This window comes from Corvus cornix, chromosome 2 (genome assembly GCF_000738735.6).
Source record: "Corvus cornix cornix isolate S_Up_H32 chromosome 2, ASM73873v5, whole genome shotgun sequence".
NCBI classification, from domain to species: Eukaryota; Metazoa; Chordata; class Aves; order Passeriformes; family Corvidae; genus Corvus; species Corvus cornix.
Genome location: NC_046333.1, coordinates 144,208,915 through 144,353,093, shown reverse-complemented (window position 1 = coordinate 144,353,093; position 144,179 = coordinate 144,208,915). Strand labels below are relative to the sequence as shown.

Below are 144,179 nucleotides of genomic sequence, written 5' to 3'. Positions count from 1 at the left end.
ATGCCTCCATAAAAATGTCTTCTGTCGGTATTCTGTAGTGCTTGTCAAGTCATTCTTACAGGACTAATTTGGGATCCAAAGCAGCTTCCCCATGTTAGGTTGTGAACTGTTGTTGGCTGGTCCAGGGGTCAGGCGTAAGTCTAAGGAGACTGACTCTGCTGCTGGCTTGGTGGTTGCCTTGCTGTAGAATCTGGGAAAGTTGATTTTACCTTGTTGCATTTATCTCTTTCCCTATCTGGTGCATTCAAACAGACTCTTCATCAGGGCAAGGACTCGTTTCCTGTTACAGTGCCTTGCACAAGTATTTGATTGATGTTGGACATCTCAGACTTTCCAGCCAGACAAAATCCTGCATGATGCTGACATAATTTTGACCCTGAGAGAGGCACAGCACTTCAGATGAGAGCTTAAGAGAAAACTGCTATCACAGAAAAATCATGAGCAGTAAAATGCCTGCAGACAGATGCTCAGCAGCACAGGGTCAGGACCAGGAATGGTGTGGCTGATGGGAGAATGCAGCTGCTCCCCACTGTGTGACATGGAGCTTGCAGGTACCAGCCAGCACGGCTGGGTCTGAGGAAGGGTGGATTAAGACTCCCCTGGGGCTTTTTCCTGGCTAATGTTTCCACTGGATACACCAGCCAGTATTACATTTTTAAGGAGGCAGAATTGGTTATTACAGCTTTTGTGGGAAAGGGTGGCAATGGACAAACTGAAGCAAACCCCTGCAGTCAGTGGGTGGGTTTTATCCCAAATATGCTGGTCTTCAGTGGCCATGCAAGGAAAGCTGGCTGAGCAGCTCGCCTCTGACACATGAATTGGAGAGTAAGGTAAAGGGCTTGGGAAAAATCTGAATATTATATGGATAATCACTCTGGCTCTACACCACCAAAAATAACATTTAAATGTGTAATAGAGTTGATTTAGTGCACAGTGGGCCTCTTTACTGCTTTTGCACACAGCTAACAAACAGCCTAGGACTAAAGTGTGAGCAATTTCTAATAACCAAATGACCCAGCTAACAAGCAGTATGATCCAGCACCACGTGGTGAGCTCTCCAGAGAGTTCTGGACTTGGAACTAATGGAGAAGGCTCATTGCTTGTCACCTTTTCTAGAAGTGCTGCGGTTAAGAAACCCTTCAAATAGGAAAGCTATACGCAAAGAGGACCTTTTTATCTGTACAAGGTGACTATTATAATTTCTCTTGGGATTTTTGAAAAATTTTTGAAGCATCCAATGATGATTAGAAACATAGAATCCCAGAATAACAGAATGTTAAAGTTTGAAAGGGACCTTAAAGATCATCTAGTTCCAACTCCTCCTGCCATGGTCAGGGACACCTCTCAGTAAAGAGTTTGCTCAAGGCCTTGTCCAACCTGACCTCGAACATTACCAGGGTTGGGGCATTCACAATCTCCTCAGGCAACCTGTTCCAGTGTCTCACCACCTTCACAGTAAAGAACATCTTCCTAATACTCAGCCTAAACTTCCCCTCTTTCAGTTTGTACTCATTACTCCTTGTCTTATCACTAAGTTCTTGGCAAAGAGCCCTTCTCCAGCTTCCCTGTAGGCCCCCTTCAGATACTGAAAGGCTGCTATGAGGTCTCCACGAAACTTTCTCTTCTCCAGGTTGAACAGCCTCAACTTTCTCAGCCTGTCTTTGAAGGGGAGGTGCTCCAGTCCTCATCAGCTTTGTGGCCTCCTCTGGACTTGGTCCAACAGTTCCATGTCCTTCTTATGTTGGGGACAACAAGGTGATGTCTCATGAGAACAGAGTAGTGGGGGAGAATCAGGTCTCTCAGCCTGCTGCCCATGGTCCTTTTGCTGCAGTCTAGGATTCATTCATCTCTCTGGGCTGTGAGTACTCACTGCCAACTTAGGGAGAGTCATGATTTTTATCAACCATCACCCCCAAGTCTTTCCCTGCAGGGTTGCCCCCAATCACTTCTCTGCCCAGCCTGTAGGTGTGCCTGGGATTGCCACGACCCAGGTTTAGGACCTTGCACTTTGTTTTGTTAAACTTCATGAGGTTTGCACTGGCTCATCTCTCAAGATTGTCAAGGTCCCTCTGGATGGACCTTGGTTGGCATCCCTTCCTTCCAGCATGTTGACTGCCTCACACAGCTTGGTGCCATCAGTGACTCTGCTGAGAGTGAACTCAATTCCACCGTCCATGTTGCTGAGAAAGATATTATAATTCCATTTTTTCAGTCATTGGGAACTTCACCTGACTGCCAGGATTTTTCAATTGGCAACTTCATCTGCCATCTCCCTCAGGAATCTCCTTCAGGTCCCATGGACTTGTGCACTTTCAGATTCCTGAATCTGGAACCTGCTCCTCTCCTGCAGTGGGCTTAGGGTCTTCATTCTCCCAGTCCCTGCACTTGCATTTCCCATGTCTATGGCATTTGAAGACTGAGGCATAGGATTGACTGAGAACATCAGCCTTCTCTTTGTCCAGCATAGCCAGGTCTCCCGTTTCCATCTGGAGAGGACCACATTATCACTGGTTTTCCTTTTGCTTGCAACATATCTGTAGAGGCCACACTCAATTCTAACTGGGCCTTGCTTTCCCTTACTTTACCCCTAACTTCCTGTACAATTTCCCTGTATTCCTCCCATGTCATGTGTCACCTTTTCTGCCCTTGGAAAGCTTCAGTTTTTTGCTCTGAAATTGCTCAGCAGCTCCTTATCCATCCCTGGAGATTTTGCCAGATTTCTTCCTTGTTGGGACGCATCACGCCTGAGATAGGAGGAGGTGATCCTTGAATATCAGCTAGCATTTTTGGGCCCCTGTGCCATCCAGAGCTCTATCCTAGGGGACTCAACTGAGCATGCCCTTGTAGAGGTCAAAGTCTGCTCTCCTCGGGTCCAGGGCAATGAGCTCACTGTTTGCTCACTGCCCTGAGGACCTCAAACTCCACCATCTCACGGCCACTGCAGCCAAGGCTGTCTTGGAGCACCACATTCCCCACCAGCTGCTCCCTGCTGGTGAGCACAAGGTCCAGCATGGCACCTTCCCTTGTTGGCTCCTCAATCACTTGTATAAGGAAGTTGTCTTTGACACATTCAAGGAACCTCAGAGATTGCTCATGCCCTGCTGTGTTGTCCCTCCAACGGGTATCCCCATGGTTGAAATCCCCAATGAGGGCCAGGGTTTGAAAGTTTGAGGCTGCTATTATCTGCCTATAGAGGACTTCATCCACACTATCCTCCTCATTGGGTGGCTTGTAGCAGAATCCCACTATGACATCTCCTGTCCCTGCCCTCCCTTTAATCTTGACCCACAAGCTCTTTGTTGACATTTTGTCCTTCCTGAGGCAGAGTTCCATACTCTCTGGCTAGTCATCGACACAGAGGGCTACACCCTCTCCTCATCTCCCTACCTGTCTTTCCAAAAAGGCCTAAACCATTCCAATGCTACAGTAATTGGAGTCATTCCACCTTGTCTCCATGATCCCAGTGAAATCATATCCACCCAGGCATGCACATGTCTCTGGTTTCTCTTGTTTTTTCCCCAAACTACATGTGTTTCTGTACAGGCATCTGAGCTGGGCCCCAGATAACGGCAACACGTTGGCTGGAGTATCTGGAATGCCTTTGCATTGTTCTGGGCATCCATTACAGGTGTTGGCATCTCACTGGCAGGACTGAGATGGGTAGGTGGCCCCTTCCCTTGAGAAATCTAATTTAAATATAGCTTTTTAGATTGTTCTCACAAGGAGCTGGGGCCACAAGATGGATACCATGTGGCAAAGCATTTTTTTTTGTTTGCCACTTCCTCACCATCCACTAGTATCTGCAATTCCACTCCTGAGCATGAAAACAGAGTATGGAAGGCACTGGGACCTTTATGGTCCTGTGGCCTGGTATCTGTACAGGTCCTTATCTCTTGCGGTTGGTCTAACGAAAGATAGTGCCTCAGCTTACAGCCCAAGTGTTTACCTGACCTTTGTCACTGGCACCCAGTCACCAAACCACCAGAACGTTAATTTTTATAATGCCTAAGTGAGATAGGAAAAGAGAGTTTGTCTGTGTTGAAGGAAAGAAGGTGTTACGTCGTCATTGCTACACCTCAGCTCCTGCCTAGAGTCGCGAGGAGAAATCACAGCACCCAAGGTGGGTGCACTTCCCCATTGCTCCCCATTGTGGCTACAGCTGCCTAACCCAGGTCATGTCACTGAGTCTTCCCTTCCTTGGTACACAACAGGTGGCTTGAACTGCTTGAACATCATAGGTTCATGATGCTTAACTTTAGGCCTTCTGGTTCATTGCCTGAACATGGCCCTAAATAACTGGCTAACATCATATAGGAAGTAAGTCTTGTTTTCCAGCTTCCTGGACAGATTTCCTAAAAATTGCATCATTTCTGTTTTCCATTGCTGTTGAAATAATAGTTATGGGATGTCAGAAAGGAAGAGTTCTGATTACTGCTTCTTTTTCCCTTTCCACCTTGTTCTTTGTCTTTCCTTTTTCAGTGCTCACTTAACTCTTTAACTAAACTGCAAACAAGAGAAAAGCCAGGTGTGAGATTCAAGTGTGGAGAGGATTATTTTCTTAAGGCTGCAGATCATCAAAGGCAAATAATGAAAAAGCAAAACAATCTATGTTCATCTCTAAATGTATTCTATCAAAAAAGATGTTTACTTGGCATTTTGATCTAAAAGCCAAAAATATTGAAAAGCAACTATTTGTCACCGGACAAACATAAAAGCTCAAAAGGCTAAAAATAATCAAATAGCAGTACTCAGACAGTCTCAAGGTACCCAAACTCTGTTTCATCATTCCATACATCTTATTTATGCAGCTCCACACAGAGGAAATCATTGGCTCAGCACTCACTAGTTTAAAAATCTTTTTTAGTCAAGATGAAGTTTTCTGCAGGAAGAACACAAAGCACAAAGTTTTAATGACTGTAAATCTGATTTTAATGGCAAAACCCCTTTTACTGTGTGCTTTAGTAGCCCTGTTTATGTCTGGAAAAATATAGACTATTATCTTGTCATTTTTAATTCCAACCTACAAGTCATAAACCAGCAAGGCTCCTGTGTCAATCCCAGAGGTCCAGCTCAAGAAGAGGACCCAGATATTGAATTGCTTAATACTACACTTGTTGAAATAAAAATTCAGTTTGGCTTTATCACAGATGCAATATTTATTATGAATTTTTCTTTTTCTAGAAAGCTTATATACAGACCAAGAATAGTCATATTTCTGTAGTGAATTTTGGGAAGAGAGTAACATTTTCAATGTCATTTTGAGTTAACAACCTCTTGAATTCTTTAAATAGTTTCAGTTCATCCACTTCGTGTGAGTAACAGCCTCTAACTATTTCTTTCCTGGGACCTACCTTGTTGAGTGTTCAAGGTAATCAAGGTAATGACCAACTACTCAGCACTTTGTCCTGTCCTCCCTGGATTCTTTTAACCCTCACTATTCAATGAAGACTTCAGGGCTCTTTACTGCTGTCTGCGGGTATGCTGACTTACTTGTTTTCCATCTGAAGGCAATCCTTATCCTACCAGAGCCTGTCCTCTCTATTGTACCAGTAAAGCTGCAGAAAGGACACTCACTTCCCAGAACAGAGGCTGGTTTACAGAATCCCAGAAGCACGGGATGGATAAGGTTGGAAGGGACTGGTGGGGTCATCTGGTCCGACCTTTCTGCTCAAGCAGGATCTTCCTAGAGCACACAGCACAGGATTGTGTACAGGTTGTTCTTGCATCACTTCAGTGAGGGAGACCCCACAATCTCTTCTCTAACCTGTCTCTTCTCTAGGAATCAAGCTTGGTCTCATATTTCCACAGCTTGTTCTGAGGACAAACAAGATGCAGGAGGCAAGTGGGAAGAGATCAAGAGTAGGAGAGCTGAAGATGGCATGAGCTGATTCCTCATGTTTCTCAGTTCACATGGATGCAGCAGAGACATGCTGTGAGGAGAAGAGAATGTCTTGTCTCAGTCTCATTTGTAGATTTCCTCAGCCAGCAGTCTCTGGACTTGCAGGCTTCCTCAGTGGCCTCTAAGGGTTGACGTGATGAAGTTCCAATGTAGTGATTGAGGGGTCCAAACACGGCCACAGCCTTAATGGCAGGGTTTTGTGACAGTATGTTGAAAAGTGTTGTGAATTCAACTCGTGCGTAAACATTGGACATTAAAGTCCAACAGCTGTAGTCGAGCTCAGATAAGGAAGAACATTTAATTCATTTGTATGAAGCTTCAGGGATGTTTTGTAATAATCTGGATACAAATTGCTCTTAAGCTGCATAGACACCGCTGTACAAATGCAAGCCTCAAAATATGTGTCTGGGTTGTAGCTGGAGGGCTGGCTGGGGCTCAGCAGAGACAGGTTCAATGTCCAGACCTGCTGAGGAAACACTTTGGGTGAGTGGTGCAAACCCAGATTCTCATAAAGATTAAGATTTTTGTTGCCCACTGTGCTAATACTTGGTAGCCCAGAATTTAAGAAACTTTGAGGTCTTGGGCCTTGTTTTGGTCTGCCTGAGCACGCCAGCAGTTATATTTTGAGGAAACATTATTTGTATTTTGCTTCCACACTGAGGAGGAGTGAGGACTAAAGCTGACCAGTTCAAAGTGCCATCCTGGTGTCGCAGCAATGGTGGTGTCCATGCCACATATAAGACCGATGAAACTCTGGGTGATAGGAGGCATAAACCAGTGGGCTGAACTGGATGTTGTTGGCATGACACACTGAAAGAGAGCTGTGTTGATTTCTGCCCTTCTCTTCTTTTTCCATATCTAAGTTATTCTCTGAATGGACTTGATGTTAATGCTCTCATACAGACAAGGCTCCACCTCAGCAGGTGATTTGCATGCATAAAGGCTCTCCTGTCACCAGCCTTCAGACAGATTCTGACAGGCAAAAATAACCCTTAAGTATGAAATAGTGTGGGTTTTTTCAATGCAGTTGAAATTCCTGCTTGAGGTTTGTGAGGCTGGGGCAGGGATCTTTCCCTCTGGTTCTGTACAGTTTTGAGCACAGGGGTGCTTGGGATGGGGACCCTCAGCTATCCTGGGCTGTAAAGAAAAGCCAGGTTAGAGTGACAAAGCAGGTTAATGAGCTGAGTTTTAAGTCTAGATCAGGCCTTTTCAATGCTTTCTTTTCTTAACTAACTCAGCCTATGAAGTTTGGATAGAATTCATCCTGTTTGCTCAACAGATCAAAGGTTTGCATGAATTGGTCTGTGGTACCAAACAAAAGAGATGATGGTTCATCTCACATGGATGTATTGCCAAGGTTAATTAGGCCCACACCTCCAATCACAACTGATTCCATAAAGAAAAAAGACAGGTCATTGTCATAGGAGACTCCTTTCTGAAAGGAACAGAATGCCCAATATGCAAACTGGACCCACTTCTTAGGGAAGTCTGCTGCCTCCCTGGAACCTGGGTTAAGTATATAAGAGAAGCAGCAATAGTTCTGCCCTGGTACAGCCCTCGAATTATTAACCATTATTGTTCTTTTTAATTAGGCAATGAAGTGGCAACAAGAAGTCCAAGGCCAGTCAAGAGAGACTTCATTGCCTCGGGATGGCTGGATTAAGGATCAGAAGCACAAGTAATATTCTCCTCTCTCCGTCCAGTTGCAGGGAATGATAACTGAAGAAAGAGGAGGATCCAGCGGATCAACACTTGCCTACAAGCTTTATGTCACTGGCAAAATTTGCAGTTTTGTGATTGCAAGTTGGTTTAGAAAACACCAGGCCTGCTGGCAACAGATGGGGTACACCTGCCTCAAAGGATTTTTGCACAGGACAGAGCAGGGCTGATCAACAGTGCATTAAATTCTGCTCTTAAGCAGATTTGAAGGGGAGAAGGGATAAAACCAGGCTCACTAGAGATAAGCATGGGGGCACTATGCCAATATTTGAGGGATAGCGTGCTAGTAAGGTCCTTCAGCCTGCTGTCTCAGTGGACATGGGGGATGGAGACCCATGCGGCAGCAAGGATAAAAGGTTTATTGGCATGCTAAAAACCAGAGATGCACCTGAGAACAGTCAGGTGGGAATTAGGGCTTCTCCACCCCAAAAAGTGGTGGGATCAACAGGCCAGCTGAAGTGCACCTACACCGATGCACACAACATGGGCAACAAAGAGGAGGAGCTGGAAGCCATTGCAGAGCTGCAAAATTGTGACATAGCTTCCATCACAGAAACATAGAATTTTAGAACCATAGCATATTCTCACTTGGAAGGGGCCCCAATGGATCATCAAGTCCAACTCCACCCCCTGCATAGGACACCCTAAGAGTCAAACCACGTGCCTGAGATCATCACCCAAACACTTCATCTCTGGCAGACTTAGTGCTGTGTCCACTTTCCTGGGGTTCCATAACCAACCTAAACCTCCCCTGACAGTTTCAGGCCATTTCCTTGGGTGCTATCACTGGTCACCAGAGAGAAGAGATCAGGTAAGGAAGCTGCAGACCACAGTGAGGTTTCCCCTGTCTCCCCTTCTCTTGGATGAACAAGCCAAGTGACCTCAGCATGCTGGGATGACTCACACAACTGGAGCGCTGCAGGGGATGGCTTCCTTCAGAAGGGACAGGCAAGAAAAGAGATGCAGTGGGATACCCCTATTTGTTTGGGGGTGTTTTGACTGTCTGAGCTTAATGATGATGAAAATGTGGAGTGTTTATGGGTAAGAATCAGAGAAACAGGCAGATATCATGGTGGGAGTCTGTTACAGACCACTTAACCAATATGAAGAGGCAGACAAGATACTCTTTAAGCATCTGGGAGAAGTCCCACAATTGCTGGCCCTTGCTCTTGCGGTGGCCTTGAATTTACTATGTGTCTTCTGGAAATACAACACAGTGTGGAAGAAACACTCCAGGAGGTTTTTGGAAGAGCTCAATAAGCTGTTCTCTGTTTACCAGCAGTCCTGGTTAAGCAGGGAGGTCCCAGAAGGCGAGAGTTTCGCCAGTGTGACATCTATCTACAAGAAGTGTAGGAAGGAATATCTGGACAAATACAAGCCCATCAGCCTGACCTTGGTGCCAGAAAAGATTATAGACTCTTGAGTGCCATCACACAGCACATGCAGGACAAGCAGGGGATCAGCCCAGACAGCATGGGTTCAAGAAGGCAGGTCCTGCTTGATCAACATGTCCCCCTTCTATGACAAGGTGACCTGCTTATCGGGTGAGGGAAAGGATATTGTCTACCCAGACTTTATTAAAGCCTTTGATTGTCTCCCATGGCATTGTCCTGGAGAACCTGGCTGCTCAAGGCTTGCACAGGTGCACTGTTCACTGGCTGCATGGTCGGGCCCAGAGTGGTGGTGAATGGTGCTACATCCAGCTGATGGCCAGCCACAAGTGATGTTCCCCAGGGCTCAATATTAGGGCCACTGTTTTCTGCCCAGCAGAAAAGGACCTGTGAGTGCTGATCAACAACCAGCATGAGGCAGAGTGTGTTCAGGTGGCCATGAAGGCCTGGCTTGTGTCAGAAATAGTGTGGCCAGCAGGACCAGGGCAGTGACTCTACCCCTGTCCTCAAGACTGGTGAGGCTACACCTTAAATATTGTGTCCATTTTTGGGTCCCTCACTACAAGAAAGATTTTGAAGTGCTGGAGTGTGTCCAGAGAAGGGCAACAGAGCTGGTGAAGGCTCTGAGACACAAGCCTTATGAGGAGCAGCTGTTGTTTAAGCCTAGAGAAAAGGAGGCTCAGGGGGGCCCTTATTGCTCTCTACAACTCCCTGAAAGGAGGATGTAAGCAGGTGTGGGTTTGTCTCTTCTCCCAAGTAACAAGTGATAGGACAAGAGGAAATGGTCTCAAATTGCACCAGGGAAAGTTTAGATTGGATATTAGGAAAAATTTCTTCACCAAAAGCATTATCAAACACTGGTACAGGCTACCGTGGGAAGTGGGTGAGTCACTACCCCTGGAAGGATTTAAAAAATGTGTAGTTGTCGCCCTTGGGGACATGATGATGACTGAGGTGGTCACCTAAAACACAGAGACTAGACAAGAATAAGAGAATAAAAGGAGGTATTTATTTGAAGGGCCTTCAAAGGTACACTCTGGGAGGTCAAAAGTCTACACCCAAGGTGGACCCTGGGTCACGGGTTCTTCACACTTTTATAAGTTCGGTTCATTTGCATATCAGGGTTAATTCTCCAATTATCACTTCAGTTCATGATGTAATTACCCCAAGTTTGCCCCTCCTTCAGAGGCTTTTAGTTTACACATTTTTGGGCCTGGTGTCCTTGATGTGGAAACCTAGAGAGGTTTGTTATGTCAAACCAGCATGAGAGAAAGCAGCTAACAGGCCACAAGAAACTTCAGAGTTACACACTGGGCAGCACAGGATTTGAAAAATATAAAAGTTAAAACCTAAGGCAAAAATGGTTTAGTGATGACTTGGGCGTGCTATGTTAAATGGTTGGATTTGATGATATTAAAGGATCTTTTCCAACCTAAACAATTCTATGATTCCATGATTTTTAGGCCCAGTTAATTGCAGTAGCACTGAGAGTCACTTAAATGCCCTAAGAAAAATGTCTGGTTTTTTTCAGAGCATGTTTGATTCCAAAGGATGCATTGAGCCTCAAAGCACCACTTCTGAAGATGCAAAATTGTGGGTACAAAAAAGTTTGGCAGGTATTGGAGCATTGCATGAGCTAATAATTAAAGGAAAAAGCATATGCAGATTAAGACAAACCACTGCTTAAGGAGCAGGCATTTTTCGGCAGGCTGTCAGGGATCATTCAGAATGTTTTTTGTGTATTTATTATCCCCTTACACACATGGTTGAACTTATGCAGCACAGAGGGTCTTGCTGAAGATCACTGAATGCTACTGTAAAAGAGAGGGAGTGGAGATCACTGTCTCTGTGCCACTTCATATCTCTGAGGGGAGGCAGCTGGCCTGGGTGGAAGCTTTTTATACATTTTTTGACCTGCAGCCTACTTTCTTTGGTACATATAAACATGGCTATGTATCAAACTGTGTCAAAACAGTTTCCTTGTCTTTTCTTTTTTTGCCAGACTTTCCCTTTTTAGACAAGGAATTAATTTATGTTACCTCTGAGTGTCCTGAACTAGGGGGAGCAAGTAAGGAGGCACAGATTTTTTTGCAGTCATATGATGCTTTCAGCTTGTGGTTAAACATAGACGGTGCAAGAACAACTTGTTAATAATAAAGATGTTAAGTAGGTACCAATGGACTGGGCTGATTGCTAAGAACAGATCTTGCAATCACAAAATAGTTTAGAGCCTGAAGCACTTGGGCCAGAGTACTAATTATTACACATTTTAGGTCTATTGTCTTGGCTCTAGGAAATGTATTATTTTTAGTGATTTTCATTACTTGTTGGATTTAAAAATAGACTGAATTATGGCTGGTCATTGTTCTGCTGGGATGAATTATAGTTTGTTGAGGCAACTGCTTATTTTGTCTTGTCCCATGGCATTATGTGAAGCCAGACAATAAAAAAAGGAAATATGAGTGGCATTAACCTTTTGAAGTAGAAAGAAAAAGGACCCTTAATGAAATAGAGCAATCAGGCAATTATATTGCAGCTCTTAGTTATCATATAAAAAAGGAAACTGTGTCCTATATCATTTAACCCTTTGCCTCCTGCTGTGGAGGTTAGGGAGATGCAATAGACACACAGACGGTTTTTCTGCAAGTAACTGATTAGGAGGTGCTAATTAAGAAGTCTAGAAAGAGGTATCTTATTTAAGGATACACAAAGGAGCTGAGTCAAGCTGATGCTGAGTGTCTTAATTTCTGCAATTCTTTCTGTCTGATAATGCAGTCCTGAGTTAAAAAAACTGGATTTTTCACACATTTCCTTCCCCTTGCCCTGTTCTTTCTTTCTTTTCCTAAAGGAAGGTAAGAGACTTGTTATTGGGAGCAATACTGTTCTCTGTCCATAGTTACTTGATTTTGACTTTTTCATTCTGTCTGGGTGGTATTTTAAAGACTCAAGTGTTTTTCAAGTATGTTAAGAATACAAGCTCAGAAATAGGTCCCACAGGCATTTAAAAAAAATCCTCCCACTTCTTTTGCTGAGGGCATGATCAGATGAACTGCTCTCAAAAGTGCTGAGCCAAATGAAGTTATCTCCCTGCTGGGCCTTCCCACCCTGCTCTTTGTGAAGGCTGTCTCCAAATTGGTTTTGCAAGTTTAACCATTTGTTTGATTACTTCTCATCCAATTCAGTAAGGAACCTGAGTTAAAAAGCAAACCCACCCCACTTTGACTTATTCATTTTTTAAAATGAGGGGGTTTTTGTTAAGACTATTTATCTTAATTCAGAAAATTTTACAAATCTCTGTTACTGAGTGAAGCTTGCAAAGTCCCAGGAATTCTTGCTATGGCAAAAGACAATCCTGGTGAATAGGGACACACATATAAACTAGGTTACCCTCTTTTTTTCTATTGTGAGAACACCACCCCTACCTTAAACTGTTTTGCAATGTGAGAATTAGGAAGCTGTAAGTCAGAGTTTCTTACCTGTTTATGACTTAGTAAAGCATCCCTTCGTGTTTGACAGCAATTAAATTGATACCCACTAAGGAAACTGCAAGTCTACAGTGTTTCACTGAGGCAAAAATCATTATCTTCCCTGGGTCTCAATCCTCCCATAGTCAGACTAGATGTAATTTCTATTGAGCAGAGTGGATCCAGGTTGACTTACTGCCACTGTGGTCTGGCTTGTGAGGCAAAACTAATCTCCAGGATGCTGCTCCCCCTAGTAAGTGCCACATCTGTGGGCTGAACACTGCAACCAGGCTGCATGTACTAAAGCATTTCCTTTTGCAAAAGCTTCTCTTAATTGTAGCAGTTCATATGGTTGGTGCCCTTCTTGTGGGGAGAACGGCTCTTGGCAGAGAGGCAAAGGAACCAGCTCTTATGAGGACGCTGAGAGAAAAGAGACAGGGTTTTCACTTCCAGCCTCAAGTCTGATAAATCTCCTGCATAAACTGCATTGAAAGCAGCTTTTTTGGCCGAGGAATGGAAATTGAGCGTGAATTTGAGGTGATAATCAGTGCGTTCATGTTCAGTGAAGGAGAGTGCCTTGATTTAAGTTGTTGGCCTGACATTTATTTTTAATAAGCCATCTTGCTTCAATTGTCAGCTCTTCTGTTTGGCCTTGGGCCTCAGTTTCATGCCAGAAAAACAAGATGGTGATTATTTCCTTTGCCTGTCTTGCAAACTGTTTGAGGCAAGACCTGACTCTCCTGTTAACACAGTGCTTGGCAGGAGAGGTTGCTGATCTACGCTGTGGCCTTTTGGCATTCCTATGGTTCAACTGGAAAGATGTAATTAAGTACTTTTAAAGGTGGATGCCAGAATAAGGCCCCCTAAATCCCTATTTAGATATCTTTGATAGATATAAGTTGTTTGGTTTCCTGAACAGACAAATGCTCATCTGCAGTTCCTACCACAAGGCTTCTCTTGACTCACCTGAGGTGAATGGAGAAATAGTTTCATTTTTGAGACTCCACCTACAGCAAGCTCTTCCCATTGGAGAAGATTAGGCACCCATCCAAGACCTGTATCTGTGTGTGGATGCATGTTTCATGTGTGTTTCTCCTGGATTTGTTCCAATGCAAAGGTTTTCACAGAACAATTAAAATGCAAATGCAGATGCAAATTGTAACAGGCTAAAATGTCAAACTCACCCGCAGAAGGATCATAATATGTGTCATCTTTGGCATTTCTCTTCCTCTCTCCTCACTGTTTTTGTTTCACAAGGCTATAATTTCCCCATACAATGAGGTTCTCAAAACCTTGTCAAAACACAAGTAGCAGTCTAGTTTCACAGTGTTGATTCCCCTCTCAGAGAAACATTTCCTCTCTGGAGCACAATCCAGCAGGCAAGTGTTTGCATCTGCAGCCCACTATAAGGATGAAGGGATTTCTTGGCAGCAGGCAGTAGTACCTCTCATACCTGGCTCTCACCAGGGCAAGGATCCTGTCTGGTCCCAACCACTTCAATAGATGAGTGATAGTGTTTGAAGGATGACTTACTCTGACTGGTTTAACTTTGATAGTTTACTATGTAAATGAATACCTGTTAAAAGGTAAAATTATATAATTTTTGCAGTACTGGAAGATCTGCTGTGTGTACCAGGACAGACATACACATGGAAAAGAAGTGCCTGTCTGATTTCAGACAGCTGGTAGGACAGAAAGGGAAATCAGTGAACCTGTCTGATTCATGCACAAGTTGTGACAAAGAGTTGAGATTTGGACCCATACATTCCTTTAGCTCTTGATTCAAAAGCTCCACTCTTATCTTCTCCCTCCCTGCTCCGACTGTGTCACTGCGGCTTTTGGGACTGCTGTGAACCACAGTGGTGTTTGCTGTGATTCCTGATGCGCTTGGTCATATCACAAAGGGGTAGCTGCATTCTGGGTTAGTGCTTATGAAATATCTTCCAAGCCTTCCTTCATCTTATCCTCCTCCCTTCCTTTTCAATTATTTCTCTGGACATCCTCCAATCCTCAAAGAAAGGAATAAAAATTAAATAAGCTTGGGATCTGGCTGTGGAACCAACAGCAGACATTTGCTGATATTGTGCTATTTGCTCTGCTTGTGTGGCTTATCCTTGCTCCTCCTTGTTTCAGGTTTCCCACTTCCCATGCTGTTTCCTTCACTGTAATTAGGAGGTCTTCTGCAATCAGGCCTGGATCTCTGCATAAATGTTCCTGGCACTTCAGTGACCCTAGGAGACACTAAGAGTACTGGGAGGCTCCTTGTACTTTGAGGACAGACCTCAGCAGATATGACTCAGCTGAGAAGCGAGTTCGATTCTTCGTTCCCTGATAGGAATCACCAATATGTGCTTTTGTGACACATCTTTGTTATCAGACCTATAGGGTCCTTCATGATAGGTAGATAGTCAAAGCCATTTGTGATCTAGGAACACTAATACCATAAATCTCTGTTTTTGCAGCAATCTGAGTTGCTGCCTGGATCTGCAGCACCCAGGCAAGCAAAATACCCACGGTTAAGACATGAGTTTGTCTAAACTGCCTGTGTTTGAATGCTTTCAAACATCTTTATTTCTTGTATATCCCCTTGGCAAGAATGGTAGTTTTACTAATTGGGAGGAGTGTTTTTAATTTGACCAGGTATTTTCTCATGGGAGTTTGCATTATGGTATTGGAATGGGGAAACCAGAGATGAGATGACTGAGTGTAAAAAAGGATCTTTCTGCACTTTAGACATCTTTCAGGTGGCTGAAAATAACAATTTAAAATGTCTTAGATGATTTCTTTTGTAGAACACTTTAGGAATTTAAAAATCTGAACCTGTTGTTGCTACTGATTATTTGCTTGAGGATCTAAGAGTGTTTCCTTTGTCAAGCCTTCCACCTGAGGCTTATAAAAGTGAATATAATTGCTCGTTCCTGATGCTACATCAGTCTCAAAGCTACCTCAGTATTTGGCAAAAGAACACTTGGATCTTCAGTTGTTTCAGTGGGATGAATCAAGATGAGACACTATTATCTTTAAAATCAAAAGGAGGCAGCCAACTCCTGGAGCCTCTGTGAGGATGGCAGCTTTCTGTCTGTTTTCTGAAAACAGGAAAGAAAGAAACCTAACCTTTTATTAATAGTTTGCTTATACACAAAGGGACACAGACAAATATTTCAGCATCTACTCTACAGAAATACATGAAACACACTGCACTAATTACACCAGTCAGATGCTTGTTGAAGGACAGTTAATTGGTTTTCAGAACATCTCAATCAACACAGACAGCAAGACACACGTCCAAGGATTTGAAGAGTCAGCAGTAATAGATGTCTGTGAATTCTCTGTTGCAAAGTAAACCTTTATTTTCACTACAGCGTGTTTTATAGTGCAATAAAAAAGAAGGAAGTCAATAGCTATATCTAATATAACTGTAGCTGAAAAGATACTTTACTGATTCAATATTGCTTGAAGGGCAGTGTAATATAGGTATTTGACCTTAACCAAGGGCTCACATGCAGGTGTTGGGTTCAGACTGAATTGTTGATGAAAGAATCTGAGCCAAGTTCAGACCAAGAATATGTTAAAATGAGATCGTTTTCATGCTATTTTTTACAAAAACATGTAAGTTGTCTACTAAGTCTTCTCTTATTTTAATCCTGCTTAGGCCCACCTACTCCTAAATACTTAATACACATATATTTTATTTTTGAACCAGAAAATGTGTTGGTTTTTGGTGACATTCAGCCTTAAATGTACTTGCTGGTCTTTCAGTTTTGCTCTTTTCCTATTGCCTTAGTTTTTTTTGTTTTGTTTTGTTTTTTCAAATGATAAAAATACTTTATCATCTTCTAGTGAAATTATTGAAGACAGCAAAGAAATAAAAAGGAAAGAAAAAAGGGAAAAATGGCTGTACATGATATTTTGACAGACTCTTTTCTCCTCAGTTCTGAAGCAGGGATGTTCCGCAAACACACAGAAATTGCTATTAGAATTGCTGGGAACACTTGTGGTGCATAAATACATGCATTTTACAGGACTGATACCTGATTCATGAGCTCTTCTTGCATGACTTGTGAGTTCATCAGTGCCTTTACCATGACAAATAAGAATTATGTATCTGCCACTATAGCTATGTTTTGGGGAGAAAGAATAAAGTTTTGCAGGTTTGCAGGTGCAAGTGCATAGCTTTTCAGGTGTGACTGCATCCTCTCTTGAAGCAGTCACTGTAGTTTTTCCAGACAAGCATAAGCTTGCTCTGACTGTACTGTTAGCAAAGTGGAAGCCCTGTAGGTCTCCTCATCATGTTTCTGAAACTGAGCTAAGTCATCTGAGAGTCTGAACATACTGACTCTGCACTGTTATTTTGTCCAAGAGTCAGCTTATACCTCGGTAGAGTAAGCTTATATCTGCCTGTAGAAGGTTGTAGATCTATCCTTTGAATTTTTTCCTGAAATGTCCTACAACTTTATAAAGCTGTCCATGATGCTCCCACTGATTTCAGAAACAATGAAGTTAGGCCAGCGCTAAACCCCAAACTGAATGGTCTCTTCATATTCAAGAGTGAAACAATTCCAGATCTGTGCATACTGTCTGGGACTTTGTGCTCCCAGTTTGAGCTCATCTTAAAGACAGCTGATGACGGGGTTTTACAAACATACTCAAGATGTTAGGCAGTGCTTAAACTAATCCTTTCAACAAGTGTATAAAAGCTCAGGTAAAGAGAAGTCTTAGCCTGAATCTGACGTGAAAAAGAGTTACTTTCTCCAAAGAGGTAGGAAGTAGTGACATCTCAGCAAAATATCCTGAGTATTTGCTACAAAGGTCAGTTTGTTCAGAGTTTAGGGGTTTCATTTTGTTTTGTCTTTCTGGACATTCCTTCCATTTGGTTTGATGCAGTTCTTCAGATTAATACATGTTGCCCTGCCCTGATGCTGCTCAGCTGAGCACTTTCCCCATTCTGTATTAGTCAAAACTTTTTTTAAAGAATAGCATGTTAGAAAACAAATCCTTTAAATTTTGGGAAAATAATTTAAATTTTTTAATGATTCTGAGGGCAAAGCATTGTTTTGGAGAGTCCAGCTGTTGCCACTGATTGGTAACAGTGACTATGAAGATTATACATGTGTTTCAGTGACCTTATTGTTTTTCTGATTCAAAGCTTCAGGTTTAGGGTCAGCAACAAACTTAGCAAAAAGCATCAGGAAGAGGTACCTGATGTTTCCGGCATGTCCCAGTGCTCTTTTAGCTCTTCTATTCTGTTCCAGAATCTGCAGAAATGGTGATAAAGCAAGGTAATTTTCCTGAGGAACTTTCTGCCACATGGAGAAGTTTGTTTTTGGGAGAAAGCAGCAGAAATGTCTTATTTTTTCCAGAGAGTGATTATTTAGGAGTAAAATTAGGAAATAATTAGTCAAGGGTACAAGTCTTTTGTAAAATGGTGTTGACTACACTTCCAGAGAGGAGAGTCCAGGATTCAACATCATTTGAGGTAAATTGAGGTATTTCACCCCTTTTGGGCAACTCTCTCAGGCTTTCTGCACGTACATGTGGATGTTGCTGTATATCAGATCTGACTTTGACTCAGAGTGTGGGCTCAGTGCTAGAAAGTGGTGTAGACCTTAATCTGGTGAAATGCAGGCCGAGGAGGTAAATGGCAGCATGAATAAGCAACTGCAGTAGTGCAAGAGTTGGGTTTTCAAAGTGTAGATTAAAGTGAGGGCAATGAGCATGGAGTGTTGTCTTTTTCAAGTCGGTGATATGAGGGTAGATTGTGAGGATGTTTTTTTTTTAACTGAGGAGAGACCCATCACCCCCTCTAGAAAAGCAAAAGGTTCTTGGCCAAGGACCAGCTTGAACCGAAGATCAAAGATCCTTCCTCAGCTCTGTTGTGCCTCTGTGTGTGTGATTGTGGTATTTTTACTTCTTGATAGTGTCTCCTCAGGCTCCGTCTCCACGGGTTTGCAGCCTGAAATACTGGTTCCTTGCTGTTCTTCCTCAGAAAGCTGTAAAGCCAGAAATGCAGCTGGCAATTATATTGTAAGCTTATGTGTTTAAAATTAATAAAGTACAACGAGATCTATTATTTATCCAGTTGGCCAAATTATTCATTGGTATGATTATTTGGTGATTGCATCTCATGTGATGGTTCCATACAGAAAGGACTAATAATTAGCCCTAAGTGTTAGAGGGCTATCACAAAGTAAGGTGTTAGCAGAGATTTGGAGACTGGAACTAGATGATCTTCAAGTTCCTTTTCAACCCAAATCATTCTGTGATTTTATTATTATTTCAGTAGAAAGCTAAACCAGCCTTTGGAAACGTGCTTTGCTGACTTTTGTCTGTGCCAGAGTGTTACCCCATAATGATGCAAAAAGAAGTAAGGTGTCTGCAAACTCTGTGATATTGTGGGCTGTAGGTGGCCCACAGGTGAGAGATTTCCTGTAATTTACAGGCCCAAGGCTATGGAAGTGTATGGTTGTCACACATGTCATCTTTTGGATCACTCTTAGCACTTCAGTCCTTATTCATTGAAGTCATTAATACTGGGTTTACTCTCTGGAAATCATAGATGGATTATCTCTATGAAGTGTAATCTAATTCACAGGGCAGGCTCCAAACTCCAGGAGATCTCAGTTGTGGAAAAGCTGTCAGGTGGATGGAGACACTTCTGCCCAGAGAAAGCCACAGGTTCATCATAGGACACACTGTTAGCAGCAGGATCTGCCCGAATATATCAGGGTGGAGGATCAAATGCTGTGCTGCCTGGGGAGGCTCTTGATGGGAAATTCTTCTTGAGGGAGAACAATCTATGTTCATTTTACATACCTCAAGTTGGTGTTCCTATGTTTTCATGGTAATTTTGGATATAAATCTCTCATGCCAATAGGAGTTAGTTTCAGAGCTAAAGAAGCTTCTTGATTCCAGGGGCTTTTGTTGCAAGCTGCTGAAATTACCAAAGATTCATCTCCTAGTTTAATCTACTCTTTTCAATTTATCATCTTCTGAAAACATCCTGATGGCAAAGAATGTTTAGAAGTATTTGTGTGACTTAGAAACTGAATTTACCAAGGGAACTTTAATCTCCCTGGGTAATTTTGCACATAACAGAAAAATCAAACTAAAACTAAAAAAAATCAAACTAAAACTAAACCAACAACAAAACCCCCACACTTCTGAAATTTCCAGAGAATAAAAAAAAATCCCAATCAGCAGAGCACTGCACAAAAATATTTTCAATGGCTTTTGGTCAAAATATCTGCAGACTAAATTTTCAGCTGACCAGGAAAATGCTCTTCTGGGAGTAATTCTTTTCTATATGAGACAGCACTAATCCTCTAGTCCTGTGTGAAGATAAGAAGTCCTGTAGAAGGCTTTAGCTTGGGAAAGGTACAGAAATGACCTTTCTGTAGTTTATTCCAAGAACAAGCAAGCAAGCATGATGCATTGCAGAATTGCAGTACATAAGAAAGGTGTTTTTGCAAGCCTGTTAAGTGCATGGCACATGTCATGTCCCAGCAGTCTCCAAATGAAAATGAAATGTTATCAAAAGATCTTGCCCTGGGCCATAGGCTGTATCTTTGTGGACCTTGGGAGAAATAAACCAGCTTGCTATTATTGCTTCCTTTAAACAGGAAAAAAACACAAGGAGCAGATTCAGGGTTTCCCTTTGTCTTTCACATCTCAGGAGCATAAAGGTAAAGCCATGTGGGAAGTCCCGGAATTTCCAAAGTCTGGTCATTCTGTAAATGTTAATACTCTTGACAGGTATGAGCAAAAATATTTTTTTTCCTCAGTACCCATGTATATCATTGTGCATTTTCTTATTTACCAGATTTTATTGGTGAAATCAATGTTGGTTGGAATTCAGAAGGTGAATGCACATTTAACAAACATTACGAGATTTTGGACAATTACATCAGGCCTACACACAGCAGATCAGTACCTGTGGTCTATTTTTTATAAATGCAACACATGAATTGTTTCCAGAAAGACTGGGGTTGTGTTAAGCATTTGCAGTGCTGAGGAAAGCATGAAGTGAATGGTGTTGGAGGTATCTGGAGAGCACATGTGAAGCTTTAACTTTGGTACAGCTCCTCCAACTATATTTTAAAGTCAGGTTGAGGTCCTAATGAGAATAGCTTTGTAAAAAGAATGAAAGCAAAGAGCATAACTTCCGGTAGGTCTGGACAAACATGTACAGTGTCATACAAAGAAGAGCAATGAATGCAGGTAGTTTCTGTAGCATGAGAACTGTCCTGGGAAACTGTAGGTCTTGGACAGACTTGTGGGTCATATAAGATCATCTACTGACAAGAACTACAGCCATTTTACCAGAAATGCTAATTTAGAAATGTAAATATGAATATCAATGTTTTGGTGTGGAGAGTGTCATTTGCTTCTGTACTTGAATGGTCCTCTCATCACCCACAGCAAAGCTGTGTCCACTGCTGTATTTCAGGAGTGACTGATAAATTAGTAAGTATTTGGAGAAGACAACTGAGAAACTTTATGGAACCATGAAACATAACTTATTGAGAAAGTTTGAAGAAGCGCAGTCTGATTAACTTATTGAGGGCTTTAAGGGTGATTTTGCTGGTCTATGAGTACCTACTTGGAGAGCAGCAACATGATTTCAGAGAGTTCTTCAGTTTGACAGAAAAAGATACAGCAGACTGAATATCTGGCAGTTGAAACAAGGTATAATTGGACCAGAGATATGGCAATTGAAACCAAGATAGCATTAAGTGAATCCTTGATACAGAAGTGCAAAATTTCGGGTCAATATTGGGAGATGTTGAAAAAATTTGTGCTGTAGTACAGGATCTCAGGCTATCTTTGCTATGTGAACCCCTGAGGATTTCCCAAGGGCAATCATAGAATCATAAAACACTTTGGTATGGAGGTGACCTTAAAGATCACCTAGTTTCGACCCCACTGCCATGGACAGGGACACCTTCCACTAAACCACATTCTCAAGCTCCCATCTAACCAGACCTTGCACATTTACAGGGATGGGGTATGATACACCTTTGTGTAGCATATTTAAAACCCTTTTCTAATGGTAAGTTATGTACTTTCTATGGACATAATTCTCCAAGGTCCATGGCCCACAGATTGAAAAACTACCATTCAATCCTAAATCAGGGGCTTGAAGAAGGAATCAACCAAGCAAGTCCTGTGGTCTGTGGTGCACAATGGTAAGTCTAAGTGATAAACATGATTTGCTCTAACATTGTGATCTAGGAATGCCAGCCCAAAATGCAGCTCCCTCTGAAGAACACTGAGCCCTTACTCAGCTATTGCTCCTACCCTGCGAAACCCTGATGTGCAGAAGATGACTAATGGCTTTAACCACATTGCTTACAAATTTTACAGCACTGGTGCCTGGAGCCAAACCCCTTCTGCACTACTCTGGTTCAGTGGTTTTCATTGTCTCTGTTTTCTCTGTTGTGATCACACATGAAAATGAGGCAGAAAGGTACCAAGACAGGCTTTTTATTCATTTACAATATCCTGGATCCTGAAAGCTGAGTGGGCAATAGGCTGCATTATTAAGAGATCTGCTCTGCACAGGCACTTGTTCTCAGCCCCATGCTATCCTCCTCTGGCAAAAGCATGAAGAGAATTGGGCAGCCAGCCCAGAGGACAATAATTTGAGTCTTTCTTTTTTCTTTTCTTTTCTTTTCTTTTCTTTTCTTTTCTTTTCTTTTCTTTTCTTTTCTTTTCTTTTCTTTTCTTTTCTTTTCTTTTCTTTTCCCTTTTCTTTTCCCTTTTCTTTTCCCTTTTCTTTTCCCTTTTCTTTTCCCTTTTCTTTTCCCTTTTCTTTTCCCTTTTCTTTTCCCTTTTCTTTTCCCTTTTCTTTTCCCTTTTCTTTTCCCTTTCCCTTTCCCTTTCCCCTCCCCTCCCCTTTCCCTTTCCCTCCCCTCCCCCTTTCCCCTCCCCTCCCCCTTTCCCCTCCCCTCCCCCTCCCCTCCCCCTTTCCCCTCCCTCCCCTCCCCTCCCCCTTTCCCCTCCCTTCCCTTCCTTCCCCTCCCCCTTTCCCTTCCCTCCCCTCCCCCTTTCCCCTCCCCTCCCCCTTTCCCCTTCCCTTCCCTTCCCTTCCCTTCCCTTCCCTTCCCTTCCCTTCCCTTCCCTTCCCTTCCCTTCCCTTCCTTCCCTTCCTTTCCTTTCCTTTCCTTCCAAATTCCTTCCGAATTCCTTCCTTCCTTCCTTCCTTCCTTCCTTCCTATAATTTTCTAGTAGGATCAGTCCCTGAGCTGTTTCTCTGTAAGGATAAACAAACATTTGCCTACTCAACTTGGTACAAGACAGGGAAATTTTAGGACAGAACTGGCATTTGGGTAATTTAATGTCAAAACCAACCAAAACAAAAGCAAATACAACTATGTGCTGTAATTTAAACTTTTGCTTATCACTGTCCTTATATGGTTTTTCTACTTTGACTTTATTCCCTGGATATTAGGAAATGTCTTGCTGATAGTTCTACTTTTTTTTTTTTTTTTGGTGTTGAAGGTGATGCAATCAGACATATTTTTAAAGATGCAAAATATTTAAAGTAGCTAATTATTTCCTTTCATCTTGGGTTTGCCAGCTTTCACATCCAGCTACTTAACTGTGACTCCCCAGTCAGTTAAACTCATTTTGATGGATTGGATTGACACTGATATCCATTTACCTCCATTTTTATTCCAGCTTCCTTTTAGCAAACAATTATGGAACAGCAATAGCTTCCCACTGGGCAGACAAATTCTTTCTGTCTTCCTTTAACACAGCTGTGCATTTTTCCAAGTGATGAATGCAGTAGAACCAAATCATATGAATCTGCGATCTGTTCCAGCTGCTGTTGGAGAGAAATGATTAAAACAACAGAAACAAACTGGAAAGAAAAGTCTCTGCTTTTTTCCCTCCAAGCCGGCAAACATGTTATCATTGAGCATAAGCAGCAAAATGCATTTTTAAACTCAAGAAGCAAATGTGCATATAAGAAATAAGAGGCTAAGCAAATAATAAAGCAGAACAACATGACACCATATCACAATCCTCAACGAGTAAGTAGCACAGTTCAACCTCAAAAGCTACTGAGTAAGACGAAAATGTCTCTTTAACAGTATTAGGGGACAATTTATTATGTGTATCCTTCGAGTGCGGCACAATGTCACTGCAGGCCCATTGCATTTGCATTATTTCCAGACAACGGCAGCAGCAGAAAAGGACACTGATTTATTTCAGAGCAGGCACAGGTGATTTTTATGTCTGTTGGGACTCAGCCAGATATGGCTTAACCCATTCAAGTCTTTTCTGCTTATACGAAGAGGTGTCTTTTTTGCAACATCCTTATCTTCCAGCTCAGATTTCATTTAAGTTACTCAAGCAAAAGATGGGGTATTTTGAAGTCCTTTGCTCTTTCAAACAGTTACCAAAGCTTTGCTCAATTCAGAGAGAACAAGTGATCAGCAATAGCTTAATCTGTTTAAAATAATTCTAATGATCATTTTCACTGTTCAGCTTTTAACATACTGTGTGACTTCCACACCTTATAGTAGCCAAAATCAAATGATCTCCTGATAATATTATTCTCTATTGCATGTAGCTAATTTGCCAGGATCAAAAAATAACATACAAGAAAAGAAAAGTCACTGTCTGGCTGTTACAATCCAGTCAAAGATGCAAGCTTTGTTTCTGCTCAATTGGAGAGCTTGAGGACTGCCTGCATCCCAGTTTTCCGGCATTATAGAAGAGGAAAATCTGACATCTTGCTGGAAGTGCCACCTTACAAAGAGATGACGGACTGGGGTTGGGACCAACTGCCATTGCTAATGGCAATTAGAGAGAAAGCAGAGATATTAATCCAAAGTCAGTGTAGCTGGCTTCTGATAGTCCATCAATTTTACTTCTTCTGTTAAGCACCAGTATTTTTTTCCCTCTTCTGAACAACTGCCAGGCTATGTGTGGGCATATGGCTGTAATTCTGCTGATGGCTGAAAGAGATGCAGAAAGCCAAAGTGAGAATTCATGTCCTGAACGAAGTGACTCCTGCGTAACTGGAGCGATGTACACTGTGCCTGGCAGTACAGCTGAGAAACAGGAGTTTTTTCAGGAGTGATCTACAGGATTTCTTTCATCCCAAATAGGAGTAAAACTGAGTATTTTGAAATTTTCTCAGTGCAATTTTGCAAAAGTTTCCTTTTATGCCCATTAAAATACTTTCAGTGTGGCTTTGTTACCCCCCAAATGAGGCATTATGAATCTGATTGAAAGCATCAGAACAGAACAGAGAAAAACTTCCCACATGATACAAGTTTTTTTAAAAAGGACAGTCTTTGGAATGGATTATTTAGTAGTCTACTAACAGAATGTTCTGGTAAATTAGTTTTGTAAAGTTTTCATTTTCACTGCACTCAAAGCATGTGCTGGAGCACTGCCCTGCTGGACTGAGATCTGATCTGCCCTTCTCTCCTATCTGGTCCCTGTGGCCCTGTGACTACTGCAGGAAAAAGAGATTGGTCAGTGCACAAATAAGTGAACACAGTTCAGTGAGTGCAATATATGTAAAGGTAGGCCTTTTTTTTTTTAAATATTACTCAGTGTGTTTTGATGCCTGTGATGAGTCAGAGGTACTTGTAGAAGCGGAGAACACGCCCTTGTTCTAGCAAAAGCAGTCAATGGAGGCAGCTAAAACAAATCACTTTTGTGCTTGTGGACTTGTTGGGGAGTGATTCTTGCACTCTGTCTTCAGGATGAATCACTGCCTTTATCTTCTTACAAGAGGAAAACAGAGCTCAATGGCTGTTGCACACTAGAGCAGCAGCATATTCTAAACCCAACTCTATTACTGGGCGGTCTTGGCAGGTTTCTGTGGCCCATTCCTCCCCCCAGCAACATTGTTTGTTCCTTCTTAAAGCATTTTGAAAGCTTTTAATAACATACACTACTGGCATGGCAGGGGGTGGTATTACAGCTCCATGATTTTGGTAGCACTGAATAGACTCATGGGGAGCCTGGGTGTTGATGGGTCAGGCACTGTGTTAACTGCTAGGAAATCTTGATCCCAGATTTAAGGAGCTTACAATAAGAAAGATGGAAAGTCACAGCAACAACAACAACAAAGCAATAACTAAAAACGGCATCGTAGAGGAGGAAATGATCCCTGGGACTTACACAGTGCCATAAGTTAACAATTTGCACAAACTCTGCTGAGTTTGGTTTGGCTTCTTCCTAGTCCAACAGGCTGTCAGGTCTTTTAGCTATAAATCACATATTCTGAGTAGGGATTACCTGGTGTTATGGTGAATTATAGAAGATATCTGCTCTCTGCAGTGATGTTCCAAATGGGCAGCTGAAGCCTGTGTAATAGAAATAAAAAAGTCATTGTGTTTTGACAAAAATATAGCAATGCTGCTTCTGCTTTCTAAAGAAAATAGTCTCATTATTAAGCACAATATACCTAGGTGATGAATCAGGTGGAGCGAGGAAAAGACAGCTTTTTAAAAATTAAGATACTATTTCTTTTTCCCTTTCTTCCTTCATTGACAGATAAAATACCCTCTAAATACCAGAGGACCTTAATGCTGCCTTTGTTGATCACGCAGTTCAGACATAGCTGAGCTGAGCATTGAACTTAGCTGTGTAACAGAGAAATTTAGTAACAGTTTGTATTTTTTCCTCACCTGAAGTCTAATTGATGGAGAAAACAAGTAAAAATATAACACAAATTCTTACAGGAAGTAGATTCAAATTAGCATATGACCTATCCTCAAACAAGCTATATAAAATAAATTTGCCTAGTGCTTTCTAAATAGCTTAAATCAGTTTTTAAAGGAAAATATGCATTTTAAGAATGATAGGTAAGGAATGACCATTCGTGACTGCTGTGCCTGACACTCATTACAGAGGTACTGGGGTACAGAGACATTATCAAGCAGGATTGTCAAATGTCCCCTGGAAAAACAGCTGTTCCTGGTGAGAGTAGGGCAGCCATCCAGCTGCTCATCAGAGTCTTTCCCAGCCTGTGTGTGTGCCTGATCCATGGGAGGGGAGTATAACCCTCCACCAGCTACACAAGGTGAGCTGTTTTATGTTTTAGCTGACACCAGAGGTAACTCCAGGTCAAACAGGGCTGTGAGTCCCACGAAGCAGATACAGATTCCTTTGGTTCGAGGTATCCAGACTTCTCAAAGGGTCTTCCCAAGCCTGGCAAACAGCATCTCTAATGTTGGTTTTGTTTGATTTTTTCTCTTCCTCTCTTGTACCTACAAAACTTGCTCTGCTGTCTTTCAGCTTAAGCCTTGTAGGAATAGCTGTCAATAAGAGTGTTATCTGGGAATCATGATGTGCACATCTCCTGATAAAGCAGCTCCTTTTGTGCATTGCTCTTAATACTACATTTGATTTTGGTACTGAAAGTGATATTGGGTCCATTTGGCAGTACATACCCAGCTTCTGATCTGTGAGGAGGACAGGCAGGGCTCTAGAAGAAGGCCTCAAATTGGCCCAGTACATCTGATACCTAATTAATAAAAGACAGATTAGAAACAATGACACACCAATGCTTTAACTGGCATCACCAAGAACACTTGTGACATGTATTTAATGAAACTAAAGCAAATACAGAAGGGGGTAAAGCATGTGTGCCATACTTAAAATCAGACGATGTTAGCACCTGTACAAGGCTGCAAAAGAAATAGATTCCTTTGTGCATCACACCTTTCCACCACATTAATTCCTTTGTAAACCTCTTCTGTATCACACTTTTACTGCCCTCACCATGCACAACTTGGCTGTAACCTAATGACAGCAGCCAAAAAACAAAGCAGAAGTTTGGTTGTACAACTGCTTTTGGTAATAGAGCAAAAAAATTGCACACATAATTAACTGTAGCTCATGCCTCCAGGCCAGAGCTGAAATGGGAGAAGTGATACTATCAAGAAGGACCTTAAACCATTTTCTAGGAGCCATTAGGACATCCTTTTCAGAAAGAGGTGACTGATGGGGAGCACAGTAAAACATCCCAGCAGGCCCTTATTTGATGTGGTTGGAGGTGACTGCAGCTTTCAGCATCCATGCCCAGTTCATAAGCACTCCTTACTCTGATGAGCACTTGGTTGGTTCAGTGGGAACTGTTGCCAGGGGACTCAAGGATTCTGCGGGCTGAGGGTGACATTCATCCCCCAGCTTCTGCTGGCTCTGCTGTGGGGTAACACCTCTCACTACATGGGGTCATGAGCAGACAGGACTTTCACACCTTGAAGAGTTTTAGCCTCTTCCAAAGCTGAGATTTCTTCTATGAGATCAGACACTTCCAAAAGCATCTTTGACACTTGAAAGCCAAAACTTCACAGATTTTCAGGTGAGATTCCAAAAAGATAATAGCTGTTTTTTTACCTGCTTACTCCAAGGATGCCACTTCTGTTTTTAACATGTTCAAACTAATAGTTAAATCTCTAAAGCACTAGTATTCACTGCTGTTAAGAGTACATTAAATCTTCAACCCTGTTGTTTATTTTCAAAGGTATATTCTGGTGACACATGTTAAATTTAATTTTATTGCTGGGTTGAACCGAGGCATTTAATGTTCAGAGAATTATAATGATTACCTAGGACCAATCACCAGAAGTATGTTCTCTTGAATAATACAGGGACACTATACCTAGGACTAGTCTTAAAAATCTATTTTTAAAAAAGAAAGTAAATCTAGGGGAAAAAACATCTCATTAAAGGAAATAATAACTTTTTGGTTTTTTTAACTAGTGCAATTCATAGATGTTATTTTTTGTGGATATTGTTAGATGGTATTCTACAGGATGCCAAACCTCAATACCAAGTCAAGGTGAAAAATGAAGCAGAAAAAGCTACAGTGGAATTCTACTCACATATATTCAGTTTAGATGATAAAGATACAAAAAACTGATGAAATCAAGCAGCACTAACAGGCCTGTTAGTTTTGCTGTATGTCTTTGATATGAAGTGAACTGGTTAAAAATGTTTTTGCAAATGATCACTGGGCCTTTAAGCAAATGAATTATGAAGAGAGTTTTGTTCCCTAGGCTCAAGGCTTTTGGGTTCTGGTTAACATTTTAGATATGGAGAGACTATTCTTCTGCACTAATAAAGTTCATACAATCAGAAAGAAGGTTGTAGGACTATATGCTATATTTGTAGATATACTCTTCTGTTTTCTTCCTTAGAGTTTAACGGACTTAACAATGCATGGTGAATATCATTGGGCACAGAAGATGCTAGTTCTAAAAATGTGCCCTAACCTTGCACAGTCCAAATCCCTGCTTTATTGCTTTTCCCAGTACCATGCAATGATCCCAGAACCATGCAATGAATAAAAAAACAACCAACCAACCAATGACTTCCTCTGACATTACGGGATCCCAATAAGCTAAGCTTTGACAGCCCAGATGTCATCTCCAAGGCAGTCTGGAAAGGCTGTGTATGGCACAGGAAAGTTCTTCAGTGGATAAGTTCGATTAGCAGAGTAGATGATGAATTACCCAATTTGCTGGTCAGCAGATTTTTTTGGTATAGGCACAGGACAGAGATCTGTGTTATTCCTCATTTGTGCATTTTTTTCCATATTTTTGAGCTCATGTGGCTCTTCAAAGATTCTGTACTCATGGATTGAGATGCAGTTGTTCACATCTGGGATCACATGCAAGATTTTCTTTTTCTCCAGCTATCAAGAAGTTGAGGAAGAAAAAGGGAAGTGCCAAACTATTCCCCAACTTCCTTCAACTTTTCTGACTTGCAGAATATAACAAACTAAGAAAATGTGATTTTTTAAATAACATCTTTTGGGTGACATTTTCCAAATGCTCATATTTCTGTTGAATTGCAATGATTTCTCATTAAGAAATGTTCTTAAATTTTATTAGAAAAGCTGCTTTCTACCAGAATGAATTTGGGTTGGAAGATGGCTGAGAAAAAAAAATGACTTCTGTTATGACTTCAGAAATGCTAGTGAACTAAAAAATAAGCACAGCGGTAGCAATCAGACCAAAATGCTTTTTTCTCAAGGAAGCTGTGGAAAACCCTTGCAATAGGCCAATGTGAAATAATCTGCACTCTCAGACCGTGTTACAAAAATGAAGACACAAAGAACTTCTCTGTTTTTAAAGAAGAGATTAGTTTCATCCCAAAACCTGGGCATTTAATAGTCTTTCCAAAATTTGCCACTCCTCAACCTTATGTAATTCCAATTATTATTGCTAGTCATAAATGTTCAAGCAAGTGGGGCTTTTGCATTTTAGGTCTCAAAGAGACTTGCAAACTTGGATCCCACGGTTTGATTGCCCATGGTATGAAAAGAGGTAGTTCCCTGGGTGGTTTTGAATATCCTACCTTTTAATTTAGTTGAGTGCCCTTTGTTCTTTTCCTTTCTCATCCACGTGTTCATTTCAATCTCTTTTCACATGAAAGGTTTTCCATGCCCTTCTTTTGCCACCTCCCTTTCCTGAAAATAGATTTGTCTTTACCAGCATTTGCAAATTATCCCAGTCAAAGGTATTTTTATTCTCATGGCTATCTTTGTTTTGATTGTTTATTTCCAAGAAAGATATTTTCTTCCAAGATTGTCCTCCTGTGCCTAAAATCTTTCGTCAAAACAGAGCCTTTGTAGCAACTGTTGTATGCCTCCTTTACTCCTGTGACAGTTGTGGCTGCTTCTGGCAGGGCTTATTTTGGCATCTTTATCCTTTGAGTGTGAGACTAACTCAGGGAAAGCTGCCTTTTTCTCAGTTGGGTAAACATACCTCTCATGAGACTTAGCAAAAGCACAACACAGAGCTGCGGTTTGTTCTAATTCCTACAAATAAAATAGCGTAGCTGTTTCAATGCAGGCTTAATTTATTTAGTTGGAAAACATAGTTTTGTCACTGTTTGTGATAATATCAGTATTATTCTTGATTCAAGCATCCTTAATTTACACCGGGAAGTGGTTAAGTGCTGTGGTGAAAGCGTGCATAGAAAATGTGCAGACAGACAGATAGCTTCCACAGGCAGCTGGTTTCTGAAGAAAGAACTGTACACTTCCAGAGCTGTTTGCTTGTATGAAAGATAACATTACCATGATATTTTCTCAGCTGTGCTTAAGCAAAAGGAAACCACTGGCCTTTGCCTTCTGGACATTAATTTCCTCCATTAGCCCATCTCCTGATTCTTCCTGGTGATGAATGGTGTCACCAGTTGTTTTAAATTTAGCTCAACTCAAAGTAACAGGGCAGAAACTTTTCTGTGTTTCCTTTCATTCTTTAGCCTGGAACTGCTATCTTGTGTGTTTGCATATTTCAGTTAACCATAAATACCACTCTACTGCTTGCTTATTTTACACAACATTCACACTGGAGGAGTAGTTTTTGGGTTCAATTCCCTCCTAGACAGAAAGAACAATGGGCCAGCACATCACCTGAGGTGTTGTCTCACAGGTCATGCAGTTGGTCATCTTTTGGTGTTAATTTCTATAACCCCCTGACTTGTCTACCTTGATGACCTAGAGACTCACTTTTAGCCTTCACCTGAACAGTTCTGTCATTATATTTAACTTACAGTTGGCAACTTCTGGCAAATGCAGATCTTAAGCCAGAAGGGACCTTTACATCATTTAATCTGATTGCGCAATCTGCTCTTTGCCAAAGACTCTGATGTGAACTCGGCAAAATTTTTTAACTCCATGGAACATAACCACATTGAGACCTCCCTCCCATGATTTTGAATTGAACAAAAAAGCAGATGAAACTTAGACTCAGTGCTAAAAGACTAAGCAATAGGTTCTCAGAATCTGGGGGTGAGAACACCTTGGTTTTGTAGGATACCATGATACACCTTGGTTTTGTAGGGTACCATGATAAGTGGTTTAAGGTACAAGTGCCTTGCACCTCCCTCTTGGATAAACTGACAGTCACTCAAAACAAAAATCTAAGATTGGTGTGTAATAAGTTTTAAGACTGTTCCAATATAATGGTTGGATTGATGGAAGTATTTCAAGTCCTGAAAAAGAAACTGAATATGTAAGAAGAAATCCCTGCTAGGCTAAGCGTGATCCCTGATGTCCTGTCATGATTTGCCTAATGATTTCCAATAAAAGAGTCACACAAATACCAGAAATTTCAACCACAGAACTGCTTTGTTTTTGCTATGAATTCCAGGAGGAATTTTTGCCAGCATAGGCTTGTCTTCTTGCAGAAGTAGTAAGAAGAGAAGGCAGAGAGTTTATTTGGTTAATACTGCAATTTTGTGCAAACATGTCCCAGTTGTCACTTAGACGTTAGAGAGCTGAACACAGATGTCCCCAAGTAGCAATATACTGGACAACCTCAAAGAATCATCTGTGTAAATAATGGTGACTTTGGCCTCTGTTTCCATACCTGAACCCTCTTTGGCGAACCCTTCACATACCATCCCATTTGCTATCTCTAGATGAATTCTTTTGGTTTTGCTGTAGGTCTCAAAAGCAGGCAATGGAAGTGGTTTATGTGTTTAATAAGGAGAAGGCAGCCTTGGTTTACAGATTTCAGAACAATAAAGATGTTCGACAACCCGAGTTGGTACAAGGCCAACACTGGAAAGTTTTGTGGATGACTGCTTGTAGCTATGGAAGTTATATAGGTATATAAGTTATAACCCCAATTTTAAAAAAGGAAATAAGTAAGAGCCGGGGAATTACAGGCCAGTCAGTCTCACCTAAATGCTTATAAAAGATCATGGAGCAGATCCTCCTGGAAACTATGGTAAGGCACATGGAAAATAAAGAGGTGATTGGTGACAGCCAAGTCATGCCTGACAAATTTGGTGGCCTTCTATGAGAGATTTACAGCAGTGGTGGATGAGGGAACAGACATCATCTACCTGGACTTGTGCAAAGCATTTGACACTGTCCTGCACAACATCCTTGTCTCTAAACTGGACAGACATGGATTTGACGGATGGACCACTCGGTGGATAAGGAATGGTCTGGATGGTTGCAGTCAGAGTGTTGTGGTCAATGGCTCGATGCCCAAATGGAGACCAGGGATGAGTGGTGTTCTTCTGGAGTCAACACTGGGACTGGTGCTGTTTAACATCTCTGTTGGTGACATGGACAGTGGAATCAAGTGCACCCTCAACAAGTTTGCTGATGACACCAAGCTGTATGGGGCAGTGGACTCACTGGATGAAAGGGATGCCATCCAGAGGGACCTGGATAGGCCTGAGAGGTGAGACCTGTGAAGCTCATGAAGTTCAGTAAGGCCAAGTGCAAGGTTTTGCCCCTTGGTAAGGGCAATCCCAAGCACAAATACAGGCTGGGTGGAGAATGGAGAGCAGCCACGAGGAGAAGGACTTTGGAGTGTTGGTTGATGAGAAAGAGGGCCACAAAGATGATCAGGGGGCTGAAGCACGTCTCCTATGGAGACAGACTGAAAGAGTTGGGGCTGTTCAGCCTGGAGAATAGAAGGCCCTGAGGAGATCTTATGGCACCTTGAAGTACCTAAAGGGGACCTACAAGAGAGCCAGAGAGGGACTTGTTTTACAAGGGCATGGAGTGACATTTAGATCCCTCTGAAATCTCAGCAGCTTGCACAAATCAGAAGTCAAAATCAGAAATCAAACTGAGGCAAGTTTTCTTTCTCTGTGTTTAAGGAGGAAGGGAGTGGGTGCTGATGGTCAATATTGGAAGCTTGGTTCTCAAAAGCCACAATCTTTTTTCCACCTGCATGTAGCCCTAGGGTGACATTCAATTATTATACTCCAATACTTTTTTACAGCTGTTGTTTAAACAATAGGGGTTTCCTTGAAGATGGCAATCAGAAGCGAAATGCCACCATGAATATATCCCAGAAGAAAAGAGTGAGTTGGGTGAAACCAAACTGTGTTCAGTCTTGGCTGCATTCAGACTGATAAAAGTTTTGCCTCCAGATGTTAGATCAGATTATTATAGACAGCCAAGCCATATCATCTGGAATAAATCCTCCAGTAATGGGTACATTAAAAATACAACAGATATCTTAGATGGATTTATCCATCTATTTCAGACAGTAGGGAAAAGTAGATATGAGTAACTGAGTAACTGTTGAGGCAAGAGGGCATGTGGACATTGAAATGCCTTGAACACTACACAGCATCTGTGGAGAACAGCATTGAGGAAACTCTTGCCAGACTGAGTCTGGACCTGGATTGGTCCTGAGCTTCCATCAAACAAGTCACTGAAGGCATGCCAATTATTCTGTTTCAACATGAACATCAGTAAAACCTCACTTTTGGTCACAAATCCTATTTTAAGGTGCTTCATTTGCTCAGGGACCAGTTCTTCCAGGTTTGGTGCCCAGGAGTTGCTGCCAGTTGTCACCCTAATTCATTGAAAGTCAGAGGAGGGGAGGAGGCATGATAAAAATTGACAAAGTATCCATGACTAAGAAAAACCCTTTAGTTCTAAATTACTTCCCAAACTCCAGTGGCAGTAGTCCCAGGCACCCCTTCATCTTTCTCTCTGCTCTGCATCCCACAGGACACAATATCCTCCAGTGTCAGCAGCTGTTTTGAGTAAACAGGATGTGGTAACACAGACTTCCTATCCTCACCTCTACATCAGCCTAGAGGTAAATATCCCCCTCCAAACCTTCCAGAGAGCTGTCTCTGCTGTACCTGCAGCTGGTCTGCCTTGACCAAGAGGGTATCAAATACAGAAAGGAGTCTGGCACTGGAATTTGGCAGCTCTGTTCATGATTTCTGTTTTCCTGTTCCTTTTTTTGTAACTTCTTTCCCCACTGCTTGCCAGAAAAGATGAATTTTGGGGTTTGTTGCTGTTCTCCACATTAAGCTGTGCATGGTTCAGAGGAAGGACTGTGGTGGTTTTTTTTTTGCTTGTTTATGTACAGTACACACAGGAGTATGTATAGATGTAGACAACTCTAAGGTGATATATAAAGCTGATGGTAAAAATAACATATTTATGATTCTATGTCCCATTTTTCAATCCATCCTAAAATAATCCTCTTCTGAGAAAAATAATGAAAAATCTGGAGCGGATGTGATTTCTCTGTTAAAATCATGTTACCTCCACTGACAAATCATTCAGGGGTTTGTGCTGGTACTCCTGTCTCACACTGTTGTTTTCCTCTGAAGGTTTTTTGTGGGCTCAGACTATGCCGTTAAATTTCTGTTTTAACAAGTTGCTGCACCTTTGCCCAAGGCTGTGACTGAATATGTGAGCACCCACTGTGGTTCAGCTGACACTTGGGAACTTATTATGCCGTGTTGACTTGATTTTGAATTTGCATCTCAGGGGGTTTATTTAACTCAAATACTCATTTTTGTGGTGCCAAACTAAACCAAAAGCTCCAAATTTCACTCGAGAAGAAAAATCCAAATCTATGGAAATTTCAGCACAAACAGAATTGATAGTGCTGGGCAGTAGGTAGGAATGCTTTTAAAGGGTGTGAAGGTTTTAGTGTAACTGTTGGGAAACCATGTCTGAATGTCAAACTTGTATAGAATTAGGAGATAAGAAATTTCATTGGAATTTTGTTTTTGTGGCATAAATTTCACAGCAGTTCTGTGCCATCCTGACTCTGTCTACCAAAGAAAATTTCAATTATTTTCTTGGTGCACCAAAATGCTTGTGGGGGGACCAGGGCATGGAAGAATCTCTAAAGCATCTTTGGTGCTGGTTACTGCTGACAGAATGTCTCTGGTCTGATCTGGTCAGTCTGTTTTAATATCCTCCACAAGCATTTTCCCTGGCTGGAAGGCAGGTCATGATCCTCCTGATCCATGTGAGAAGGGTCTCATGTCTGATGGCACAGCTCCACTGATGGAAGATTCAGACCCAAATGCCCATGCTGGATCTAAAAGAATTCCAGCTGCTGAAAATATATTAAATTTTTTTTGGAGATTATGTGTTTTTCTTCCAACACTGACACCTTTGAAGTAACTACTGTTTTACCTAAAAAGATCATCATCACTGCTCTAACCTTTGTATCCCCTTACTATTGTAAGTGATGACTCTCAACAGTATGGAACAAACAAAAACACAAATCCAGGATGTTTTCTGCTTGGTCAAGAGCCATAACTGCCTCACAAACCTTTGGCTTAGCCAAGGAAGTGTCATAAAAAATCCACTGTGACAGCATAGGCCGTAGCTAGAACTATAAATATTTTCAGAACCAGCACTGTAATTATTTCTGGCTACTAAATACTCTTCCCCCTAAAGAAAGAGAAAATGTTTTTAAAAAAGGAGTAATTATAAGTGTTAACATTCTGATGCCAGATCTCCATCATTAGAGGAGGCCATACAGACATGTAAGACAGAAGGGTTAGATAGGGAAGGTGGGAGTAGTTTTCAGCCACAAGGCTAGAATAGACATGGTCCTTCCCCCAGGCAGTTTGGGGTGAGGCTGCAGCATCCTTTGGCTCCTTCCCCCATCAATCTGCCCCTGAGAGATAATATTTTCCCTTCCCCCAAAGCACTTTTCATCTGAAAAGTGAGTGGGTAACGCAGGAGTGGAACGTGGAGGGCAGATGAATTAATAGTGGCAAGGGCATGTTTTCACATATGCTAACATATGTGTACAATTTGTAGGAGTAGTAAGTCAATCTCTGCCTAGTGGGACAGAGGGTTTTAAAGGCATCATGGCTGAGACAGAGCACAAAGGTAGAGGTTGCACAGGGAGTCCACATTCCAGCACTTCTTGTGACATCTATTATTAGATTTCTCTCTTGCCTAAAAATGTTAAAAATAAAATGGTGTTGCCTGGTACAGAATGGGGTGCAGTGAATGATTAATTATGCTGTTCTGGATTTAATTTTGGTATCCTTACACACCCCATTCTTATGTAAGAGTGGATTCTTACCCTACAAGAGAGAAGTATGGGGGGGTTTAAATCTTAGTATGTTTTGATCTCTCATGCTGTCCAGTTCTTGAAGGGTGAATATGGAAAATTCATTAGTGTTCTGTAAATGCCACACTGTAAAGCTGTGTGTGAGGAAAACAACATCACACCACACTGTGACGTGAAAGTATCTGGAGCAGGCAAGTATGTGGAAGGGGCTTCCACAGTTTCTTGACAATATGAAACACGTGGGAACTCAAAGTCTCTGATTATCAGCTGATGAATCAGAAGAACTTCTCTGGATGTGCTATAAAGCTAACTTGATTTCAGTGAAGATTTGTCCATTTGTGTTCACAGTATTAATTAGATGCCAATATCTGATGAATAACATTAAAAAAACCCTGTTGGACCTCAGGCAACAAAAGATGAGAGGACACAAACACTGGTAGGATACACCTCAGCATTTAGAAAATATTCTGACAAATTAGAAAAGAAATCACAAAGTATGGAGGCTGGAAAACTCTCAGAATGTGTTTACAGGCTCCTTCAATTCAATGGCATTTCATTACATTGCCAAAATTAATCACTGTCTTCAGCTCCTGTCTTGGCTTCTTATTTATTGCCAGCTTGATTCCTTGGTGAATTTTATTGCTCCCAACCATCATGCTCTTTTAACATAAGATCCAATACAGATTGCAAGGAAAGGAATAACGTAGGAACTGAGCAAATAGGAACTTAAAGATCACATGTGACTCTGTCAACTGTAACACCTATTCCATTAAATACATAGCAAATGTACATACTCAGATGCTTATGTATAAAATAATTGGATTATGTGTTGTTAGCTACCATGAACAAGAAGCACAGATGTAATAGATAAGTGATGTTCTTTATCAAAACAACAATCTGAAGAAGAGAGTGGTTTGCCCTCAAGCCCTCCTGCAAACACAGTACCAACAGTGCACTTGGCTGGCACCCAGTTTTCCCTGCTCTGCCACCAACAAGTGGCACAGAGCTGGTTTAGATTTGAGAAAAGCCACCCCATTGTGGCACGTGGGGAGAACTGAGTGAGTCCTCTTTCATTCAAAACATTGACTTGTTTTGGATTAGGCCCCTGAGCTGCTGTGTAACGACAAATACTCCAATATTCCTTATTGTGTTGAACCTCTTCCCTTCCATGACCTTTTTTTTTTTGGTGCTCCATTGCAATTTATGAAGGATGGGAACTGTAATTACTCTGTGTATATGGTGTCTAGCACTACAGGGCCCTGACCCTAGCTGTATCCTTTGAGCTGAAATCCATGTTTCTTAGAGGATCTATCTAATAAAGTGCCAGGATGTAAAAAGGGCAAATGCCACAAATGTCACTCCTTCCTCGACCTTTGGAAGATCAGACTAAGCCCAGCTCATTAAATGAAAAACAAAAATCATCAAAACCCCCCTCATGAAATTAATAAGAATTCAAAAGACTTTGAAGTATTTTGAAATAGATTGTGTATGTGGAAAATGTGCCAGTTGCTTCTGCATGTCTTGACTAGATATGTCAGACTGGTAAGAAAAGTGCTCACACAAGGAGGAAGAGTTGTAGTGAATGAAAGCCATATGGCTGAATCTGTCAGAAAATATCCTCCAGTGCATCAATGGGAAAGTGGGAGTTAACCTGGCTTAGGCAGAGAACCTGTTCTGATATCATAACAGAATGGCTAATGATATTTAATCACATTCTTTCCCCACGTCAGCACTACTCCCTCAACAACTTCATTGCCTCTGATTAGCAGCAACCCAATTTAATCGGATAGTGATGATGAGCCCCTCTGACACAAATATGTGCAGCTGCAAATAGCAATGAGTTTGTTACTATTCCTTTTCCATAGCACAATAAGAATTTTGTGTATGATTGAGTTTAGGACAGTGTTGTTCTAGGTACTAGAAATGTCGTGTAATAAAAGATAATTCTCTGTCCTGGTGGACAGACCTAGATGAGAAAGCTCAAACAGAAATATTTTTTTCAATGTTAGAGAGGAAAGAGAAGATATGGAGACAGATCTTTGAAACCTCAGTTGTGTCCTTTACACCCAGTTCAGCCAGCTGGCAGGCACTAGAGTCTTCTGCAGGTGCTTTGAGATCCTTTGAAGAGAGTCTGTGGAGAAAGGCTAGTGAAAATCCTCACACTGCAGGTTTCAAAGGGAGGGCACAAGTGGAGGGACTGTTATAGTGTGAGCCACCTGATAGCAATCTTAGAAGATATACTTTGGAATGATAGGTACCAGCAACCAGGTCTTGCAAGAGCATATAATTATTGTGTAATAATTTCCCATTTGTCATACAAGGTTACATGCTTTCATAAGGTGTGGAGTTGCTTTTTACCCAGCAACCACATAGCCTGAGGCACCTGATCCCGAGTGAAATTGCTGCACTGTAGAATACAGTGATCTCTGAATAGACAAATGCTTAATTTTTGTTACCACGCAATGTTCTTTTTTATTGTCTATGTATCTTAGGTCTCATAAGGCTCATGGAGATGCTAATTTGCCCTTTCATTCTGCAAGTGGACTCAAGCAGTTAGGAGAAAAGTTGTGTGTGTCATAGTTGGATATTTTAGCATTCTGCTGACTGTAACACATGGAAGATGGTAGTTCAAAGTTCCACAAGTAGCAGACCAATGAAGTGGCCTTTGATTGAGCCACAATACTTTTTTCTCCATTCCATTTTTTTCCGGAAAAGACAACAGATGTTACAAATCATCAAGATCTGCATGGGTGACTGAACAGCCAACACTTTAAAAAACAACCTGAAATAAATGCCATGTTCCTCTGAATGTGGTGGACTGAAAAAGTGATTTTCTAGGCTACATGCAACCTCAATATATGTTTTGTACAGGCCTCTTGTAAAAAGTAATTTCCATTAAGAACTCTACCCTAGTATCAGATTTGGGTGAAGCTGGACAAAATCATAGAATCATAGAATTGTCATCAAAATGCTTTCAAAAAGTTAGCATAAGCCTTGTTTCCCAGCAAAAAAAACAGGAAAAGCAAAAATCTCTAAATTGTATGTGAAGTTTCTTCAGTTTTCTTGACAAACTTGCACCAAATCAAATGTTTCAGCAAAGGAAGAGGATTAAGGAAGGTGTTTGGGAAGAAGGACTTGGTTGCTCACATGGGCAGCTGATTCAGCCTTAGGACATCAGAGAACTCCTAAACCGCTCCTGGTGCCAAAACCAAACCTGTGATCTTCCTGCTCTATTTCTACTCAATGTAGAATCTTCCACTGCTGTTACTGCTTTACTGAGCTCCCCTGCCTCATCAGGGCAGCTGCCATTTCTCCACTTTGTGACATTTCAATTTTCTCTTCAAGGCCAGGATACTGAAATTCCGCAGGAGGTAAGAATCTCACATTTCTAAATATGGTTCAGGTTGTTGGCTTGGGGTTTTTTATGGAGAAGAGCTTGACAATATAGCTTAAATCAATCCTAAAACTTCAAATATAAGTAGCAAGGTAAAAGGTCCTTAAATGCTCTTGGAGTTGAAGGAGTTATCATTTTTAGCTGGTAATACTGAAACCTCAAAGTTCATAACACCTGATTCACTGGCATTATGGACTTGCTGACTGAGAATCTTGGGACATACAATTTTGGGCAACAAAGTAGAAATCAACAGAAATACATTGGCATGCATCCACTGGTGTACACTAACTGGCTTGCTGTCTCTTTTACTTTACATAGCTTCTGGTTTGCCTAATCAGAACAAATGAAGAACACAGAAATTCTAAAGCCATTATGCTCCTCAGCCTTGAAAGAGTGGAGTAAATATTGGACACTCCATTTTTTCTAGATCCATCTGGGCCAAAATCCTGATGTCATGGAACACTGTGTGAAAACACTTTGACTTCAATGGACTTTGTTCCTAGAGTCTCATCCTCTCTGTTCCTGTCCAATATGGCCCTGCAGGTCACATCTTTGCTAATGCTCTACTCCCACAACTGTGTTTGTCTTGTCTGTTTACACTGTCATTTATTTTCAAAAGGCTACAGCTTTTCTGTGTTTGTAGTAGGCTGTCAGCTGGGCTTTGAACTGGTGCTGCAATAGTTAGCAATGTTATCTTGAAGATCCTTTCCAACATAAAAGGTATATGCAAAAGAGATATTTGCTCCTTTTTTAATATAAAAGGTAAATGCAAAACTCTTATGACACTGAATAACTGTCACTGCAATGTAATTTGGATAAACACCCTAAGGTGAAGCTTTCATCTGAATTAGAGGTGAGTCTGAACTTATTAGGAGCAGAATCACATTTTTGAGAGGTTCATATTTGCATCCATGAGCCTATCTGTGATCTTTAGAGTCTGCACATTTTGGCTGGAGATTTTCCAGGAAAGAGGCATTGCACCTTCCATTGTAAATTTTGCAGGAAAAGTCTTGCTCTTGAGACTTTGGAGGGAAGGTCTGTCCAAATCTCACAAAATTTGTGCTGGATCTTTTTCTGAAGGCAAATGAAAGTGTTGAAAGCTCAGTTGGTTATGTCGGCATGCACTTCCATCATACTTTTGATTAGAATGAGATATAACCTGAGAGTTTGGCCTGTCATAGCCTGTGGTTTCTAGTCTAGCAAGTCACACCTTTGTGCAATGCAGACACATATCCCTAAATGGATAACCACTGTGGTTCAGCAGTGCTGAGTCCCCCTCTGGGCACAAGCTAATGAAGGTGAATCACAGTTTCACACCGACTTGAAATGTGCTAACAAACCTTTCCAGGCAATGGGCTACCTTCTTTGCAATGGCTTCTTCTCGTTCTGTGTATCCAGTGTACCAGAGATGCCAAAGTTCTTTGCATATTTTCATCTGGTGCTGTGCAATCCACTCTGGGAACTCTTTGTCATGCTGACGCTCACCTGACCTTGCAGAAAAGGTGTCTAATACAAAAAAAGGTAGGCTTTTCAATAATAACAACAAATTCCATTTGGTTACAGGATAATCAGCTAAAAGTATTGTTGATACACAAGACCCATATCAAAAATTATTAACTCCACAAAGAGAGAAACACAGTGAGGAAGCATCATGTCACCTTATCACATCATGAAGTAAGAGACTATATTAAGAGTAAAAACAACTGTTACTCCATTTGTTTTCAGTGAATTTGTGTACATTTCTGTGTATTTTCTGGTATGTTTAATTATTCCTGTGCAGCTGTCATGGGAAGGAAGTTGTATTCAGTATACTAGGTGTCTGAGACATATAATAAGGATTAAAAATAAATTAATTCCTCCAACTTCGCCAAGCCAGAGACTAAAAAGGTGCAGTTCATTCTGTAATGAATGTTGTATGCTGTATCAAATTAATCTTTCAGAGCCCCCTATCCCTAAGGAAGTCAAGATCGTCTGTCATGATACACTTTTCTTTCATTATCTTCAAACACAGAGCAACTAAATATATAAAGGCCTAATGTTGACTCATTAAACAAAAGGATGCTTATTTCCACAGTCACTGTTCTGTGCAAATTGAATGAGTTTTAACATAAAAATAATGTAAGTAGCTCAGTCTTCATCAGACAGGAATATTTTGCAGACATACACAAGTTTGGCAACATTAAAAATCTGGGGCAGAGCAAAAAGCAGAAAAAAATGGTACAGATGACAAAATTAAACAACAAAAGAAGGGGGTCTCAACAGTTCTTGTGAGAACAATCTGGAAATATCTGTCTGTAAGAACATCTAGAGCACCAGAAAAATATTTTTTAGTCTGTCTGTTCTGGAAAAGAAAAAAAAAAAAAGACACAATTACTGCTGAAGAGAAATGTGACATTTCGAAGACAAGGGCAGTACACCAATGATGATTGTATTCGGCTTTTTTCTCCTCAAAACTCAGATTTTATAAAGTCAGCCATAATATTGTCATTAAATGGTCCAAGACAGTTATTCTCTCCTCATTAGCTGATGGCACACTGCAAATTGCTTCAACCCATCAGTCACTTTGGCATGCAGAAGTTGTGACTTCCTTGGAGCCAGTTGCAGTAAAGCAGGAGCACAGAGATAATGAAGACAGCTGCTTCTGATCCATGGATCAGATCCTTGGTCTCCAGCCCCCTGCTTAACACTCCATCCTTCAGAGAGCTCAGCTCTCCCTCCTACATCATGCACATCATGGATTGTGGGGTGGTTTGTGTGTTTATGTGTCTTCTCGCTCACTTGCTGCAACACCGCTACACATCCGAGAGTAAAACAAGCTCCTTCCTTGCTCTGCCTGGTCACTAGGTTTACCCGCCTTAATGATATCTTAATACCTATAATTTCCAAGATGAAAAATACAAAAATAGCCACTTATTCTCAGATATAGAAGACTTGTTAAGATGTCTACTGCATTACATGAAATTAACTTGTATCTGGGATGAAATATCCAGGAAAAGGTCCACAGATTTAAACAAAATCCTGTCAAAATGAAGAAGGCTTGAGAAATCATAAGTCCTGACGGAAGTAAAACCTGGCTGTCTGGAAAGCATGAGAGAAAGACATCAGTGTGGGGGTAACTTAGGGAACAGAAAGGGTCTGGGAATTATTCTACATCAAAACTCTAAAACGGAGTAAAAATAAAAAAACCCTATAGATTTAAGGGTGATACTGTTTTCTTATTCTAATAAAGAATCTAGTTCACTATAAGCAAAAAGGGAAAAATTCGGTGTATTTTTAGATTCTTTTATAACCCAAAGACTTGCTCAGGTAAAATTAAAGTCAGTAGTGACAGGCATTTACAGAGCAGCCACATCAGTGGCAGAATATTTTACTACAGCTTTATTATCATGCTTTTAAGAAATAGTATAGAACCATAGAAAGGTTTGTAATGGAGGGGACCTTAAAGACCATCTGGTTCCAACCACCCTGCCATGGCAGCAACTTCTTCCACTGGACCTGGATGTTGAAAGCCCTATCCAAACTGGCCTTGAACTCTTCCAGGGAGGGGGTATCCACAACTTCTCTGGGCAACCTGTCCCAGTGCCTCAACACCTCTGGGTAAAGAATATCTTCCTAATATCTAATATAGATCATCTCTCTTCCACTTTGAAGCCATTACCCCTTGTCTATCACCACATACCCTTGTAAAAAGTAGACACATATAAGCAGAGAATCAGCTTTTGTTTTCACATTGTAAAGCTAAGGAAATTTCTAGAGACCAAATAAAATTCAGATTTTTTTTTGTGAGAGCATCTCAGCATTTTTTATAAAGGTGGCCATTGCCAGGCACAGGGGTATTTTTTTAATTAATTCCCTTTTGTTTAAGGATTGTGCCACTTTACTTTCCAGGAATACTTTAGCAGCTGATTTTTACTGGCAGAGACATTTTTGAAAGTCAGTGTTGCATATGGCCATATCTGAGGAACCCAAATTAAAAATTTGTACATGCGCCAAGGGGTTATTGTATGCATGTTCAATCAGGGAAAAAGCAGAGTCCCATCAGATTTATCTGACCGGCCCAGTTCTTACCATGCAGCTCCACTGTATGTTGGGATTTTCTCAGCAAACTGCTGCAGATCTCCTGGGACTGCATTTTCTGCCAGGTCAGACTCTTTGGAAATTCCTTGGAGTGTGTATTTTCCAAGGCATAATTACAGACTATTAGCTGTGCTTGCTATACACCCATGCACACAGACGTGCGTAACTGCGTTATGCAAATGTTGACCGTAACACGAATCACGTACTCTGCTTCATGCCTATTTGCATTTCCTGGTAACTTCAAAAAGTCTAATGTAGAAATGGGCCTCCAATTGACACCCTTGCTGTGGACATACCTCCTGCCTCCAATCCCATCAGAAATTTGGAGGGAGTTTAGATGTTTTTCCAAATGTTGGAGGTTGGCCCTAGTGCTGACTGGGACTCCTCATTTGCTTTCATTATCTGATGGGTGACAAGTCTGAACGGCTCACCATGTGTAACTAAATTCACCACAGGAGCTCACAAATCCCAGCCTTTTGGAAGTGAAAGCTTCCTTTGGCTGCAGTTCAAGCTTTCCTGTCAGGACATTTCAAACACTCCCATCACAGGAGTTATTGCTCATATGGAAACAGGTATGTTAACACATTCTTGGCAAACTACCAAGCAATGGAGCACAGGGCTCAGTGAAGGTATTGATGGATTTGTGTTCAGGTTTTTTCTTGAAAACCCCTTTTAACAATGGGTGATCAGTAGACACTGAGCACTTTTTATGTCTTGCACATTTCATCTGTTTATACATGGAAGGTTACATTATCGATTGATCACATGCACAGTAGTGGTGATGAACATGGGGAGCAGTATTTGAAAACAAAGAGCTTTTCAATCCAGCATTCAAATGTTTGATGGGATTTGAAGCCTGAATATTGACACTAGACAAATTTAAAACTGAAAATAATGGACATATTTCTAACAGTGGTAGTAATTCAAGAAGAGACAAAGCTTCCTAAGATTGTTGTGGATAGTCCATCATTAGGATCTTTTAATTAAAATAGAAGATATAGAATCATAGAATAATTGGATGGTTTGGGCTGGAAGAGACCTTAAAGATCATCTAGTTCTAACCTCACTGTAGTGGGCAGGGAATCTTCCACTAGACGAGGTTATTCAGAGCCCCATCCAGTCTGGTCTTGAACACTTCCAGGAATGGGGAACCCACAATCTCTCTGGGCAACCTGTTCCAGTCCCTCACCATCCTCACAGTAAAACATTTCTTCCTAATATCTAGTCTAAACCTGCCCTTCTTCAGCTTAAGGACACTGCCCCTTGTCTATCACTGCAAGCCCTTGTGAAAAGTCCCTCTTCAGTTTTGTAAACCTCCTTTGACACAGCTTATTAATTTTTACCTGCTGTATTTGGAGGACTGCTGCAGATACATGGGCTGCTCCAAGAACATTACAAAAAAAGCTGATCTAGCAGTAGCTCTGAATTTCTTCTATTTCAGGGAATACTGCTGGGAACTTTTAAGTGATTTGCAAATAATGGTAAAGCAGATTTAAAACAGTTGTGAACAGCTCTATTTTCACAACTGGACCTCAATCAGAAATTAGTCTAGAGAAATCCTGTGGTGTGTAAAGGATCTGTTCAGGTGATTGCAGATGGACTCTTGTGCCCTTAAAAACTAGAATTTACAAATTTGTCACAGCATGAAGCCTAGAATTTTTTTATTATTTTGTTCCTTTTTTTTTCATGTTTTTGACCATAACTTGTTGGTTCTGGTGAAGAATAAAAACATGTAACTTGTGAATGTAAGGATCTGGAGGTGTTTGTCAGCTTTCACAACTGGGAACCTACTCAAGGTTTATTCACTATATTTAGTTACATATTCTTTGTTTCTACACGAGTGACTGCACAACATGAAAGTGTTCAATTGAAGAAAGTTCTTCACTTCTGGCAGTCCTAAAATTATCTGTAATGATCTTTTGGTGTTTTAAACCTTGTTTTCTCCCTTATGTGGTTAATCCCCTATTTCTGCATTAAAATTTTGGCACCTTTTGGTTGAGATAGTCCTGTTTAAATGAGATGATATGCTATTACTGCATGGATGGAGTAGTAAATGATAATAGAACAGTGTAGTCCATATCAAGGCATGTTAAATGCACTAAAAGATCATCATCAAACACAAACTCAAATAGTAAATGAGACCAGTAGTAAGTGGAGCCACCTCATGTATGTAGCAACACTGAAAGAGGTGCTGTGTAAACAGAGAACAAAGGGGTCTGTCCCCACCCTTAAAAAAATTTATTGTTTCAAAGAAATATGTTAAAAGCAAATGTCGAAACAGCATTTTCCTCATTCATTTAAGTGTTTTGAATGTACCAGAAGTCAGACAGAACCACAGAACTATGCATGAAATACTCGAGGGACCAGTCTGTTTCAGGAACCATCACCGTCTGTCAGGACTATCTACTTCTAGCTAATTGACATAAAAAAATGATGCAGAACAGATGACTGAAATGGTTGTAAAATATCAAAATTACTACCTAAGGTGTTTTCTATGTTTTTATTTCAAAGGATGCCATTTCTGTGTGGGGACTACTGAAGTCCTCTTTGAAGCCTGCCCCAGGCTTGTGACAACAGGGGTGATTTTGTTGTAGCTGAGCATTGAAACATATTTGAGTTTTTAAAGAATATTTTCTTGCTGGTTCAGGAGGAGTGACAGGAGGAAGAAGCACAGGAAGGTCTGGGCTTGCCTCCTCTGTCTCCAGGGAATTTCAGCCAGTAGGTGGGCTGAGTGATGGACTGCAAAGAAAGCCTTGGGATATTTGGATCCTCCTTGGATGGCCCCAGGTGATTAGATCCTGGTGAATCTTGGGGAGTTGCATCCAAGCTTGCAGGAGAGAGGGAGGCAGCTGTTTCATCTGGCAGCCACCTGTAGAAACCACATAACTGCTGCAGGTTTGACATTAACACTGAAATAAGATGATTTTCCCCTTGTCGGAGTTCAGAGTGTTCTTCAGGTTCCTGTGGCAAACGTGTGCTATGCTGACATCAGTGCCAGATAAGAGATGCCATGTATAATTTTAGAAGATAATTCAGAATTCATTGCGAAATGTAGGCATTTATAAAAGCAATGGTCAGGAGAAGGAAGAGACTTGTACCATCAAGCTCTTTCCTCAGAAACAGGAATCTGCCCAAACACCACAACAGGGATGAGTCTGGCAAGCTGCTCTCGCTGCAGGGAGAGCAATCCTGAGGGCTGCAGCACACTGTGATGGGACCTGGGGGTTGCTGCTTCATGGACTGGGCACCAGCTGCTCCAAGTCCTTCCCATCCCTCAGCTGTCTCACACCCTGCAAGGCTTTGCCATCTCCAAAGCCTCAGGACCATGGATGGGACTGCATAGGATGGCTTGTGAATCTGTCCCCCAAAAACATACCTTGCTGTAGAGTTACAGAATTTATTTTAAAATTAAAATTAAATCTGTGGATTAGTTTCAGCTGAGCAAGAAAACAAAGAGATTTAGAGGTGATTGAAACATTTGGATTTTTCAGTTTAAAACAAATGAAAATTAGAAAATTGGAAAAAAATGTAAAACTAAGAACATGAAATAAAATGTAAGTAAAATATTAGTAAAACGAAGTAAAAGGTTTTGTTTCAAGTAGAACAAGATGTCTTAGTCTTACAACACCCCTCCTCCCAGTGATACTTAGTTATTTGATTTTATTAAGCAATTACACAGGCAAATACATTTGGGGTTGATGTGAGACAACTGTGCAAAACATTAAAGTTCAGCCTTTGAATTAAAAAGAATTAAAAAGTCCACAGTCTGCACAATTCTGGGTGCAACTAACTGTTCTGTAACACAGTTATCTGGAAGGACATAGGGCCAGACAAGAATCCTGCCCCTAAATTATTGTACGCATTTTTGGTAACCACCCAGCTCTTAACAAAATGACCGAGTTTCCTCTGTGCTGCGTCAAATCCTGTTGTATAATGTTACTTACCCTGATATGTATCAGTCGCAATTACTGCCTGCTTTCAGGTAGATGTTACTATGTCACTTGGAACAAAAACAAAGAAAACAAAATCCTCTTCCTCTTCGAGTGAAGATTGCATCTTCTCAGCATGGGAAATGAGTCTATCATATGCTTCAGGACATTCATCTTTTTTATTTAGGGCGGTATCCTAGGTATGGTTTGCCACATTCAGAGAGGCAGTTTTAAATCTATGAACTCTTTCTATGCTTGCTACTGATATTAAAGAGACCAGACCAATGTCTGTTGCTGAAAACAATTGCTTTTCAGATGAAAATACTACAATGATGCTACTAATGGATGCTAAAAGTGAGAAGTTGACCTGCTAGTTACTCAACTGAGACTAATATTACCAGCCAATGGAAAAAACACCTGTATTGTTGTGTGTTTTCTTTTTCACATTTTATGCAGCTTGGAGGAATACAGCAGTTGTGTATTTTACTCTCTTGAAATGCAACATGTGGTTGGGTTCATAAAAAACGGGATTTTTTTGTCAGAGATGAGACATCTCTGGGTCAGGTAACCCAACACTGTGGCAGTCCCTGCATATCTCACAAAGCTTTCCTTGCCAGCTCCCAAGCACTGTGCTCCTTCTCGTCTGTCCTTCCACTTGTATATCCAATTATTTATGTCTTCAATGGCCCTCTTTAGAAGGATCTGTACTATGATTTTTCACTGATAAGCTGCGTGACTCTGCCTGTAGACTCTGAGCCATGGGATCCCTTTAGATCCCCAGAGTCATCTGGGAAGCTGTGATGGACCAAATCATCTGCTCTGTAAATCAGATTTTGGCCCTGCAGGCCAGCGAAAACCCTCCTGAAAATCAGGATGTGTATTTACCTGTCAAAGTGTAGGTACACGGATTTTTGAAACAACTGCCTTCTGTTCCTTACTGAGACTCCACTCCTGGACTTTAAGTATGTGTTAATATTTTCCTTCTTATATGCAAGGTAAAAATAAGTACTTTTTTGTTGTTACCCCTAAGAAATTTTTTACCTCAAATCTTCATAGAGGCTTAGGGAAAAGACTCCTTTCTCTGCCAAAAAAGTCTTGGATCAGTATCTATGAAAGAGTTAAGGTCACTTTCCCTATGTTGTTCATTAGCTTTGTATCTGTCACAGCCATAAATTGTGAAAACCACTGCTTAAAATACTTCCATGATTCCTCTGTGTTGCCCACAAGCTCTGTTGCATATGTAATAACACACCACTCAGTACAGAAGAGTAATTCAGACTGTGGTTTTAAGATGTCCATCCTTACTGGCAGCACTGCATGTGGGGCAGCCGCTGCAATTGTGTTCTTCCAAGGCAATATCTGTTCATCTTGAATTTCCACCCTTTTCCTTTTAAAAGGACACATTACAGTGATCCATTTTTTCATGAGCTCTTTTTACTGCATGACTGTTTCATAGGCACAGAAGATTGCTGCAATCCAGCACGTGAAATTTATTTTGAAGAGCCATCTGTAAATTGAGAACTATTAGAACACAGCTGAACTGGAGCCTGTTTAAGAACAGAGTCTCTGCCTATTCAGAGACAACCTATTAATTGTTTGTACAGTGTCTTGCACACTGAAAAAGTCCTGCTGGAAACACCTCTAGCACTAAAATCCTGCCTACTACAATATGCTGGCATGGATCCCCTGTTATTAAACTCTTTTCCTTTCTAAGAGAGGGGGTGGTTGCATCCAGGCTGCCTGTTGGAAGTAGGCAGTGGGCTGTTCTAAATCTAGGAATGTTTTACTTGTCACAGGCCAGAAATGTGCCACAAGCTGTTCAATAATCAAATGGTAGAGATGATGGACTTCTGGTGTCCAGCAACACTCCGTGGGACTGTTTATTTTACTGGCATAGACACAGGCTCTTCATCTGTTACCACTAGGAGTTAATATAAATGCTAAATGCTAACAGACAAACCACTGGCACCCTTACTTGCCTTGCAATATATTTTACTCCATGAACCTTTAACTAGGTTTGCCAATCAGCAAGATTAACTAACTCACAACCCAGATTATTCATGGGTTTTATTGACAGACTACCCAGTAGAAAGTAGGGTCAGAACATAATAAGCCCAAATCAGGTTTTTCTTCTCCCAATAGCACACTTCATAGAATCCTAGGATGGTTTGGGTTGGGAGGAACCATAACGATCATCTACTTCCTACCCCACTGCCATGGGCAGGGACATCTTCACTAGACCAGGTCGTTCAAAACCCCATCCAGCCTCACCTTGAACACTTCCAAGGATTCCACAATTCACCCACATGGCTGCAAAGTCACACTATTTCTTGTTTGCTTGCTTCATGTTGCCATTCTGGATGGGCCATCTGCGCCATGTGGACAGGAGATGTGCAAGCCATCAGCTTGCTTTGGAGGCTGGTGATCAGACCATGCCTTGGAGAGGTGGGAGAAGAAGGCCTGAAGCCCCCCAAGTTGAAGCGGGTCTTGGACCCTCCATTCCTAGGAGTGTACTTTAACCATCAGACTACCATATGAAAAGTGGATGGAGTCTCTTCTTCAGGACATTTTGTTATTGTTTTGGGGTTTGTTTTTTTGTTTTGTTTTTTTTAATTGGGTTTTTTTCTTCACTACTCTCAGAAGAGGCATCAATGCTCTAGAACTTTTGCTGCTTTTTTTTTGGCCTGGATTAAGGCGTCCTCCTCCCCTCACTGGAACCATTTCCTACCCAGGATCTCAAGAAAACTCTTGGCTTAGCTCCATTCAGGAGCCCTGAATTGCCCTCAGGAGGTGTCTGATCTCGTTCTTGCTTGTGTTGGGAAGTCTGGGTGTCTGAGCTATTTTACTAGAGCCAATGTCTACTTCTTAGACATCAGGGCAGATAAGTCAGGCAGCTGAAGACGGATGGTGTAACTCAGAACCCACTTCAGACTTTACTTTCCACCTATACAGGTTTTTGTTATGCCTGTATTAGAGCACCAGTGGTTTAAAGTGACAGACTTTGCCCTGAAGGATTTACTCTGTCCTGGATTTAGATGGATATGAGTGAACATGGCTGTGGGCAAACCCTGATCCCACCTCTAAATCATGCTGGTTTCCATGACTTCACACAGGCCATCAGTAAACATGCCCTCAGACTTGCAGCCCCCAAACTAACTGACCTGTCAGGCAGTCACTGGGGCCTGCAAATTAAATGTAAAGACAGTCCTAAAAATAAGGATCATAAATGTTTCAGGTTAATTTATTCTGTAAAGCTAGATTAATAAAAAGCGGCTCCTCTGTTAAAACATCATCTGCTATAGAGCAGCCCACAAAGAATTACAGCAGGCGATTTTTATCTCTTTCCCACTCCTTCTCATTCCACCAAAAAGAAGGATTCATGTAGGAAAGTGCTGACACATCCTTAATCAAAGCTGTGTGAATTGCTCACATCAGTGTAATTTTATTATTCTGTTGCTGAGATACTTTAATAATAATAATAATAATGGTGATGATGATGCAAAATCTTATTAAGTCATTGAAGGATAATGCTTTGTTTTTCTACATTTATTTTTTAATTTATTGAGGAAGCCTGTTAACACTACAAGAACAGACAGTATATATATTCTATAAATGGGCAGGGAAATTCATAACAAAATGTATTCCCGTGGTTGGTACATTAAACACCCTGTGATTCCAAAAAGGATCCAAATGCTATGAGCACCTTGGAAAACATCAAACAGAGAGAAGGAAGGGAGTGTGTTACAGGAACATCACTGACTGTTGGGATATGGTGATAGATCAAAATCTATCCTGCCCTGTGGAGCCAGGTTTGGGAGGGTTCTTTTGCATGCTGTTCTCTGGCAGGGCTCAAATTTGGCAATTATTTGTTTAAATAAACAAATACAGAAAAATACCACCATTCAGGAATGGGACATCATGTAACTTTGGCTTCAAATGCATCGCCCAAAGCAGTTTTGGAGCAGTTGACTCCTAAGGCCTCTTCTTCCCTGTTTTTGTTGTGATAAAACAGCAGTGCTCCTGCTCATGGCCTGTGCAAGATTATGATGTTTAATCTGTTTGTTCACGTAAATTGACTTTTTCCTGCATATAAAAGAGCTGTCTGCAACTATTTTTATCTCATTGACAGCCAGCCTCATAATTACTTTCTAAAACTGCTACCCAAAGGTGGCCTCTTTTACCATGTCACAATTCAGATATTAAAAAAATCCCATTTAAGTCCCAAATGCAATAATCACAATGTGATATTGCAGAGGTTGACCCTTGTTCTCTAGATATTCTCTTGACATGAGCTAGTGGGGGATTAGTGAACATTAATGAACAAACTTCAAAACCATGTCTGTCAGGTTTAAGTGACTGTTGCCTTATTGGGAATTTCATCTTTAAAGTGCTTTGTGATCCCATACACAGGGAGTCATGGGGAGAAACTCTGTAGAAATAAATCACCTCTGATGAGGAAGCAATTTGAATTGGGTCAGAGGAAGAAGCAAAGATGGCTGGACAGCAAATGCTACGAGGAGGACAAGCATAGAGAGAGAAATAATCTTAATGGCATAACCAAGTATTTTTCAACTGAAATGGAAACTCTTTGGAAAGACAGAAGATGATTAGAGAAGTTTGGATAATACTTAACTTTCTATCTGCAAGCAAAGGCTCAAAGAAAATGAAGTAAATGAAAACAGACTAGGGTATCCTTGCTACATTTAAACGCTTTCAGATAATTCAAGTGGAGGACTATAGGTATGAAATTGCACTATAAAAATTTTAAGTGTATAGAATTCAAATGCCAAAATTGGAACTCAGAGAAAAAAGAGTTTTTAGCATTTGACTGACAAAGGAAAATTTAATTGTAGAACAGATTGTGACTTTAATCTAATGCTGAAGAACTGTCTGGGAGGAAGCTTCAGTGGAACTCTTTGTGAGAAACCAAGATACACAGAAGTCATAATAAAACTTTGACAGAGACTAATGAAAGACTCAGAATTAACCCAACAAGGCTGTTTTGAATTTGCCAACCAAATGAAATCTGAGTCCACTATGACTTTTATAGTGAGCAGATGGTGATTTGGTAGCCTGAACCTGATGGAGAATGCAATATATCTCTAAAAAGTTCAGAGGCAGGAAAATGTGTGAATTGGGCTCAGGGCAGACTATCCCCAGGCATTCCTCATAGACTTCACTGCAGCAGAGCACTCCAGGGGTGTCTACCTAAGGCAGTCCATTCATTAACTAAATTTACACTTGGCACCGGTACATGAGCAGTGGCGTTGCTGAAAAGACTGGCATTAAAACAGGGGGTGTTGTGGTGAAAAGTAAGTGTTTATCTTCGTTGCAGTATATATTTGCATATCATGTGTAGGAAAAATAATAAGCTCCAAATTGCAACACTTTTAACCATGGTGTGAAAACAAGTACTGGGTTAGAAGTATGTCAAGCACTTAGTTTTCCAAAGAAGGTGTGTTGTTGAAAGAAGCAGGGACTAAAATCCTTTAGGACATGCCTAAAGACATATTTCAGGGGATGGAGAAGCTCCCTAGATGGTACAGGTGTCAGGGAATTTACCATAAACCTGGTTTCTTTTAAAGCTAAAAGAGGACACATAGATAGATAGATAGATGATTGATAGATAGATGATAGATCAATCTGTTAAACAGTAGAAAGAGTAAAAGAACATAAATGGTAGAAATGAAAGCTAAAATCCTCTCCTTGTGTACAGACACGTAAGACAGGAACATTTGCTATTGCCCACAAAGAAATGTGTTTATTTGTATGATAACAATTTTTTACACAGTAACAAGGTATTTTGCTGAGTGGATATTCTAGCAGACAGAGTTGGAAGAAAAGAGCATGTATTTATGCTTTTGGAAGACAATTTGTTTTGAGAACACTGTTTACATACTGAAATATTTCACCAGTAACCAAGACATAATAATAACCAAGACAGGGTAAACATTTATTGAGATGACATTTTGATTAGGGGCAGAGGAGTGAGAGTTCACAGACAAAGGGTCTAGGCAAGGAAGAAATTCTGGAGCTGAGTAAGCTAACAAAAAAAAAGAGTACTACACAGTAGGAATAACACTTCCTTGGGAGAAATTGAGGGGTAGGTTACAGGGTTACAGCCAACCAGACTACTGCCAACAGGGCTGTCCCAGTGAAGAAGGGGTGGAAAGGCTGTACAGAGCTTTACACCTATCTAAAGATGCACCTACTCTCCTCAAACCATCAGTCTGATGTGGCACTGGCCACAGGAGAAATTTCCACATGTAGAATTTTGGCCTACCTGTAACAGATAAATAAAAACATTCAAACCAAAAGATCCTCTTTAGGTCAGCAGCACCATGCATAATAGGTGTGTAACAGAACAAGAACTGGCTCTGCACCAGATAATCTCCCTCCTCCTACCCCCATGCTGGGTAGGTGTCTTGCCTCTGACCCCCTTCTCCCACTCAATTTGTTCTTGTTCCTCTTAGCCTCTTCTCCTGCGCTGCTCCACATCTAATTTTGTGCCAGATATCTCTGGGTGCAAATCCTCCAGGATTTATTTTTGAGGTACAATATCTCTGAGGTATATGGTTAACTGCATAAGAGATTAAACTGCACTGGGGATTAAAAAGGATACAGCCCTGAGTTACTTTATTGCCATAAATTACATTATTGCCATAATGACCCTGAAAGTCAAGAATTTGGGGGACCTCCAAACAAGAATTTCACGCCCTTGTCAGATCAGTATAGTCAAAACTGGAGGCCACTGGCTGACAAAAAAAGTAATGAGCTTTCAAAGCTTCCATAAATTTGAGACTGACTTTGAAATTATTAATCCTGGAGACAGAAAAGGATTAGAACACTTCCTTTTCTCCACCTGAAGATTTCTTTTTCCTTTTCTATTGTTTTTCTTTTTTTTTTCCCTTTTTCCCCCTTTTTTTGTCTTTCTAGTCTTTCCTTGTTTCTTAATTTATTCCTTTGTTTCCTTTGTTTTCTTTGCCTTCTTTCCAAAGCCTAGGCTGAATTTTGAATACTAACCCAAGGGGTTTTTTTTTTATTTTCTGAATACTGTCTCCAGAATATTTGCTGACTAGTCTCTAGAACATTTTGCTGACTATGGTTGGAGTTAGGCACTATGTGTGTCAACATTATTTTAAAAGGACCTTGTCTGCTTTCAGGAGAAGTGTAGGCTGGAATTGCTGTATCTATAGTTTGGGCTGAGGGCCTATAGTAAATATGTAGGTGATTAGCATACAGTGGCCAGGATAAATATGCTCAGGCATCTGAGAAATGTGTTGGAATCATATTATGCCATCTAAACACACCATAAGAGATCCTGGCAAAATGACTCCTTATCCATTCTGTCTCGTGGTTACACTGTGCAGGTCACAGTTGTCCAGAACTCAGTGCCTTTTCTGACTATTTGAGCATCCTATTTTTATCTGTTTCCTCCTGGAAGAAGTTCCTTTTTACTTTCTCATGGTTCTCCTCAAAATTTACTGTCAAAATTTTGCCTATTGTTTCTACTGTCTTTTCACAAATCCTGTTACATGGAACAAAGTATATTTTTAGGCAGAAAAAAAAGAGGCAATAATATCTGCAGAGAATATCTTGAAATTAGACAAATGTCCTTTTGCCCCAGGGTCTTCTCAATGCACTGCACTTTGCTTGTCACTATGTCGTTGTCTCTACACCAGCCTAAATCTCTGGGACTCCTACTTGCCATTGCCCTGGGTTTCCCCATCTTTTTACTTGCAGTATTTATATAACCCCATTATTATATATAATTATATCTTATTAATGATCAGTCTGCTAAGTGTTAACATTTACCATCACAGGAGGAAGGAGCTCTTAAAAATCTACCTTTCATCTAGCTAAAATTAACCTGACATATATGTATTACATCTCAGAAAAAGCTGACTCCATTAAAGTTGTCTTACGCAACTCCATCATGCAATCTGCATGACACTTCATGACTGTACAAATATTACCTTGAGCTGACAATGTTAGGGAGACATTTTGTTCCAGGACAAATCCGGGTTACACTGGGAATAGGGAAAGATGTATCCACTCTCTTCAATTTGCCATGATATCATAACTTTACAGGCTCTGTTGACTGAACACTCCTCTTACTTGCACAATCAAAATCCTGTGAGTTCATTGTGATTTATTATGCATCTTTTACTTTCCCTCCCGTTTCTTCTCCACTTAAACAGGCAGTGCCTGTCAAGGGCCTGATACAAATGGCCCTTGAATGATGTGGAAAATTTGGGGCCTCAGGCATGAGGGGGAAACAAACAGCCCAAGAGGAATGATGTCAAGGAGGAGGTGGTGGAGAGGAACCACGGACACAAAGCTTGGTGGGAACAGAAGGAAAGGGTCTTCATAGCCTCCTTATGCTGCACAGACAGGCTGTAGGGTTGGTACAGTCAGCAGGCAAAGGCTATGCCAAAATCACACAGGATCACAGAACCATAGAATCACAGAATCACAAAATTAACTAGGCTGGAAAAGACCTTTGAGCCTGGCTCTAGGTTGGAGCCCTCTGGTCCTCTCAGGACTCTCTTTTCTTTCTTCATTACACACCTCTGATCTTTTCAAGTTTCCCTCTTCCACCATTTATTGATCCTGTGGCCAAATTCCTTGATAGTAGTTAACATTTTTCTCTGGGGCTTTGCTAGACTACCTGTCTTACCATGAAGGCCTCCCTAGTGGGCTGCTGCAGAGTTTGAAAGGGCTCTTTGTGAAAAAGCTCTGTTCAGTGAGGGGCTGGATTTGTGTGTAATAAGGAAAGCCGTGGTGTGAACAGGATGAAGAGCCTGGAAAAATGGAGAGTCAGTACTCAGGGCAAACCCGTGCTCTATGCCTCTAGGCAAAACAGAATCACTTGGGTAACAGGGACCATTTTGAACCTCAGTTTGCAAGGAAGATGTCTTAGCATGGTCTTCCTCTTTGTCCTGCTTAGTGTAGGATCTCCTACCTAGAATTTGGTCTTGGGTGAGAATTTGGTGGATGATTTGCTGCTGGTCAGTTTATAAAATAGATGAAGATATAGAGGCTGTGGGACAATACAGCTCAAGTGAAGGCAAATGGTAGAAAAGAAAATAGTCCACGATCTAGCAGATGAATTTGTGCTCTGTAGCCTTGTGCAACATTTTTCACACTGTAAATTTGTCAGTCAACAAAGTATTCTCATGAATTCAGCATTTCACTATTGACTCCGCCAGGCAGGATCAAATTCCACTAATGCATTAACACGTGAATACAACAGATTGTTGATTATCACTGATACAGCTTCAGATGGGAGTGCTTTACTCTGAATGCTAAGGATGAGGGTCTAAGTATATGGCTCAAAGTAAACACTCTCTTAGGAGACTGACTGCTGTGAGAAGTACTAGCTGGAGAAAGAGCAAGTTTCAAGAAATTAAGAGTTCTACTTTGCACAGTAGCTTTGGGGGACAGAAAGATTTTTAAGCCCACTTGTTCTGAAATCCTTTTGTCTCTGACACTTTGTTCTTAGTACTAAATAAACAATAATTTGCATAAATAGGTTTCTGATCACTGCCTACACCACTGATCACAACTTCCTTCAGGGAGAAACTGTGGGCGCTGGAACTGAGTCACATCTCAGGGCTCAGCACACCTGGTAACCAGGCTCTTGTGGCCTGTGACTGGGGCCAGATTTTGAGCAACAGGAGCATCAAGGACTCAAAGACAGATGGTTGAAGGAGTACAGAATAGGGAGGGATGTGGGGAGAGGGAAAGCTGTCCCCCAGACTGTGTCATGTCCAGAAAGGTCTTTGGCTGTGGTTCACTGGTTTTGCTGATTTTACTGTGAGCTGGGGGAAAATGATCAGTGCAGTCATTCATGAGGCCGCTCATGTAAATGTTTAAAATGTTGGCATTAAGTATTGTAGTTACTAATTAATAATATGCATTTATATAGCACCATAAATGTTCATGGCACTTTACAGATAACAGTATTTCTAACTGTTGGGATTGTTATGTTTAAGAATTTGGAAGGTAGCCAAACAATATAAGTAGATAAGGTCTACTGTTTATATCTGTAATTTGGTTCCTTTTGATTCGCCTTCTAGATGGAAAACACTAAGGGCAGTACTTGCTTACTTCCTATTCTTAGGACCTTTGAGGGGCCAGTAAATGCATATAGATACAGATATAGATATAGATATAGATATACCATAGAGACATTGTTTTTAAAGGAATCATGGATGATTTTGTTAGCCTGATTCTGAGTATCATTACAATCCTTGTGCACAATGGGAAAAGTGCTCATCTCTAGTAATGATGTGAATGAAAAGTAAAAATATCTGTCTCTTGTGGTGCTATGGGCAAATATGCTCATTTATGTAACAGATCTATCCAGAGGAAAACAAGTTTTGGTGAGAGGAAAGCTAAGTCTTTAAACACCACTAGCTAGAACAATAGTCCATACTGAATAAAACACTGTTAGCCAGGAGGCGTAACTTTCTGCTACTGTCTATGGCCCCTGGAGCAAAGGAACGCATTTTTGGCAAGAACAGTAGCTAGCTCTGGCTTAATGACCCTAGACTACCTGGGGCATAGGAGTGAAGCAGGCTTAATTAGGGAGCAGGTCTAGGGAAGTTGGGAGATATGGCCCTGCACATAGATGCTGCTTTTCTGCGTTCTTGGAGACTCGTTACAAGAGAAATACATGTCCTTTGCCAAGCCCAAAGGGGAGAAGGCTTAGCACAGGGGTGGAGACTTGGTCTCCCAACAGGTGGCAAAGATTCAGGAGCACATGGCATCTGTGCAAGTCCCATATCAGACACACACACTCAAATCACAGGGAGAGAGGTGAGCTGGTTACTCCTGTCCACCCTCTTGTATTTCACGGGCAGAGGACCTGCTGAATACAACATATACATACAGAACACCCTGAATTGTCCTCTTCATCCCTCGTACAGAAAAACTGCCAAGAGTGTGCTGACTTGGTTAGCTCCTGGAGAAGACTTCCATGGTGGGCAGGACTTGTCCCTAAAGCAAAAGGAAACTGGGAGAGCTTGGGTCTCCAATTGCTGCTATAAAGAAGAGAACTTTGATCCTTCTCCTTGGCTGGACTTCAGAACAGCATTGCACAATCACTTCTGATGGTTCATGAACTCTGTGGTGAGGTGTCTCTCTCTTGTTCCCACCTATTTTAACTTTTATGTTAATCTCTTTTTCTGTTTTCTCTAGGCTGCTCCTCTTTTCTCACTGCTTCTCCTTAGAGTGTTTATTTTAGAGAGCTTTTACTGAGAGCAGAATGAAGAGTGCTCCTTGGTGCTTATGATTTTCAGGGCAGATGGCCCTATATACATGGAAAACTGGCCAGGAAACATAATGAGCTCCAAAGCTAACTAAATGCTAGTAGAGAAAATCAGTAAGGGTGTTTCTCCAAGCTCGGCCAGAATTAGAGGCCACTGAATCATAGGAAAGCACTTTTCTCCTTTGAAAGGCCACGTTCACCCTGGTCAGCAGGTTGGATAGACCTTGGCAGACAACGAGATGGGACCTAGTCTTGCTGAATTTGGAACTGGGTTCTCATCTGAAATATGAGCAACAGCATAGCCAAACAATCATTTTTTCATATTTCTTTAAAACTTAAATCTCTGCCTTGTAGCAGTCTAAAATGTTTGACTGGTTTTTCTTCCTTTCTGGTTTTATGCTGACCATGAACCTCATGAGAAAACTTGCTCCTGTGCATTCCAGTGGTTTAAGTAAGCAACTATTTTTTTAAAGTCTTTTGAGGTCAGAGTAAGAATTCCAAGTCTTTTGAGGTTCTACCTCTAAAAGGCAATTTTTAAAGAGAAGAAAATTCATATTTGAATTTTGTCTTCAGATTCTGCTTCAGTAAGTCTCCAAGTTCAAGGCTGAGGCCCACATTAAGGGTTTTAAATACCTTTCTTGGCTAAAAAGGAATTATGCAAAGATATTTTATTACCTTCCAGATCTGGGCTCTATATGTGTTCACACTGATGACTGTTTACTTTACTAGATACAAATAAAGTGGTTTCTGTTTACTGTGTTCCTCTTCTTGTATTCCTGCTGCTCTTGACATACCTCTAGAGGAACATGCTGGATTTCACTCTTGTTCTCGTCTCATCAGCAGGATCAGCAATTGAGTTTGTACAGTTGCTCTGCAGAGCACACCTTCTCATCCTGACTGTGGTACCCCTGTGCTGTGGCACCTGTTGCACAGTGCATTTCTGCCTGCTTGAAGGATGTACACTACCCCCAGGTAAAGGGACCTATGAGAAAACCATAAGATCCAAGGAATCATGTGGATGGACATTTAACCTCAGGGGTTAATGCAGTTATCTGGTACAGGTCTCTCTTTAGTTCTTTCATTTATACTGCATTAAGGGTGTAATGAAATTTGAAATAGCACCTCTGTACGTTTGACAGGCACAATGAGCCATGGATCACTCCTGAAAACCTAATATGCCTGGGAAAATAAATGGTGTAAACTGTAAACAAAATACGCTTCAATGATGCATTGATAAGAAAAAACTGGTATTGCAGCCTTCTGGGAAATAGGTATCATTCCCAGTAGTGATATTTTGCATATTTTAGTCAGGACTGGGAACCACAGAAGATACAGAGCTTTCCTGTCAGGACTTGATTGTAGAATTTGTACATAGTGAAGCATGCCAAACCCTACCCTTATTAACTGTTTGACTATTCCTACAGGCCCGTACATATAATCTATGCGGTTGCAAAACAGGAACAATTGCAGGACAAAGAACATACTGTTAAATTAAAGAGTTTCATAGTTATTGCCTGCAGTATGTAGGGAAAAAAAAAAGTAGCAGGAGATTGTGAAGGCATGTATATAAAGCTGAAAGAAAAGAGAATGCCGAGTTCAAGGAACTTGCCGAGTTCCTGTTCCTGACACTGAGAAAGTAAATGAACAGCTGCTTTAACCTACTTCCTAACTGAACTATATTGTGTTTACCTTATTAGTTGGCAGTATGCTTTGATTTAGAACAAAATATCCATTGAAGAAATGTTTGACATAGTTTGACGTTGTACCTGTTTTCTTACCCCAAGACCCAGTGTTCGAATGCTCTTTCACTCCTGCCTGATGGCTAAAGGCATTCATGGATCCCGTTTTGTGCGTGCTGGTGCATAGGCACCTCTAGCTGTGTAGAAAACAGTAAGCTAATTCTGTTTCCTGGGTGATTGCTATTTAGGCAAAAATACTGTCTGATCAAATGCTCCATTGCCTCCATGTCTGTGATTGCACCCAGTTTCCAGTAATTTTCATCACATTTGTAGTAGTTTTTTTCCATATTACTTTCTACCATTTTTGTAGTGCTTTGTCTGCCTGCCTGGTTTTGGCATTAAGCAAGCAGATGATTCAGCAAGTAGGAACGAGCTTACCTCCTACTTCTGTGCTGGGAGATATTTCTGCTCTGCCCCAGCCCTATGGCAGAGTCAAAATTCCTGTTTCTCTCAGTTCTCGGCTCCTTCTAAATTGGTATTGCAGTGGAATTTGGGCTTTAACCACCTCTGCTGGCTCTGGTGGCTCCGGTGGCTCCAAGGGATTGTGATCCACGCTGCAGCTCTTAGAAAAATGGACATCCAAAAGGCTGGCATTGGACCACCAAAAGCAGAATTCTAACATCAATAAGGATAATACTAGTAAACGTGAGTTTCATGAATGACCCATAAAATCTACGTTTGATGTCAAGTTCAAACTACATTTCTTAAAAATTTGGGCTACACATCTAAGAGGAGAAAGTCATGTTCTCATTCCATTTAATACACATTATTACTCCTACTTTGCACGTAGTTTATGATCTTTATCTTAAAAAAACCCTACTCCTGATGTCACCAAGTAGGATTAAATCTGACCAGGTTCTGCCACTGTAACTTTGCCCTCATATCTTCAAGTAAAACAGTGCAACTTGCACCACCAGTTTCTTATGAAGCATCTTCAAAAGACTTTGATCATCACTGATCTATTCTACATTTAGTTGCATCAGTGACATAAAGATGAAAGTCTTCTGGTCTCATTTCTGTTCTTTCAAGCTGTCTGAACTCTCACTAGCAGTACACAGCAATTACAGTTTGGCCTGCATTTAGTGGCACTTTTGCTTGGCTGCTGATAGGCATGAATTTCATCTGCTGTGGAGGTTTACACTAGTGGAAGAACTGGCCTGATACACTGGCAAATGCTTCAGTGGTCAGCAGGAAGCACAGTCCAAACTACAAACTTTATTATCCATTGACTCTGTTGGATAGTGGTCAGAAAGGCTCTTTTTTGTTCTTTTTTCCAGTGTGGATATTTTCTCTGAAATGATCCTGTAATCCTGAAATAGGTACTTGATATTCTGCCAAAACATTGAACTTCAGGGAAGTTTGAGAAATTATGTATTTGGCTAACACTTGTACATGGGTGTTAGGTTCCTAGTAGGTTCCAGCTGACTTACAAAGAATCTCAAGAATGGGAAACCTCGTCTTCTGTGTGGCAACAGGAAATTTCATTTAAGGACAGGTTGTATGACTGTAGCATTTGTAGAAAGGAGAGAGAATAATTAATAATATAGAAATGGAAATTGCAGTTTTGTGTCACATGACTGGATTGAGGGAAGAAATTAGAGTAGTTTGAGATCTCAAAGACCCATCTTTCCATTTCTTGAATTCTTATAATGCCTAGAGAAAATGAAAATATGAAAGAAACCTCCATATCACTGGACAGGCCAAAGCCCCATTTTAGATATTCAGAATTAGTAGCAAAAGGGAAGTCAATAAAAATATTTCACTTCCAGAGAAATTAAGCAGCACGGACCTATGATTGTTGTATTTTGGTAAACATCTAAATATACTGCCAAATGAGAACTGGTTTTAATATAGAAAAGATGACCAAAAAAAAAAAGGGAACTTTAAAGATTCAGGATTTCCCAAGAAATTAGACAGAAATTGAACAACTGTTGACATCTCGAAAAGGGATTTAATGGGTTGAGCAACCTGATCTAGCTTTGATATCAGTGCTGCTTTGAACAAGGGACTAATGGACCTCTAGAAGTCTCTCCTAACCTCAATTTTTCTATGAATTTATCAACTGACCCTGTGAGAAGAGGGTACTAATACAAAACATCAGGGATTCCTCTTGACACACATTGCCTAATTTTTCATTAGTGACCTTTACATAAACAGGAAGAACACGTAAATTAAATTAGCTGTTGACACAAAGCTGAGAGGCATCATCAATACAGCAGAGGATCAGAATAAGGAAGGCAAGGAAGAATTTTGAGGAGTGAGCTAATAGAAATGGATGTATGTAACTACATGAGCTTCAAGGTCATGTGCTTAGTGAATAATCACAACAATTTCCATTATACACTGTGTTTGCATCTATTGAAAAGGACAGAGAACAAAATAGCGTGCGCTAGTCAATCATGGGCTAATTAGGTGTAACTGCTGTGATGTGGCTGTAAAATGAGCAAATGCCACAGAGCAGATAAGGCATTTTGAGTAGTGATAAAAAGGAACTGATACCATTGTTCTTAATTTAAAAAACCACAAACGCACAAAAACCCTACCCCAAAACAAAAGCAACAGCAAAACACAAAACAAACCAGGGATGAGAACAACAAAAAGTTCAAAAAGAAACTTCAAGAAGAGGCAATTTTTGTCATGAGAAAAAATGGCCATCGGCTGCCAACAGGTAGAAATTCAGATTGACAAAGAACATACCTAATTTTGAGACTTCAGGATAGTCTGTTACTATGAGCAGCAAGAGCTGTGGATGAGAGCACAACCTGTGCCAATGTCAGCTCCCAGCTCATCCTTTGTGGAGCAGTGCTACTCCTTCTGCTCCCTCACATCCCTATTGCTGTTATATGTTCCTTAAACAGCTTGTGATATTCTAAAACCTTACAGGCAATACTGATGTCAATGAGTCAAGCCTGCTAATGGTCCCTGAAAGATGACTTAGTAATTCTCTGCCATTCATTTACAATTATCAGAGTAAATTCAAAAGGGTTGTATGAGTTCATTGTCAGGAGAGAGCTCAAAGCCAAAGTTAGTCCACTCCTCCAGCCACTAGACTTCCCTCAAGAAGGGGTATGCCTGCCCATGGTTAATGGAAGTATATCAGACTTTGCCTGCAGCAGTTTGCTATCTGAAATAATTACATGTCATCAAAGTGGAAGCTCTGCTTTCCCCAGATTCTTATTTTGCTGTAGTACACCTGATGGTGCCTCTATGAATTATATATGCTGTGGCACATCAAGGCCACATCCTGAAATAAGAGGATGTAGGGAGACTGGTAAAATACAAAGAAGCTATGGAAAAGTGAAATAATTTATTTGAAGTTAATTAATAGGTTCATCTATTTATTGGAATCAACCATTAACAGCAAAACAGCAGGTTGCAGTAATTTAACATCTATTAACTGCCAAAGAATATGAGTTCGTCCTAACTGCAGTTTATTTATGAAATTTGAACACATTCAAGCACCGATATACGGTGTGGTCAGATCTGCAACCATGGTAAAGAGCTATTGGCCAAAAATGTCTCTGACCCAAAGCTTCAGAGATCAATCCAAGCAATCCAGGCACAGTGAAAAATTGGCCACAATTCTGAGTTTCCAGGCTCACAGTCCATGAGAAGATTTTGGAGTCAACAATGTTTATTGTAGCTTAAAAAAATCACAGAGAACCAAGCCTTATGGATTAGTCCACAGCACCAAACTTACAGGCTTGGTCCATTTCCTCATGCATGGAATTTTATTTCAATTTAATTTAAAATAAATGCAGATCAGAATGTATGTTCTGTATCAGAATGTGAGTCAGCAATATCCCTATCCCCAAACCTGCTATTCCTGAATATGTGATTTCAAAATTTGGATTTTAATTTTTGTCAAGGCTGGCTTATTCAGTCCCTGTTTTCACATTTGGTCTTCTGCCATGCAGTCTGTATCATAAACTAAGATCTATTTCAAATTTAAGTCTGGATCTATTATTAGTATTATTATGCATATTGAAATGCACTGATGAATTGAGCACTAATATAGTATGAGTCAGATAAGTTAAGATCAATCTGATTATGCTCACAGATCAGAATTAACAACCGATTGTTGGGGGCACAGCAATGGAGCCCAAGGAGTGCTGTACACCCAAACGGTACAGTCCTGTGAAATGCTGTCATTGTTGCCCAGCTAAAGGAATTTTGCATTCAATTTGGTTTCTTCCACAAAATACCTGAAGTACTCAGCATTTCAGACTCAGCCCACATGTCAGGGCTACCTATGGTGCAGTGATCTGGGCATTTACTAAAATGAGGGTTAGTCCAACTAGCCTCTCCTGTTTCAAAAACTCAAAATGCTGCTCATGTGACAACTTCGAGACATCAACCAGGATGACCAGTTTTAAGGAATGTGGAGAAACACAAATGCTTCACTCACTTGCCTATTCTCCTGATTACTGAACAGAGGGGTTTTCCTAATTTACAGAACATAACCGCCGCTTTTGGGCAGTTTTGTTCTGTAAATCCCGTGTTTTCTGCATTTACTTTACCTCCCAGCTTGACTACAACCTTTGGTAATATCATAAATCAAACAGTAAGTAGGATTCCCCACAGCTTGGATGCAAAAGTGTAAGAAACATAGTGTGACTTCCTTTGTATTAAAATATTGTCTAAACTCCGTCTTTACGAAATACCTACTGGAGTCCGCTGTAGACAGATGAAAGCACGTCCTGGCTGTGTTTCTAACTAGAAGGGCATGAATCAGCTGTGATCCAGAAGATGTCTGACAGTGGTGCTGACTCCAAACTTACCTTGGGCTTGGCCAGACACAACTGCAGCTACCTGGTGGTATTGGACAGTGGATATATAATTACACTGAACTACCCTATTGCGTCAGATTCTTCCCTCATTTACACCAGTCCAGCTTCTTGGAGGTCAGTAGCTTTGAAGTGGTAGGAGAAGTATTTGGCTGAGTTCCTCAGTTTTATGCAAATATCCTATGTAACATCAAAAAAGGAAATTTAGAGAGGAGGTGGAATAGCATTTAGAAATCAAGACCAGAAAATGTCTGCCTGCTGTTGAAGCAGGTAAACTACAGCAGCTGTAGTTTAGCTGTCGAGGGAAGTTTTCCCTAAAAGGGATTTCAGAGTTTGAGGTTCAAGGAAACCATCCCAGCTTTCACATATTTACTTACCAAGAACTGAATGCAGAAGCTTCAGTGCTTGGACAAGCTGCTACAATTTGAATAAGGGACAAAAATCCATGTTCAAACCACTTTAGCATGGACATTAAATTAAGTATGATAATGGCAGCAGTTACCTGATCCATCAGGGCGACTCATGCCACCTAAGCTGGGCACCTAGGATTCCCCAAATGGACAGTGGGCAATTTAGGTACTCAACAGAGGAGCATATTGCTCTTCATTGCCAATACAGAGAGTTTACTGAACATTTATAGGTGTGATTCATTTCTGAAAGACACTGAGTGGACATCTGGCTAGGTTCTGGGAAACAGCAGGCAAAGGTATATGCCTGGACAGGCTCTGGAGTCTGGTCTTTAACGTCCTGATGTATGCAGGAGTCATAATAGCAAATGTTGTTTTGATGCTGTCAGTATTAGGCATAGTCTGAGCACATCTAATAAACCCAGCCTCTCTGAGGTAGCATGTCAGAGCCTCATTGTCTGCCTCGGAGCTGCAACAATTTAGATGCTTAGTAAAGCAAACCTGACTGTTCCTCGTAAGAGAAAATGTTGAGCACAACTCTGAGCACAAGAGGCTGAATAGATTTTTCACCACCTTCAATATCACACGGTCCTGAATACTGGAACAGGCCATCGTTTTGGACCTAGAGGCTGTTTTCATAGATGTCCTAAATTCATTGTAACCTCTGCACCTACTCGGGGAGAAGTGAAGTGATTCAGAGGATGTAAGCAAGGCAGAGAGCAGGGAGTTTTTGACAGATGTCAACAGGAAAGAAGAGTACAAGGACTTGGGTGCAAAGGAGGTGATGAACATGGCTCTAAGCACCCAAATTCTACCAAAGACAGACACGGCCCAAATCTTCGGACAAGCAGATCTTCTGGTACATTCCTACATGCTGTGACCTGAGCCCATGGGCACTGCAACACGTGCTACCAGAGGTGATGTAACTGGTGTTGGACTCGCAATGACCCTGGCCAGAGGTTAAGCACTGGTATTCTGCTCGCCTGCATACTGGGTGGTTTCACTTGACATTGAACATAACCAAAAAGGAACCCCCGCACTGCAGGGTGTGAGGCAATTAGCCAAACCGTTTCTCCTAAAATTGGATTTCATTGTACAGGTCTTTTTCATTCCTTCAGAGCTCATGCTTGAGAATTAATATGGCAATTATCGATCCCTTTTGTATACTATGGAAAGGAGGTTCTATTCCTCAGAAGTGGATTTGCTCTGATGACACATAAACAAAGCCCTGAAGGGAGGAAGGTAAAACATAAAGAGGTGTTGACAAGCTGTACACCACTTGGTTATGCAAACACAGATGTGGTAAAGGGCAAAGAGCAATAATTTTGCAGAAGTTGAAAGTGTGGGAACGCTGGCGGTTGCTCTTTAATGATTATAACACAAAGGAATGCTGGCAACTTCTCTCACTGACTTTACATTATCAAACTGAGTCAGTGATGAGTAATAAGATATACTATTAGAAGTATCCTTTAATGTACCAGCTCTTTATATACCAGCTTTTCTTACAAAGATGTAAAGCTTTCTATGAAATATTGTGTTGGTCCTAATGCCACCAGAGAACTCCTGTTTGCAGATGCAGTGCATCATTGTTTTCAGATCAGACCCACTGGCTTCTGCCTTACTTGCTTATAAGTGAGCTGGGATTAGGAAAGTAAAATGGGATTGAGATAGAGATCTCATGGGTAAGCTTGTCAAAAGTGTGATTTATGTAGCTTTCCTTCCATAGTTGCCCAGTTTGACACATCTGTCTTTTGTCTTCTAAAAATTAAGCTCTTCGAAAGGGCATTTCCAAGCTGACATCCATAGTTGTGCCTGGGTGCTGTAGCTGTTCAGTCTCTGCACTAGCACAGTTTGCCAGCCTAGCTCTGTGGAGTTGGGTCCATCACACAGTGTTTGTGTTTCACAGGAATAAAAAGAAGACTTTTTATTTTTTCCCTCTAAGTTTGTGTGTTTGTATGTCCCCAGGACTTGTGTGATGGTACACGTCCTGTATTCACAAGCCAAAGTGGTTGTTTGCCAGGCAAAAGATAAAAGATTCCTGCAGCCACTCAAACACATTCCTCATCTATTGATTTCTACCTCTGCAGTCAGGTCAGAGCCTGGCATTTGTTGCAGACCCCATCAGATTTGCACAACCTATTTTTATGGCTCTTGACCTTACATGCTCCAAAGTGCTGATGAGCTAAACACATGTCCTGAACACAAGAATATTGTTAGAAGAGTGCATGTGAGTACAGAAGTGAGGCAGAAATAACACAGGCAAAAAATTTGAGGGAACATTTGCTGTCCTTTTATGACCTATCCAACGGAAAGAGTAGATAAGAGCTTTTGATGTAGAATTTCCTTCCACTCTGGGTTAGTCTGCTAGGATGGTGAGGCTGGTTAGTTTAGAAAAGTTTCTTTTGGAGAAACTGAAGTCAGATTTGCCTCTTCAGAGATTTAAGAGAAAAGGATTTTTCTTCCCATTTTTCTGTGAATATTCCCAAGTTGGAGATCAGTAATTCAAGCCAGGACATGCAAGGAGCATGTTCCTTGAGGTATACTCACAACTACGCAGTCTGTCAGCAAGCGAAAATCATTGCATTGCTACCTCCACCCAGGCAGAGAACTGGCACACAAATACGGAGGCTTCCATGCTGCTTCTTCTCCGGCTTTTTCTTTGGATGTGGCCCGGAGCTCATCCTCTCTTCTTTGCCCTGTAGACTCAGGGACATCTAGTGGCTGAGCAATCCTGAACACAGTTTTGGATCATGAATTACCCTAAGGGAGTAGGGATGCCTCGTCCCGTAAGGAATTTAGCATGTCCTGAGAGTTGACATCCATGGGCATCTTCTGGGAAACAGATGGTCAGTGCTGTGGGTCAGTGCCGTGGGGACATTGTTAATGCTGAAGAAAGTGTGATATTAAATTCAGACCAGTTAATCTGAGAGTTTCCTTCTTAGTCAGCCAGACCTTTGAGCAAGGTCCAGCAAACCTCTTATCTGTAAACCAAGCATACTACTTCACAAAAGCTGGAGATAGTTTTTGGTAGCACTTTCAGTGCCTTGGATTTCATTCTTTCATTTCTCACAGGCTGTGTCTTACGCAAAGGATTAATCTAAGAGCAACTTTAAGTATTCTCCATCCCATGGGCTATTCCTTTCCCTGCTGCTTTGATGGATGTTATCCCTGCTGCATCCCAGGCTTAGGGCCCTCACTGGGGCCCTTGAGAAGACCTGAGGAAATGTGTCTCCTGATGCTCTGCTGCCTGCTCTGCTCAGTCCTGCCAGGCTCTTCTTCTTGGCTCCTGCTCCACTGCACTCTAGACCTTGGCTGAAGTCCATACCTGAGTGTGTGCTATCCAGAGAAGACAGAACTTGAGATTAGCCTCGAATCTACACTATGGTGCCTGCACAGGTGCACACAAATGGCAAATAGAGTTGACATTTTTCACAAGTCCCTGCCCAAAGTTGTTCCACTTACGGTAGTGATGAAATCAGGGAATGGTAGGTGTTCTGAGACCTTCAGTCTTGTATTGGTGTGGTTTCTGCAAAAGCAGCAAGGGAAAGCCCAATGGTACAGTGTCCTTCCTGCTTATTTCTTTCATGCATTGCAGGAGTGATCTCCAAATCCTAATAAAATTCTTAACATGATTGATTTTAAACAGCTGTGAATCTCTGTGACTAACTATGGGGAAGAGTTGAGCCAAAGCTTTAATGGCAATACTTTGAAGGCTTTTCTCATGAAGATCCAGGTAAAAGGATTTTCATCAGGCTATGGGTCTGTATAATGCATATTTTTGAGATGCAACAGCTCAGCTAAAACCCATGAACTTCTAGAATTTCTTTGTGAGTCCCTCACAAAAGATTCACCAGCATCTCTTTGCCCCATTTTTGGGCTGGTTCTTAAGGTTTTTCCCATAACATTCCTCAGTAACAGATGCCAAGACATCTCCTGAGATATTTTTTGAATAAGAACTTCCATCTGGCGCTGTATCCTTAGAAGCTGTGACTTGGCTTCTTTGTCTGCAGGGTGGTTAGTCCTAATGAAGCAAGCACAGCAATTTGCTGAGCAGAGATATATGCTTATCAGATCCTGTTACTGAGCTGATTCTCTTTTATAATTATTTATTCTGACTTCAGTAGATGAAGCAATGTGAAAACACTTAAACCCACGGCTTTCATCAGGAAGACACAATCTCACACTCCTGTGAACAACTGAAAGCTGTCTATATAGAAACGGGTAACTGTACTGGTATAGCTGTCCCACTATATCCTGCCAGGCAAACTTCCCATTCTCTTCTATCTAAAGATAAATGTCCTGATTTAAATTATGTTGAGATGAGCTTCATAGAAAAGAAGTACTTTTTTTTAGAGGGACAGCAGTGTCCATAGAGGGAGAATTTTACTGGCGTAGCTAAACTAGTATAATTATACTGGCATAATTATGCTGGTAATTTTCCCTGTGTATACAAGCTATGAGTCTCAAATTGTGCTTCACTGGCAGAAGAGCCTCCTTTGTTGGAGAGATTCTTCAGATCTGAATCAGGTCATTAATAAGTGCTTCAGCACTCAAGTCAATGCCTCACATTTTATAAAGACTTTTACTCTTTGCCTCCCAGAGAACCCCAACTGTTTTATGCTTGTAACAGATTCTACATGAAACCTCATCCTATGATGAGGGAAAGTGAGCACAGGGGAGAAGCGTAGCAGTTACTTCCCATCAGCATTGTCAGTGGCACAAGGCCTTGTGGAGAGAGAGCTCAAACACCACGAAATAGCAGCAGACTGACATTGTGTGGGTTTGTTTCTTTGCCTTTCTATTTCTTCTGTTTTATATTTTTGTAGCCTGTTTTGCTCCCTGCTAACAAGATTTCTGTTCAAAGGGGGACTCTGTGTGTGACTTGTAATACATATGAAAACAAAAGCTGTGCATGATGGTTTATGAGAAGACATGAAAGCTCATAATGTAACCATGTGAAATGGCTTAAGTAATTTGAACAGAAATATCTTCAATGACAATGAGTCATCAAGACCAAGATGGGAGCCTCATGTGAAACATAACCGTGTCAAGTAGATGAGGCTGTAATACAGCCACAGCCTTTGCTAAATATAGCCATATACACATATCAGTTGAACTGGAAGTATGCAGAACAGCAAAATAAATGGCTTAAACAATCATTAGACAATAGAAAGCTAAACAAATATGGTAATTATATTTTCTATAAATAGCAAAGTAAACTCACCAATCAGTGGGTTTTCTTTATTAGTAATTATTGCTGAATGAAATGAATGAGAAGTTATGATAGGTTTTACAGAATTACAGAGACACTGATTGGAACTAATTGGGACCAGCCTCCCTCATACAGGACTACTGCCAACACCTGCTGTCAGCTGTGGCTTTGTCTAGGCAAGTTGTGAAAATACCCATGGATGGTGATTTTGCAGCATCTCTGGGTACCTCCTCCACTGTTACCCTCCAAGTAAAGCTTTTCCTTATATCCAAACTGAACCTTCCCAGCCACATCTTGTGACTATTGCTCATCATTCTCTTCATGGTCTCCCTGCCAGCTTCTTGAATGCAAAGCCATCTATCTTCTGGACATTTTGGTAGCTCTATGCTGGGTCAGCTCCAATTTCTGCATATCTCTCCTAACTTGGGAGTGGGAGCATCCACAGTGGGACACAGAATTCCAGATGTGCAGAGGGGGATTGCAATTTGATCTGCTGGACACACTCCTCCTATTGGTGCTCAGGATCTGGTTTGTCTTATATACAGGGAGAGCTTCCTATCCGTTTCTATTCAGCTGGTGTCTACTTGCCCTTTTCACCACGCTTCTCCCCAGCAGCCAGTGTTTGGATGCCTGGGGTTGGCCCAGCCAAGTGCAGAACATCACACTTCATTGATATTCACACCATTTTTTGTTATCCTTGTCTTCAGGTTTATCAAGGACTAGCTTGAGTGAGGCTCTGCCTTTCAGAGTGTCAACCTCTCCTAATTTCCTAGCATCTTCAAAATTGCTGAGGATTTATTCTATTTTATTATTTAGGTCACTGATACTGTTTGTTACTGGCCAACAGCTGGTTGATGGCTACCAATCAAGACATGGATTGGTAGCCTTTGAGATCAACAGTCCAGGCAGCTCTCTGGTGGAGTATAAATCCTCAGGTTCCAGATGAGAGGGCTGTGGAGATGAGTCAGAAGTCTTAGTGAAATCAAGTATACTTTATCCAATACTCTCTCATCTTCAAAGCAAGAAGACATTTCATCCCTGGAGGCAATCAGGTCAGCCAGGCATGATCTGCCGTGGGTAAACCCACACTAAATGTTGCACTTAGGGCTTGTATCAACAAGACCACACATTTTTGCAGTATAAGAGAAAACAGTGTGTCCACTAGATAGGTGAAATTCACTGCTGGTCAGTCTTTCCACCTACCGATTCTGACCCTCCAGCCTAGGCTCAGAGCCTTCACTATGGCTCTTGAGGAGAGCCAAGGACAAGGTCTCCTGGTGCACTGTTGCCCTCTATGTTTAGTCCTGCCAAGTTTCTCCTCTTGGCTTTTGCTCTACTGCACTCTAGACCTTGGCTTGTATCCACATGGAGTGTGTGCTTACATACCCAAACAGATCAGGAGAAGAGTAAAAATTTGAGATTAGACTCAAATCCACACTGCAGTGCCTGCATAATTGCACCCACAGAGGGCAATGAAGTTGACATTTCTCACAAGTCCTTGCCAGGTGTGCTCCCACTTGGGGTTCTGCAGCCTAAACCCACCAGGCAAACTTTGGAGCTTGTTTTGGTTGCAATTCCTCTCTGTCCTGGCTGGTCAGAGGTTTAGCAGTGCTCACTCTTAGATTCCCAGCTGGGCAAGCCATGAACCACAGGGAGGGTCTCTGTCTTCTTCTGCCATTAGGATCTACTAACACCATACATTGTAAGGACTGTACATTTCTTTCAAACTCAACAAAATCAAACTGACTCTCTCTCAGTGTGTCATACAGGACCATTAGATTTAAGTAGATATTGGTCTTGATTTCATAGCTACTCCTGTGTTACAGGAGTTACATAGCTACTCTGTGCCCTGAAATTCTTTCTCTCTTGTTTTTCCAAGAAGGATGTTAACACACGTGGCTAAACAGACTCCCCAGTGCTTTAGGTTTTACAGCCATACAGTCCCCACAATTCTTAATTCATAAATTCCAGCATTGTTTTCTCAAGGAATTCAATTCTAAAGGATGTCAAAATTCTTTGTGACTATTCATGCTACTGTTTTGTCTTTCAAGTAAGACTCCATACATCAAGATGATAAAAAAATGGATAAAAAATTCTCCACTGAGTAAGTGACAACTTTGCCTCATTTTCTCAGTCTACACTGGATGAGGAGAATGTATTGCATCCTTTAAGATTTACTTACCAGGGAGGCATAAAGACTTTTAATTTAGCCAGTAAATTGTCTTCCAAAATTTATTTTTTATGCTGTAATGAGGAAAGCCATTGCACATAGCAAAATGCTTTTTTTCCCCTCTCCATTTAGCCTATTAAATCTGGCTTTCTCTAATGCTCTTTGCGATACAGAGGGCTAAACATTCTGTTCAGATCAGCTCCAAAATGCAATTCCCATTGGTCTTAAAGCTGCAGGAGGTGTGGCAGTACTTTCGTTAATCTGCCTGCCGTTACCTGAGCCAAGTTTGCAGCATCTGTACTTATTAATGAAATAAGACTGTGTGAAAAGCATAGCAATTGGTCTTTACCAGGGTTAGGAACAGTGTTAGAGCATTATAAGCCTCTGTAATGATCAGAGTATAGTTCCATTACCAGACCTAACTCTAAACTTTTCCAGTAAAGGAGATGCCAGTTCTTCCATAATATTTAACAGTAGTTTATGGTTCGTGCACTGGATCTTTTTGAGGCTCGATCATGTTCTCACAAAAGGCAGTGTTGTGTCTTTCTTCCTTGCAAGGGTCCTTCACATCATTTTGACAACTTGAAAAACTGCATCTATTCATCTCAGGGCTGCCCAGTGTTTGCACTTTGCAGACACATCGTGTTGGTTATGGAAGCAGATAGAAGTGATGCACTGAGCCAGTCTGTGCTGGGGAGCACCAGGGCACTACCCCAGGTCATGGGCAGGAGACCAGGTATCCCATAGATCATCACTTGGACCAACTTGCCCTATTTTAAAAGCATCCTGCCTAATTTTTATGTGGAAACCTTTTTAAGAGGAGCATTTTTAATTCAGGTTAAGTTAGCTGAGGTTAGAAAGAAAGTTAACTTGCTCTGGACAATAAAAAAAAATTCTCCAACTTTGTCCTTTTATGTATCATTTGTCACTATCTGCTCCTGTAACCATGATCAAAAAGGGAAGGAAAGAGGAAAAAAAGAGAGAGTTAAGAAGAATCAACTCCCTCAGAAGCTTGTGTGACCTGTGAGCCAAACATGCTTTCAAAATGCACAAAATTGAGCATGTGCCCATACACGTGTGTGTGTACAACATTTTTACTGAGTGTTAAATAAGAGGAGAGAAAAATACACCTGTGGTGAAGCTGCTGCCTGTGTTTATCAAACAGGGTAAATCTTGTTATCCAGAGATTTAAATGTTTGTTTCAAGTAACCAAAGAACAACCCATTTCAACAGCCACAGATTGCATTTGAGCTCTCTTTCCTCCTGTAGATCCAAGCTGACCTCTCTCCTTTTCTGCTGATGTTTGCAGGCAACCATCAAAAAAGATTAAACAGACTAATACCGTCAGAGCAGTGTAGCTGCACAGAATTTCTCTTGTCAGCTTAACAGAATGTGTTGACAGTGAATTTGCTTTGTAATGCTACAAGTTCACTTGATATTTCTATCCGGGATAATGATGTCCTGCCAGATCCATTGTGCTGGAGGAAAAAGTGTCCTTTGCCCTTCCAACGCTTGTGATGGAACAAGAGTTAGGCAAAAATAATTAGCTAATATTTGTCTAGGGGCTTATCTGCACAGAGAAGCCAGGCAAAAGGGATCTCATGCTTCTAGGAAAAAATTGCCAGAGTATAAAAGGTTTCAAGGCCAGAATTGAACAAAATGTTCTCAACTCTTCAAAAAATAAAAAGTCATGGGAATCCATTGATTTTGATGAAAGCAAAATGCTACACAAGTGAAAAGAGTAATTTCTACTTTTTAATTTTACTTCAGTACCTCCAAAATAGTTCCTGAGTTGTTTCAATGTCAGAATGCTAAACTTAAGAGGTTATAAGTTACTTAATTATGTTTACACATTTTTGTTAACATAAACAAATAGCTGAATAGAACCATATATTGTACTTCAGATAGATATATTTATTTTTATATATATATTTTTTTTAAAGTATGTATCTATGTATATATACATATGTATACATATATTAGCCTTATACAAGTTATACATGAGTTTAGTGGCTTTTGTAGCCATGCCCCATAGCCCTGTAGCCCTCCCATGCTCAGAGGTGTCCCTGGCACATCAGGTAGAAGCTACAGCATCCTGGAACAGCCAGAGAGAAGACTGCTGCTACCAGAAAAATTGTTTCATGCTACAGACTGCTTCTGGCCCATTCCCAAAAAAAGTACAAGTCAATCAGCAACCCAAAATGTAGGTAGATTCTCCCAGCAGGTTCCCTAGTCCTTTTCTGCCTTAGCATTCACAGTCTGAAGACACAAAAAGGGGAAGATAAGAGGGATGAGGTGACTCAGTCAGGACAGTAGATCAGTGGGACAGTCTGGGCTAAAACTCAGGTCCTTGGTAATCTATCCTGCCTCTTAGTGATGCAGTGCTGCCTTTAATTATACCTGCTGACTGTAAAGCCTGAAGCCTGCTGCACAGGTACGCTACTGGTAAGGAACTGCAATGCATGTACATAATTATTTCCTTAAGACATGGTGTTAATGACATTGTTCATTGAGTTCTAAACAATTCTGGATTTTGGAGAGGAAATTTTGCAACCTGGAGCCCAAGGCTTCTTAACTAAACTTGATTCTCATTTGGTTTGTTCCTCAAGAGATACTTGCAGGCCTCATCCTGAAAAAGTGGGAGTTCAAGGTGACTTTAAGATGAAAAGAGACAATGTAATTATCATCTTGGAAGCAAACGACTGAGGTTAACCAATATTCTCACTGTGAGAGTGATCAGGTTAATAGTTATCACCTGCACCTCGCTTCTTTTTGAAGTGGCAAGGAAGGTCCCCAACAGATTTTTCAAGAAGATCATGACAATAACAACTCACCGAGTACTTAGCATGTTTCATTAATATCTTGATCTAGATATTAGTATACATGTATTTCCCCTAGATAGAAACACAGTAATCCTTCAGGCTGTGCCATCCAATATTATGCCCCCTAATATTCAACTTATTTATCTTAAATAATGCTTGAGAGAATGAAATTTTTTAGAATAATTTTAATGTGCCATTTTTCAAAATGTAAAATTCAAATTTGATGTATTTTCAGAGCCATAATCAGAGTGGTTTCATTTGCAAATCACTAAGGAGACTGAGAGGTCCAAGTATTTAATTTATGCAAATCACCCAGAGAAGTTCATCTTCACCTGTAGTGTACTTTTTATTTTATTTTTTTCTAAACCTATGAGTGAATTCTCAGCAAACTGTGCTAGGGTTTGGCTTCTGCAGTCAACTTCAATCTCTTCAGAGTGGCCAAACCAGTGAAAATGGTCAATAGCTATTGCATACAGTAAGTGGATCTAAAACTTGTCTCAAATTTTGTAGATCTATAACTCAGAGAGGGCATAACTGAAATCTACAGTCCTAGAAGTAAAAAGCAACTACACAGATTCTGAATCTAACACAGATTCAGAATTTAATTTTTGCTATTTATGACTTAATATTTTCTTGTTCAAGTAGGAAAGACTTACTGTACTGAACAATTCCATGTTGTCTCACTGTAAATATTTGCAATATAAGAGTCCATCTGAACTACCATTATTAATCCCCTTCACAACCAGCAGGGAAATACAGATATTAGTAGGTGATTCAGATAAATGTCTAAAAAAGATGAACCTCACACTCTGTAATTGCCAGTTTCTTCCCAATATTTATAAAAGTATCTTAGGGAAATCACTCAGATGTAGACACCCACATGATAGATGGCTCACTTTAGTTGAGAGAAGTAACTTTTCTTTTCAGAAGAAACCAGATCTGCTCTTTTCCCTGCCTACTGGGCAGACGAATAAGATGGCTATTTCTCCTCTACATGATAGGTTCTGGAGATATCAGAGAAGAACCTTTGGGTTGAGCATTCAGAGACGATGGAAGAAAGAAACAAAGAGGTAGGACAGGAAAATTTAAATATTCCATTATATGCTGGGGTCCTTCTGCCTGTCTGACTTTTTGCTGAGCAACATGGAGTCCTGCTGCTCTGGAAAGCAAACAGAGGTGAAACCCAGACAGACGATAAAGTTGTGCAGTGTTGTAATAGTGCAAACAGAGGTGATTGGACACATCCAAAAGGAAGTACGACACTTCAGCATTAAATTTTAAATGTAACTTTTGTTTTGCAACATATATTGAAAATTTTAATTTTTTTAATCTTTATTTTGTATAGCCACAAGTATCAGAACTTTGAGGTTTCACAAAAAATGGAAAACCTTCTGTTCAGCTCCACTTGTCTTGTGCAAGGTGACTTCATTATGATTTCAGATACGTCACAGCTAAGAAATAACTCCTTACTAGTGTAGATGAACATGTGTAGGAAGAGAATGTTATTGGTGTACTCCTACTGCAAGCAAAACACTTTGAACATACTAGCTTCAGCTGTAGTTGCCTTTTAAATTGCTTTTGTCACCTAGAAGGTCAATGTAGAAGGAGATTTTACTACAGCCTACAAGTTCCTAGTCTGAGGTTTTGCTGTGAAAACCCAAGGAGCTATTTGAACAGAGATTTGAGAAGGGCATCCTCAGAACCTCATAAGCCAGGGATTTCTTGATCCCCAGAAAACTCACAAAGTGTTTCCTGCAGGTCTCCCTTGATGGTCATAATCTGGTGATCATTCTCAGCACATGGTTAAGCCTCAGCTAATGTGACCTTAGAGCGGCTTTAGCTGCTCAAGTTCTTCTTTGTAGGAAATACCTGAATGTGGATTGGATCTGGAAAGTGAATTCTCATTTCCCCTTCCCTAATTCACTGACAAACTAAACTGTGACCCAGAGAGCCATCCCTCTTCTCATCTGTTTTATCTCCTCTGTCTTCTCTCCTCCTTCCAATGAACAAATGACTTTAATTACTTTCCTTTCCAAAGTGCCCCTGTCAGCCTCGTCCTGAGGGCATCTTATGTGATGTGGGAAAGGCAAAGGCAAGTCCTATTAGAGAGGTGCAATGGTGGGAAGGTGGGATGGGTAAGAAGCTTCAAAGCTTCTAGGAACTGAGTGCTTTTCCTGAGTAGTTTAATGGAGTACTGAGTAGCCTGGCCTTGACTGTTTTTGTTTTTAAAGGACTGTGTTTATTTGGGTAATAGATATGTTTGGCCTTCCAAGGACAAACACACCATTGGAGATGGTGAATAGTCTGTGTGCACATGGCCTTTTCTAATGGACTGTGGTGGAGTGATCTGGCAGTTTTGCCACTTTGAGGGCTCTTTGCTCTCTAGGTCACTGGCCCAAAGAGTATTTTTGATGTCAACATAGAACAAAGTTTCCTGTGAACAGCTGCCTGTTTACTGCAAACTCACCTATGGCTGAAGCCTATTTAGAAGAAACTCCAGTACAGCAGGACAGTGAACTCTCTGGAGCAAAAATCTATAACAAGCCTTCTCCCAGGCAGAAACAATGAGTTTGTCCACATAAAATTCTCTTTCTGCCAGGCTCCTAGGCACCCTGACTGCTGGATGCCCAAGGAGAAGACTATTTAGACTTTATTAAGCAAACAAACACTATCTTCCTCACAAATATCTGCAACATCTGGCATGGTTTCTCACACAACTCTGCACTGTTAACCAATTTGTGTTTCACTAGTGCACACACTGAATATAAAAAAATCAAGAAATAAATGACCTGCCTTTTCTCTTAAGAGTGTCTCCTGTTGGTTAAGCTTTCCACTTTCAGGCTTCACTGTTTTCTGTTTGAGGAAGCAGCTAAGCAAGTGCAGCTCTTTCAGTGCCTCACAGCAGTACATTTTATGTAATTTTCACATGATTTTGCTGTCTCTTCTCTTTACTCTCAATAAGCTTTTTTTAAGTATGTTTTTTAAAGTGGACATCAAAGATAGATAGGGTACTCCGGCAAAATCCTTTTCATACTCCATTGCTCATGCAATAAATTTTCTTATTTTTTTGCTAATCTGTGAACTCCTCTTTCTTATTATGATACAATTTCAAACTCTTCCTGTCAAATACTGAATTGGATTCTGTTGTCTATAGTTCAGAAATTTTCGTTCTCTTCATTGCAGCAGAAATTTTATCCGTAAGAACCAGCCAAAGTATTTATAGCAAATAATTAATTACATTAGTTTCATTCTATCTCTATTTGTTGTGCCTTTGTTTACAGCTTTGGAACTGTTTGTTGCATATATTATTCATGAATATTTCAATCCATTTGCTGTGCACAGGCTACTTGTGCCAACTGTGTCTCTGGCTGTTCAGTTCTCTTGTTCAATCTACTTGGCATTTTTAAATGAAAAATAGACCTTGTCGTGGGACTGTGTACTGAATCAGACAGACTTTTGCTCTGATCTGCTCTAATCATTTTTTATTTGTGCATACTTATACCCCAGAAAAAGGAAAAAAAATTCAGAAGTAAAACTTGTGATATTGGGTTGTTCTAAGGAATCTAGAACAGTTAAAGAAAAAATGTTGATACACCCCAAATTTTCAATGTCCAAATGGAACGTTTCTTTCTGTTCTTTGCAACAGTTTTTCACTTCAAAGCTTAAGTAAATGAAAATTATTTTTTAAAGGAAATAAATAATTATGGAAATTTTGAAGATTTTTGGGTTTTGTCATATTTTAGGGCATGCATATACCACACAACTCCAGCTCCACTCCAGAGACATGACTGGTTTTTGGAGTCTTGTTGCTTTGTTTGTATGGCCAAAACTATCACATGCAATAGATGAGAAACAAACTTCAGCATTAACTTTTATGCGATATCCTTGATATCCTATGGACATAAAAAAATATTCCTGAGAACTTTCACGGAAAAAGTGAAAAGTAATAAGATTTAGTAATTTTCAATCTTTTTCTGAAAGTGGAAATAAATAAATTGAATGAATACTTATTTTTTTAAAGCATTTTCCAGTTCAAGTGTCTTTGTTTATATCAGGGAAAATCTTCAAGTCACTGCCAGAGGTGTAAGCTTTTTTTTATAGGTAAAATGCTGTTTTCATAGTATCATGATCAACACCTGGGCCTGTCTCCTGCTGTCTGGCCTTGGGCAGATAACCTAAGCTGTGTAGCTCACACTCTTTGTGTCTTTGTGTAGACAGTGGGTTAAAAAATTTTGTCTTCTACTCTTTTTCTCTTTTGTTTTTTTACTCTACTCCCTTCTATGAGAAGGAAAGCTCAGATTTATCTTACCTATCTTTCAGCAATTCAGGTGCCTGCACTATTTATGTATAGCCAAGGCAGAGAATCACTTCCAAAGGGCAAGTGGCTGACAAATGTCTGAAGCATCCTACATAGTGTCCCATTGTTTATAGGAGAAGCATCAATTGATTGTGGTCCTAAATTAGATTTCTCAGGTAAATGTCTCAAGTTAGGTCTGCTGAATCCAGGCTGCACTGTCTTTCATTAATAAACACTACTTATCACAGAGGATCCTGATACAGGGGCTGCAAGTAAGATATGAATACTGACAAAAAAGTAATAATGCTTGTATCCAGCAAATGACAAAGCTGGTGACCAAAGCTGTTAGATGTTTTTCCCTTTTTTAATAGCACCTGAACAAAGACAACAGTACAGGTTCTTTTACTATCAGGACCTAATCTTTAAAGTACATCAAAGTTACTTAAGTAAAGCCTAAAATGTGAATTTGACTGGAATCAAAGTCAAATAGACTCAGCCAAAAGGTTATTGTCCACTTGTGTTTCTAAAATGCCCTGTTCTTAGAACCGGAAAGGAAAATTATCGGGTGTCACCCCAGGTGACAACAGTTTGTCAACTCTTTCCTGCCTTTTTTAGGATCCTCAATCTTATCTTTTACAAATGAAGCTTCCAAAGTTCAAAGAACTGCTCTTCAAAATTCTGTGAAGTCAGGTCACCTTATCAGCACTCTCCTGTTTGAACCACTCTTACATGGTTTACTGTAAAGGCTGAACATGCAGGTTCAGAGCACTTGATTTATTTCTCTGTCCCTGCCTGCCCTGGGCTTGCAGGACTGTACAATAAAAGAGGATGATGCCAGAGCTCTTTTCCAGCAAATGAGAGTGTCCCTGTTAGGAAAATATTCTCTTGCAAATATTTACTCCACTTTTGGCCGAAAACTAAAAACAAAGGTTCCAACTGTGCAGGCTGAACTGGCCAGAGGACACCCTGAGTTATCAGTATGTGTGTATTTCTGGGAGACAGGACATTGCAATGATTTACCTCTGATTTCTGGCAAAGTGGGCATATTTTTACTCCAAATTTGGGCTTGAAAACTCAGTTTTTCTCCTAGTCATAAGAAATAGGTGATTTTCCTTTCTGTTTACTTGAGGTCAGGGCAGTTTCTTCCCGCACTACAGAAAACAAGCACAGCTCCAGTCCCATCCCAGACTGTCTCCCAGTGGTGGATGACAAATCATGCTGGATCGTCAGCTGTGGCAGAGGCCTCCCCATCCCACAGGCATTTACATCTATGAGGTTACAAGTCCCACAGCTATATGTGAACATACATAAGAACATAAGAAAAACACATATATACGTAAGAAATCTTAGCAAAGCAAAGGATGTTTGAGTTCATGTTTAAGTTTGGCCCAGTATCAAAGAGTTTAAGAAAATGTGAATGAAGGAAATCCATAACCAAACCTAAGCCCCAGGCTCCTGAAATCTTTGAGCTGAAGTTCTCAACCTTCACATAAGGACTTGGATGTTTCCTATCTAAAATCAAATTGCTACCATCAAATCCCTCCCATCCCACCTGTCTAGACAAGTCCCACAGAGCAGAAATGCATTCTCATCCCACATAAAATTACTGTCCTGTTCTTTTCCATACACACACCAATTTGCACCTAAATTCTCTGCCGTAACAGCCAGGTCATTTCCCCTTGCTATTTCCAATGTCTGTGTGTCAATACATGGAGGCACTCATGATGCAGGTGGGTAGAAGAAAGAAAACAGTGTGACTGAAATGGAGTTCCCCTCAGCGGGATCCAGTCTCCCTCCACCTTTATCATAAACTGATCTGCTGGTCATGACTAAGTATCATTGTCTGGGTCTTAGAGTCCAACAAATAAGGAATAAAAATAGTCTACTTATTCCTTGTCCAACATTTCTGTTCATGTTTTAAGTTTTGAGGGTTGAAGATTGCTTTGATGAAATGGCATTTGGATGGGAGAAACCAAAATCTAAGTATTTCAGTGACAGAAATGTGACCTGTCAGAGCTGTTTGGGTGTTTGCTCAATCCTTCTTAATTATTTTCTTCTGAGGCAATGCAAGAATAAGAGGATGCAATTTTCTGGCATTTGAATAAGGGTCTGCTGTCCTTAAAAAATGATGGCTTTATGTGCAAATTGACATAATTTCAGTGCCTACTTATCTGTTTTTCTCTCAAACTAGGTATTGAATTAGTGTTTCTGTGTATTAAGAGAATGCTGTTTACTGGAAGCCTAAGGTACTGTTTTCCAGAAAGAAACCACTTTTAAACAAAAATGATATATGAGAAAGAACTTGACCTCTGCACAAATATCCTTGTCTCCATCTAGCTTCAATAAAGCTGGTGGAAAGCTTCTAAGGAGAGCTGAGTTGGATGTTCTTGTGTGTAAACCAAGATATATGGCCTCATAACTTTTTCTCAGCATGTCTTATTTATTCAGTGAATTCCATTGTCTCTTTCCACAGGGACCCTTGCAATCTCCTCTGTCAATAATGCCAGTCATCAAATCCCAATGGCCAAATTGTCACAACCATAATTGTCACCTCCTTTTTCCTTTGCTGTGCTTCCTCACCTGCCAGCATCAATATATTTAAGACATAGCCTATGAAAACAACCAGGTAGCATGCAGAGAATAACCAAGTACTCCTTCTGCTTCTCTTGTTTTCACTTCCGTTCTCTCTTTTTTATCTGACTTCTTTGTTACATTAAATCCCAGTGATGAATTATAGAATAGTTTGGATTGGAAGGAGACTCAAAGATTGTCTCATTCCAACCCCCCTCACTTCAAAGGGATAGTTTTCATTAGATCAGGTTGCTCAAAGCCCCATCCAATCTGGCCTCGAACACTTCCGGAGATGGTGCATCCGTAACTTCTCTGGGGAAACTGTGCTGATGTCCCACAACCCCAACAGTGAAGAATTTCTTCCTTGTATCTAACCCTACCCTCTCTAAGTTTAAAGCCATTACCCCTTGTTCTATCATTACATACCTTTCTATAACAAGTCCCTCTCCAGGTCTCTTATAAGACCCCTTTAGGTACTGGAAAGCTGCTCTCAGGTGTCCCTGGAGCATTCTCCAATCCAGGCTGAAAAGCCCCAACCCTCTCAACACTCTCCTGTCTGTATAGGAGAGGTGCTCCTGCCCTGTGACCATCTTTGTGACCCTCCTCTTGACTCGCTCCAGCAGGTCCAACATCCTTCTTATGCTGGCGATTCCAGAGATGGAGGTAGTACTTCAGATGAGTTCTCATGAGACCTCTCTCGACCTGCTAGCCACACTTCTTTTGATGCAGCCCAGGACATTGTTGTCTTTCAGGGCTGCAACTTCACATTGTCAGATGACATTGAACTTCTTGGCAATCAGCACCCCCAATTCCTTCTGCTCAGGGCTGCTCTTGACCCATTGTCTATCCAGCCAGTACTAGAAGCTAGGTGTAATTTAACTGAAGCAGAATCCAGCACAGGCTGTCAGTCCTTCAGGCAAGGAATTGCTTTTTTTGTTGAAGTGCCCAGCATATTCTGAAGGAAGAGTTTAGAATAATGACTATTGATGTTGTTACCACACAGGGGAAGATAAATTGTTATCTGTGTCTTGCAGTTATTTTTTTCCACACTGCAAACAAGAGCAAGGAATGTGTATGTATGTTGTGTGGCACAATAACTGCACAATCAATTACTCGTGCCTTGCATTTCAAATGATAGGCAATTGTTGCACACCCACTCCTTTGTGTCTGATTGCTTAATTCATTTACTTAACTCATTTAGGCAGAAGAGTCCTTAGTGGTTCCAGTTGTCTGGCTTTCTAGGCTAGAGCTGTGGGCAGTCAATTAGCTCCACCAGTCCGAAAAGCAGAAATGCATGCATGCAGCCTTCCAACCCTACTTACAAGGGTAGTGCAAGCCATTTGTTATAGAATACAACTCCCAACAAGACCATTCTGATCTCTTACCAAAACCATACTTCCTTCTAGGAGTCTGAGGGTTGTTTCTCGATAATCTGTAATAAATTGCATTGAGTTGTTTCTCAATAATCTGTAATAAATTTCTCAATAATCTGTACACTGTCTCTGTTTTCCCAAAGCCCTGAAGGGCTGCAGCCTGGGGAAGGGCCCATGCCAGGGCAGTGAGACCCTTAGCCAAGATTAATCCACTGCAGAAGGAAAGTGGTGGAAATTCTGGAGAGCAGGTTTATATCTAATACCAGTTTTAGTCTTTATGTCACAACAGGCTGAGTCAGCTGCAAGGCAGTGTCATACTGGGTCCTGGCACTGCTCTTGCTGACAAGGAAACCCTGGTGGAATCTCTTCCAAGTTTTCTTTGCTGCAGTCTGTCTGAACATATGACAGCTTGGGGAGTGGGTGCTAAATTTATCCCAACCCATCATGATCACATTACTGAAACGCTTCCTTTAAGCACCTAAACTGACTTGATTTGGAGCTTGGCGATCCCAGCGTACAGTAGGAGAAGACAGTTCAGGGAATTTAAGTACCTACGGAGGGCAAGTCATCATAGGTGTGAGCTATCTTGCCCTTTGGAAATGCCTATCTGTCTCCACTGATTATAAGAGGACCTATAGTCTAAGTAGGCTTGAATCTGGGCTACCTCTTGAGAATAGGAATGGAAGGCCATTTGGGACATACTTCCAACAAAGGGCACTCTATGTACATCTCTTTATAGCCTTGACTGATTCATAGCAACTTAGCCCCAGCAGATACAGGACTGTACGAAGACTGAAACTGCCGCAGCAGAGGTGGATGGTAAAGTGCCGCAACCTTCCCAAAAGGCGTCTGCAGGAGGAAGCTGCTCGGTGCAGCCACCACACCTGCACACACACACACACACACACACCAGACAGCTGGCAAAACAGTCCAACAATGAAGGAGCAGGAAGGGTCTTCGCATGGGGTTCTACGGGAGAGATTTACTGCAACCACACTTGTGCAAGGTTCCAGAGAAACTAGCCTATGAACAATGGGGGGCCCAGGGTTACACAGCGGAGTGGAGAAAGCATCAGAGACCAATGATCCGAGGGCAAGGGGCAATATAAAGGTGGGGCCAGGGTAAGGGAACCACTAGGGAAACTCTGAGGGTGTATAAGGTAACAAGGGGTGTAGTGGCCAATGGAACCAACCAGGGAAGCAGAAGTGGAGTATATTAACATAACAGAACAGAGCATTCTGGGGGAAGCTTTTTCAGTCACCCTAAGCTGGAAAGAAACCTAGGACTTGTCCCACCATAGGACTCCCTTTGTTCCTTGTCTAGCAGGCCCACCAGCCCCCACATGACATATTCAAGAAAAAAAAGGATTTGAAAGTGTCAGCATTTCCACAGAGTTTCTGGCTGGCTGATGGGAAGGAGTTCTACAATATCAACTCTGTATTGCAGACATTCATTGCATGAAACTTTACAATTTCAGCAAGAGATTTGGCATAACAGTGTCACTCACAGCCCTCAGACATTGTGACAAGGTAATACCTCCCACTTTGAAGAGAAACGCCTCAGATCCCTTGTGATACTTATTGGAGATTAATGCTTCAGAACGTCTGTAGAAGTGGGAGACGAATATCCCATGGCAATGCTTTACTTGATCAGACCAATCTCTTTAAGTGCGTGTATTTGATAATCTTTTTTGATTTGAGTTGGTTGCTAACGGCCCATGGCTGTGTGGAGAACACCTTACAATTATCCAGCACCTTTCATCTGGAAGCCTTAGGGCTTTGCACATATTAATAGTTATATTAATAATTAATTGTGTTAATAGTAATGCCTCTTCCTTTATCAATGTGGGAATTGAGATTCAGAAAGGCTACTGAGTTTTTAAGCAAGGATATCTAAAGTTGGGGACTGTTTAGATGAAGGGAATCAGTGTTGCTGTAATTACTGCATAATTGCATTGCTGGAGACACCCAGTGAAGACAGACAGCTCCAGGACTAAACAAAGGAGTTGTTTTACTGGACTACTACAACGAATGTCAAAAAAACCACAGGTTTCTGCCTACTCTTCCCTTCTGACTATGTGCCTAAATAGTCAGAGGTTGAGATCATTCACATGCTCCAGTGAAGCTGATAAGACAGAGCAAATTCCACAGTCATAAACCTAACTTAGGGCTAAGCAGGACTGTATTTAAGTGGCTGCTAATGATAGTAAAGCACCGATTACTGACACACAATTATCTTTGGATCAGTGAGGATCCCCTGCAGTGGTGACTTCTGTCTGCCTCCCTGCAAATCTGCTAGGAGTTCCAGCACAGGGACCTGAGGAAGAGGGGAATGGTGGACTTTCAGTTTATTGTTCCAAGGATAAAAGCCCTTAGGCACCTGTGAGGAAAGCTTAGCAACAAAGCATTAAGCATGCATCTAAGCATCCTTTGAATAGGCAGTCATGAATGGAAGTGTAATTTGAGGGTGAGGGGGAGAGAGTGAGGTTCCAAGTACAAACCACAGCCAAAGGCATTGCGGAAAAACCCTCAAATAAGCAAGCCAGGCTGGTCCCTTCAGCAGAGCCAAGAGGGTGTTGGTGAGAAAGTCCTGGTCATATTACTTGATCTAATAGCACCTAGAGAATGTGAAGTGTTCCTGAAGTGCTGTGTATTTATTTTTATTCCTACCCACTCATTATTGTATCTGACACCAGTTCAAACAGACATTGTGGCATGTCTTTATGCTGTCTGTCCCTTTAAGAATTTCTGTGTGCATCCCCCATAATCTTCCCCTTCCCAAGCAGTCCTGTGGTGTGCGTGGCTAAGCAGCACATGATTGTAATAGGTTAAAGAGAGTAATTAACAGAGACCACATCAGAGCTCTTGCAAAACATACAATGTGTTTATTCAGCATCATGTCGGCTAATTCCTAATGAAAGGGCACTGCACAGCAGAGTGCAGGACCCCAGTGGTCAGAAATAGTTCCACTTAAATGTTATTTACCTATAAAGAGTTCAGTTCTAATTAGGGGCGTGGGAGCCAGCAAGGGTGAAATCAAATCCTTGTCCCAACCATATCCTCCATGCTGGTGCCTAAAAAAGTCTTTTAATAACACACGAATGCTCAGTTGCATTTGATTTGTATGCTTTTCCGCTCCTCTAAACTTCCTGCTTTTGGCTGGGACTGGAAGTAGGACAGAATGAAAGATCATTATAAGATTTGGCTCTGTGGTATTTGTAGAAACCTCATGCACGCACACAAAATTAAAAATTGCCTGATCTCACAGGATGCTGTAGAGCACTGAGAGATAAACAAACTTTGGTTCCTTGTGCTAGGCTGGAGAGTGTAGAAGCTAAAACCTCCTTTGTTTTGCATGATATATTTGAAGTCTATTTATCGTACTTACAAGGATGCTGCATCCTATGGAATCTCACCACTACAATTTTTTTTCATAAATATTTATTCCCCCAGCATCCCAGTAAATGAGAGGAATGTTATTATCCTCTATCAGAAACAGGGAACAGAGATTCATAAAAATGTTAAAATACTTATGAGATGCAGACAACCTTAAAGGCACCCTGATGGGCTTGAAAATTAGGTTTAGCTAGTTAAAGGCTTTGACTCCCAAGAGCAGCATATTTACATGGGGACAAGTAAATGGTTGTAGTATCTGACTACTCCCTTGCTCCTCTGCTGGACACGTACACTCCCACCACTGAAATGGACAACTCTGGGGCACACATCCCAGCTCAGGTTAATATGCTTCTGCTCCAGAGACAGTCACCCTTTGAGGAAGTACCTGGGCATGGCAGATCTCTCAGGTTATTCTGTAAGAGATGGAGAGTTGGAGAAGGGTCACATTCCTACAGGGAACCAGGGTGGAAAGGAATGGGTAAGGATGCCTTCACTCCACGACTGGCATCAGTCAGTTTGGTACTGCTTGCCTGTATCCTGTTGCTGGCTGCACTGAGCCCTCTATTTATGAGACAGACCTTCAGGGTCTAAGCATGTGACTTCTCTGGTGAATGAGCTAACAAAATGGATCCCACCTGTTACTACAGGATTTATCCATAGAGATGAATCCTGAGAGTAGGGCAGGGTGATGAGAATCGTTTGCCAACTGCTTATAATCCCCAGGGTGAGAATCCTTGGGCCAGACAAAAGTGGAGGGCTCTTCCAAGCTGTCAGGAAATTTGGCAAGATGATGACAGGAATAATGAAAAAGTGTACGAATTTGTGCTTGTGCTTCAGACTTATGCCTTTGAGCATGTTCATCAAAAGGTTCATGAACTAGGGTTTGAAGAATATTTTTCTGTCCCATAATCTGATAATTTCCCTTTCATTGTGTTTTGTTTTTGGTGCTAGAGACAGGAAAGTGTGAAACCTGTCAGTTCTCCTTCCCAGGTTTCTGCATGAACTTTCTCTTCAGTTAGTTATGAACCAGGCTGGTTCACTCCCAGGTTTCACTTTGAGTCTGAAGTTCGAACAATCCCAGAATCTCAGCCACACATCTCCGTCATATGCAAATGAAGGTGTAAACTGGTGTGAGTTGGCCTGTATTTTGTGAATGCAGTCATGTTCATGAGTGTCTGAGAGTCTGTGCATGCATCTGTCATGCCTATCCCTAGCACTCTCTATACGCTGAGGAGTCCAGTATTTTCTAATTTCCCCCAGTCCCTAATGACCACTGCGTCAGTTTAAACCCAGCCCAAATTGGCTACATGAAACCAAGTTGTAAACTGCAATGGGACTGCCTAACCTTGTAGGGATCTGTTTAACCAGAGTTCCCAAACTCCCACTTGGAACCCTTACACGTGCCCAGGAGGGTCTTTCTGAAGAGAGATGAATGACAAGCCCCCCCATCCAGACCTCTGTGGTGATACAGAATTAGGTATCAACCACCTAAATTCTTCCTACAGTCTTAAAAAATGCCATCAAGGGAGATGAGACGTTGGTTTGAGACTTAGAGCCACCTCTGTAATCTCAAAAATCAGGTAGAGAGAGATGGGATGTGGCCTGATCTCCCTCTTCCTGTGTTTCTTTTGCAAGGTTGCATGCAGAGCAGCCCAACCTCAAGGAACTCCTGAAAGATGATATTGCACACACAAAAGCACATAAAAAAAGTGGCAATGTCCAATTTTAGCCTTTTGCTCTCTGTCAATCTAAACACTTCAAATGTTTCTCAGTTTTCTCAGGTAGCAACCTGACGTGTTCTTTTACCCTTGCCTCCAAAAAGTCACTCCTGGAGCAGAGTCCCAGACCATGAGGAAGTGCATCCATCTTCCCACACTTGCTAGTTAGCAGTGAAGTTTGTTTTCTTTGCTTTCAGCAATGAAACAAATGCAGCAACTTCAGCTGCAAATGCTCTGACCAGGAGGGGCATAGGCAACCTGAGGATGAGTGTCTGACAGACCCACACCACAATTTTCTGAGCAGCACCAACCCCCTTAAACTTGCCTTTTTTAAAAATTCCAAAATAGTTTGCATCTGATTACCAACTAGTTTGTGTTGTTTTGGCATGTTTTTAAATTTTGTTATTTGTTTGAAGATCCCATTTACTCTTAGAGTGTAGGCAGACAAATGGAAATCTCTCAGCAATGTATGACTAAGAAGCATTTCAAGAACTTGCAAATTGTAAGCCAGCGAGACAGAGGTTTGAGTTACATATAGAAAACCTCTGCCAAATTTCTCTTACGTGAAAAACATATATTTACCCAGGACAAGAGAAATGTGTAGTTAGTCTGATAAAGCCATGGATGTGTCTCTGTGGATTCCAGTGGGATTTTGAGTGTGTATCTCCAGACTCTTATGATCCTGCACTTAAGACATTAATTTTAATTAAACTATAAATTATAGATATTTAAAATCGTCACATCTAAGTGACAAGCACTTCTTACACAGATTTTATGGTACTGAGAGTTGTCAAATGCTGCAGCAATATTGACATTGTTCCTATTTGTTAACCATTATCTGAAAATTACTGTCTGTGACTTCTTGTTATGCCATAGGAAGAGACTATGTTGCAGGAGGATGCAACAATGAAGTTGAATAATTTTTCTCCCAGGTATTTGTGTTCCCATGGCTAGTAGTGCTAAGCTCATCTGGTCATTTGTTTTTTCCTTCAAAAATCAGTTACTCCAACTACTTTTTTCCCCCCATACCCTGTCATCAATAACAAAAGGAAAAAAAAGAGCATCATAAAAAATTCCTATTTTGATTTTCTTCTCAGGTAAGGCTTTACTTCATCTCCCTTTGCTCCCCTCTAGCTTTCAGGTGCATCTCAGCACAGAATCATTGTGAAAGGCACCCCATTTCTCCTGATGTTAGAGCCATAAAGCCAGCCAAAATGCCATTCTTTAAAGCCAAATGGAAAGAAAATGACTATGAAGCACAGGAAGACATGAACATTCAGCGTTTCCTTCTGCCCCGTGGCTTTCAGTGAGGCACTCCCAATGACTTCTAAGGTATTATCTTTTGCTTTTTTAGCTTCTCATTGATTTTTTTTATTTTTCCATCCCATTTGTAACATGAAAACTAAGTCCTGTCATGGACTTTCTATAAAACTTATAGGAGAAAAGTGGATTATGATAAAGCTTTTTACGGTTTTCTTCCTGAGAGCTTTCACTTCTCCAAACAAGGGGGCAATGATTTAGCCAGCAGTGAGCAGCAAGTCATTCAAGGACAATTAGTCTCTTTGGCTAATCAGAATCTTTCTGTCTAACCCTTCTTTTGTACATGCTTTTTGTTCTCCTGGTAGAGATGGTCTGCCTGAGAAGTATGAGACTGAGTGCCCTGTGACACCTTTGCACTGCCAGGGCCTTTGGGTTGGTGTTTCTTTAACTAGTCCCCACAGATGTTAAACACAACATTTTGAACATTAAGCTCCCTGAACATGATTTTGAAAAAAAACAGCTGTAAGCTTATAGCATTTGAGCCTGGAAACCTCAGCTGAGGATTCCTACAGACTTTATTGCCCAACTAGTTAAGAGGAAGTGTGAAAGAACAGAAGAAAGGGAAACACATCATCTCCCTTTTAGAGATACAATGCTCATATGTGAGAGACGCACAAGGAATGAATGGCAAGGTCTGAATCACCCATTTGGAGGACTAATCCAGCACTTGAAATAAAAACCTCCAGTTTCAGTTTTTTCTTTTAGCTGGAATAAATCAAAGCAGCAATGGAAAGCACAGGTGCAATCTCAACACCCTGTAGTGGCTCTGTTTGGAGAAGTAGGTGTAGAAGTACTTGATTTTTCAAATGAAAATTCTGTTCTGCAGCTCAGCTCAGCTCAGCAAGAGATAAACATCACTGTTCTGTGGAATTAAATTGTTCAAGGAAAGAAAACAGAAACAAGTGAAAGTAATATTCTGTTACACCAAGATAAAGTGAATTGAAGATGTCACAGGGGAGGATGATCCAGGAGCCCAGAATATGCAACATCAGCTTAAAACAGCATGTGCTGTGGGTGCTCAGCACCTTCAAAAATCTGTCCCCTCAGCACCTTTTTCCTTAACCAGAAGCCCCGGATCATTGCCAAACACTAAAATGTTAAGTTAGGCAAAAGAAAGTTAGTTAACTTGTTGAGTCAAGTGATTTCACGTAACTTGCTTTAGAGGGAGGCTTTTTTGTTCTGATGGTAAGACAATGGTTAAATGTACTTTCAGAATTTATATATATTTAATTAGGAATTGGAAACTTGATAAGGCAAAAGGAACAGGGGAGCATTGCTGCTTCCAGCATGTGAGAAATTATTTGAGTTTTTAGAGAAAGGAGGAAGATAGTCTGGAAAAAAACATTTTCAAGACAAAAGAAAAAGCATTCTATCTCACTGATGAGGAGGTATTGGTCTGTGGAACTGAAATTTCTTAGCTGCCTTTCTTCCACATCTAGAAATCTCATGTACTAAGCTAAGAAAGTGCAGATTTTATGTACAATTAAGCACAAGTTTTCTTTCTTTGGGCTGAAAGTCTCCTTGAGATAAAATACAGCCATTACTTGTTCATCTTGAGGTATCTTTCAACTCCGGAGTTCAAGTGCTTGATCTGCACGTTTTCTGCTTCAGCACCAGTTTGGACTACATAGGAATCCCCTGTGCATGTTGGACTGCTGGGACAGAAAATGGAGAGAAGATGAAAATTTTACTCCTCATAGTCTTTCATGGCATAGTCCTCTCCTATTGTAGTGCTAGGTTTAATTTAGCAAGCTTCAGCTTTCCCTGAGAGCTCAGCGGAGCTGCTTAGGGCAGTGCCACCATTTCACCCTCCCGTAGTCCATTTCGGACGCATCCACAGTTTTGCTCCGGCAGCTATCAGCTCTACAACACAGTGATGGCGAAGGAGGCAAGAAGGGTCTCTTCATAAGGGTTTTAGAGGATCTTTAATCTTACATCTCATCCCAACAATCCCCAGATGCAGAAAGACCTCGTGATCTGGGCGCAGGAGGGTTTTGTCAGGAGCTCAGGGGCGGTCCCTGCGCAGAGTTGGGGTACAGGAACCAATAGGGAGAGCCTGAGGGAGTGGCCAGGGCTAAGGGCAGGGGGAAGTGGGGGCAACAATGTGAAAGGCATTTAATAAATGAATCAGTGGGGAATTCAACACCACACTCTCCCAAAAAACTTCACACCAGGAATATGCCAAAATTCTAGGTTTACCTAAACCTGGGTGTCACAGTGACCGCTACTGTCTGCTGCCCAGGCTAGCCCCTGCGGTGTGCGGCAGGAGTGGGGAGCAGCTGGAGGCACGGAGCTTTAAAGCTGCTCCTCTGAAGCCTCTGCTCTACCCAGGGGAGCACCGGCCCCAGACACTGTAGCAGCCAGCAGCCCTCGACGAAGGGAGAGATAAAAAGTAGGGAGGCGGCTTCCCACGAGAGCTAATCCAACTTTCTTGGAGAGTATTCACCGAGAACAAGCCCAAAGCAGTTCTGGGCAACACCTTATAAGGGGAGGCATTACCATGGGGATGGCTTAACAGGGGACCAATAGAGATCTTTAGGGGAGGGATATGGACAGGGATAGACATTCACATAAACCAATAGCCTCGAGGGGTGGAGGGAAAGGGGTCACATGCCCCAATGGGGCATTGAGGTTTAGGGGATTTCCAAGAGGGGAGGTATCTGAGGGGGCAGGATCTTGGGGGATTGACAGAGACCATATAAGGGTAATTAGGGAGGGCTCAGGTGATGGACACCGAACTTTCGGGAACAACAGGAGGGGTTTGGGTGATTGATAGGGAAAGAGCCAGAACAAGGGGAGGGGATAACCTTATTGGGAGCACCGGGGGAGCAGCGTGGGTCTGGGGCAAACCAACTGGGAATAGAAGTAAGGAAGGTAGGGATGAACCATTGGGGTACAAAGAATATACAAAGAACATATAAAAACACAATAAAAACATCACATCACCACACCTGGGTTTTTTTTAAGTGTTTGGTAAAACAACCACAGACTGAAGAAATATTTTGCTATTTCTGGAAGAATTATTCTGTGAAGGAAGCTAATAAAAGACTCACGCAAAGTATCTCTACTTTTTTTCTTTAAAACCCTCACTTAAGATATTTTGAAGGGGTTTAGATATTTTTAACCTCAAATAAGGTGGAGATTTTAAATCTGATATCTCACTTTGTGGGTGAACAATGGTGGTCCATGGGTCTTTTGGGCTAATGCTTTATCTTCCACCCGCATTGGAGGGTTTCCAATTTTATTTCAGTATTTAAGTATCCATTTACAGTTACATGCATTTACACTTACATTCAAGACAGACTCCCAGCCTGCCATAAGGACTCTTGCCTGGAAGAGAGCACCAGTAGGTTCCAGCAGCTCTTGTGACTTTTTAACCACAAAAGAGCACCACTTCAGAAAAAGTGGTGAGCTCCTCAGTCAGCACCTCTTCTGAGAAAGAAGAAGCCTTTGACTCAGGTAAACTCTGAGCAGAGGGAACATGTCCATTCTGCAGTGCAGTGGGCTACCCTACTGTGGAGATGCCAAAACAGGATCCCTCACCACGGGGGTAGCTTTGTGAACAGTGCCCGTGTCTCTTTGTTTCTCCATCCTACTCTGAGCCAAAACAGCCTGATATGGCAATGACAGGACAAATGTTTTTGACACTTAATGAAACAGTTCCTTGACATTCGTATTTATCACACTTGTGCACTTTATAAAGTGGTCACCTGCTGTACAATAACTGCCTGGAGAAAACCCTGTAAATTAGAATAAGCTTTGTCCACATCTATGGTAGCAGTCAGTTCCATGGTGGTGTTTTCTTTAAACCTTAATGGCACAGCACTTTTTGTTTCATACTTGCGATATCACTAAGCCAGGGATGAAAAGGAGGTAGGTAAAGAGCTATCTTCAGCCACAAACCCCAGTGTAAATTTCCATAGTAAATTTTCTTTCCTTTTCCTCTCTTGGCATTGGCAATAATTTGGGAAAACTAAAAAACAGAAGGTGAGAAAACATACATTGACTGATCTTCGCATTATTCCTCAGACTCTTGACTGAGCTTATCTTCCCATTTAATACTGCAGGATGTGTTTCTGAAATGAAGAACACATCGAAAGAAAACACGATGGAGTCAGTTAATAATTAAACAACAGCAATTTGAAATACACCCATAGAGGGATCTACTTGATATCACAAGTCTTACATATTTGATAATTGCACAGGCAAGCTTTGTTTAATGAATGGTGATACTTGGGGGGAAAAAATCATGTTAGGAATTGTTGTGAAAGGTTTTATTTTAATAAAAGAATGTATGATCACACAAGCTCTTATATCATATTCTTTCCCACACAGGCTCTTGCATACTTCTGGCAAAAGCATTACCTGTTTACATTTGCTTTGTTTTCACTCCAGCAGCCTGTGACTAATCCTTGAATGCAACTGCTAAGGTTGACTGTCGAAAATGGCTTTGGCGGGGTTTGCTGTTTGTTTGCAATGATTGGGAATAAGAGAAAATCACTTCATCTGAAACATAGCATAAAAAAAAGGGCATCAGAGCAGCTGTACAGGGTCAGCCCAAAGGGTTCCCCAGCCCAGCATCCTGTCTCTGAGCTTGGATAGGAGCAAAAAGAAGAGTGTAAGCTACAAAAGAGAGTACAAACAAAGTATGCAGAGACCCTTCCATCCTATCTGCTTTCATGGATTTTTGTCTCAGGCTTTCTTTGAGTTAGAAGAGTGTCAGTGTTTAGATCTTGGTAACGAGTATTGTTCACAGATAAAAGCTGGTACTAGCACTGAAGCTGACTATCTTGTCCTGATTTTATAAAAGTTTCTCTGTACTTCAGTCACTTTGCCACTCCATTGTCATGCTGCAGTTTCCAAGCCCTTACTGTGATCTCATGTTTGCTTAGTTTATCAGGGAAAATAAAAAGAAAGATGTGAAGAGTCAATCCACTAAATTCACAGCTTCTTAGTATAACATACTTGGACTTGTGCAAAGCATTTGATACTGTCTCACAAAATATTCTTGTCTCTAAATTGGAAGGACATGGATTTGAGGGATGGATCACTTGGTAGATAAGGATTTGGCTGGATGGTCGCACTCAAAGTGTTGTGGTCAATGGCTTGATGTCCAAGCAGAGAAAGGTGATATTCCTTGGGGTCAGTGGGACCAGTGCTGTGTAACATCTTTGTTGGTGGCACAGACTGGGATTGAGTGCACGCTCACCAAGTCTGTTGATGGCACCCAGAAAGCAAATGTGTCCTGGGCTGCAGCAAAACCAGCTTGGGCAACAGATCAAAGAAGATGATTCTCACTTCTACTGTGCTCTGCTGAGACCCCACTGGGAGTGCTGTGCCAGCTGTGGGGTCCCCAGGGTAAGAACATTGGACCTGTTGGACCTGCCCGAGCAAGTACAGAGGAGGGTCATGAAGATGATCAGAGGGCTCTAACACCTTTCCTAGGAAGCCAGGCTGAAAGAGTTGGAGCTCTGGAGAGACCTTAGAGCAGCCTTCCAGTACCTAAAGAGGGCTACATGAACGCTTCTAGAGGAAATTGTTTTACAAGGGCAGGTAGTTATAGAACAAGGGGGGAATAGCTTTAAACTGAAAGACACTAGATTTCAATTAGATATAAAGAAGAAATTCTTCACTGTGAGGGTGGTAAGACACTGGAACAGGTTGCCCAGAGCAGTTGTGGATGCCCCATTCCTGAAAGTGTCGAGGCCAGGCTGGATGGGGTTTTGAGCAACTTGGTTTAGTGGAAGATGTCCCTGGACATGACAGGGGGATTGGGACTTGATGATCTTTAGAGTCCCTTTCAACTCAAACTATTCTATGATTCCCTGATTATACAATTAACATAGCCCTGGGTATGAATTAGAGTGGAGGAAGAGAAAACCTTTGCTATTTCCAAACAAAAATATAATTCATGTATTTCTTGGAAGTTAAAGAACAAAACAACATTTTTCATGTTTTAAAGAATTGAAATATTTTGGTAGGAAAAGAAAAGCACATATAAACTGAACTTTGATCATGCTTTCAGGGTTTCTATGCTCCCAGTTTCCTATTAGCCCTGGAGAGTTGTCTTCTCTGTCAGGTTGCCCTCAAGAGCTCTGAACAAAGTTCACCTTTAAGGGCCTCTGCTTTGCTTTAGTAGTGCTGACACCTAAACCCTCAGATGTCCCAGGAGATTGTGGTCTCCCAAAGATGCCAGGCTGGTGGCAGTCTGAGAGCTCGAAGATCCCAAAGCTGAGGAGAGCATCCACCAAAGCTGTGTCCCCACATACGCACCTTAAAACTTCAACTCTGTAAGAGAGCAGAGTCCTCACTTTCAGACCTGTGTTTTACCTAGCTGGTTTTTGACTAATATTTAGGTCCTGCTATCTTTATATCAGCAATGCTTTTCTTTGACCAAATATCATCCATCTCCCTTGAGAGGACTCCATTTCTAAAGAGGACTCTAAATATGAACCTCTGGTTGTGTGGATCACTTTGGCACTCATATGTATGTCTGGTTGTAGGTTTGTCTCCTACATGCTCTTAGCAGAAGGGTGTATGGAGACAAGTTTTATGTCCTTGCAATCATCCATTGAAGACCCAGCTGATGCTTCAGAAGATGAGACCAGGAGACCACAAAGGACCAGAAGGCCATTCAGATTTGAGGACTGTACATGCTGTTGAAGAACAATCTGAACAGAGATGCAAAATACTTGCTCCCATTGAATGGCAGCTTGCTATCAGACAGATCTCTTATTTCAAGCTTTAAGGTAATGGCTAGCAGTAGTCTGAGAAGCAAAAACTGGATTTGGGTCATTTATTAATTAGCATGTTTGTGTTTTTTCTTAATTTTTTGATCTTAGAACTTGAATACATCTTTTTTTTTGCTACTATGAAATGGCACAGTCAGAAACAATTAAGTAAGGGTTGATATAGGATTATATTTTACTCTGACACTGATGTTTGACATGACTTAGCTACTTTCTTCTCCTATAGCAGTGTTCTATGGCTCTTGTTGAAGTGGTGTTTTGAGAGCTAGGGTGTGGAAAATGTCATGGAAGAACCAAGGGTCTGACTAATCGTTCTCAAATAGAGCAGGCAGGATTCCTGGATTCTGCCCTTGCCCTGCCTTGCTGCCGTGTGTGAACTTGGCTGGATCCAGCTGATCTTTAGCTTAGTTAGAATACTAGAATTATAATTTAATAAAAACCCCCAAATTAGAAAATATGTTGTTTATAAAAGCATCTAGCTCATTCACTCCTTTAGCTCTTTCATTAACCTACTTCGCCCTCCACTGCTGGCCCAGGAATATCTACACCCAAACCTTTTAGGCATATGAGCTTCTCAGGTGGTGACAATGCTTTCTGTGTCTATTGTGTGTAAAGATAATTACTTGCAGTGACATTGGATTTCCTGGCCCGGAAGGTGTTTGTGGTTGTTGTAACAAAAGAATTAAAGAACAGCAGGAACAGTGGGGCTTAGAAAGCATCCCGGTAACAGCAAAAACACTCTGTACTTTGGAAATCTTGTTTTTCCTTTTTTGTCAAAACATAATTTTAACTACATCCTTTCCTTGACAGCTCACCCTGCTCAGAATCTCTTAACTATACAGTATGAGGGTCTGATACAAAACTCATTTAAATCAATGGAGATGCCTACAGACCCCTCTGATTTTGGGTTTGGAGGACTGCCATGTATGTGGCTCTTTAACATCTTAGCCCATCTTGCTTTGCTGTAGATGCTTTTTAAGCAAAGCAGGTTAGGTCAATCCTAATAAATGTCTTTTGTCTCTTCTGCCTCTCTTTTTTGATGTATTATTAGGCAAAGTAAAAATGTACTGTGTGCAGCTTCTTGAGTGGCATTATTGCAGTGATTTACACTGCTGTCAGTCCTAGATGAACAGGGTCCAGCTAGGAAGATTAAATTAGCTATAAATGAGAAAAGGATGCATTAGTGGCCCAGGTTTTAACTGTGATTTGAGATGCTTAGAGTTCATTTTGGCAGCTCTCCTGTGCAATCTCAGGCAAAACATTTTGGATGGGACCCGAAAAGTTACTTACTCGCTTAAGTTCCAATTGAGGCAGATCCCCAGAGTGATACACAGATTTTAACTGCTATGGTAGTTTATAATACAGAGATGCCTACTTTTTTCCATATAGGCTTGCCAAAATGCCTCAGGTCACGTGTGCTCATGCTGTACATGTCCACAGTGCCTTGCAATGAAAGGAGGTGCTGGTAATACATAACATCAGGTAACACAAAGGAACCTGCCTCTCCCTGAGAGAGGAGTAAGTTAGCTCATCTGGAGACAGTATAGAATAGCAGGACAGTAGATGAAATATGGTAACTTTTTAACTTACTATCATTTCATTAATTCCTCAGGGGAAAAAAGGACAAGGAAACAAACAAACAAAACCCCAAATAAGGCAACCCTTGCAGGACTGAGGCAACCTCAACCATCTGCTTTAATAGCTGCCTTAATTCTCAGAGGTGCTGAGCACTTGCCACCCAGGTGGTACCTATATCCTGGAACAGAAGGATGCTTTGTCCTTCCAAGATGTTGTAGTTACAGACACCATTTTTACTCCTTGAAATATCTGGCATGACTTGACAGTTTAATCTTTTTTATTTAATCTTATCACATTTTCAGCATTTTTCTTTCACTTGGATGTGGGTTTTTTAGTAGGTAACTTTCTTAGAAATTGAATTTTTTTTTTATCATCACAGCTTGCAATTTCATCACCTCAGAAAACTCAGCTTTGAAAGGAATGGGTACTCCAATTAATTTTAAGTTCCTGGGTAGTCTTTCAGGAAACAGGGAGTTTGCTCTGAGAGCAGAGCACTGCCCTTTGGCCTAGGTACAAAGCCTCCATCAGGAGCAGTGGTTTCAGTCTACACACAGGGAGGGAGCTGTGACAGGACCATGATCCCAAAGACAATTGAAAGGTGGGAGTAGGACTTCACACCTGGGGTGGAGACGTGAGTAAAAGAACTCTTGGCCAAACGAGCTCCAACATAGGTGTGGAAAGATAAATTAGTGGTGTTCCAGTGCTGTCTCAAATGTTCTTTAAAGAAGTTCTGGGAATAATTTCTATGAAAGACATTCACCCACAGGGCACAGTGAAATTGCTGATTTGGGAAATAGGGATGATTCACTTATGTAAGAGACGCCCATATTATTAGCATATAAGATGCACTGCTTATCATAGGTTTTTTAGTGGCATTGTGCCTAATTAATTCATGATATCTTAATTAATAAGTATACAAAGAAATATCCCCACATGACCTAAGCATTATGGAGGAGGTTGTGCCCTAAAGACTCTGTCTAATGATGATGTGAAGGAACACTTCCCAGTTTCTATAGGAGTTCAAAGTGTGTATGAAGTTTAATTCTAACTGTGATTATTTTTTCCTAAGGGTGATTTGAAACTACCACACTGAGGACCTGAAACCAAATAGTGTTCAAGGACAAAAGTATCCTCAAATCCTGAAGATTATTCATTCTACACACTAGCTTAACAGATGGTTTCCATCACTGTAAAGGGCCACACTGAAACTCAGAGCAGAAAATTCTCTGAACATCAGCCATGTGGTATCAAGATATTTGTGTCTGAATACCTGGATGTACTGGTGGAAAAAAACATGAAATACTAAAGAATTTCTTACCTCTTAACAGCTTCATAGCCATGGGGGGAAAGGAGAGTTCTATTTCATTAGGCTAGAAGCTCTTAGTAAAGTCAATTTAGGAGATACTTCAAGTGCAGATGAGACACGAGAGTCATGGGCTTGGAAGTCACAAGACCATGCAGAGTTTTTAAAAATGTCCAGTGATAAGGACAGTGGGGATAAGTATCTACCAGATGAAGGTCAAACATCACTGCAAATATTCTAGGGTGGTTTTGCTCTCAAATGCATCTGATTTGCGTCATGAGCCCCCTGCTTCCCAAAGTGAGAACTATGGAATATTGCTTTTAAATCTCAGTATCAATCACTGCAATATTTGCTAAACGACCAGTTTATGATTAAGATGTGCATATTCAGCTTGAGGGGCCTTAAATACATAATTTATCACTGTGTTTTAAAATATTGACATAAATATTTTACTGTTTTGTACATTAGATACTTAACAGCCCCTCAGCAGTGTGAGGACTGAGATGTCACCTTGGAAATCTGTAGGTTCTTCTAGCTCATGTTTCTGACTAGAATGTGCCTAGAATGACAAATCTCAGCTTTGTTCTGAGTAAGCTGAGGTTCTCGCCTGAATTCTGGTGTAAATTTTCAGCAAATCTAGCCATAGTTATGGTGCAGTAGGAAAATCAGACTATTTGGTCTTGAACTAAGAACGCCAGTTCTGGGTAGGTTTTGATGTGCTTCTCTGAGTGCATTGAACTCAGAGCAAAACTTCAGAGATGTGAACCCAAACAATCAGAAAACATCAGATATACAAGGCTCTTTGGGTAAGATTTGCTTATTTTTCCTATTTACAAGACATTTGGTATGTTTTTGGGTATTTGGTCAGTGTACTCAAAGTAAGGGAAAACAAATTATTTTGTTCTCCAGGGATTCTCTTCAGCTCTCTTGAATTCTCCATCTAGGCCCAGGATTTTAGTTTCTACCCCTCAGGCTAAGGAAGATTGGATAGTTCATCCATGGAATGTATTAATACCACTTCTTAATCATCCAGAGCAATCACTGTAGGTTGTGCAACAGAGAACACTCCTTTTTTCTTCAGGGGCTGTGCTTCCTGACAGCCAACGACAGAGCAAGACTGCAAATTAAATCCTGGTCCCCTCATATGGGGGCACTGTCTCTTACCTGAAAATAAGAGCTCACTTTGACATGCTTTATGATCACATGTAGGAGGCAATAACTTAGAAACAAACCAACAGAAAATACTGAGGTACAAAAGTTGCTTTTGTGTCTATCAGATGAGGGTAGAAAAAGACACTTTGGATGAGGACTTCAGAAATGTGGGCTCCATCCTGGCACCAGTACAAAATTCCTCTATTGCCCTGGGCAAGGGACTTTGAAATTCAATTCTCCATTTGCAAAAGGGGGGTAATAAAGACTCATAGCAAAGCTGGAAGGATAACGCCATTAATATTTATGATGTGCTTAGGTACTCCAGTGCCAGGAACCTTTAGAACTACCTACCCTACTAAAGGACACTCAAGTTCATGGTTATTTTGGTGAGGACACACACCAGAATGCCAACAGGAATTTGACACTGTCTTTTTTGGAATTAGTTGAAAAAATGGAATAACTGCCTTTTGAAAAATGCAGGTATATCAGCACTTGTCTTCATCCTAAACAAAGGTAAAAAGTTGAACTAGATGCGCATTATATAACTGGCTGTTACATGATGTACCACAATCTTCCAAGGGAAGCGACTACTGCCTTCTGGGAGCTGTGGTTCCATGGCAGACAAGTTTATGTGGAATAACATGATTATAAATGATCGTGTTCCATGGCTGCCACAAAGCCCTTCAGTCATTCAACTGCATATAGGCACTGGGATTGTTTTAAAAGGCACTATTTCATTTTGAGTTTCATGTTAGATTGTTCTACCAAAATCTGGGTTTATTGGTTTGTTTGCAGTCAGTTCCTCCCCACTGTAGATTTACTTAATGTTAGAGGTACTATATGATGGGAAAACGACATGTTGAGGAGTTAACTTTTCGGGTTTTTTTGAGTAGCCCTCAATCTTTTCACTAAGAATTTTTTGAACCACTCATCTTTTGGCATTGGGAGCTTCCATCATATCAAGGCCTGATTTGTAAAGAAGATGAGATCAAAGGAAACTCTCTCTCCTTGTCTGTACATTTGAACTAACACTCCACAACAGCTGAGGGTACATTTGCCCCTGCCCTATGCTACCTGGAGATGTTATGAAACCATCCTGTATCTTTTAAATGCTTTATCACTGCTTGGAACAGTGCTGGGTCTTGTGTTTCAGCATGTTTATTTTCTGTGGGAACGATGATCTGATTGCAGTGCACGTGTGTGGGTGGGTAGATTATAAATTACAGACTCTGAGCTCAGGTGCACATCTTGGGAGTGACTTTTAAATAGTTGCATGATTAACAAACCCTTCTCCTTTGTGGAGTGGAAAGCAACTTTTGTCTCGAAGATCACTGCTTTACTTCAGGAATTATACCCCATGGAGCCTGCATGACTTGGTGCTGGAGGGGAAATATTTGTTGTGTTATGAATGTGAAGCCAGCTAACTAGTGAACTATGGGATGATTTATAGTGAACAGAGTTTGAGGGTAGGAAGAGGAGGAGCTTTTCAGGAAACATGTTCATAATTTTGGAGGGAGGTGGCATTTAGGAACAAATGAGACAGCCATTTATGGATGGAGTGGTTTAAGAAGGTCTTGTTGCCATTTCTTTCTGGTTGTCCCTTGTCTGGAAGATGTCCTTAGCTGAACAGCACCTTTGTCTTTGACAAATTCTCCTCCTCCTTCAGTGCAAAGCCAGTGAGGTTGTTCTGAGCAGCCAGGAGCAGTGGATGCAACGTGTTCATATAATTATTCAGGGTGGCACAGCTAGCTGCCCTGGAAGGCCAGCAGTGAAGAGCCAGTAATTAGACTAGATTCAGGGGAATTATATGACCTCACTCTTGGCTACTCTAAGATAGGTACTGCAGTTTTTATGGAGATAGATGCCATATAAATATCTAGATAGATTAACGATCTAATGGAGGCATTTTTGTCATTATGACAACTTGAAACTCACTACCACTGTTAGTCCATCTGTGTATGGATTGCAGACCCAGGCCAAGAAATACTTAAGCAGATGCTTAACTTTAATTTTAGAAGCAGGCCCATTGATTTCAAGAAGAATACTTGCATTTTTTTTTATTTAGCCATGTGTTTAATGCTTTCCTAAACATAGACCTAATCCAATAGTTTCCATAAAAAACAATGCCCAGCATGCCTCAAAATAAAAGGCTAAAAAAAAGTGGAATGGTTTTAGTACTACAAAAACCAGAGCAGCATTCTGATCAATTCTCCTTTTTAAGTGATTTCACAATTTTACTGCATAATCCAACTGGATTGTTCAGACAAAAGAGATACAGTCAAATTTATGGAGTGTTTCTATTTAATGTTCCAAGTATCAGTCTAGAGCATATGTACCTGATTCTGGAAATCTTCTGTTTGTAGAACTTTAGTTGATTTTCACCGGCAATATGTGTGCTTCCTCCTCACAAAATGGAACCAAATATTTATTTGCAGTCAGAAATAGACCATTTATTTTTATATGTGACTTTCCACTGGCAGTGTTCATGGAGAAGGCACACACGGTATGTACTTCTTAAAAATCTTCTTTTGATATTGTTTGCTAGTTCTCATTCATTTTAGTGTTTAAAAAATAAACAAATGAAGTAACCAAAACAAACTGGACTGAATTTAAAGGGTCAGTACCTCAGAGTAAATATGACCTCAAATGCAGAGATGGTAGAAACATACTTGCATACAGGAGTTTGCCAGTATTAGTATTGCCAGAGGTGGCTTTCATGAAAAAATAGACATACCCAGGTAAATAGCTTCCTATAGGATATAAATTCAAACAGTGTTCACCTGAGAAATTGCAAGTTTAAAGGAAAATGATTGGAAGTTAAATAGGATCAGCATAAAACTGACTCATGGCTAAATTCATAGAGAAATGTTGGGAAGAGCAAAAATATAGACAAGGGCAAACCAATGGATTATCATTAAATTATATACAGAAGAGTTCAGTCTGATTGTAGCAAATTTTAGTCAATAAGAGAAAAGTTCTATAGGATTTTAAGGCCATATTTTATATTCACAGTACAAAGTACTCTAAAAGAAAATGCATTATTTGTATATGCATAAAAATCTCTGTATGTGTCTCTACACACATACCCCTAAAGAAAAAAAAAGCACATTGGTTTAAAAAAGTAATATATGCATTGCTTTCACTAGTTTAAATTTTCCTTGGCTAAACAGTCTGTTTGAAGAAGCTGGCAAAATCTTATGTAGACAGTAATTCTTCCTTACTTCATATAATTTTTGTGAGAGACACAAAGTCACAACAGTTAGGGAAGAAGTTATAGCTTAGTCCAAGGTACAGGGCTTGAGAACAGCTCAGTCAGGAAGAAGTTACAAGGAACAGAAGCTGTTGCTGACAACAACTTTATGGTACTGGCTTCTCTGCTAGAAATGTCATTGGACAGACTTCTAGGTTGTTCATAATTTTCTTATAAAAGGTTTTCAGTACAGAAATATAGGAATTTTTAAATTATTTTTTCCAGTGTAGCACACACTTTATAATACTTTGAAACTGGAAACAGCTTACCATAGTTTTCAACTGAAAAAATTATTTTAATAATATTTGAACTAAAATATTCACAGAGCAACTACGAAAAAAAAAGATTTCCAGGTCAGATCTAGCAGTTTTATATTAGGTGAAGATACATGCATTTAAGTGACCAATTTTTAAAATAGCACAATTTCTACCAAATTATGATTTTGATTGCACAGTTTTCATATACGAAAAAGACTCCTACATGATTGGAGGATATATTCTGTTTCCTGTATCCATAATGGATTGAGAATGGCCTGATGGGCTTTCATTGGAAAATTTCAGTCTGTGGTGTAAAGCTAACAAATCTCTGAGGTAGAAGGTACAAAGTGGTGACATGAATTATACAGGGTGAATGTGAAGACCATTAGCAACAAATAAAGATTTTGGGAATGATGTTGGCTTTGACTTTGGAGAATATGCCCTACAGAGGCTTGGAGAACTGGTTGGTCATTGGAGATTAAGGTGTGGCCCATCTCATCAGCACACAGGTGTCCACAGCTGACCGGACAAACTGCATCCCAAACTCTTACCAGCCAAGGCTCCACCAGCTGCACTGGAATGAGATAGGTAGTTTACATGCACCCAAACAGCTGGAGAGGGGTTTGTTTTCCTTGGTTTTAAACTGGTTTTATCTGCACCTGATCTTTTTGTTTGTTTGTTTTGTTTGTTTTCAAATACCACTCTGATCTGTAGAAATCCAGTAAGCACAGTCAGTCAGTCAGTGGATCCTCACAGTGCATCCATTGCATCCTAAGAAAAACATGGGATTGGGGTGTAACAGTTTTTCCCTAGATTTTATTTGTCACAGAGATTAGAGTTCCTAAACCAATGAGGGATCATCTGAGATGTAGACCTCTTTGCTACATCTACATAGCTTGGGTGAAAAATACACCCTTACAACCTGGTTAAAGGTGACCTTGCACTAAGACAAGGAAGACTGGTCTGACACTTGAGGTCCTTTCCAGATTAATTTTATCCTTTCAAAGGGAAACTTTCAGACAAAAACTCCCACCAGAAATAAAGTTAGAAGAATGTTGTAGAGTTTCGACTCCAGGAACAAAGTGTTTCTGAAAAAAATCTCAGTTAAAATGTGAAGCCAAGACACCTGGAGTTCTCGGAAGTGCTTGAGTTTTTCAGTTATGCTGTTGAATGAGCCCTTAGTCTTGAGTTTTTACCATTTGGCACTGGTAGTGTTGATATCCCTAATCTTAAGGATTTAAAACTTGGCATACAGCTGTGGCACATGAGAAAGTGAAAAAAATGGGTATGGGGGATCCATGGAGGCCCAGACAAGGACCCAAGGGATGAGTGCCAATGGCCTTCTCTTTGGAAAGCAAAAAAGAATTATAGAATATCCTGAGTTGGATCATTGAAGCCATTGGACAACTGGGGAGCAACACCTCCTCTTCTTCGTTTCTGAATGGAGGTGATGGCAACTGCTGAGCTCTGCTGTTGAGGTTACTGATGCTAAAATGTTTTAGCAATGGTATTACCCCCAGGGTAGGAGGGTGTCTTCTGATCCTGCAGTCAGAAAGCTGGTGCCCTTGCTGTCCAATGCACTTGAGGACTAAGATGTGTCTTCCTTTGCCTTTTAGGAATTGAAGAGGGGACTCATATATTTTCCATCTAAACAGCCACTGAGGTGCCAACTGCTATTTTGCTTCTCACTCAGATGCCTAGGACACTGCATAAAAATAGATAAATCACTGGGCTTGTCTGGCTTTAGCACAGTAATTTTCCATTTGAAAATGTCAAGAGATTCTTTAGCATCAGTAGGAACAACCTTGTCAAAATGGATACAAATCAGAACCCTGAAAAAGCCTGATAGAGAGAAAAATGAAGGTTCCAGATTTCCTTATGTCATTAGTTGAATGAACATTCTTTTTCCCTCTTTCTGAAGCCCAAGTAAGTACTAATCATGTTACAAACTGCCCAGGAACAGCACATGCAAACTGGACTCCTAGAAAATTACCAATTTTTTCCAAGGAGAGAGTGGGGAAATTGGAGCAATATAGGAGAGGGATGGCAGGTTGGATTTGGAGATAGTTTTAGAAACAGAAGAGAACATTATCCAAGGTCACTTGGGGAGTGACATAGAAGGGAATGAGGAGCAGAGGGTTGGCACAACTGCGCTGCATGAGGTAAAGTCCATCTGGAAAAGAGACTGTAAGTGGGATACATGATAGGAACTGCACAGAAACATGGAAGGGGAAATAGGAGACAACTGTGAGAGGAGACAGGAGCCCTACCATGTCTGGCTGGAGCAGGTGTAGCATGAGGAACAAATAAAAAATCCTGTCACTTGGAGTGAAAATGGGCATTAGGGAGAGCAAGAGACAGTGGAATAGGTAAGAACACATATGGGAAATTTGTGTGGCAATGAGGGAGTGAGTGAGGCCCCTGTTGGGTAGAAGAAAGGGGTGGGAGGTTGGAAAAGGCATTTCTGATAAAGCAGGAAAGGGCTTGCAGGAGTCTCAGGAGGCAATGTGGTGAGCTTGGACAACAGCATTGCAGAATTGCAGTGTCACACATGGAACACCAGTGATTCTGATGAAAGGGTTACAGCTGGACAAGCTCCTTCAGGTCCATGAGAGCTGCACAGTGAGTGTCCACACTCCATTGCACCCTTCCTTGCATCCAGACTTGGTGGAACCTATACACACAAACTGAACCCACATTCCTTGCATGGAGAAAATGTTGCGGCTGGAAGAAGATGACTGAATGGAAGCCCAGGGTACTGAGGGTACATGAGGACAAGCAGAGTTCACTGAAGGAGAGTGCTCTCAGTGCATGGGCACCATTATATAGCAGGAGCAACAGCCAGGGGAACGAGCGAGGTGGAGGAGGCTGAGTATTTCTTCAAAGGTGTTGGCTGCAAGGCATGGGAGGAGAGCCAGTGAAAGAAGCGGGAGAAAACGGAGCAAGGCTAAGAACTTGGCGTGAAGGGAGGGAAAGCTTGAGGGGAGATTTTTGTGCTATTAGGGATCCTCTGATAATAAATCAGATTCCTTTTTAAAAAGGGCAAAGAATTATTGAGGAAAAGACTAGCAGTGCAAGTTACAGAAGAAAGAAAAGTCTGATAGTGGGTGAGCTCCACAGTGTGCTCAGAAAAATAAGCTGTGTAACAATGCTTGTGCCTGCCACCCAGCTGCTGCAGGCAAGTGTGAAACAGTCCCTGCTGTCACTTCTCCTTCTTCCTGTGGTCAGCAGTGGCTCAGATGAGAGCATGTTCTTCTTTCAAAGCTTACAGAGAGCATTACTCACAACTTTCTATCATCCTCCTGTCTCTGTTTGAGTTTAAGAAGGACAAAGGAAGATTTATCCTTTCAGTTTTCCAGTAGTGTTTCTTAGCAAAATATTTTTGCAGCATCAAGGTTTTCTGTAAAGAAGCTTGGTTTAAATTTTGAGTTGAAGTAACTGTAGAAGCAAAAAAGGAGAAATACAGGAAAGCTGAGCAACTGCAATCAGCAGGGAAGCTTCCTTTCCTATAATATTTTCTCTTCTAAAGAGAAAACAGCCACAAAAATGTAAGAAAATATTATGTCTTAACCTTTTTAATGACCAGAACATTCTTCAGTGATGAGTCATGTTTCTGAGAAAATCTGAATTAAGATATGACGAAACTTTGATGCAATTTATGGAATTGGTGGAAAACGGTGAAGTAGGACTAGTCACTGTTGGACAACAGATTTCTTGATTGAAAAATATATTAACTCAGTAATGGATTTATGGAAATTTCTGCATATCCTGTTGAAAGAGATAGAGATTTTGGCCCTGATACAGAGAAAGGGAAAAAAAAAAATATCAGTTAAACCTTATTTATAATAAACTCTAAAAATGTAAGCTTGAGGTAAACCAAAGTGACTAATCTAAGCTCGTTCTGCAGGGTGCCTGTCCAGTGAACAGAGAGAGAGGCACCTTGAGAGGGCAGTTTGTGCCTTTCTTTTCACTGCTTGTTCAAACACAAGGAAGAGTTTCTTTGGACTGATCCAGGAGCGTGGGCAATAGTCCTCGTGCAGCCTCATGGGCAGTCATGCACTTGAGCTCAGCTGGCTTCACTCTGTCCTTCCTTTCAATTCAGTTGTACCACACTGATTATTTAAATAAATGTTTTCTGAAAATTCTTCTTTTCTTGTAGTAGCATCTGCACAAGATTTCTAATGGATTCTGGAAAAGCGAACTCTCCTCCCCATGCCTATAACTGACTAAACATGCTACTGTCTTCAGTGCCAGTTCAGATTCTTTCCCAAAACAAAAAATAACCCCCCAAAAACTTCTAACTCAGCATTGTCTAAACATTTATTCTTTGCCTCACTGAGTCAAAATCTCCATACAGGAGGACATTGTGCCCCGGTGTGCTCCCACACAGCTGCAGCAGTCAGAGCAGATTAACTGCACTCTTCAGCCCACCAGATCTATTGTTAGTAAAGTGGAAGAAACAACCTCTCTTTGCTGATGAGCAAAAAGCTTCTATCTGTTGCACAAAGAAGAAAGGTTGTTTTTTTTTCCCAGATGCATCTCGAACTCACACGAATTCACATGTCTCAGTGGGAAGTAGGCGCGCAGATAAAGCAAGGGAAGTGCAGTGGCTGCTGAATGAGGTGGGTTGTTAAATGCCAGGGATCCAGCATCAGCTTTTTTTGTAGCTTTGTGTGGCTGTTATGCAACTTCAGGATGATTCTTCTACCTGAAAGTGATAAAGTGCTTCTTAGATTGTGTCAATGGGTTAAATAAAGGATAACACAGAAAAATAAGTCTTTTATCAGAGAAAAAATATTCTACCTAGAAGTAAGTTTTCTTGCTGATATTTCTTTCCTGAAATCTTTATTTGACTTGTAATGAAGGATTTACTAAAAAGAAATCAGCTGTGGTGCACAGTGGCTGACCAGCAGGGTTCTCCCTGAGATCCAGAGCTGATGTGACTAAGATTATAAGTAGAATGAGAACTTGGTATATTTGTGCTGTTACCTTCTAAGAGTATTTCAGGTGAGAGAAAACAGTGCAGTGCCTGTTGGCATGTAGGTGTGAATAAGGAGTAGGATGGAGAAAAACAAAACTTTAAATTTTGTATCTGTGCGCTTTAAGTAGATGTGTTATCTCCAAGGGACTGTTTCTGCTGTTATTTTGATTTGTATTTGATATGCTAATTAGCACTGAGGATGTTTTCATTCATTAAGTCTTTTCACCATGAGAAGCTTAATTGATTTAAAGTACCCAGGTGAAAATCAAAGTTTGTTCTGCTTAATTTCTAGGATCGATAGATACTAAATAATAAATACCTTGTATTCCTCTCCTTTCCTATATTAGTCTACAACTCTGTTCTGCGGGTGAGGGATACAGCTAGCATATGATCTCCTCACAATTATGTGGAAAGACTGCAGAAAACGGACATATTCTTAAAAGCAGGATTCTGCACTTACTTGTTATAGAACAACCTAGTCAGGGCTAAGAAATAAATGATGTCACTTAGTTGTTTGCAGCAGCATTTTCCATGTATTGCCATACTCAGGTAAGACTGTTCCTTGGGGACAGGTATACCCTGTTTTATCAGTAGCAGACGTGAGAATACATTGTCCCTCAAGCCAAACTATCAGGCAAGAAAACTATCTGGCAATTCAGGGAGGAGCATAGAAAAGGAAGAGGACTGTAGAAAAGATAAAGTAAGAGAAAATACTTTATTTCTTCAAGGCATATTATCTGGACCTGGGAAAGTGATGCCTTTGTCTATATGAAGACAATTGCAACATGAAATTTCCTGCTTGTGAGCATTTATCTTTACCTTTGGGGACCACTTTAGGAAGCAAGAGATTTATGGCAGCTGCAGAGCTTCTATTTCTGTCCCTCTGGCTTGGGGAACCATACCTTTCCACACAGATTTTACAGCACCTTTACAAGGCTTGATCTTTGAAATAAGAAGCCAAATTTCTTAAGCTATCTAAAAGTGTGTCTCTGTTTCCTATGTGCAGTTCTTGAACTCTGTTTCTCAGTCCTTCAGTAGAGATGGCCAACATCTGCTGCTGCCTGCTCCTGTTTCACCTGCTACCTTTTCAGCCAGCTATTAGTCACTTCTCACTCTGCTGTCCCAGAACAGGATTACAGAAGTACCTTTTGGAATGAGGTATCTTCACTGATCAAGGAGAGGCTCTCAGTACATCGGTGCAGTCACCACTCAGAGTTACAGAAGTGCTGTGATGGATTATTCATCCTGAAACATGGGAAAGCTACCATATCATCTCCAGGGACCACCTTTCCTGAAGTGACAAAGGCCTTTTAGCAGACCCTCATTTTGGGCTGGCAGCCACTGATCTGTGCTACAATCCCACTGAGAGCCATCTTTTCCCTGTGTGCAATCTCTCACAAAATAACATATGCAAAGAACACAACCTGGCTGTTGGATTCCAGCTGTCTCTCAGCCGCCTCTGCAACACCTTTCCAGCTTTCAGACTACCATGGCACTTTGTAAAGTGGGTTTTTATTATGCAGACCTTGCATTCACTGGAAACTAGGATGAACCTACAACCTTAGAGCAAAGGGCAGCTTGTCCTCTTTACCAGGACCCTGAGTTGCATCCAAAGTAAGAAGTGAAAGTGGGGGAAAAGCACCATCCACCCTGGGCATTTTTGCTGGTCAGCTCTTTGGCTTCTGCTGAAGGAAACACAGCTTGCTGCCACTGGTTAATACAGTGGCAACAGTTTATTGCTGTGGGAGTGCCCGAAAAATGCTTCCTGTCTCCCGTGGCAACCTTGAGCTTGCATGGAACAAATTGTGAGCAAATCCTGCTGTACTTATTCACGCTCTTTGTGATTTACCACTCATGCCTGCTGCAAAACCAACAGCAAGAAACAACAGCGGAGCGCACGGGCTCTGACTGATGCACGTTTTTATCTCCACAGTTGTTATTCTCTTGTTTCCTGTTCCTAACAGTTGACTTTGTGTGCTGATATCATGTATAAATCTCTAGTTCCATTCAAGGGTGGAAACTGTAGAGCAAGCGCTAACTGGAAAAGAATTGGTGACTCATAAGCCTAAACATCCTTCATATTTAGTAGGAATAAATATTGATGCTAGAGAGATTTAAATTTAATAATGGTTAAAAATTGCAGTATGTTGATGGGGAAGTCAGTTCCTTGTGCACCCGTGACTCCTATTGACTTTGGAGGTAGTTGCAGGGGTGCAGCAGAGGTTGGTTTTAGCATTTCTGAATTGTATTCTGTACTCCCACGGATTTCCGGGCAAGGGAAAAATGGGGAAGAGAATTGCCTTTGGAATTTTCATTTCATTCTTTAGGAGCAACTAACAAAGGGAAATATTTTGCCATGGTTATACACTTTCCTTTTCATGAAATTAAGATAGCCAGAGTGACATAATTTTCCACTGATTTCAATCAACAAAATTTTTTTACCATATAAAAAGAAGAAAGGGTAGATCACTAGACATTGGTCAGTAGTATGCTGGATCAAATTCCACACATGCGTACATGCATCCTGACCAAAAACTATGCACTTTATCAATGGGAGGCATTATTATTTGCCCTTTTTTGTGAAGAACAAGCCTAGGTTGGTGAAGGACAACCAAAGACTAGTGCAGCTCCCCAGTTCATCTGGGATCCTGTTTCCGCACTCATGCCTGTCCCTGTTGTGATGCAATCTGGCAGCTCTCACATGTCCTTGCAACAAGGATGTACCACTTTAAGCCTTTTTCAAGAAAGGAAGGAAAACCTCAAATGATGAACTCAGACTTGCAAAGGAAGATGGAAAATATAATTTTCAAATGCCTGATTTTTTTTATAAATTGCAAAGGTGTTTGTGCTTTTCTAAAGGAAGTCCTTCAAATCCCTGTTGTTCAAACCATGGTGTCCAATTCTTAGGGGGGAAAGGTCCCAGAAGCTGTATAACTTATGCTTAAAAATTGTGACAAATGCATCCAATTTGAAGTAGCCATTGGGAGAAAACTCATTAAGAATGAGTAGAGTATTTCTAAAATCATCAGCTAGGGGATGCAGTTTGGCCTTGATTTAACTGGTGAATTTAAGAATATGGAGAAATTTTATAAACTCATGCACTAAAAAGAGATGTGCCAAAGCCAAAGGAGTACTTGCAGGAGGGCTCACCAGAGGAGCAGTAGGCAGTGAGGTTATTTGCAAAGCTGGACAGCTTTTGCTCCCAGTCCTGTGTCCTATCGCTACCAAATGTGTTTTGTCTCATCCTTAAGTCTTTCAGCAAAGAATTTAGCTGCTTCTAGCATTGATTTGAAATGAGTTCTAATGTAATATAAAAAATAATAAAAGTCATAATAGTTGCCATTTAACTTTCCTCTTCTTATTAGACACCAGCAAAACCCTACCATTCTTCCCTAAATCCTATGTAAACAATCCAGTGCAGCCTTGAAACATAAACATCCACTGACAGATGAAGCACATTTCATTAGCCATTTCCTATATGATAAATATCCTGGTGTTATTAATGTCCTGCTAAGTAAACATTGGCAGTGTTAAAATGAATACTTTAAAAAAAAAATCATTAGACGGTACTATATTAACATGAGTGTCAATACAGTTCTCTGTTACTGTGGTCAAAATCATCCTGAGATGAATACACATGCTGAATTTTTTCCTCACTTTTATATCAGTTTTCACATTACTGTGTCCACCTAAGTATTTTTTGATATTCGAAGTAGGAAGCAAAGACATGAATCTTCTTTTTGCTTAGTTTTTCAACTAAGTACAATCCCTGCAACAGATTATACATCTTGCCTGCCCTGAGTAGCATAAAGTTTATGTAAGACAGAGAAACAGTATTGGCAAATCCCAAAAAAAAGTAATGAATTTTAAAAAATGTTATTAATGATTTTTACCTTGGATACCATTATTTATACAATCCTACCATATTAAGCCTCTCTAAATCCCTGAAGTCAGACTAGCCTCACTTCAACATATACTTATGTCTCCTGCCTGGAAAGGCTTTCCTAGAGAGCCCCTTATTATTTTTGCCATCATTTACATGATGGAGCATGTCCAGAGAAGGATGATGAAGCTGATGAAGGATCTAGAGCAGAAATCTTGAGCGGCTGAGGGAGCTGGGGGTGTTTAACCTCGAGAAAAGGAGGCTCAGGGGGAACTTCATTTCTCTCTACAACTGTAAAGAGGGTGTAGCCAGATGGGGGTCAACCTCTTCTAAGCAACAAGTGATAGGACAGGAGGAAACAGCCTCAAGTTGCATCTGGGGAGGTTTGGGCTGGATATTAGGAAAAAATTTTTCACTGAAAGGTTTATCAAGCATTGGAGCATGCTGCCCAGGGAAGTGATTGAGTCACTATCCTTGGAAGTGTTCAAAAATCATATAGGTGTGGCACTTGGGGGCATGGTTTAGTGGTGGATGTGGCAGTGCTGGGTTAATGGTTGGACCCGAGGACCTCAGACGTATTTTCCAACCTTAATGATTGTATGATTCTCTGATTCTGTGTGATTTACCCATCCCTAGATATTTCACAGAAAGAGAACTTACATTGTGTCTTGATGGGGGTGAGTTACAAAACTTGTGAGTCCAGTGGAGCAGTGGGTGGAGCACTACAGGGAGAGCAGAGAGGCGCGAGCAGCGAGTGATGCTGAGTGTGCAACCCCACAGGTCCTCTGGCCAGGTTGTCTGGCGTCTCCTCTTTCCCCAGCCCCTACAGGACTCGTAGATCTTTGCTACATCCCATGGGGCTGTAAGGATAAAGCCACTGTGAGTGTCTCAAATGCTGTGAAGATACACAACCAAGTCCACAGAGCACTCCTTGAACCCTTCTTCAGTTTACTCTGGCAAATGTGTCTCATATTTGTTAGGCTCCATCTGGTATCTATGTTGGTTAGCTTTGGTTTTTTTAAAACACATAGTCGTATTTAGAGTTTTTGGATATCTAGAGCTAATTTAGATTAGCTCTCGAGATCAGAACCTACAGAGGTACAGGCAGTCCTGGATGGCAATATGACAGAAAAATGCAGGAGGCTTTCAGGGTCTTTCCTGCAGAGACTTTCAGAGAAATGCCACTGAAAAAAACAGAATTACTTCACATCAACTCAACTCCATTGAGCAACACCAAGATGAGTTGTCTGAAAGCGGAACCTCATCTGGAAACTGCAGTTTGCAGAAAAATCTGTTTCACAGATGCTTTTGCTGAGCTATGAAACAATTCTATTAGCCATCATTTCTAGTAAAAGCTCAGTTTACCTCCATGAAAGGAGCAAAAATTTTGCTCCTTACATTGACAGGAGATAACTGGGATCTCTAAGAACTTCAGAGGTTTGCAACAGATGAATTATCTTGGCATTAGCCACAGTGGTTACCAACTCTCCCCATTTTGTACTTTCACCTTCCTGTTAGCAACCAAACGTTTGTTTTGTGACTAAAGCGTAATGAAATTGCCATTCAGTGGATTGCATTTGCCAGGGCTGACCGGATGTTTGCCTTGTGCTAAACAAGAATAAATATTGATAGGCTTAATCCTAAAAATCACAGCTGCACTAAAAAATAAACAGTATGACCCTGTTGTTAATGAGTTATTGAAGATCAAGTACATTTATACAATTGAGATATAACCTACTTCCCTGTATGCCTTCTTTCCTGCTGTTGCTAGAATCTTTGTTTTCAGTTTTCCTTTAAATTTTTTCTGATAAATCACAGTGAGAAGCCATTAAATGTTTTGCAATTATATTAATATGCAATTAAATCTAGCAATAGTTCTGCTTTTCCTCATCCTGGTCTTGCTCTTTCATTCACACCTGTTAATTTAATAGCCAGAATCATCCATCAAGGTGAATGACAAGGAAGATGTTGCATGCAAGGACCAGCAAGACACCTCAAATTGCACTTGCTGCGTCTGCAGGTGCATTCCTTGGCTTAACTGGGCTAGGCTGGTGTAGCTGTAGTGGAGGACTAGGAAGGCTGCAGAAAGATGTGCTGTGATATGAGCCATAGAACCTTCCCCTTAGGAGTGCAGAAGGGTGACATGGGGAGTCAGGACATGTATGCAGGAAATGCAGACATAGTAGGAAGACACTGCTTTTCTTGGAGAGGCTAGAAGTGCTGAATTTCTCTGGTTTGCCTCTGTGCTTCTCCATGCAGCTTCCTGACCAACCCAAGAGCATGCGCCCACGCTGTGCTCCTCAGGAAGCTGATGGCAGAGCCAGATGACTGCAATGGAAGGTGTACAGGAAACTTGCATGACAGGCTGGGAGTTTGCAACAGGGACATCACAAAAACAGGCAGCAAATTCCAGCCTACTGTGTTTTCCTGCATCCCTGGCCAAAGCTGGGACGTGCTGCTTCATATAGAGGCAATATGATGTTGGTGGGACTGATTGGGCAATGTCTTTCTGACAGACAATGCTTTCTTACGAAAAAACTTTTGTTTGGAGAGGAAAACTATATTTTGGCACAGTGACCTTGAAGCATTGCCAGGATCTGATGGGAAATCTGCTCTTTGGCATCCTGTGAACCCTCGGGTTGTGTGGCACAAGTGACAGGGTGACATCAGTAAACAAGGAGCGCTCTATAAGGACTGGCTGTTGCAAGAAGTGACACAGAGCAGGGCCCTCCCTTTTGGTGCCTTCTCCATCAGTTCCCATTGGTCCAACAATACCCACCTCCTTCTAGGACTGAATTAGTTATTTTTACAAATTCAAACTCATGATTTATCTCTGGTTGTGAGAAGTGTTGCAGTTTACAGCCTCATCCTAACCCTCTTGTATCAGCAGTGAAATTAAGTAAAAACTGTGTTCAATGACACACAAAAACTTGTAGTATAAATTGCTTAAACAGAATGCGATGTAGGCCATTTCTGAAGCTGGCCATAATGGATTCTCTTGTTTTGATACTGTTCAAGCAAAGTATTAATCAATTAGAATTTGATGGGAAAGGATTATTTTTCTCTTAATTTTAAGTTTCTGTTTTCTATGAAAAGGTACTGAAAACACTTAGAAGTACTGCTTAACAATGCAAATGAGCACATTTACCTTACTAACATAGTGTTTCTATTCTTAAATGGAAAAAAAAAAAAGAAATAGTGAGAATACCATTTTTTCAAAAGTATGAGGTTTGACACCTGCAGACTTCTGTGGTTGATCTAAAAAAAAAAAAAAAAAGTGTAAAAATGTTCTTGCTTCACTCTCTTCCGTTCCTTATTTGTGTGCACAGGCCCCAGCTGAAGGAGGCTGAGATAAAATGTTATCAAATGTCACTTCCATTACATTCCTGGTACATGCAGAATATCAGAACTTACAGAAACTAATTGGGCTGAATTCCAGGTAATTATTCCATTTTTCTGACACTGGATCTGTTTCATAGTAACTACTTTTTACTTGTGGGATTGTCTTTGCTGAACCTGGGCCAAAACCAATCTGTTCTTCCTTCACTGTGTAAATACATCTTGGCTTTTGCATCATTCACATAATCACCTGTTTGGGAATTCATCCCAATCACATTCTTTGTTTTTGATAAGGCATACATCAATTTATCTATTCTGCTGACTTTGGGTAAGTCATAAATTTTGGCAGCAGAAAACATATCTTCTCAACTTACATGGTCCAGGAATAATCCATGAACTAAAAATTTATTTAAGTCTAGCTTCTACTGATTAAAGATACTATTAAGCTATACATCACACTGAGCACCGTTTTAAATATTACTGAGGTGTTTTAGTCATATACATGAGAGTAAGAGATTAAGTGCAGGAGCTGATTCTTTATTTCTCAGAGAAATATTTCCTTGACCTCCACTTGTCCTTGGCTTTCTTTAAATTTCTTCTCCAGGGTGCCTCTGATCCCTGTACTTGTGACTGTGACTGCTTAGTGACAGGAGCAGGCTTTCCAAATCATAACCAACCACATTACTGTTGGAAATCCAACCCTTTGGCAGTTGTACTTGGATTTACGCCACATCTAACAGCCCACATTGGATCAATTCCACTTTACTCAAGGTTAGCCTGCTGTGGGAACACTCTGAAAGGGTCAGGGTCAATTTAAACCCCAAATATTGTCAGGAGCATGCTGACACCCACCTCAAATCCCATCCACAGGCTGGACTGGTCAGGAGTCTCAGAACACTCAAATCTGTCGACTTAGCCTAGAAATTGCTGTCTCTTGAAAAATTCAGAAAAAAGACAAACTTTAGTTTTCTGCACCTTCACATCTTTCAACAAAGCCACATTAATATCAAAGCAGTGAGGAATTAGATCAATGCAAAAGATAGAGAATACCTTTTATCAATGCATTACATAGTATTGTCTCACAATGGAGAGCATTTCATGATCTAAAGTCACAGAGGTGCTTTGGAGCCTTTTTCACTTAAGCAAATGCAGAGCACTAAACTATCAAGTATCTCAGTTTCTTCTAGGTGCATAACTGCTTTCCTGAGCAGTGTTGTCCATCTGCTCATAACTGGGTATCCATGCACCACAACCACTGATGGAGCTTGGGCTTATGGATCAGTTGTGAAATATCTTCATTAAAAATACCCAACCAACTCCCCCCCTGTTCTGTTAGATGAGTGCATACATATATGTCATCCAGGAGAAGCTCCCTTAGCTTCTAGTAGTGAAAAGAAGCCAATGTCCAACACTTCTCAAAATCATGCCTAAAACACACACACACACACACACACGTAAAGATAGAAAGGTTTACATGGTAGTTTTTATGTTTCTCTTGAATTATAAGAGAAGATATCAGGCACTCAATTACATTGCCAGAGAACCAGTAAAAGATGGTTTCTGACTTTACAAGGAAAATTTTTACACCCAACTATTATTCCTGTTCAATACAAAACTTGTACTGCTGTTAGCAGGAGTATGAGCGGTGAAGTGAATCTAGCTATTTTTTAATTCTCCATGCTAATTAACTTATAAGATGGAATAATGAAACTCTCAAATACACAGTAATTGCTTAGGCTGTGTAAGCAAATATTGATCCTTTTATTTTTCTCTTCATTCCTGTGTCCCAGTGTCAGACTAAGTTTAGTCAAAGTAAATTAATGAAAGGTATTTTTCAAAAGACCATCATCTGTTTAAAGACCCTCATTTTTTAGTGCTCAGCAGCCAGTTACAGACCAATCAGATTTTCAAATATGAAGTGTGGCACTAATGTTGGGTATGATTGGAGGTTTGGTGTTTTGAGAAGATTGGGACTTGCCTTTAGTGTATGCCCAGCTCAATCTCCATCCCCAGACACTGTTTGCTGGAGTTGCAAAAAAAGTACCGTGTGGGTAGAAGAACCAGAAACAAATAGAAAAGACACCTTCAAATCACCTTTGTGTGCTGCATCAGGGGAAGAACCCTGTTCCAAGGCAATTTGATGTGGCCTGGCTGGAATTTATTCTACCTGAATGGAGCAAACACTGTAGAAGCCACTCATCCTTCCTTAGTTTCCAAGGTGTCCATACATAGGGATGTGGTTCATTACTTCTCTGTGATTAGCTGATCAAAGAATGACCTGACATATGAGTTGGGGATGAGGGAGTAAGGTGGTCCTGATGGGCATCCTGGAATGAGCCCTCTTGCAAGATAAGATGCACAGAGAGAGGGTGTTGGGTGATGAAGATCACGGGTCATACTTGACAGCAGTTTGGGTTTGGGGATAGTGCAGCAGAGTTCTGAAGCTTAAAGGCTGAAACTGTGAGACTGCTGAGAAACTTTTCTCTGAGGAGCTCTGGCGAGTAAGCAAGTATTGGTTCACACCTTTGCATAGATAACCCAAGCACTGCTTCCTCCTTCCTAGCCACAACTAAACTCCGAGATGAGATTGGGAGCTGGTTTTTGCTGTAGTGCTGTAGTGTGCTTTTTACTTTGGCTTGTGTTTACTCTCCACGGCCCTCACAGGCAGACTGCAAAGATCCCTCAGCACACACCTCTGAAAACGTACAGCATAAGCAGAAGAGGTTTGTTTCATGTGAGCCACTCAGGGCTGACCCTGCAGCATCACCTGCAGCCACGGTGAGGCTGGTAAATGAGGCAGATACTGTTCCTCTTTCAACATCCTGAGGGTGCATCCTGCTCCCCTGCACCACCAGCAGCTGTCTGTGTGGCTGCAGAGTTCACCTTTGTTCAGTCCTTGGCCCTCCCAAATCTGATGTGCCGCACACCATTTAAGAAAGATGTGAAGGTCCTTGAAAGCATCCAGAGGAGGGCAACAAAGCTGGTTGTAAGACTGGAGGGCATGTCCTGTGAGGAGCAGCTGAGAACTCTGGGCTTGTCTGGTTTGAAGAAAAGGAGGCTGAGGGGTGGCCTCATTGCAGCTTTCTGAGGAGAGGAAGGGGAGAGGGAGGTGCTGAGCTCTTCTTCCGGTGTACTGGGTTTGTGTGGTAAAGTTTTGGTAGTGGGAGGGCTACAGGGCTGGGTTTGTGAGAAGCTGCCAGAAGCTTCTCCCATGCCCAACAGAGTCAATGCCAGCCAGTTCTAAGATGAACTTGCTGCTGGCCAAGCCCAAGCCCAAATCCAACTCCAAGCCCAAGCCCATTAGTGGAATGTCTACCACCCAGAGTGGTAGCACCTCTGGGATAATGTATTTAATAAGGTGGGAAATAAACTGCTGCACAACAGCAGTCGGAGAGAGTGAGAATATGTGAGTGACACTGCCCAGCAAACACCTGGGTCAGTGAGGAAGAAGAGGAATAAGGTGATCCAGACACTGCAGCAGAGATTCCCCTGCAGCCCATGGTGCAGCCCATGGTGGGGCAGCTGTGCCCCTGAGCCCATGGAGGTCCATGGGGGAGCAGAGATCCATCTGCCACCCATGGAGGAGCCCATGCTGGAGCAGTTGGATGCCCAAAGGAGGCTCCGTGGGAAGCTCACACTGGAGCAGGCTCCTTGCAGGACCTGTGGTGCCATGAAGAAAGGAGCCCAAACTGGAGCAGGTTTGCTGGCAGGACCTGTGACCCCATGAGGGACCCACGCCAGAGCAGCCTGTTCCTGAAGGACTGTGCCCTGTGCAAGTGTCCCACACTGGAACAGTTCATGAAGAACTGCATCCCATGGGAAGGACTCCTATTGGAGAAGTTTGTGGAAGACTGTCTCTTGTGGAAGAAACCTCATGCTGGAGCAGGAGAAGAGTGTGGGTTCTCCTGAGGAGGAAGCAGAGGCAAAGGCAATGTGTGGTGAACTGATCAGAGACCCCATTCTCTACCCCCCTTCTCAGCTGGAGGGAAAGAGAGAGAAGTTAGAAGCAAAGTTGAGATGAGGAAGAGGGAAGGAGTAGGGGATGAAGGTGTTTTAAGATTTTGGTTTATTTCTTATTATCCTACTCTGACTTGACTGATAATAAATTAAACTAATTTCCCTAAATCAAGTTTGTTTTGCCCATGATGCTAACCAAAGTGAGTGATCTCTCCCTGACCTTATCTCAACCCATGAGACTTCTGTTATACTTTGTCTCCCCTGTCCAGCTGTAGAGGGGACTGACAGAGTGGCTTTGGTGGGCACCAGGAGTTCAGCCAGGGTCAACCCACCACACCAGCGACAGGGCTCCTGGGAATAGTTCAAAGCTGTGCCAGAGGAGCTTCTGACTGAACATTAGGAAGCATTTCTATACCAAGAGAGTGGTCAAACACAGGAACAGGCTTCCTAGAGGAATGCCCAAGGCCTCAAGCCTGTCAGTGTTTAAGAGGTATTTGGACAATGCCCTTAACAACATGTTTTAACTCTTGGTCAGCCCTGAAGTGGTCGGGCTGGATGAGACAGTTCTTGTAGTTTCCTTCCAAGTGAACAAGTCTCTTCTGACAGATAAAATCCCTACTTCAAAAATCTTAAAAGTGACATAGCCTAAAACTGTGAGAAGTACTGGGTGCATCACAGAAGCCCAGGAGCCTACTTTTAATGAAGTCTATGTCAAGACCTAGAAAGGAATATGCACTATTTTAATTATTTCTCTGTTACTTTCTAGCAATTGCTCCTTGATAGCATGCAACAATAATGGCTTTGCCAATAACTACAGTTCAAATCCGTGAAGATAAAGAAAATAGTTTTACTGCAAAAGACATGCAAAATCTAATCAAGATTGTATTTTTAGTTTTTAAATGAAGGCCAGTTTCTGGTGCATTCATTTGGACTCTTTCCTGCCTTTGAACGGTCTCTCAAATCCCACTAATTTCTGTTGAAAATCAAAAAACCCCAACCAAAACCCCCCAAATCAAACCAAAACAACTCAGCAACTGACCTGTTACCTCTGAAACCATTAAAGGTGACATACAACACATGACATCTCTTGACAACTCCACACCATTCTCTGTTGCTAAATAATATCTGCTAAGGAATCTTTGACACTTCCTGTTTTTTTTCTTCATATTTGCAACCTCTGCTCTGAGGAGACTTTGTGGAAATTTGCTCAGCTTACAGGAAGAAAATGCATGAGTTGATAAAAGCTAAAAATAACTCAGCAGAAGGCTGTCCAATAAGTTAGATTTAAGTTGAGTCATGGAAAAGCCTAGGAGTATTGTCAGCATCTGAGTTTTATGGCTTTCTACTTCATTTGGACATGCTTGTGAAGTGTGTGAAACAATCTCATGAAAAGCAGTCATTGACTGTATTGATATTGCTGTACATCCTGCAAGAAATTTGGGGATACTTATACTTCCTTTTGGGAATTAATTGTGCTGTATCTTGCAGGAACTGAAAAGGAAATAAAACTGGAAAAAAATTATCAAACCCTTTTGAATTTGTTCCATCTCACAGTAAGGTACTTTGGGAATAAGGGTGAAGCAGTAAATATTCTAATTTTCTTGTATGACCTTTTACTCTGACTCATATGCCCTTTCTATGGATGAGAGAGGACTAGAAAATAGAAGATACCATATAGATAGTGCAAGATAGAACCGTAGTAAGCAAAACTATCTGTAATACTGTTTTCAGAAAACAGTTATTTGTGATTTATTTCTAAATGGAAAGTTGTACTCAGTGTTTTTCTACAAGGGGCTCTTTTCTATCTTGTACTGTTGACATGTATCTTCTGCAATAAAATATACTTACTAAACCTCCAATCTCAGTGGCCAGAAGAGGTTGCAGGTGTAATGGAGAGCAAGAATAAAGATGCAAAGGATCTTGCCAAAGTAAATATGATGCTATTTAAAAACAGAGAAGTGCTGTGTTTTGCACTTTGGAGTCATCCCCCAGGAACAGTCTACAGCATACATCTAGGAATATATTCATACACTGAGGGGAATAACTAATCAGGCAGCTGCAAAAATCAGTATCTTTGAGCTAGATTGCCTCCTCAACTGCACACAAGATGACAATGTCCTGATATTGGGGGAAAAAAGGAAAGATAAGCTTCCTACTTGTCATTAGGATTTATGATAAATCTTTTGTCTACTGAACCTTCAGAGAAGTGCAGAAATGCTCTTTCCATCATGACAGCACAGTCAGAAAGTGGTAGACTAATTGTCAAGCTTCCTGAAGAACACTGTGAAAAAAGCCCCATTGTTTACAGCCAGAGACCAAGAAAACATGAACTTCTAAGAGAAGTTTGAGACAGTTGGGGCTTTAACCCTAAAGAAGAGAAAACTCAGGTGTAATGTAATAGTCTTCAGTTATGTAGAGACTGCTACAAGGAGGAAAAAATTATATTTTCCATGTCTGTGGAAGACAGGACAAGAAATGATGGGCATAAATTCAGGAACAGAAAATGAAGCTGAACATTAGACACACGGATGTTGGACAGTCTCATGGTGAAAAGAATGAAGGCTTGGGATGGATGAGAAGGAGATACTATGGTGATTTCATCTCTGAAGATATTTAAACAACCAGCTGAGGAAAACCTATGCCTATGCTTTGAAGAAAGGGTGTGGAGAGGACACTGTCATGTAACTTCCTTTGTGGAAATTGATTTTTCATGGTAAAGTAGTAAATTATGGGATGCCAAGCATTTCAGCTGGAATTGACCAGTCTTACTCCAAAGAATTTGTAGTAATAAAAGAAAATGAAGAGCCAACCTGGGTTAAATAGGGCAAGGTTTTGCAACTCTGGAGTCATTTAGGGCAAATTACAGTGGTGAGAGGGCAACACTGGCTTTTTCCTGAAACCTCTATGGCAGAAAACGTTTTTGAGGAGAAGCTGAGAAGGAAGAAATGAGAGGTCTGAAGAAGCTATTTAAAATTATTATTCCATAAGTTCTACCAAGATAGAAATCCCAGGAAACTCCCCATCTCTGAGCCTACAAAGTCAGCCTTGCACCAAATGCATGTATGTAAACAGTGCAGGGATGCTGTAATCTAGGACGAGCATCTATCACAGGCATATTGAAGCTGCGGTTTCCTGAAGAGCTGTGCCGAATTACTGGTTTCTCACAGCCAAAAGGGAGAGATTTTGTGGCCATCCATCTCTGGCCTCCATCCCAGTGCTGTGTTGGTTCTTCTATTCAGTGCTGTCTCTGAGGGCTGACACAGCAGAAAGCTGCTGGGGTTTGTGCTGTGATGTTTTTGAGCACTATTGAGTTAAAGAGGTCACGGGAGGAGGTCTGGTAAGTGCCAGCCACAACATAAGCAGTTAAAGCATGCAGCCAGGCTGGGAAAATGGGGCAGCTGCTTCAGGACCTCCTTCCAAATCAGTGAGTGATTAGGTTGGCTCAGCAAGTCTTGTGGAAACCATGGCTTTGCTTCCATGTAGAGAAGCTCTTTTTTCAATTTGTAAGAAAGCCAGAGGAATAATGCAAAAAAAAAAAAAAAAAGAAAAAGAAAAAAGAGAGGAAAATCACTAAGAAGGCTTATGTTGTTATAAAATAATTAATGCAAGGGGAAGAAGAAAAAAAAATATTTGGAGCTAGCTGGACAGGAAGATGGAAATGTGCCCTTGATTTGAGGTTCTTTGTTGCACACCCTTAACTGCATGGTCATGACTTGGCAGCTGTTCAGGCTCCAGGAGGCATTGTACAAGCCCCTGATAGGAGGGGTTTCCTCTGATGAGCTGGCCATTGTGACTTTACAAGAAATTGTACAGTACTTCCTCTCATCCATTAGAAACCACTATTTTCTGAATGAATTTTCTCCTCTTTTGTTTTTAACAGTTTAACCCTTAACCTTTCTGACTCATGTTTTCTATTCTGGTGTAGCGTGCAGCCCGAGGTGAAAATGGGGACAGCCCACACAAATGAGACTCCCCTGCCCGCGGTCTGACAGGGAAACCAAGCGTTGCACAGAACACTCTTTCGGCTGAAGAGCACTTTGCAGGCCTGGGAGTGTGGTATGAGCAAAAAAAAAGCCTCTCTGGCAAGTCAAATGAGGAAAGTCAGGTAGCTATTGAACTTATGGGTGATTCATCTGTACTCTCCAATTTGTACTAATTGCTAAACTCTGAAGATGTGGTGTGGGCAACAAGGGTAAAATGGTACAATTAGGGAAATGACCCTTTCACAATTAGTGGAATGAATTCATCTGAAGATGAGAAAGAGGACCATGTAGTTATTGCAATGGTCAGATATACTGGGCTAAATTCAGTGGTGATGTAAAAATACGTCTCACGTTAGAGTACCTGCTAGGGAAGAAACCCTTTCTGCCCAAGCCAAGCACCGGATATTGTGAAATGCAGAAATACGAGTCCATAAAACTAGCCAAGTAGGGACAGAAAGGGGATGTTCATAGTTGGAGTTCCCCTTGGGGTCACTATTGAGCACTTTGAAATTAGACTGGAAATTAAGGCTACGGTGCCTTAGAAAGGGTCTACCTTGGGTTATGAAAGGCCTTTGAGTATTTCCTTGTGTAATCAGTGTAAAAGTCACAGTATGTGAAAAGCACTGGCTTTTACCTTCCCTCATACCTATGTCCAAAAGGGAATAATAAGAAGATATTTCTCAGTCACCCATGATAATGGATGGCACTAAGAATCCTGAGCAATGCCTGAAGAGGTGGAATCTTGCCAAGACCCTCTCAGGAGATACCAGGTCTCAGTAAGCTCTCTAGGGTCCTGTTCCAAGTGGTTTACTGCTAAAAGGATGAATCAATATGTGACAGGAAGGCCAAGGATGCTTGACTTCCAAATCAGGTTACGGGATCAGTACTCTTTCTCCAAATATGGAAAATACGTTTTTTCCATAAATAAAGTAAAATTAATTTTTTTCTAAATAATATTTTTTTTTAAAAGCCCTTGTGCACTTTCCATAAAAAGGTGGAAAGTATTTGTAAAGTCTGTGACCTCCCTCACCATTGTCCTGCAATGTTGATAAAGCTCTGTGGTGATCTGGGTTCTTGGACCAAAGAGATATTTGGTAGGAAGGGAGAATCACTTACTAAAGATATTGTGGGAAACAGGGCTAAGACCTTAAAGTGAACTGATGGCTGAATCCAGCCCAGGAGGCTGGTGGATGGATCTGAGAGGTAGCAGACAACTCTCTGCTAAAACCTTCTTTTGTTCTCAGAAAGGGATTAGAGCTTTGAGTCCCTCTCTTTAAAATGTTACACAACAGCCAGGATGAAAAGGCAGCATAAAATCGCTCCTGTAACACCAACAAAACTTTCAAAAACAATTTGATATGTGATATACTGCTACTTCAGCTTGTCAGGCTGATATCACCTTGGTCCCTCTCAGTCCATCCATCTGAGCTGACTTCTTGTCCCTCGTCTGTGGGAAATGATTCATTCCGTGCCTGTGAAGAGCCCGCGTCAGGAGGCTGCACTCCTGGGGCTCATAAAGGTTACTTCTGTCTAAATCACAGCACCCTCGCACTGAGTGGCTGCAGTACCTTCAGAATGATGGGAAGAGAGGGCAGGAAGCAGAGTATTTTAATAGATGGTGTGGAACATATCAACATATTTCAAGTAAATCAAAAACCTTCTCACATTTTTTTTGTTTTCTGTCTTAGAATATTTTAGGTTGTGTTTGTGATCTAATTTTGCCTTTTGTTTTGTTTCTCTTCCCTATTTCGCTGCTGTCACTTGTCAGTGAGGCACAGTGATGCTGTACCTCTCTAATCATAATAAGGCCTAAAATTTCATCCTCTTCTAGATTATATTCTTCAAAGGAGGGGAAGATATACTGCAAAAAGTAGGGACATTTCTATTAGCACATTAAGTCCTTCAGCTGCTACTGTGGTTTTAATTTTGAGCAGTGCTATATGCACTTTAGTCAGTGAAGTGAAGCTATCATTTATCAGAAGGAAAAAAAGAAAAAGCATCTTTTCACTCAGTTCAGTCTTTGACATGTGTATTTGAGTCATATCTTGTCAGAGTGATGAACAAGGTACAGCCATGTCATTTTCTCCTCACAGAGCATCTTTCCTCTATTGAGTTTCAGAGCTCTTCACCAGTTGTCCTTCAGTCAGCAAGTAGATGGTCAAGTTGTGCTCCATTGCTAGTTCAATGCTTCTGCAAAAGCAAGTGGAGCCAGGCTAGCAGCGAATAAAAATATCTGGGAAAGGGACAGCACAGGCCAGTCAATCAGTAGTGTTTAAATGCTAGCGTGGTGTGTAGCATGAGCTGGAAATGTGCCAAACTGCACTATCTCAAGTGATGCCTGGGGCATAGCATATGCTCCAGATTTTCCAATAGGCAGCACAGACAAGACTGCCCTGGATTTGGCCCCCTGTATGCTCCTGTACATGGTAGACTGTGCACCTGCAAACCCTGATGTTGCTCTGAAGGAAGCTGACACACATTCTTTGTTTCACGTTATGAAAATGTTAAATTAGTTCACAGAACTGGAAAAACCCCCACATCCAAAATGACATTTACATTTGAGGGCTACACAGGTTCTGTATAGTTCAGCTGTGGCCACTGTGCTGCTTGGCCACATAATGACAGAATATTCCTTTCTCACCTTTTATTTAATAAATAAATAGCCAGAGAAGTGCAGTGCAATATTATGCCTCATTATTACCACTTTGCACAACTCTGTAGGTGCAAAAGGAAAGGTTTTAAAATCCATTTATATATGACTATTGCCTCCTTGTAAGGTGGTCCCCTGTTGCCTTCAAGCACTTTCATTGCCGTACTGTGCTGGAAAGAAAAGCACCTGGCCGTGTAATGATACCCCACTGGCCTTACTGATGTTGCTCCTGGTTAACAGGACTCCATGGGAGATGAGACTTCAATCCCCATGATTCAGGTCAAGATGAAAATGAATAGAACTTAATGGAATATACTGCCTAGGCTTCTCCCAGTGGGAATAAGAGAAAGTACAGATTCTTTTCATCTAAGCAAGTGGCTGTTACACAGCAGTAAAGTGGACTCTAGTAAGACTATGGATGTGGGACTGGATCCAAAAGGTTTGAGAGCCAGACATTCTCTACACCTCTTTTGAGATAGTTTACAGACAGCAAGGAGGCAAAGTTTTGTTTCAGTAATTTAGATGAGTCCTTGGAAAGGCAGGAGATACCCTAGTTTGCATACAGCTGGCAAATTCTCATCTGTAGCTCCATAGTGGGCAGTCTTGCCATGCCTGGATTCATGGAAAAGGACTCCGGCTGCCATGTCCAGCTCTGTTTAGCACAGGTATAATCTGGGAAGTACTTTGACTCAAGAAATGCAGGAGGGTCTTGAACTTTGTATCTTCCTGTCACTCCTTTTTCTTCTCCAGCTTCTGAGTTCTGCTATACCACAACCAAGGACCACTCCAATCCCACAGCGAGGAAAAGCGTTTTGGGAGAACTATGTCCAGCACTGCAGAACAGGAAAGGGAAATCACAAAGGGCGGGAGACCAGCAATTATGAAGCTTCAATGTATTTGGATTATTTGATTTGATGTAGGAACTGGGAGGAGACATAATAGAAAGCAAAGAAGCAAGCAAGCAGGCTTCTCTTTTAAAGCTGTTGTGGCTTAATTGACAGGGCTACTGGCTGCAATACCATGGTGCATGTGCTGCTGTTACCAAGGGCTGTTATGCTACAGGCATGACAAAAAACACTCCAAAAAGAGGCTCCATGGCATAAACCTGGTCAAGTGAGGAAAACAAAAACAACCCCTTAACTGTGCAGTTTTGGGCTGGAAAATTGCATTCCATGATTTGGGTTTTTTAAAGGTGATTTGGATGAAAAACACTAGGTTGTGTCTTCGGGGATTTTTTCTGCTTTGTAGCATTTTAAGGGTACTTAAATAATTTTCTATTTTTTTCCCCAAATTTTACTATATTAAACAGTGGGATTGTGAATTTCAGTTTCCTCCTAGCTTTTCTTGACTTTGTTTGGGGTGTATTTGGTTTTCTGCATGATTTTCTTTGTGTGTCATTGCATAATATGTTGGCTATTTTGGAAAAGTCAGATTATGAGGCTGAGTGCTGTTTGCTTGTTTGCCACCATATCACTTGTGCCAGCAAAACTTGTTTTGAAGGTCACAAAATAATATGCTTTACTGGAATACTGCTCCATAAAAAAAAAGTTAAGCATCTCCTCTGTTTCAGGTAATTGCACCCTCAGACTAACATCTAATACCTTAATGAAGGAGCTGAACTTTTTAAAGAGATTTTTTTTCTCTCAAGGGTATAAAATGGCCATTTACAGTAAGTAGCTACTGAATAACATTTAGTGTTTGACTGAATTTCCCTGTTTTCCTCGGAAATGCATGCTTCCCTTTTGCTCAGGGCTGTGTAGGATATTCTCTCATATGCTTGTATCCCTACACACAGCAAGGAATAGTGCCTATGAATCTTCCGGCTCTCAGCCTGCAAGTTCAGACCATAAAACATCCTTCTCAGAACACGAGGGGTTAAGCCCTAGCCATAACTCATATGAGATGTAGGATGACTCTGTGTTGAGGGCATGAACCAGATCCAGTTCCCTTCTCTGATATGGTCTCTGAATGAAGTTATCAACTGCTGTCAAAAAAAAAGGCAAACCCATTCCCTCTTTTCTTAATTCCCCTTTCTGATCCTGGGGCTTTCCTCGTCTTTACATGCTTTGCTGCTCAGCTGATATTTGGTTGAGCCAGTTCAATTCACACAGAAAATACTTATACTTTTCCCATGTTAGTTGTCTGCCAAGCTTGTGAGATGAATTGAATTCAGGAAACAGTTTGATAATCATCAGATCTGGCAAAGGAGGGGAAGATAGTTTTGAGAGAGAGAATAGTTTTGAGAGAGATAAGAGCAAGATCTACAGCATACCGCATCATCCTCTCTATGTGAATGGGAGTCACTTCTCCTTCTGTAAATGAATAAAATGGAATAACCTTTCTTTTCTTCCTCTTAGGGTGCTTGTGTAACAACATTAAAGAATGACAGACGGCAGCAGTGAAGTGGAAATGGATGCAAGGTTTTGCTTTAAGTCTGTCCTTTATTAACTATTTATGAAAAATTTATTAAATCCTTTGGTGTTTTTCAACAGTCTTTTAATAATGTTTATTTTTGGAGGTTTGTTTTATCTTAGGAATTGCAAAATTTTTATACACCATCCCATAAATATTTTTAGTAGATGAACTCACACTTTTGTTGTCTGGTAGGAAAGAAACAGGTAGAAAACAGGTAGAAAACTGCAACCCTGTGTTGCTTGAATCCACATATTTAAGTTTAACATCCTTCCCATTACCTTTAACTTGTGGTGTTGGATTTTTTTCCCCATTATGATCTCTATTTCTGTGGTTTTGAATAAAAATATCTCCTCCTTGGTTCCAGATTGATGGCATTTGACTGTGAGGCTTTCAATCAATTTTTTCAAGGTTGTTCCTGGTTGTGTACTGACAGATAACTGAAAAGCAACCAGACTAACAAAGTTACACAGGGACAAGCAGAGACCATCAGGAGTCCCTGCAGGAACTTACAGATCTTCTGCATGTTAAATAAGGTTGCAAAACTTCCCCAAAATACAGAGCCTGCACTGAGCAGATCAGGCAAGATACTGTCTGTGGAGCATTTAAAATGCTAAGTAGTGAATCTCAGACTATAATTCATCTCCATTTTCAGCTAGGATCTGATGACTTAAGCTCTACTAATGATGACTGTGTTGCAACATGCATTTGGAAGGATGAAATAGACTTAAAATAAATTCTGTAGTTAGTTGCACCAGGTATCTCTTTCAGTGCAGTGAGGCTGCAGTTGTATAAATACAGTCTGGCTCTTCAGTCCAGAAGGGAACCACAGAATCACAGAATATGGTGAGTTGGAAGGGACCTACAAGGATCACTGAGTCCAAATCCTGACTCTGCACAGGACCATCCCCAAGACTCATACCATGTGGCTGAGAGCTTTGTCCAAACACTTCTTGAGCTCTGCTAGCTTTGGTGCTGCGACCACTGTTCCAGTGCCCAGACACCCTCCGGGTGAAGAAACATTTTCTAATATTCAACCTAAACCTTCTCTGACAGAACTTCAGGCCATTCCCTCAGGTCCTGTCACTGGTCACCAGAGAGAAGAGAAGTTGTACCTCTCAGTGAGGTCTCCCCTCAGTCTCCTCTTCTCCAGGCTGAACAGACCAAGTGACCTCAGCTGCTCCTCAAAGGCTTTCCTCTAAAGGCCCTTCACCATCTTTGTTGCCCTTCTTTGCACACACGGTTTAATGTCTTTCTTATATTGTGGTGCCCAAAACTCCCCCCGCACTCGAGGTGAGGCCGCCTCAGTGCAGAGCAGAGCAGGACAATCCCCTCCCTTGCCCAGCTGGTGATGCTTTGCCTGATGCCCCCCAGGACACCCTTGGCTCTCCTGGCTGGAGGGCCCTTGACCAAGACCCCCAGGTAGGTCCCTTTCCGTAGCACTGCTTTCCTGCTTCTCATTCCCCTGTCTGTCCGTACATCCAGGGTTGCCACATCCCAGGTGCAGAATCCAGCACTTTCCCTTATTGAACTTCATATGGTTCGTGATTGCCCAGTCCTCTGACTTGTCGAGGTCTCTCTGCAGGGCGTCCCTGCCTTTGAGGCAGTCATCAGCTCCTCCCAGCTTTGTATCATCTGTGAACTTTCTCAGCATCCCTTCCAGTCCTGCATCCAGGTCGTTAATGAAGATGTTGAAGAGCACAGGGCCGAGGATGAAGCCCTGTGGAACCCCACTAGTGACAGGTCACCAGTCTGATGTCACTCCATTCACCACAATCCTTTGTGCCCAACCCCTGAGCCAGTTGCTCACACATCTCAGGATGTGTTTATCCAGCTGTGTGCTGGACACTTTGTCCAGAGGGTCCTGTGAGAGACAGTATGGAAATCTTTACTGAAATCTAAAAAGATAACATCAGCTGGCTTCCCTTGATCAGCTGGGTGGGTTACCTTGTCATAAAAGGAAATCAGGTTTGATAAGCAGGACTTTCCTTTCATGAGGCTATGATGAATGATGTGTGCAGTCACCCAGAGCTGGGTGAGTTGCTGTGCCTGAGTGCACCAGGTCCTGGACAGAACATGTGCTGCTGGTCACTCCACTGGGCAAGAGCTCTACAGCTGCATAAAGCTTTTGGGTTGCACAGAGGATGCCATAGTCCAGAATCTGGTATCTGACAAGATGAGCTCTCTTTGGGAATCTTGAAGCAGGTACTTGACTCCTCATTTGGAAAGTACTGACAGCTTTTGACTTCAGGAGCCCTTCTCTTCACAAACCATGAACAACAACAACCCTGAGTCTGTGCAGAACTGCTTCCATGACACAAGAAGAAAAAGGAATGCCCTGAAACACCTTCCAGAGTGCCGTGCCTGTTATCCCTGACTCAGTGGAAAGGTAGCTGGTAAAATCCTGTGGAACTGAGCTTTGTTTCATGGCTGGTTGGTTGACTCATGGCATGGACCTCAGCAGAACTGCATTAATAGGAAAGCAGCAAATCAGCTGAGAAAAACCCTATGGCTCAGAGCTGTCCTGTGCTCTCTCCACCAGAGGCAGTAGGTCAATCTGTCATCTAAGATGCCCTGTTACCACGATCTCTGAGCTACTCACAGGGTTCCTGCAAAGTAAGGAAATCCTACTGGCCCCTGATACCGATGAGGAACTGACATCTTGGCTTCTAATCATGCAGAGAAACACACTGTGAAATTTTCACAGCTGTCTTCTAGGCTGACTTGTTAGGCTGGTAAATGCCCTTAAATATATGCTTCCCCATGTAGGAAACAGGGTCACAAGCTTTTCCTTCCTCACAGTCTTTCAGTCTGTGACTGAAGACAGGGCTGAGCCCAAGGCAGCGGGGTCACAGGGGAGGTGAAGTGAACATACAGGAGCAAAGCTGAAGACACCTGGTCAGAAAACAGCAGCATCACAACTTTGGGGTACTATCATTAATACATGTGATTGGCAAACAGATTCAAGAGGTCTCAGGTTTTTTCCTTAGCTTTATTCTTTTGATTTTTTTAAGCTTGATCATCTCCAGCAATGGAGTGCTTAGCTCTCAGTGCTCAGGTTACAGAAGCTATAGTGTGTGTTTGTGGAGCAAGGTGAAGGTACAATTAAGTCCTTGTTGTCCATCAGTAATTTCTAATGCCCATGTAACACATTTTCCTGCATGGAGCTCCCTGTCTTAGCCCTGCAGCATGTGCTAAGGGCAGAGTGTGGTGATGCCCTTGAGTACAGGACATGCGCTCAAGCAAGTCCTGAATGCTCCCTGCACCGAGCACATGTGCACAATGGATGAATGAAGTCATGGTTTGGTCCCAGATATTCTCTAAGTTAGGTTATTCAGGGCTCTGGTTGCCAGCATACAGATGCCAATTTCAAGGACTTAACTGTCAGATACTGAAAACCCAGCTCACAACGCATCACATCGTGCCAAAAAATCAGAGCACTCTAAGCCTTCCTGTTGGTGCATAGTTGGCTTTCTGCTTGCTCACATTACACAACATATCACTGAAACAAAGACAGCGCAAACACGAATAAATGTGTTGAAGAAACTGGCAGCAACACAAGTATAGGTCAAAGTTATCTACCTCCCGCCTAACCCAGAAATCAGGAAAGGAGTGTGGGAAAGAGCAAAACCACAGTTTTTTCTTGAAAAGGTTTTAGTTCTTTTGCTGGAACATGTCCAGCAAAGGAGTTCTTGGCATTCAAAGCCTAGTTTACAGGTGTAGGCATTTGTGTGAGCATGTGGAGCAGAGGGAAACGGCATTCCCAGTGAGGATGGTTATTTCACAAAATAACTTCCATTTCACAAAACGAATCCAAAACACAGAGGATTTGGGGGAGTTATTTCCCTACATACACACAAAGTTATTGGTTTCTGGTTAGGGCCATTCAGCAGTTCACAACTGAGCAAGCACAAGTTCAGCCTGCTTTGCTTTCCTTACATTAGCTTCTTGTAAAGTGGCAAATTCAATCTAAATTAACTTGGCTTCCCAGGATTTATGCAAAGGGAACTGTCTCTGTGTGCAAGCCCTCCTGTCCGTGGTTCTATAGGATGGGGTTTGTATTCAGGTTTGTCAGAGTTTAAAATCCCCTTCCTCCTGCCTGAAGATGGAAGATATTAAGGTGTTATTTATACAGGCCATAATGTTGTGACTGTTATTCCATCAGAAAAATTCTAAGCCACCTCTCCTTCTTGCAAATCAGTTTTATGTTATGGTGAGGTTGTTCATAAAAAAATTTGGGATAATGGGGACATTTCATTTTACAAGTCAATGTGTGTACCTTTGATCATCAGCAGAGGAGATGGGCAGCCCCCAAGAGCAGCTCAGGTTGCCCTGCAGCTCTGTCCCTCTGCCAGGGTGAAGCTCACTTCTTGCTGACTAGAGGACACCCAGGAAAAATCCTGTCCTTGGAGCACACGCAGTACCACCCCTTGCCTCCATCCATGCTGGGGCTGTTTCTTCTAATTGATCTGTTTGCAATCCCATTGAGGCTACAATAGCTATATTTGGCTACATAAGAATTACTTTTAGTGTTGCATAGAATATACTACACACATTTTGGGAGGGGGGGAGAAGAAGGTAAAGTTTATCATCCTCCCTTCTACTAGAGATACGTTCTTTTCCACCCTCCTTTCTTTTCCTGGGAGACAGAGAGAGTCTCTCTCAACAGAAGTCAGTACCCCAGGAGGCTGAAGTTGTTTTCAGCCATTCTCAGTAGAATTGCCCCACATTTAAATGTAATAGCAACCTCTCCATTCAGATCTTCTCCTCATGAGGTCTAATGGTAATAAAAAAAACATAGGAATAATAATCCCAAATTCATATCCATAGGTATTTTCTGATAATTTCCTCCTAGGATATGAATGTGCTGTTTAAGGAAACACTGCTTTCTCTCAAGGTACAGAGTGTGACATTAAGGTGAACGGGAAAAATGATTTCTCTACTCATTGTTCAAAAGGATTTGCGTGGTAGCACTAAGTGTGTGCTACAGCATCAGCCAAAGTCCGGACATTCTACTGTTGACTTCATCAGGAAACATGACCCTTCCTCTAACACGTGGTTATCTTGCTTCATAGAGAGCATCTGAAAAAGCAGAACAACAAAAATGTAATTCTGTCCACTGAACATTACCAGCCCTCAGGAATTAAGGGAAAGTATCTATAGGGAAGAATGATTGTCTTGTGGTTGAGACACGAGTCTCCGACTCAGGAAATGGGTAGAGTATCCTACCACAAGCTTCTAATGTGAACTGATGCTGCTTAAACTCTGCTGCTTCTGTTTCTGTACATCAGTAACATGGGATTAATGCATTCCTAGTATTGTTTCCCCTTTAGTTCTCCCTAGAAACTCTTTGATGCTTAGTCTTCTAAGATTTAGACTCAGGGCATCAGTAACAGGCTGAAGCAGGAATTAGAATCCTTGATGAACTTTTCATATGGCTTCCTCCTTGTTATTAAACAAAATCTATTTTTCACTTTTCTATGATCCATGTTTGTGGTATGAGCACAACCAAAGACAAGGAAGCTCCATTATATCATGCGGTGATTTATAAAAAAGCCAGTTCTGCAGTTCTTCAGCTGGCTGCACCCAGTTAATTTTTAATAATACAAGTTTTCATATTCATTTGTGAAGGGATCATAAGTATCTGACTTGTGAGTACTTTAGAAAATGACACTCTTTCTTAGTTATCTGTAAAAGCTTGAATGGCCTCTTTTATAGGTACTGGTAAAAGCTTGAGTGGCTCTTGTGCCTTACAGCTCCTCCTCTGGGTGAAAACATTTTTGGTAATGAATGGAACTAAGGGATCCCCTGCTTTGCAAAGTTGGAAAGCTTGAAGCCTGAGAACTGGCATGAAACTGGCATGAACTGATAGGAAAACAATGCAAATATTTCTGGAAATGCTTTCTCAAAGAATTTTACCTTCAATGAATCAGTGCTTTTGGCAATAGCAAGGCTAGTCTTGGAGGCTAATTTTGAAGTGTTCCCAAGCTTTCGGTATGTCTCCACTCCCAGCCTTTCTTCAAGATCAATGTCTCAGACATTTATGGTTAACCCATTACTCATATTTGACTTTTTGTTTGATTGAATAAACAAGCTTTTTCTACCTGATTTGGAGACCCCAATGGCCAGGCTCTCTGCACTCTCATAGATTTGGTAGCTGTAAAGATGATTCAGTAACTCCATCATTCATCCACTAGCACAGCTGGCAAAAGCTTCTTTGACCACAAGTATGAAGGATAAGGTTGGAGAGATTCCTCTGTAATGCCCTTGACCACTTTGAGCAAAAAGGAAATTCTTTCACTGCAAGAGTCAGTCCTGAGTATTTATCTTGCTATGTACTTTAAGGAACGAAGTGCCTTGAGCTTTCCACTGTCATTCCCAATGTGTGTGAAAGGTCAGCTTTTTGCCCATTCCTGCTTTCTTTCTTGTTACACATTAAACCCTCGTGTCTTTTATGCTGTGAGTCACTCATGCCTTCGCTATGAGAGAAGAACTGGATAGTTTTGAGGCAAAGAAACCGTTCATTTCACTCATCATCTACTCTTCACTGTTTTACAAGCACTGGAACACGATGTCAAAGTTAAACCAATTTCAGAATGTCCACCTCCAGTATCTTTGGAAATTTGAGAGTAGTGTGCTTTACAGTCCAGTGGTCTCTACTTTCTCCACACCCAATTCATGTTTCCTGACTCAAATGTGTTCTGAGTGACTTACCACATTTCTTGTTCCCTCTCATTTTAAGAATCAACAATTTTATCCCTCTATATCTCTTCCCTCTGTGTAATTCTTAATTCTCTTGCAATAACCATGTTTGATTTACCTGAGCCTTACGAAAACTCTTTTTGAGGTCAAGGGAAAATGCCCACAATATTCATCAGTCTGTGTGGATCAGGCATGTACTAGAATTGACTGGAAAACTTCCAAGGAAGTGCTGGAGGATTTGGAGTTCTTTTTCTTTTTTTTTTTTTTCCTTTCCCTGAGGAATGTGATGATTCATTGTGGCTGAAACTTGTCTATGACTTTCATTGGGAAACAGCATATGCCCCTAAACCAGTCCAACTTCCTGCTCGACCCACTTCTAAAAAGAATGTAACCCTGATTTTTTTCTATCTTGGATGTATACTCAAACCATGAGACTCTTCTGAGATGCATCTTCCTCAGGTCTCTTTTCAGTTTTCTGACTTTTAAAAATTAACATTTGTTGCTCTAGAGAAATTATTAAATTGTTAGAGCTCTCACCTGTAATGGATGACAATGAAATTTAAGTTCCTGCTCTGAAGTAGGTAAAGTAAGATCTTGAACCTAGAATTTCCACATCACAGGAAGATGTTCTGGCACTGAAATGCTGTGGAATAATTTATTATTTTACCTATGCATGAAAATATTGTACGTCCCCTGTGAGGGGGAAAACTTATTAAAAGCACACCTATTTGAATGGCTTGAAATCATTCTCTGTTGTTCTGGTCCCTGTCTGGTGTAATCCATTCTGCTAATAAAGTTTCCTTCCACACAAACACTGGGGAGAAATAAGTAAATAATATTTAAAAATGAACTTCCCCTTCATTGTCAGCAGAACAAATGTCACAAAACTTTCTGGTGGAAGTGTGGTTGCAGTGACTGCCAATACTGACATAACTTTTAAAAGATGAGAGAATGTGTTGTATCACATTAACATCAACTGTATATATAGCTGTATCTATATAAAATATCCAGCTATGCAGTTCCAAGAACATCCTGCATCCAAAGATTCAAGAAAACATTGGAATACAAAGGCCACAGCAGAGTGACATGCATCCTTGTTCACATCTGGTACTGCAATTTGCACGTGCAGTAGAAAGAATTTCTGTGCCTGATGGCACCTATTTATGTAACTCTCCAAATGTCTTGAACAACATCAAACATTAAAAGGCATTAAACGATTTCATGAAAAATGTCTGCTCACCTGTCCTTCACCACCATTAAATAAAAAGTTAAAAATCTCTAATAATATTCTACCAGATCCTTTACAAATATCACTATGTAGATGGTAACGAGTGCTTAATTTTTCCTTTTGCTCAGGAAAGTGTGCTGAAGGATTTCATCTTAGTATTTCGCACTTTAATGAGATTATAATTGTTCTGAAAGAAACATAATAGATACTGGAATATCACCTAGCATTTTCCAGTTGATTTTCTAGTATATAACCCTCTATCCACAACCCTTTACATGAACTGGGTCCAGTCTTCCCTCGCTCTGTGAGTACTGGTTTTTGGTCCAGTTTCAACCTCATCAACCTTTCATGTTCCAGTATCTTTGTGCTTTGTTTATTAAGGGGGATTAGAGGAGGAAGGATGTTGGAAATTTTGTGGGGTTTTTTTTTAAGATTTCAGTGTTTAATTGAGCTCTCTTGCTTTGGTTTGGTTATTTCCCAGTCTTTAATTTCATCTCGCTAAGAGCCACTCTGGGCACATGCTATCATAATTACAAATTGCTCTCTACAGGCAGACAGTGGTCACCAGAGAGTCCTGCCTCAATCCTCACCAAAGCTGGGGTTCAGCCTGTGCAGCAGACCACCAGAATTCCCATGTCCCCCCCAGCTAAGCTTTGGGTTAGAACTGGGAAAATGAATACTATTTTGTTTCAGGACAAGGGTTATTTCTTATCCAAAAAGAGATGTGTCTCAGTACTGACATCTACTGCACACTGACAAATTTGTTAAAACTTAGGTGAAAATACCACCTTCCCAGCAGCGTGCACAGCACAGGGTGTAACTGGGTCTCAGCAGGACTCACGGGTAGGGTTCAGAGATGTGCCATCCCACATTACCTCAAGCAAACATGTTCTACAAACAAATGATGGAGAGGAGAGTGGGAAAAGGAAGTCATGGTGTGACCTCCTCCTTCTTGAACAATGCTTATCACTGAGCATCAGGTGGGGGGTGGCCTCATAATCAGAGTAAGTGCTGCTCATTGTTGTTGTCTTGCAATCTACCAAAGAGCAACCTGGAATAATAAATCCCATGACATGTGCAGTAGAGAGACACAGAGAGAAATATTTTCCATCTCCAGCCCCAGTTTGTTTAGGGCAGTTGTGTAATTCACCTTTCTTTTGGCATGGAACTAGCCTAGAAGCAATTAATGGGTTGGAGCACCTTTTGGCAAATTCACAGCTGAAGGGGGAAAATTGGTCATAGGAATAAACTTTAAATAATACTCCTTCAACAAGAACGTCACGCTGCCTACTTATCTCCTCACCCCAAACCACATCACATGCATTCACATGAGTGTCGGAAGTGAAAGTAGCTATAAACAGCCTAATTTCTCCTGGCTGGTTCACCTGGGGGGTTTAAGTCTCATGCTAGTGGACTCTGGTAAAATTCAGCAGAATCTGAAAAATAATAGTGTGATAAATCTGGCGCAAGAGAGAGGAGAATTAGGCCACTGGAGGTCTGAACACTCAAATTATGTAAAAGCTTATACTCACATCACAGGAAACAGAGTGTGTAGGTACTTCTGTAGTTCAGGAAGTACAAAGCTCAGAAAAAGCAGTAGAAAATATATCAGGAAGGTGAACTGAGTGGATTCAAAGTCTGTGGGTAGAAAACAGAACTTCTTTTATTTTTTACCACTGTTTTTGCTAAATGAGCAGTGGGGAGGGGAGCATGGGACACGGTGGGGGAGGGACACCAATCTTGTTGACTTTCTTGTTTTTCATAATTTAAAGCAAGGGGATCTCCTTGTAACACTGGCTGATTTTCCAGTGCTGAAGACGTCAGTCCCTGCCAAGACTCATCAGTGTGACTGATGCTGTGACTGTTGCTACGACTATTTGGGGACACTGGGAAATTCTGTCTATTTACTGGAAATAAATATTTATGGAAGAAACAGAAAAACCAACCTGTGGGTTTTCCATATTGCACCCACAGATTCCTGAAAGCATACCACTGCTTAAGGAAATGAACTGGCTTTCCACAAGTAGTAAATACGTACAGTAGAAGAGAAGTGGCATAGTATTATGGTCAAAGAGATATTGATTTATTAACTCCTTATTTTCAGGTGTTTTTATCATGCCACCAGAAATGTACTTTGGAGTGATAATGCTTAGGCATGCTGTGGGCCTCAAGATGAATTTTGTTCCTGCAAAAGGTTTTGTGTAATGTGTTTGAATATTTACATCAACCTAAGAGGAAAGAAGTTGAAAGGAGGTAGAACTGCTTCGAAACAAAAATAAAAGAATATATAGTCTTAAAAAAGTAAATGTTTTTTATAAAAATATGATTGTCAACAATTTCTCTGTGAACGACAATATGAGCATTGTATAACTGAGTAAAAATTTCAGTTGTTCAAATGTTTTAAGTAGGGTAGGATTTTTTTGGATAAGTCTAACTTTCAGACATTGGTCGGTAGAATATATGCTAATACACTACTTAGACCAATGGGTCCTAATCTTGCCATGAACATGCAACCACTGGTGTGATAAAATAATATAGATTTTCTTTAGAGTCCTACCATAGAATTTAACTGAGAAGTTAAAAGAGCTTAATGAGAAAACTCATAAAATGTGGAGATGTGTTATAATTCTCTATTACAGTCCCTTAGATTTTATGTAATTTTTACCAGGGACTGGTTTTTTATTGTTTTAACTATTTATTTAACTGTAGTTAAAATCTACTGTACTTCTCTGTGAGGTGGGTCATTTGACATTTCGGCATTAACATCAAAAGACTTGCAGGGAAATTCACCGATGCGAATTTACCAGTTTCAGCAAATTTCAGCCAACCAAAGAAAGAGTTTCAAGGATACAACTGGGTTAACTGGAGCCAATGTTTTACCCTGGTTTTGATACATGAATGTCTAATTTCTTTGAACATGAAACTCTAGAGAAGCTATATAAATGTGACCCTATGCAAATCAAAAGAATGTTTTCATTACATTCTGTGAACTGAAACTGCTGAGTTTCACATCTCTTTAGATCTTAAGCTACTAAACTGGGGAATTTTCCTGTTCAGGTAATGAGGAAAACTTCATATTTCAACTTCAGAATTACTTTTTTACACTGTCCATTCTGTAACTCTGTCACTTATCAAGCCTCAAAACTTGTGTTTATTTGGCAGTGATATCAGGACAAGAAACTGGGAGAACTTTTATAGAATGGAAAAGTCACAAAAAACCTTAGGGGAAAATGGTCCTTTTGTCTCTCAGGTCAGACATGAGCAGAATGCCCTGAGTTTTAATAGCAGCCTTATGCGCTGGAAACCCTTCTCTAGTGTTATGTCTTCTGTAGTGTTTTGTCTTCAATGAATATTTGGAAGAAATTTCATTTGACTGAAAATGTTCCAATGTCTTTTAATGGCACAGTGAAGAATGTTCATATCACTGACTTTTGGCATTTAATTATGTTATTTAGCCACTCTCCTTTCTTTATATTTGAGGAGCACAGGCTATAAGTAAAGGATGAGTAAATCTGTCAGGATTGCCCAGGTTGTGACAAAGGCAGTTCTCCCAGGGCATCACTGCCTACCTTGAACTCATGACCTTCTTTCCCCTCAAATTGCTATTTTTACTGGAATTCTTAGCCACTAGGCATGACCATTAACTGGTAGTTAAATGCAAGTCAAATTCCTGTTTAAAACCTGAGTAATTGTCATAAAAGTTTAGAAATTCTCTGTTAATTCTAACACATCAATATTTTTGTCCAAATCATGATACAACAAGATAGGAAATGGAATGAATTATGGTGAAATGTCACTTCAGCACCACTTAGACATTTACATAACCATAAAAGCTTTCTTGGAGGGGATTCTGGAAATCACCTGTCCAGCTTTCTGCTTTAAGCAGGACAGTCACCAGCACCAGAGCAGGTCAGCGGTGGCTTTGTAACTAAGACCAGAAAAACTCTATTGACAGAAGTATAATTTGATCTGAGATGATCAATACAAAATGTAGTTTGTGCACATTTTGCTTCCATTTTGCTTCTTGGGTAGGCTTTATCTTCTATGATTGAAGGGTCCTAGAAAGTGAAAAGATTCAATTCATCAAGAATGATCATCCTAAATGGGGCAATGGGAACTCAGACTCAAAGAAGTGATCTTAAGCTCAGCAGCAAGAAGAAAAATTGTGCCCTGTCCAAAAGTTTCAATATTCTTGATGAACAGATGTCCCTCACAGATTTTTTAAAGAATGATGCTTTCTAATGAAACTGTTTTCCATGCAGAATTCTGCATTACACTGACTAAAAGGCCAGTGTTACTGCTGAACAATACTGTTCAAAATTAAAATGGTGAGGAACATCAGTCTTAACACAGATTAACTAAAAAAGTCTGGGCAAAGAAACATTAAAAAATAAATCAGGTGAGCAACTAACATATTGAAACTCAGCAAACGGTCAAGGACAAAGAATTCCTACTCAGGAACATTTAACTGATCATCAAGACCATTTGATATTTTTATATACAGTAAAATGTGGGAAACTTCCTTCAATGTACATGATTGTTGGCAGGGCCTTGTTGGGCTGGGTAGCTCAAGTTTACCTCCCTTGCTAGCTGGGCTGTGGTGTCCCACAATTTCCCATGCAGAGCTGTTTCAGATCCTTGTAGTATAATCTGAGAAGTGAAAACCCCCATCACCTGACCCAAATACCTTGTGTGAGTCCTTCAGGTTGAGTACATGATGACCCTTGGTTGTGGTATGTGTGTACAGAACAGCCCTCCCCTTGGCCTTCACTTCACTTCCCCACTCCCCCTCTCATGATATATTAGTCATCAAATCATGAGTGAGAGATATTTCCAAGTCGTGGTGTTTCAGTCATCTAGCACCAAGGGAAATGTGAAAATAATTCCAGTTTGCAGCACCTGTTGCTTCAAAACCACATTGCAAGTTGTTGAATAGTATTCTCTCCCTCTCTTTCTCTCTTTGTCTTTTTTTGTACAAGGTTACAAACTAATGAGTGTGAGACTGCCAGCAAAAGCGCTGACACAATTTTCACATTTCATGGGCTAATGAGGTAGAAAATAATTGTGTGGTGACATAAATTAATTAGTAGTCACCAAATTTTGAAAACAGACACTGTATATTTCTGAGATTTAATCAGGCCAGGGTGACCTCTAAGCATTTATTTTTTGAAATTAAGGGGTACAAAACACGGGAGAGCCAAAGCACTGGCAGAACTTCAATGCAATTTTTCCATTAGTGTAATTGGCTGAGTTTATCAGGGCAGGCTGAGAAGGAGCTGACAGACGGGGCTGCCTCTCTGCATGCAGCCAGCTCTTCATCCTGCAGAGCCCACTGTGTTGCACCAGAAGCTGCTGGCTCTCAGCGTGGCAGAGAGTGAGCTGCATGTCACCTTCCGTGTCACCCCAGCAGTGTCACTGTGCAGCTGAGTCTGCAAACACATCTGTGATGTTTGGATAGGGACAGCTCGGGCTGCAGGTCTGACTCTGCTGCTGGAAGAAGCAAGTAGAGGGCAGGACAGCACAAGGACCTGCAGGAAGCCTAGACCCCCAGATATTTATGTTCCTGTTCTCAGGTCACTTACAATGTATCTACTATAGTTATTTTCCATCTGGGAGAGGAAACTGAATACTCCTTGCCCTAGAGGGATGTAACAGAGATAAAATTCATAATAAGAAGTCCATGTAATTGCTTAGGTATCTAGAAACAGCTTTGGAATTGAGAATGTCATACAGAAACCTTTACGTTGATCAAAATTCAGCCAGGTTCCACCCTTTCAGTATTCCCTGATCACCTATTTTACTTTGTGTACAATGCATTCCTGCCAGTGCAAGTCAGATACAACTCACTGTTAACCAAGGATGATTTCAGCCTTGTGCAATTTATATTTTACTATAGCAGACTGAATTTGAGTCCTGTACCTGCCACCTGTTTGTTTTCCTGTATTTGGGGATGAATGCACTACTCACATATGGCATGGCAGCCATAATTTTC

General features: G+C 41.1%; 1 long non-coding RNA gene across 2 annotated transcripts; it reads left to right on the top strand.

Annotated features, from left to right (window-relative positions):
- The first annotated feature begins 38,734 nt into the window (after nucleotides 1–38,734).
- LOC120411780 lies at nucleotides 38,735–90,771 on the top strand. Of its 2 annotated transcripts, none has more exons than XR_005604297.1 (5): nucleotides 38,735–39,648; nucleotides 58,612–58,813; nucleotides 59,796–59,924; nucleotides 77,091–77,159; nucleotides 90,578–90,771. It is a non-coding gene; the product is annotated as an uncharacterized LOC120411780 (long non-coding RNA). The 2 variants fall into 2 exon arrangements; XR_005604298.1 differs by having other exon boundaries at nucleotides 59,793–59,924.
- The last annotated feature ends 53,408 nt before the right edge of the window (nucleotides 90,772–144,179 follow it).